We start from the raw sequence: 142,317 nt of genomic DNA, 5'->3' as shown, positions 1-142,317 counted from the left end.
AAAATTCTCAGGTTCAGTAAGCAAGGAAAGAACAGTTCAGGGACAAGACCAGGCCAAACAGATCATCACGAGGCAACAACCTAGGAAGTTTGTGGGGAAGAACTGAAAGGAAGTTGGAGAGAAGCTTGGTTAATATCTGTGCAGTACTTTGAAGCTCGGAAGTGTGAAGTAGGAAGTGTATCGAGGAGTGGCAGAGGAGCCGTGGGCACCTGGCACCTGGGAGATAGGAGTCTCCTTTAAGCATGGGCAGCCTCTGCCCACAGTCACAAAGCTGAATGTAGGGGGAGAAGCCTGAGGCAACTACTTGGGGTGAGGATGTGGAAGGCAAGTGTGAGGATCCAGAAATGAGGGTAGGCTCAAATGGACAGGAAGCTGCCAGAAAAATGCTCAGGTTGAGAACAAGAAGGGCTCGCCACCGTGCTCCCGCTTCATTCACATTCCTCTTTAAAATCAGGGCAGAGTGTGACAGTGACACGCGGGTTTGGGTTTCTCTGCAAGTTCAAATGGAGGACATCCACGTAGCACACGTACCCAGAGGACTCAGGCCCCGACACTGCCATCATCAACAGCAGCCTCTGTACCTGTGCCTCCACCTCCCTTGCATCCTCCCCCACCCCAGGCGCTTCCTTTCCCGCTGGCGGTACCACCACCACCACTACCTCCTCAGTTTCCACCTGGTCAGCCTCCATCTGCTGGGTATACCCCCGCCCCGCTCCAGAATATCCCCCAGCTCCTGCAAACATGTCATCAGCCAACAGCACGGCCAGCGACTCATTCAAATACCCTCCCAGCGACACCAGCACTTTCTTTATAGAATCACAGGGTCATTTAGGTTTAGTTGGAAAAGACCTTTAAGATCATTGAGTCCAGCAGTTAACCTAAACCTACAAAGTCTGCCATTACAGCAGGTCCCTAAGCGCCACCTCTACATTTCTTTTAATACACCCAGGGATGGTGACCCAACCGCTTCCTTGGGCAGCCTGTTCCAACGCTTGACAAACCTTTTGGTGAAGGAATTTTCCCGAATATCCCATCTCAAGCTCCTGTGGCGCAACTTGAGGCCATTTCCTTTCCTCCTATCAATTGTTACCTGGGAAAAAAAGAGACCGACCCCCACCTCACTACAGCTGCCTCTCAGGTAGTTGCAGGGAGCAGTGAGGTCTCCCCTCAGCCTCCTTTTCCCCAGGTTAACCAACCCCAGTTCCCTCAGCTGCTCCTCGCAGGACTTGTGCTCCAGAGCCTTCAGCAGCTTTGTTGCTCTTCTCTGGACACACTGCAGCACCTCAGTGTCTTTCTTGTAGTGAGGGGCCCAAAACCGAACCCAGTGTTGGAGGTGCAGCCTCACCAGGGCTGAGTACAGAGGGACAATCCCTTCCCTGGTCCTGCTGGCCACCGTATTTCAGGCAGAAGCCAGGATGCCGTTGGCCTCCCTTGTCTAGGGAGGAGTTTTACGGGAACAATGGAGGCTTCAAAAGGAGTAAGTGTTTGGCTCCAGGAAGTTGCACGGGTTTGCGCTTTGGTATTTCGTTAGCACCTTGGACTGCAGTTACACTAAAGTGCATCTGGCAGAAGCAAAAATGGCATCGTGTTTTATCCAACAGACCTTTTCATTGCAGATGCTAAATGTGCAAAACTCAAGCAAGACAAATGGAGCTGTAGAACTTTCCCTGAATCCTGGGGGAATTCTAAACTCGTTTTGCTTGACTAGGATGTTCGTGTTTGGCATTACATGCAGTAAACATTTTCTCATCTTGGCCGTGTTTTGTATTTTGGTGTCTGTTTGGAATAAATATCCAACTATAATTGTAATAATGGTCAAACTGATTTTAACAGGGAAGAGAAAAAGCCCAGACCCGAAGTGTTCACAAACACTTCTTCTATGGAATTGGTGGCACGTGAGGAGTTTCAGGAGGAGCGCAGGCATTCATTTCCCAGGGAATTGCGTTGCATGTCCCTAACGGAGAAGCAGATTGTCTAGAAGAATCAGGAGGAGTTCCAGTCCACCTCTCTATCCTGAGGTGGGTTGGATGGTTCAAGGGACGAGCAGTGATGGGAGCTCCACATGTAGGTCACTAGCTCAAAGATGGCAGGGATTACAGGTGACTGATAGTTATAACTGGGCAGCAGTTGAGAAGGAACGGGTGTCTCTTTTGCCAAAGCTTCTCTGTAGTGACATCCTTCGCCTCCTGACAGCCCTGAGGAGGCTAGAAACTGGACAGGTGTGGATTCCTGTGCCTCCGTGCTCTGACTGTAACTGTTACCTCAAAGCACTTTGGAGGAGATACGTGAGAGGAATTGCCTTTGTTGCCTCTGTCGTCTAATCTCGCACAGACGGATTGCAACCTGGACTGCAAACTGGCGCCTTTTGCTCAGATTCTGCTGACATCCTTAAATTTTTCTTACAAATTAAAAGATCAGACTTGTGTAAGGAAATCTTAAGTTGGAGGAGGAATGAACATACGTGGAATAACTTGTGAAGAAAAATCTAAAGATAGCTGCTGTCTTCTGTCCTTAAAAAGCCCTTGGGCAGGAATCTGAAGAGCTCTCTGTAGTAATGCTGTCAGTATCTTTCCCAGAGTAGTGGCATTCCGTCAGCTTACTGGAGACTGAGTTTAGAAGCTTTTAGCTAGGATTTTTCTTGAAATGCAGTCACCGGCCTTGGTTGGAGCTAGAGGTATGTGCAGAATTTGGCTACCACTGGCTAGAAGTGGGGCATTTTGCATGCTGTACAAATTGCCAAATACGTAGTGAAGTTAAATAGACTAAGCTGGCATTTTCAAATGGAGCTTTACTGCCTCCAGGCTAAACCCTGCTTTCCTGACAGTTGATACTGCGCTGTAGCCATTAAGACTCACTTGTTTTGCATCTTACGGCAACAAGAGTGATTTGCGCTGCAGGTGGATGCTGGGTAGTGAGACATCTGCATGTCCATGTACCAGCAGAGACCAGTAGACACCCCTGAAATCCATCCATAGCTAGGGCAGTCCATGCGATAGAAGTGAGTGGGAACAGACTTACCCTTCCTGCGTGTTTTTACACTACCACAGCAGCAGCCGTTCTGGCTCGTAAGCAGAAACCTTTACACGCCGCCATGCTCTTCGGTTTGCAGCAGCAGTATATCAGCAGCTGAAAGAAGCTTTGACATAAGCGTATGGAGAGGAAAAAACCCCAAACCCAAACAAATTTGGGAGAAAAAAAAATGGTGTGAGTGACTGTTTTGAATTAACTTCATTCATTTCCTTTGTGTTGCGTTTTGTTTTTTAAGGTCCAGGTCTCCCTATGCCAGTTCTTCTCGCTCTAGAAGTTCGCATACCTACTGCAAGTCAAGATCAGGTCCTTCCCACCCTCGCTGCTGCTCTCAATCATCTAGTCATGCCCCCTCTCATTCCTACCCACGATCAGCACCATATCCAAGAAGAGGCAGAGAGAAGAGTCGGGGCTGTCATTCTAGGTCAAGGTCACGTGGTTATCCCCGCTCAAGGTCAAGGTCACATGGCTCTCCCCGCTCGTGCTAGTGGACTCACCCTTTCTCTCATCTTCCCTTAACTGAACATTTTTGGAAAAAATACTGCAGATACAGAATTTAAATAAAAGCTATTTTATGAAGCATTACAAAACATGACAGTGTGCACCGCGCCCGTTGCGACTGGACTGTGCCCTTTTTTCCTCTTGGCACTGGTTCTACCAGAGGAAGCCCCGTCAGACAGAGTGAATAAAAGCCAGTTACAAAAGGAACCATCATTAATACCATGGAGGAGTACAACAAGGACAACACTGCGACACCCCGAGATGTCCCCTCCCTGCGCTGTCCCTGCGGTGCAGGCAGCCAAGTGCCACTCGGCAGAGCCCCAGCATCTCCCCCAGGCTGCCTTGGGACAGGAGGGGACAGCAGGTGGGGACAGCCTGGGTGTGACAAGAGGGGACAGCTGGTAGTAACAGGCCTGGGGGGTGACGGGAGAGACAGCTGGTGGGGACAGCCTGGTGGGTGACAGGAGGGGACAACTGTTGGGGACAGCCTGGGGGTGACGGGAAGGGTCAGCGGCTGGGGACAGCTTGGGGGTGACAGGAGGGGACAGCAGGCAGTAGCAGCATGGGAGTTGACAGGAGGGGACAGCAGGCCATGACAGGCTGGGGGGTGACAGGAGGGGACAGCAGGCCGTGACAGCCTGGGGGGTGACAGGAGGGGACAGCAGGCCGTGACAGCCTGGGGGTGACAGGAGGGGACAACAGGCAGTGACAGCCTGGGGGGTGACAGGAGGGGACAGCAGGCCGTGACAGCCTGGGGGGTGACAGGAGGGGACAGCAGGCCGTGACAGCCTGGGGGTTACAGGAGGGGACAGCAAGCCGTGACAGCCTGGGGGGTGACAGGGCACGGGGCAGTGATGTGCCCAGGGCTGTTGGGAGAGCCCCCACAGGCGCAAGGGCTGACAGGTGACGCAGGATGGTGAAGGCCCCAGGGGGTGACAGCAGGGACACCGCAGCCCTGGGGGGTGACAGGGCACGGGGCGGTGACAGGCTGGGGGACAGCAGGGACACCGGCGGCCCAGGCGGGGCTGATGAAGGCCCCTCCCCCAGGGGCGCTGAGTGGCCCCCTGAGCCCCTCTGTCACAATGCGGAGCCGCCTGGGTTGCCATAGCGAGCAGCTTGGCCTGGCAGCGCTGGTGCGAGGAGGGAGCGGAGGCCGAGCCAGGGCCTGTCCCCATCGTCCTCCCACCGGGGCTGCGAGGAGGAGCCGGCGGGCTCAGCCCGCGCTGCTGGCCCCAGCCCCTCGGTGGGCCCTGACCTGCTGTGGGGGCCGCGAGGCCAGCTGCTGCGTGAGGTGCCATCGCGGAGCGGGCACCGCCTGGCCCCGGCCATGTCGTGTGTCCACTACAAGTTCTCCTCCAGGCTGAACTCCGATGTGGTCACCTTTCACGGCCCCCACATCTCCCTGCGCGACCTCAGGCGCCAGATCATGGGCCGCGAGAGGCTGAAGGCGACCCACTGCGACCTGCAGGTCACCAACGCCCAGACCATGGAAGGTGCGTGGGGGCGGCGGGCGCGGGGACCGGGGACCGGCCGGCTGGCGATGGCGCAGGCGGCCAGTGAGGCGGTTGGGCCACGGCCGGCAGCGGTGACTTGTGCTGGGGCCTCAGAGCTGCTCTTCCGTGGTTGTGCGCTGGCAGCTGCCGTCAGGGCTGTGTGCGCAGCCAGGCACAGCAGCGTACGGGGTCCGTGTGCGACACCGCGCGTGGAAGAGGTTTGGTTTCTGGGAACCCTTCTAGCTAAAACGATAAGGGAATGTGGGACAATGCCTTGTCATCACAGACCTGCCAGATTTCTTTGAAAGCCGGCAGAGAAGGCTGAACATGATAGAAAAGGAGTGGGTGGCTAATTTAAAGGGGAAAAAAAAGTGGGTTTGGTGACTGAAATTTGTCTTCAGCTACTTTTACTCCACCGCATTGGAAAAGCGGTGCTTGGCTGCTGCAGAAACTGCTCAGTAGCAACGTTTTGGATCAAGAGTGTATCTGTGAGTGAGAATCTATGCAGACCCTGGAAAGCCATCTTGTAGACGAGTGTTCTGTCTAAAGTATACTTGGCATTTCTTGCTAATACAGCTTCTTTGCTGCACCATGCTACACATTCATTCAGATGCTATTGAGCATCATTTCTTCATTTCTTTCAAACGGTGCATTTTTGTCGTGGTACTGCGTGTTCAACGGTGTCAGGGCAGTACTGAAGTTTTATGGCAGATCAGTTATGGTGAATATACCTAGAAATGTTCTTAGAGAAACCCTAAGTTCTTTTGAATCTGAGAAATGGTGCTTGATTCTCAGAGACGGTAATGGTTTTGTATTACTTAGTGTGCTGTTTCAGTTTGGTAATCTACCGTCTGGCAAAGCTTGCATGTGATTAAAGACTTTGGAATATGACTTGTCAGAAATACAAAGACTTGGAAACCATCTCCATTCCTTAAACATTCAAATTTTATCGGTTGGGGTTTTTTTTCTTTTTTCCTGTGGTTCTGTGACATTCCCACAACAGTCTTGTCTTTACAATGTGTACTCATAGGATTTTTTCCTCTTCCTCTTTGATGTATTAAAACTTAAACAGAATAACATGCCTGCTGCGGTAACTGTAACTTTGGCTCCAGCCTTTCAAGTGGTTGGACCTAAACACGCTGTTTACCTACAGATAGGTAAAGTAGGTTCAGGAGAGTATCTGTGAGCAGACTTAACAGCACGGTGTTAGGGGTCTTGGGGGTGTTACGGGATCGCGTGTCATATACAGCAGTAGAGGCAGACATGCAGGTAGAGGCAGACATACAGGTTGTGACACAGATGCTTACTGGAACTTTTGTAAGGGTGTTTTCCCCGTGAAAATGCAAAAATCCCCCAGCGGTTGTCAGAGCAAAGCTAAGGAATACATTTCGGTGTCATTTATGTGTATGCCAGATTTTGGGGTTTTATACATAACCGTGACTTTCCGTTTTTATTGGACAGCATCTACGTGCTTAAAGTCACCTTCAGAAGATGAAGGAAAGAACTAGGCCTGGATGCTCTGCCTAAAGGGGGTTCTTGGAGATCCTCCCTGTGGAGATATGGTAGTGGGTTTTATAACTTTGTGCAGGAGTCCTGACTAAATGTTGGCATGATCTTGGAAAGACCCTTCAGTGAACCTTGAGTGAAGATGGCCAACTTGTTCAGAGTTTTCCGAGCCGCGTGATCACGGAAATCTCGTAGTAGAAGCAATGCTAATAGAAGCTAAAAGTAAACAGGATTTTACACATCACTGGGGGGAAAAAAAAGAGATGGTGGACTCTTTTTGAAGATGGTGGGAAGGCAAAATGGATGGTTGGGATGTGTTTTAAAAGGTGGGAGGCGGGGTGGGGGTGTCCTCTTCCGTGCTCGCTATTATAGAGACATGTTCTAGGGTTTTGTAAGCTAACAGGAGCAAAAGCAATGAAAGTTAGATCAGGAAAGAGCCTCATGTTTTAGCAGACTCTGCTTTAGTGACTTTAGAGACCATTTTGCTGTTGGCATTGAAACGATTCAAAACAAATGGAAAAGATTTTGCTGCTTGTGTTTGACTATCAGACCTGAAGATTTCTGGAAAGGTACCGTGAGTGTGTGGACATGATAAAAGCATGACGCTGTGTGTAAAATGTTGCTTTTCTATCCGTAAAGGGTTCCCTGAAGTGCTATGTCATGACATATTAATATCACTCTTACGAACTGACTGATGCTTTCTCTGTATTGATGTTGTTTTCAGAATACACAGATGACAATGCCCTGATTCCAAGGCACTCATCGGTAACTGTTAGGAGAGTCCCTGTTAGAGGAGTTAAAGCTACCGGCAAGACAGACCTTGGGTAAGTAGCCATAACGCGTTGTGTTCTTTGGGAGGGGTTTCAGTGTGTTCACCTTCTTTGTGGCTGTTGGTTTACGGAGGCATTCCGGTTGTCTCTTTCTTGTTAAAGCTGCTGTTAAATTGTGTTGTGACAGGGCAGATTTGAATGTATCTGTCCCAAAGCAGACTTAGATTTTTCAGCCCGCTGGGACGTGGCATTCAAAGTCCAACAGTGGTAGCTGTTCAGACGTTTGAATTGGGTTTGTTCTTGGGGTTGGCTTTTCTGAGAGTCAAGTTCTCCATCCTGTTTCCTCTATGCAGAGAGATTCCTTATTTTATGCTTTTGCTTGTATTGCTTTTAGAGTAAACGGAGAGACACATTGCAGTGTGAACTGGTAATTGGTTCCCATCTGCCAGCAGTCCGAGTCCCAGTGTTTGACTGCTTCCTTTGTTTGGGGGCGGGGGGGGCAGGGTATTCTTACACCCCAGAGGGGTGGGGGTGGCGGGGCTGCATGCTGTCTCCAGAGGAAAGACTGAGAGTGGCCAGCTGGCAAACCGTGCGAACAAGAAGTTTCATTCTTAAGTGATTCCTATTAGTTTCCTAAAGACAATGCCTGTGTCGGGCAAGAGAAAAAGAGCAACGTCCTAAAGCGTATTGCCTTTTGTGCCAGGACGGTGAAGGAGCAGTTGATCTTTTCCAAACCTGAAGCTCAGAAAGCAGTTGGGCACATTCCCAAATGTTGGTAGTTACCTTTCTAAGTTTGATTTCACCCTAAGCTGCTCTCTGTGCTCCAGGTATTACTGCTGTATTCCTCAGATTTATGGAGGACAGAGAATCTGATTACAATTGCAGATATTCAAATGTAAGCCTGACTACAGCATTGTTGCTGTCATCGATGTATTCGTCCAGTCCAGTTCTGTATCAGCTGCGTCAGCATGGTTTGAATGGTCATGTTTTCCAGCCTTCTTCAAGACAGACCTCTCCTCCACCATTAGTAGATATTATTGACTTGTGGTTATGCCGTGTCTTTCTAATGTTAGTTCTCAATAAATAAAGTGTACTGGCGAGTTACAGCGTGTCTCTAAGACTTATCTCTAAGACTTAACCTTGAGACATAACCATAAGTCTTAACCTAAAGACCTAACCTTAAGACTTAACCCTAAGACTCAACCCTAAGACCTAATGGGTAGAAGCTCCTGATCTGGCTCCGGTCAATCTGGGATCATCACTGGGAACCACGGAACTTGGCCAGCACAAGGTCTGTGAGGTAGCAGGTTAAATGAGGCAGAGGAGAAGCCCACCACTCTGATGAGCTGGGTTCTTGGCACCAAGGTACCTCTGTGACATTTTCACTGTGCTGCAGTGTAAAGACGGCCTGTGATTTTCAAAAACTGAAGATCAGTCTTTAAAATGCAATTCCTTGGACAATAATAACATTGTGTCAGGTAAATACATACACCCCTCACCAATGGAGTTTTGGGTTTTTTCTTTGTACCTTTGCTGCTTCTGCAGAAGCCAGTAGTGCAGGGGGCTGAGGGTACAGCTACACAGAGTGGCTTCTGTTTTGTGAGCTCTAACTAGACGTGCAATGGACAGCCATTAAGATTGGGAAAGCTCACAAAAAGCTTAAAAACAGATAAACCACAACATTTCTTTCTTTTTTATAGAACTCCTTAGACTACTCCTTTTTTTATAAAAATGAGAAATCAGGGGTTAGTCATGCTTTGTATGCTATCTAAAGGCTTTAATCAGCAGTGCCTCCCCTGTCCATGCAGAGGAGGTCATGTCCATCTTTTTTCAGATTTTCTGTAGCTGGAAGAAGTGTTTTTGCCAGCCACCACAGACAAGTTTTCCTAAAAGGCATAATCTGTCCATTTAAGTGTTCCTTCAGCCTGATAATGATTTAAAAACTGTGCCTGCTGGTCTGAACCTGGATTTCATGTTCTAGTTCCCTCCTAACCAAATAAATAGAATGTTCTTTGCTGTAGATGCCCCATTGCAACGGGGTCTTCAGGAAGGGATTCTGCATCCAGCCCATCATAAATAATCACGCAGAATTCCAGAGAATATTTTAAGACCAACACGCTCTGCACTGATATACGTCTTCACCACTGTCATCTACAGTGGTGAAGATGACAATGAGGAGTACAATGAAGAGGAAGAGAACTGTAAACAGTTTTTTTCTCTTTTTTTGCAAGGAAGAAGAATGAGGGGCTTTTCAACTCTTGCAATGCACTGCGTGAACGATTTCTTAGAAAGAGCATTACAATTCTAGGAAAGACTTGTCAACAAGTTTTTTGAAATAGTTTCCTAATCTTCAAAATATTGGAGCTGGTAGTCACCAGCTGTGGCTGACGCACCATTTTCTGACTCCTGTGAAATGCCTAACTGTCTGTTTCCATAGTGGTATCATTCCCATACCTCCTTTTCCTTAAATAGAGTTTAAAATGGGGTCCACAAATCAGATGATGCGGTCCACAATTCAGATGGCCATCAAAGAGTCTTCAAAATTTCTCAAAATTCAGGTACTTCTTTTCTGGGAAACATACTCTTTGCTACTTTAACAGAACGTGTATGTGTATGTATGTGTAGGTATTTACAAAGAGGCATTTTGTAAAACATTAGTTAAAACGTTGACTGTCTCTCACTTAGAGGTGAGAGATTCCGGGGGAAGGAATGGATTGCACATTCCCAGCGAGTGAAAGCGAGAGAACACCCTGCTCCCGCGCGTTCCCTCCGTAAATGCCTGTGCTAGTTCTCAGGCGGCCCCAAGCTGCTTTTCACATCCCCCCTGCCCTTCAGGCTGGCTGGCAGGGCTGCCGGTTAGCGCTCCCTCACCGCCTTTCAGGCTGAGCACGCCTGTCAACAAGACAAACAGGAGGGCTTTGCTAACCTTAGTATCCTCAACGGAGACGGGGAAGGAGCACTCGCGTCACCAGCTCTGCTGGCAGGCATCACAGGACAGCAGGTCTGCGCAGAGGTTTTGTGTCGAGCCCTCCCTGGGGACACGTTGATCCCAAAGGTTTCCTTTTGGGTGTCAAAGGGCGATTGTTTTGAAAAGGAGTGCTGAGGATGGTTTTGGAATCATTTAAGATCAACAAAGAGCAGCTTCTGAGTACGTGTTGGACCTGCAGTTCCACTGCACTTGGCAATAGCTGCTGTTAAGGACTCCTTTTCCTGGCCAGGAGCAGAGCTTGTGGGCAGACAAAAACCAACAGAAAATCCAGTACCAACAGAAAATTCTTAAATCCCTTGCTAAGGGATTATCAAAAGCTTGATTCCTTTTAGTGCTTCTGGGTCTGAAGCTGAATTTCAGGAAGCAAAAGCATCTGCCACAACTCTTTAAGTTGTGTGTCCTTTTAATGCTGCAAAACATAACTAATGCTACTTGCATGCATCCCAGTTAAATGTACCGTGGCTAGCTTCTTCAACCAGTCTGGAGCTTAAAGGCCAGCTTCAAAATGCTGGTGGTGTGCTTTTTTCTACACATAGCTTCAGTCCGCTTGGAAGAAAACTGGATTGGTTCAACAAGTCTTTATGTAAGGTACAAAGAGAGCCTATTTGTAGCCTAACATGAGTGTCAAATAATCAGTACCTGTTAAACAGACTGACAACCTGGCTGAAGACAATGCTACCAAAGAGGATAAGGTACAGGCTATGATGGTACAGTCTTGCTGTGAATACAACCCAGTCAAGGAAGTGTCAGGTATGTTCCTTGAAGGTTATGGGAACATTGTAGAGATGTTTGTTTTAAGAAGAGAGATGCATGCATACCTTTTCCTTTTTTTTTTTTTCTTTTTCAAAAAACTTCTAGTTACATGAAAGACCCCTGGGATCCACCTCCACCATAGTACATTTGCTTTCGTTTTGGAAAACCTGGCCACCATAAGGTTAAGTCTTAGGTTGAAGTCTCATTGTTGAGACCTAGGCATAAGTCTTGGAGCTAAGTCTTAATGTTAGAGTCTTAGGGTTAAGTCCTAAGTTTAAGTCTCAGGGTTAATTCTTAAGTTTAAGCCTTACGGATTGAGTCCTAGGGTTAAGTCTTAAGTTTAGGTCTAAGGGTTAAGCCTTAGGGTCAAGTCTTGGGGATAAGTCTCAGGGTTATGTCTTAGAGTTAAGTCTCAGTGTTAAGTCTTATGGATAAGACTTAGGGTTAATTTGTAGGGTTAAGTTTTAGTGTTAAGCCTTAGGGTTAGATCTTATTGTTAAGCCTTAAGGTTAATTCTTAGGGTTAAGTCTCAGGGTTAAGATTTAGGGTTAAGTCTTAAAGGTTAAATCTCACGGTTAAGTCTCAAGGTTAATTCTTAAGGTTAAATCTTATGGTTAAGTCTTAGGGTTAAGTATTAAGGTTAAAACTTAAGGTTAAATCTTAGGGTTAAGTCTTAGGGATAACTGTTAGGGTTAAGTCTTAGGGTTAACTATTAGGGTTAAGACACAGGGTTAAGTCCCATGGTTATATCTTAGTGTTAAGTCTTAGGGTTAAATCTTACCTTTAAGTCTCAGGGTTAAGTCTTAAGGTTAAATCTTAATTTAAGTCTTAGTGTAAAGTCTCAGGGTTGAGTCTTAAGGTTAAGTCATAAGGTTAAATCTTAAGGTTAAGTCTTTGGTTTAAGTTTTACGGTTAAGTCATAGGGTTAAGTCTTATACTTTAAATCTCACGGTTAATTCTCAAGGTTAACTTATAAGGTTAAGTCTTAGGGTTAATTCTTGTAGTTAAGTCTGGGGATAAGTCTAAGGGTTAAGTCTCAAGGTTAAGTCAGGTTTAAGTCTCAGTGTTAAGTCTTAGGTTTAAGTTTTAGGGTTAAATATTAAGGTGAAGTCTTAAATGTAAGTGTTAGTGTTAAGTCTAAGGGTTAAGTCTTAAGGTTAAGTTTTAAATTTAACTCTTAAGGTTAAGTCTTAAGGTTAAATCTTAAGGTTAAGTCTTAGGGTTAAGTCTCAGGGTTAAGTCTTAAGGTTAAATCTTTAAGGTTAACTGTTCAGGTTAATACTTACGGTTAAATCTTAAGGTAAAATCTTAAGGACAAGTTTTAGGGTTAAATCTTAGGGTTAACTCTCAGAGGTAAGACTTAACATTAAGTCTTAAGTTTGAGCCTTATGAATAAGTCTTAGGGCTAAGTCTGAACGGTGAGCCTTAGGGTTAAGTCTTAGGGTTCAGTATTAAGATTAAGTCTGAAGGTTAAGTCTTAGGGTTCACTCTTATGGTTCAGTCTTAGGGTTAAGTCTGAAGGCAAAATCTTAAAGGTTAAATCTCAGGGTTAAGTTTTGCGGTTAAGTCATAGGATTACATCTTATGGTAAAGTCTCACGGTTAAGTCTCATGGTTAACTCTTAAGGTTAAGTTTTAGGATTAAGTCTTAGGGATAAGTCTTAGGGTTAAGTCTCAGAGTTAAGTCTCAAGGATAAGTTCCAGGGTTATGTCTTAGGGTTAAGTCTCAGGGTTAAGTCTTAAGATTAAGTCCTAGGCTTAAGTCTTAAGTTTATGTCTTAAGGTTAAGTCTTGGGTTAAGTCATAGGGTTCAGACGTAGGGTTGAGTCTTAAGTTTCATCCTTTAAGGTTAACCCTTCACCTTAATTCTTAAGGTTAAATCTTAAGGTTAAGTTTTAGGGTTAAGTCTTAGGGTTAATTCTCAGGCTTAAGTCTTAAAGTTAAGTCTTAAGGTTGAGCCATAAGTATAAATCATAGGGTTAAGTCTTAAGGTTAAGTCTATAGGGTTAAGTCTTTAGTGTATATCTTATGGATTGAGACTCAGGGTTAAGTCTTTAGGTTAAGTCTTAAGTTTGAGTCTTATGGATGAGTCTTAGGGTTAAGTCAAAAGTTTAATTCTTAAGTTTAAGTGTTAGGGTTAACTCTTAGAGTTAAGTCTTGGGGATAAGTCTTAGGGTTAAGTCTTAAAGTTAAGTCTTAAGGTTGAGTCCTAGGGTTAAAACTTAATGTTAAGTCTTGGGTTCAGTATTAGGGTTAAGTTTTATGGTTAAGTCTTAGGGTTAAGTAGTCTTAAAGGTTATATCTCAGGGTTAAGTCTTAGGGTTAAGTTTTAAGGTTAGATCTTAGGGTTAAATCTTAGGATAGAGCCTTAAGGTTGAGTCTTAAGGTTAAATCTTAAAGATAAGTCTTAGGGTTAATTCTCAGGGTTAAGTCTAAACGTTATATCTTTAAGTTTGAGCCTTAAGGTTAGGTCTTAGGGTTAAATCTTAGGTTTAAGTCTTAAAGGTTGAGTCTTAGGGTTAAGTCTTAGGCATATAGTCTTAGGTCTCAGTCTTAAGGTTAAGTCTTAAATTAAAGTCTTAAGGTTACGTCCTAGGGTTAAGTCTTAGGGTTAAGTCTTAGGGTAAAGTCTTAACATTAAGTTTTAAATTTAAGTCTTAAGGTTAAGTCTCAGGGTTAAGTCTTAGGTTAATACTTAGTGGTAAGTCTTAGGGTTATGTTTTAAGGTTAAGTCTTAGGGTGAAGTCTCGGTGTTGAGTCTTAGGGTTAAGTCCTAAATTTAAGTCTTAGGGTTAAGACTTAAGGTTAAGTCTTAAGGTTGAGTCTTAGGGTTAAGTCTTAGGGTTACTATTATTACCGGGAACAGAGGTCTATTTCTCAAGTTCTTGCAACTTAGTCTTCTGCAAGATTGATCGATAGATAGATAGTCAGACGGACAGAAAAATTATGCAATAGCTGCCGTAAATGGTTCAGAGATTTGTTTCCATCAGGGTAGGGCGCAGAACTTCCTACATGGTGGTTATCTACTTCCTCATGCGGCCAAGAACTCCATCGTGTTTGCCGTCACTGCTACCAGTTGCTCTGTTCCTTGCTTCTTTGGGCAACTTTGGAGCCTTTGCTGTGGAAACAGGCTGGTGTGATGAAATTTAGCACATAGGAATACTTCATGGTTTGCTGGCTCTTCAGCAGGGGTTTCCTTCCTCCACTCCCTGCCCAGCTCCACCCCTGTTCTCTTCATTCCTCTGTCCCTCTCCTGTCCCTCTCCTGCCACCACACCGCCCCATCTCACCCCCCTCTGCTGCTCGAAATATTAAGGGAACTAGACCTGTATTGAAAAAAGTGGGGTTTCTCTTTCCTCTCCTGAGGATTTACCACCCAGAGCAGGCTCAGGTTCTGATCCTGCCAACTGCTCCCCAGCGCCTGGATGCTTGCTCTGGGAAACAAGGACAGCTGCTCTAATTCTTTTGCAGGCACAATCTTGGTTTAAATTCTAGTTGAAATGAAATAAAGAGCTGTCATCAGTCCCACCTGTGGCACAGAGAGACACCTGTGTTTCATGCACATGTCTGCACAGAAACACACACAGAGGGAAAAAAGCCCAGAACCGCTTTGTGCAAGGAAGTACGTAAACTCTCCCTATCAGCATTGCTGCTTTGAGCAATTGAATTGTTCTACAGTCAACTGACAAGCCGACACGCTGCCCATCAAATGAGAACCAGAATGTATGCCATTTGCAAGATGGGGCAGCAATAAGCTTTCGACCACTTTCCAGCAAGATCATGTCAAGAATGGTGGCGTACTCATGGATTTTCTCCTCTGCAAAGCCATGAAGAAAACATGAACCGCAGTCCCCAAAGGCAAAGGAGCAAACTGAGGGAGAGCAGCTCATCGGCGCCTTTCAGAGCTTCAGCAGTCTGGGGAAATGGGAAAAAAACCCATACAAAGATAAACAGCAGCCAAGAAGCACTTTTATAAAATGCATATTGGGGCCTGTTCCAGACCTCAGAATGACTTTCAATATTGCGTTGCATGACTATTAGACCAAGGCCTAAAGTGGCGTGATAGCTTCTGCTTGCCGGGGCATGAGAAGATCACTCAAATGAGCGACACAGTAACAAGTAAACACCAAAGGCAACAGCGGAGCTTACCATTTCCCTCCACTGGCGACCAGCTGTGCAGTAAACCAGCTTAACCAGCCTCCCTAAGGATGGCTCTAAAGTCACTGAAAAGGAAAAAAAGAAGGTAAGTTCCTAGCCTGGAATGCAAAGGCACCATCTTGGCTCCCAGGCAGGTGGCACTGATGGCCCAGCAGGGTCATGTCCCCACGTTCCAGGAAAGATAAAAAAAGTGCAGTGTTGCCTTCACAGGCACACGGTGACCTGGGTCAGGAACGGCACGGCGGCCGACCCCTGGCCGCGCGGTCCATTAGCTCACAGACACCAATGTGGTGGATGGCAAATGGCGTTTATTGCTGAATGACGTGACACTATATAGCCTAGGTTTACACTGTCACTTCCGTTTGCTTACATCATAAACTAAAGCTGTTGGCTACAGGGAGGGGGGCCCTGTGTTTCCGTACAGCGCGAGATCTTCCGGTCGCCAGGCCCTACCTAGCAACAGTGCAGGACGTGTTTGTGGGGTGGGTTTGATGCATCCTTTCCGTTTGGTGAAAGCCTGAGGAAGGATGTACCCCACGGTGGGACCGGTGGCACTTTAGACCTGAGGTTAAAAAAGTGCTGCACATCAGTGACACTGCCCAAGCTGCTTTCACCACCAAACAATAAAAGATTTGCTTTCTCCAGTATGGTGGGAATGATGCCATAAAGTCGGTCATGGAGAGAAACCCTCTAAGCCTTGCTTGCAAGTTTCAGAAGGCAGGCATTCTTTATGGCAGTGCTGGGAGCACGGGGGAATGTTTCCTCTGAGCGTGCTCACCCAGTTACTCGAGGGCACGCACTATGGACAGCAGAGCACTTGCACACTCATAGCGCATTACACATGCATTTTCAGTCAGGCACGGGGTGGGTTACAAGTTTCTTGCTTTAATACAAATGAGCACACACCCTCAGACAGCACTGCTGAGGTTTTTTACTAGCTCCCCATGCTCCCCAAGCGGGGCCTTGCCCTCTCTCGGGGGGCTATCTGAGTCAGAGGTCGCGATCTCCCCCCACAACAATTACCTCTGCCCGACTTCCAACCAACATTCTGCGGATCGCAGCACTCTATCGGCTTGTCTCCTCCTGTGGCCACAACGTCCTCACCCAGAGGCTCTTTCTGCATCACTGAAGAGAACGGAGATCTTTTCCCCATCCATTCTTTGTTCGCCCTCATTCCCAAGGCTGACTCCCTGGATGCAAAGTCCCTTAATTTGTCACTTCTAACAGCTTTAGAGAGTCAGCTTGGCCTAACCTTTGTGCGCAGGTGTGTTTAACGTAGAGCTAAACACCAAATCAGTGTGGTAACTGGGGAGCTCAGACATCTTGTCCCTTTGCCGAGCCAGCAGCCTTCCCTTAACAGAATCCCTGGACAGAAACGTATATACAGTGGAATCTATACGGTGGCATCAAACGTCCGCCCAGACACCACATCCGTCCCTAAAATCCTTCCCCCCAAACAACCCTGAAAGACTTCCCTTGACCCCCTCCTCCACCCTGGCTGTTCCTGAAATCATCCCCCACCTCCACCTCCCCGCCCTGTCCCTAAAACCTTTTCCCCCAGACCCTGGTCCAGCCCTCCCCCACCCTCGGCCCGTCCCTAAAATCCTTCCCCCAGCCCCCCGGTTCTTCCCTAAAGGCCTCCATTAACCCCCCGTCCGTCCCTAAAACCCTTCCCCCAGGCCCCCCAATCTGTTCTCTAAATAACGCACACACCCTCAACCCCCCCCACGCCCCCACCCCCGGTTTATCAATACACACACACCCACCTCCCCCCACCCCCCCACCCCCCCCCACACCCACTCCCACAAACACACATCCTTGCCCCACCCCCACACACCCCGCTCCATCCCTAAACACCTTCATCCATTCCCACCCGTCCGTCCCTAAACCCCTTCCCCCCGCCCCCCTCCCCTGCCCCCGTCCCTCTGTCCCTGGCACGGCCCAACTGCCCAGCACCACCAGACCACTCTGCCCCAAACACCGTAAGGCAATGGTTCCCACCTGCCAATAGCAAGTCGAGGAACATTTTTTTTTCTTAAATAGAGAGAGTTTTACTTCATACGATGCCGACTACGCCAAATTATGTTTTGCTGACTGACTGGATACACAGCAAAGCTGAACTCTACATCAAATATAATCAAATCTATCAAATCTATCAAATGATGGAATATATCAAACGCAGTTTCTTATATTACAATAAAAGAAAATAGCATGCAATATGATAAAAGGAACCAGTAGCAGTTACTGTGAGCAATATGATAAAAGAGCAACAGAAGCGAAGCATCCAATTGTTATTCCAAAGTGTTAACATGCCTAAGGAAAGGAGACATCACCAATTCCCACCCCAATTCCCTTCGGCTGGGAGCCCCCTTGCAGCTGGTGCCAGGAGTCTCTCGGGAACTGGGAAATTCCCCTGGAGAAGGTGCCAGGAAGGAATTCTCTTGCTGCTTCCCACCGTGCATGGTAGCCATGTGAGGCACAGCGCAAGGGTACTGCTCCCTGCTTTCTGTGGTGAGAAAATTGACACAGCACTTTAGAACTCATACAGAAGCAAAAAACATGGCTTGGGAAAGTGCAGGGCTGCTCCCCTGGAGAGGGTGCCAGGCAGGAATTCTCTTGCTGCTTCTCACTCTGCCCTGGCAGCCATGTGAGGCACAGCACAAATGTGCTGCTCCCTGCTTTCTGTGCTGAGAAAACTGACCTCTTTTCAGTGGCAATAATGCACAGCCCAAAAAACTCACCTTGACAAAGTGCAGCAGTGCTCCCTGGAGAAGGTGCCAGGCAGGAATTCTCTTGCTGCTTCTCACCGTGCCCGGGCAGCCATGTGAGGCACAAAAGAAAATTTCTGCTCCCTGATTTCTGTGGTCAGAAAACAGAACCATCACTTTTGAAATGGTGCAGAACCAAAAAAAAGTCACCTTGTCCAAGTGCAGCACTGCTCCCCTGGAGAAGGTGCCAGGCAGGAATTCTCTTGCTGCTTCTCGCCCTGCCCTGGCAGCCATGTGAGGCACAGCACAAATGTTCTGCTCCCTAATTTCTGTGGTGAGAAAATTAACCCCTCACCTTTTCAATCATATAGAGCCAAAAACCCCTCACCTTGACAAGTGCAGCACGGCTCCCCTGGAGAAGTGACAGGAAGGAATTCTCTTGCTGCTTCTCACCCTGCCCTGGCAGCCATGTGAGGCACAGCACAAAAGTGCTGCTCCCTGCTTTCTAAAGTTAGCAAAATTGACCGTTCACAGTTGTACTCATGTTGAGACAAGACTTTCTTACTCAAAAGCAAAACCCAAGAAGCCACGTAGCCTTGGGAACCCCCTTGTCCTTCCGTGTGGCTGGTGACTTCCCATGGCTCTTCCACAAGGCAGGACAGATAACCACGAATTTGGAAGCCCACGTTAGTTCAAGTACACTGAGTCCTCTGACAGTCACTACTTATGGGCCAGCGGTCCTCTCACCCCTCCACAGATCTGCCTGTTAGTCCTCTAGCAGTCATTCCCCATGGAGGGACCACAAGTCCTCCACACCTACCCACCAGCTCACCAGAAATGAGTCAGTCCACGCCAGAAGTGACACTGCCTGACCTGCAGGAGATCTATTAGACCAGTATCGATGGTTTCAAGACAGAAAAGCCCACCACCATCCACCAGCACAGCAGAAAAACAACCAGAAGAAACATCATACACAAACCAAAGGCACCCATCCAAACCCCACAAAGGCAAAATAGCTGAAAAAGGCACTCTCTGCAAAAAAAACCCACCACACAGATCACAAGATAAGATAAAAATGCCATAACCCCAGGAACACAGGGCCAACAAACACAGATTCTGTCCATAACAGTAACACACTTTGACACTAACTCGCTTGACCTCTGACATACTTGACCTTGTTGCCCCCAAACCACAGCACATCGTAGCCCTAAGGCAACACAAAACGGAGCACAAAGCCCCTGAAGATCTCCGCCAGGGCAAAAGCAAAGCACAGAGCCACACAGGAGGGTGGGGTTGGAAGGGACCCGTGGAGGTCCTCTGGGCCAAGCCCTCTGCTCCAGCACGCTCGCCTCGAGCAGGTTGCTGAGAACTGTGTGCCCTTGGCCTTTGAAGATCCCCAAGGACAGAGACTGCACAACCTCCTTGGGCAACCTCTGCCAGCATTTGATCGCCCCGAGGGGGAAAATTTGCCATTTCTATCTCTCCTTTCACTGTACCGCATTCCAGAACAGCCATGAGATGACAAGCTCAGGCTTGAAAGCCAGTGCTGTGGCTGGCCTGAAATTCTGTCCCCCTTTTTTTCATCCACTAGTAGCTAAAGGAGGACAAAGAAGGATTTCTTTCAAAGGAGAACTTCTCTTTTCCTCTGTCCTTCTTCTCTACCAGTGATCTGGATTCTGAGTGCTGTGCCACTGTCCTAATGGCTGGGATAGGGATACTTCTTGTAGGACAGGGAGGAGGTGACAGTGGAGATGATCAGGCTGGGGAAGCTGAAGGAAAACGCAAGCAACTGGAGTTGCCTGGAGCAAGAATGGCCAGCTTCCGAGCTAGGTCACCTCGTGTCCTCAGCTCCCATGCAGGAGCTGAACCACACACATGGACTGCAAAGCAGTGTGACCCATAGAAAAAAGTTTGCTTGGCTCGGGATCGCCCAGGGGCATTTAACTGCAATTCCGCCCTTGTCAGCAGGAAGGAAACATGCCCTGCAAGCACACACTGAGGCACGACACCTTGCCCGGGGCTAAAGGGTACCTCAGGAGACCTACATGGGACCCCCCAGCACCTGGATTGCTGGCTGGAGGATGGGTAGGTCAAAGGACCCTGATGGGAGCCCTGCAGGCTCTCATACATTGGACCAACGGGCACCTTCCCTTGTCATACAGAGCATCCTCTCGGATGCTCTGGACAGTTTCTGGTAGATCTCTGGAGAAGAGCTTCTCCCCAGGCCTCTCCCATGGGCTTGCTCACCCCCGGAGCCCTTCCCAAGCACAGCCCCAGCAGGTGGATGCAGCCGGCGTTGCAGGGAAGAACAAGCAGCACGCACCACAGTCAGCACTGCGGGAAAGCTGGGACCCCAGACACCCACCCAGGCTCTCCAATCCCAGCCTGGCCCACAAGAGTGCCTTTATCTCCCTTTCCCAGAAGTGCTGAATTCCCCTTCCAGCATTAGCCACTGGACCCACGCTGCTTCTTGCTGCAGTGTACAACAGCCACAAGAGAATTTTCTAGATGTCTCTGATTTCCTGCATTTTTCCTGAACAGGGCGGGTGTGTAACTCTCTGAATCACTTCTATTTGAAGCAAGGCATTGCTTAGGGTCAACAGTGAAACGAGACACGGGCCATCAAAAGCTGACTACTTTTCCCCTTCTTTGCCATGGTCACGGCCTACCCCACAGACTCGCCCCTGGCCGTGTCGGCCACCGGCTGGGTGAAGGTCATGGCTAACCGGGCAGGGGCTCCTGTGTGGCGCTCATCCAGCCCTGATTGCCAAGGGTGAAGCCTTAGCACCCAGGTGGGATAAAGCCTTCCCAAGCAAGGGTGGTGCTCCAGGGGCACCACAATTCCTGCCGAAGCTCACCACACATTTCATTTCCCTGTGGCGCCTGGCAGGACACGAGCGGCTCTTGACTGCTGCTAGTCCCCCCGTCTTTTGGTAAAAATGGAAGTTTTTCCTCCTGCTGGGCCTGCTCCAGTTCCAGCGCCTTGGGGCCTGAGGCCTGGCACGGCCTGTGTGCCAGAGGCCTTCCGACCGCTAGGCCGGCCTCCACCAAGAGGAGTCTGCCTCAGGCCACAACGGTCACCTCTAGGAAAAACGGCTTCTTTTATCGAGCAGGGCCCTGCCCAAACCCCAGGGCAAAGCGCTGGCCGCAGGCGCAGGGAGGTGGCCCTTGCCCCCTGCCCTGTCCTGCGCGGGGCTCCCCGGGGCGAGGCAGGCCCGGCCATACTGGAGAGGGCCCCAGCCCCGCCCCGCAGGCCCCGCCCACTTTCCGTTGGGCTCAGACCGTTGGTCACGGGGAGCCCACGGCCACCACAGGCAGCAGGGCAGAGCCGTGCTGGCACGCAGCGGCGCTGGCAGGAGGCAGCCTCTGGCCCAGCAGCGCTGCCACAGCACCAGCACCCCGCTTCCCAGCCTCGCCGTCGCCGGCTGGGCCCCCTCCTCGCTGCACGGCCAGGGCCCTCCTCTCCCGGGCAGGATGGGCCAGGCCAGCTGCTGCTGCGGCTCCAGGTGGGCTCCCCCCGGGCTCGGGGACACGCGGGCACAGCTGGGCCACGCAGCACTGGCGTTGCTCATGCCCGCCGCTCTCTGCTCTGCAGGGAGGCTCTCAGCGACGCCGAGCCGGTGCTGAGCGCGGACGTGCGGCTGACCCGGGGCCGCAAGAGGAGCGAGAGGCGCCTTCTGCTCCTCCACGAGGAACTGGTGGTCGCCAAGTTGCGGTAAGACCCTCAGAGCCCAGATCCTTGCCCCCAGCCCCGGCCCAGGGACACCCTGGCACCAGCCCCAGGCCCCGGCCCCTCGGTGCTGGAGGCACCAATGTCCGTCCCAAGGGCAGGTGGGGGACAGGGCTCTGCGCGTGGGGACCCAGCCCAAGGAGCCCCCCTCCAGCTCAGTGCCCGCCTCTGCTCTCTGCAGACATGGCACCAGCCTGCGCCCACAGCTCCGCCTGGCGCTGGACCAGCTGTGGGTGCTCAGCAGCGGGAAGGAGGCTGCGGGGCAGGATGGACAGGAGGAGGAGGAAGGCACCGATGAGGACAGCACCTCTGTCATCCTCGCCTGGCCCACCGGCTCCTGCATCGCCACTTTTGGGTGAGTCGTGGTCGGGCAGCAGAGGTTCCCAGCCGTGCCCACGCCATTCCATGAACACAGGCCTCTGCCTTGCGTGCAGAGCTGGGCAGGGAGCAGGCAGCCCGGTGGCAGGGAGGGAGGGATGGGGGATGTTTCCCCATCCTGCATCCCCTGGTCACCTTTTGGTCCCCAGAAGGGAAGGGCAAATGCAGCCGCTCAGGCAGGACAGAGCGACCCAGGGCTTGGACAGCGCCTCTGTCCTGCCCCACAGCACAGGGCTGTGCAGGCACCCACCTTTGCCCAGGGCTGGGGGCAGCAGGGCCTGACGCTCTCTCTCCTCTCTATCTGCAGATCCCAGGCACTGAAGGAGCTGTGGGTGGCCACGCTGCTGGGGTAAGCCGGGGGGATGCTCCAGGAGAAGCTGGATGGACGGGGGAACACAGCCCCCAGCTGGGGAAGGTGCCCCCGTGGCTGGAGCAGCTCTCGGGCACAGCTGCCTGACAAGAGACAAGAGACGGCTTGGGGCTCACCCAGCTCTCTCCCTCTCCCTTCCCGGTGCACAGGACACCAGAAGGACGCACGGGAGCCCGCGTCACCCATCTGACATCCATCAAGCTCCTGGAGAAGGAGCTGAGCCGCCGCCACGCCGTGAGTATCTCTCTGCTCTGGGCCCTGTCCCCAAGCACTGCTCCTGCAGCCGAGCAGCAGAGCCATGGCTGCTCACCTTCTTCCCCTCCTTCTCTCCTGCCCAGTGGAGGACACTGCGCACCAGGAGCCTGGAGAGGCTGATGGAGGCACAGGCAGAGGTGAGAATGGCTGCCTTGCACCTGCCTCTGGCTGCGCCGGGATGCGCAGGGACTGGGGTGAGCTTGTGCGGGAGGGACAGAGGGTCTGATGGTGCCACTCAGGGAGCAGAGAGTTTTGGGAAGCCAGCAGCACGCCAGCACGTTCTGACTGGTGACACTGGGAGGAACCCTGCCACATGGGGAAGAGAGCCCGGGAGGGCAGAGGGTCCCAGCTCTGCCACGCTCAGGCTGCTGGTGGCCCTTTCTGCTGCGGGGCTGCTCTCCAAGCACAGCCCGATTCTTGGTTCTTGCAGGCTCATCCCAAGCAAGGGCCTGCGACGGCCCCATCTGCAAACGCAGGGGGACTTTGCCCCGCACCAGGTGAGTTTGGGAAAGCAAGGCAACCTCCTGCAATGCTGTGCTCACTTGTCCCGAGTGTCGCCATGCAGGTTGGGCAGCCCACGGAAGGATGTCACCTGGACGGACAAGGACAACTGCTGGGCAGTGCCTGCTGGATATGCTTCTGCGGGGACACGGAGCCTCTGCTGCTGCCCGCAGCTTGCAGGAGGGCAGGGCGAAGGCTGGCACAGGCTGACCCCGTGGCACGATGGCTCTCAAGAGCCTCTAAGTCAACACCTCCGAGCCACAGCCGCGGTTCCAGCTGCTGCCTCCCTGCCCATCCTGCCGCACCACACAGCACCGTGCTGCCGGCAGGGCAGCGCAGGGCAGGGCAGGCGCTGGGACCGCTGGCCTGGGGTCTCCATTGGTGGTGTCTTACTCTGTTTTCCTCTGCAGCAGGAGGGAGCAGCAGCGGGAGCAGCACCAGCAGGAGGAGGATGGGGCTGCCCTGGCCCTTTGCCCTGCGGCGCACCCCGGCCGCTGCCCAGGCGCCAGGGCAGGCGGGCTCCAGCTGCAGCAGGGCGCTCTTTGGGCAGCCCCTGGCAGCCCTCTGTGGGGAGGACAACATGCTGCCCCGGCCCATCCAGGTAAGCCAGCCTGGACAGACGGGGTCCCCAGCCATCCCTCTGGCTGCTCTGGAGAGGGCCTGCGTGTCCCCAGCAGCTGCGGGGACAGGGCACTGGGCTCTGCACCCCCAGAACCTGCTTCTGGTCCCAGACCCTTTGTGGCGCTTAGGCAACCACGTCTGGGGCAGAGCTCTGGTCCTTGCCACCGCTTGGTTCTTCAGCCAAGCAAGTGGCCTCCTGCCTCTCCTGCAGGAGCTGCTGGCTGTCCTGCGCCAGCAAGGACCAGCAACGGAGGGGATATTCCGAAGAGCTGCCGGTGGGACAGAACTTCGGCAGCTGCGCGAGGCCCTGGACCGCGGCAAGGACATCGACGTAGGAAGCCAGCCTGCGCTGCTGCTGGCCGTCATCTTGAAGGTGAGCACTTCTGACCTGCAGCTGGAGGAGCTCCTGGCTGGCCTGCAGCGTTCAAAGGCTCACCTGCAGCCCTTGGCATTGCAGGACTTCCTGCGAAGCATCCCCACCAAGCTCCTCGTCGTCGACCTCTACGAGGACTGGATGGCAGCCATGGAGAGGGCCAGCAAGCAGGCCAAGGTGGAGGAGCTGAAAGCGTAAGTGTGGGCAGCAGCCTGCCTGGTGAGCAGGGACCGGGAGAGTTCTGGGACCTGCCTGCAAAGGCACGGGCTCCTCAGAAAGCTGTCTTTTCGGGCAGCTGCAAAGCTGTGCAACATGGCCGCTGGCTCCCACCCGCCTGGGGCCAGCTGCGGGGACGGCTGTGGGCACCCTCTGCTTCATCAGCCTTGTCTTCCTCTTCCCTCAGGGTGGCCAACAAGTTGCCTGCGGCCAACCTCCTCCTCCTGAAGCGGCTGATGGCCCTGCTGCAGCACATCGGCCACAACGCAGCCACCAGCAGAATGAGCTGCAGCAACCTGGCCATCTGCGTCGGGCCCAACCTGCTGAGCCCACCCAACGAGGACCTGCTCCCGCTGCAGGCCATGCTGGCGGTGACCGAGAAGGTACGCCCTACCCAGCAGCCAGTGCTGCCTTCCCGGCCCATCGGAGCTTGGCTGTTGCGAGGTCCCTGGCTGCCTCCTCCCTTGGGCCAGTGCTGGTGGGCTGGGTGCCTGGAAGAGCAACCCCCAGCCGCAGCCGCCTGCGCAGGCGAAGGGTCAGCAGTGGGAAAGGCTGCTTGACACGTCTGCAGGCACCTGGCTTGAGACCAAGGCTTTGATGTCTGCAGGTGAACGTGCTGGTGGAGTTCCTCATTGAAAACTGCGGGGACATCTTTGGGGAGGAGGTGGCCGGCCTCTCCCCTCCATCAGCCGAGGAGGTGCCAGCACCCATGGACAGGGGCACAGGTAGGAGGCGGGACTGAGGCTTGTCACAGACACTGGGGCTTGGGATGCCAGAAACCTCAACGCTGACGAGACAAGTGGTGTAGGGCTCGGCTGGGCTTTGCTTAGGTGTTCTTGACTTCCAAGAAGTCGCGCTGCTGCACGTGCTTTTGCTTTCCAGAGCTGCGGTGCGAAGAGCAAAGTGGCCCTGCAGGCACAGCAGAGACCCAGCGTCCGGCAAAAGCCTTTCTGGATGCAGCCGCCTCTGTGCTGGACATCGACAGCGGAGCTGGGGGAGACACAGGGGCAGGGCCCAAAGCGGCAGAGGTACGGCAGCTCCACAGACGCTGGGGCAACATGTCTCAGGTGGGACAGTAATTTCCCAGGAGGCCAAGCAGCCGCTGGGCCTCCTCCTGGCAGCCGCTCTCTTGTGCCTTTGGGGTTCCTCCTCTCCCCCCAGAGTGGTGCGTGCTAAGGAAAACTGGAAAGGCTGTTTCTGGAATGCACTTCATTAAGTGTGATCTGCTTCATCAAATAAAACATACCTACAAAATACCCACAAAAGGACAGAAAGGAGTAGCTGCCACCTTGAGAGGGCTTTTGCTCAAATCCTACTCCGTCGCAGCTTCATCAAGTCTAGGCTGCGTTGCCTGGACTGTGCAAAATGTGCACGATGCAAACCAGCATCTCCTCTGTAGAGCTCATACAGCAATTTGGCAGTCAGGCCCTCACTACCCCAGGCTGTCACTTGCCACCCGTTACCTCCCAAGTTTCTGGTTTAGGCACCTCCAGATTTGCCTCCAGGCACCCCCGAGGGCACGGCAGAGTCCCTGGCACGCCTGCCACAACTGACCAGCCTGCCCCAGGAAACCAGGTAGGAAGAGCTCCCCTTGCCTGACCTGAGAGCTCGCTGCAGGGGCTTGGGGCTTTCCCCATCTCATCACGCTGTGGGATGGAAAGGTTTGCAGGCTCCCACCAGGAGAAGGAAAAGTCAAGGAAAAGGAAGAGAAAAGAAGCCTGGGCAGAGGAGAGGGACAGCCAAGCACAAATAAAAAGGAGAAGAGAGGAAGCGATTTTGGGGACCCAAACCTGAGAAAATGCAGGAAGCTGCAGCACGTCAGGAAGGCCAGGTGCGTACCACGCGCTGCTGCCCATCTTTCCCAGCCCTGAACACGGCCCTAAGTCAGCCCAGCTGGCTGGCAAGGGCCGGCGAGGGCTGGTGCTGAGCAGGGTTTGGGATGAGTCCCACGGCAGCTCCCCGGGGGCTCCCCGTCGAGCCCTGCTGCGCGGCACAGGGGCACTGTCAGCATCCCTGCGCACGCACAGCTCCCTAGGGACATCACCCCTGGGGAGAAGGCACCGGAGCTGGCCTCGAGTGGAGGCCAGCAAGAGCTGTCCCTTCTGGGCCATGAGGAATTCCTCGGAAACAGCGTCCCCCAAAGAGGGGGGAACCAAATCCTGCCTCTTCCTGCCTCTGGGGGCTTATCAGAGCTTTCTGACTCTGTCGTTGCAGGTGCCGACTGATTTTCACCGGCTGAACAGCTGTGACTCCTGGGCCCCTGCAGCTGCTGTTGACAATAAAAGAATCTTTTCCCTCTCCTGACTGTGTCTGCCATAGGGTCTTGTGGAGTGGGGAGCGCTTGTGCTGGGGTGGACCCTCGGGGAGGAGATTGGGATGGTCCCTTGCCCCAGCACCCTTTCCAGCGGGCATCGGGGCTGAGCTGAGGGGCTTTAGGAGGAAAAGCAAAGCACAGAGCCACACAGGAGGGGGGGTTGGAAGGGACCCGTGGAGGTCCTCTGGGCCAAGCCCTCTGCTCCAGCACGCTCGCCTCGAGCAGGTCGCAGAGAACTGTGTGCCCTTGGCCTTTGAAGATCTCCAAGGACAGAGACTCCACAACCTCCTTGGGCAACCTCTGCCAGCATTTGACCGCCCTGGGGGGAAAAAATTGCCATTTCAGTCTCTCCTTTCACTGTACCACATTCCAGAACAGCCACGACATGACAAGCTCCCTACAGCTCTGGCAAAACCAAACTGGGTGGAAATCAGAAACTGGTACTGCTGTATAAGCAGCACAGCCTTTAAACCCAAACCAAGGGTTTAATTCTAAAGGTCAGCTGTTGGAGCACCATGAGGCTCTGGTGGGACAGCTCTGGAAAGAGTTAAGCCTACGCATCTTCAAAAGTTCTGCTCACCTTGGAAGAGGCCACATATGCAGGGCTAGCGCTGCCCGTACCCTGGAAGGTTAATTTAACCCTAATTTCTAAATAGCACTGCAGATACCATTTGAAGGGCACAGCACTGTCTGCCTCTGTCTCACTAGGAGCAAACACTGACCCGCTGGCTAATTATTCAGCTGCTTTGGGGGGGCGGGGGTGGTGGTGGTGGTGGTAATTTGCAGTAGATTTAAAAACCACCCTCTTGCCAATTCAAGTCTGCTCCGACTTCAGTGAGAGCAGCTGGGGAGAACTGCAGTCAATGCTGACATGCTCTTCAAAGCCTTCACTGCCCCCAGCCTGCACGGTTTGCTCAGAGAGCAACAGAATTGCCCGTCAGCCAGAACAAGGAACAGAATCACTAAAGCAGCATCCCCTCATCGGCACTGTTTTTAAGTTTATCTCCTCCGTGTTTTGCTGTCTCTCCATATGGCTGTTTTGTTATTAAAGGCAGTGTCGCCAAAGGCTTGAGGTAATAAACAATTAAATTAGTAAATGAAAAAAATTGTGTGCTAGAGGGGAGAAGCCAGTATGGGAATGGGAACTGCGTGTTCTGCCCTTGCTTACACCACACCTGACCAAGAGCCTTTATACATTGCCTGAAAAATCAGTTATCTGCAGTGAATCCCAGTGACAAGACAAATAGTTACAGCTTTTTTTCTTTTTTTAAAAAACAAACAAAACTTGGTCTCTTCTGCAAGGTCAGCTCCAGTTGAATGTGACAGCAGCGCATCCCTGGGAACGCCAAAGGGGATCTGCACTGAGCCACCAGGCACCCTCCTGAAGACGACGCAGCTGGCTGTACGACCGCTGCTGGAAACCAGGCAGCAGCGAGCTTCACCTGGAGCACAGGGCTCTGGATCAGGGAGGTCAGGGACCAGGCTGAAGGAGACAGGACCCCGCATTACGACTGTCATGAGAAGAGGAAATCCCAAGGAAGGTCTTCTGCCTCCTCCCTCGTTACAAGGCGCTGGGAAACCATTTGCGCCCTGTGGCAGCACATAACAGACCCAGCACGGGGGTTATGCAGGCAGAAAAACCTGCCACTGATTAAGAAAACTTACACCCTAGGCCTGTCTCTTCTTTCCTGATCACAGAGACGTGACATGCAGCTGCCTTCTGTGGTGCCAAGAGATGTCAGCCTTAGCAGCCACATAAAACATCTCCGAGAAGACAGCATGACAAAGAACAAGTAGGAAATGACCTAAGAATGATGCTTTTTCCTTTCTGCAGGGAGAGCAAACACTTCCATCAGTCCATAACAAGCCTTTGGCACTTGTCAATACGGCAAAAATCAGGCACTTAGGGAGGCAGGAAAAGAAGATGACAATGGAGCAAGGAGGAGAAACAGCCACTTTTGTCAGCAGGTTACATCAGCCCCCAGCTAAGCTGCAACAGCTCCTTCATGTTGACTCATTCCTCCAGTCTTTTTTTACCCAAGACAGACACAAATCCTCCCCTTGCTGGATCCAGAGGATTCCCTAACACGCTGGGCTGCCTGGCAGCTGGGAAAGCAATCTGACAGGGAAAAGCACACCCGACAGACACAGGATTTGACAGTGTGAGCACAGGACGACACACTGGTCCCAAGGGTCGCAGATCTGCAGACACCCTGGCAAGCAGGGATAAGCCAACCGAGGACGCAGGTATGCAGTCCCTACACCCCTCTTCCAACCCAAAAAGCCCCGTCTCAACACACAGATTTGGCGGGTTTTTACTTATTTTCTTCTGGTGGCAGAGATACTCCCTCCCTGCTGCTCCCTGCAACTGAGAATAGAACAGACACAACTCACCCAGCAGAGAGGAGAGGGGTACAGGGAAGCTGGTGCCTGAGGGGGACTGCAAGGAATTCCTGAAGTCACTATCCCAAAGTGAAGTTCACCACAAATCATGCTGGCTTGCTCAGGTAATGATCTTGTCTCCCACAAAGCCAGCAGCAAGCTTGCCTTAACAGGAAGAGCAATTATCACTCGAGGGTTAAGAGTACCACCGGGGTGGCAGCACGGCCACCTGCATTACAGCATTTTCCTTTTCTGTTTCAAACAAGACACCAGCCTTTCGTTTGCCCTGTTGCCGCCCCTTAAATTAACCTCATTCAGTTTGTCAAGCTGTCCGTCAGTCTGCATAACATTCCCGATGCAACGCTCCTGTGAAAATTTCAGTCGATAACTCGCCCTTTCAATTGGAGACCATGATCTCTGAGCCTCACAGCCACCGTTTGCAGATTGGCCAACAAATGGGAGACAGGGAAATGACGGCTCACCACCCTGCAGCAACCTCCAAGCAGGAACCAGAGCAGCGGCTTTGGCGCTTTAGAGGACACAAGGCTTGGGTTCAGGGACACGGGGGAATGAAGGATGCCCGTGTCACCCATCAGCTGGGCTAAGGCACAGCCCAGCCTGCTCCGCTCTCAGGTGGACACGTGCGCGTCACCCTGACACCCGACTGCATCTCAGGCTTTATCTCCACAATTATTCAGTCCCCTCTGCTTCCCGTCAAGGAGCTGCCAGGCAGCGTAAGGCAGCCAAGGGCAAAACTTCAACTGGGGCAGCAAAAGAGCGGCAGAGCAGGCAGCTGCTGAGGGCCAGGGCGCAGCTCGGGCACATCTCGCCCACGCCCGCGCTGCTCCCATCAGGCAGCCTCAGCAGCACCGTGCCCGGAGTCTGTCTGAAGAGCCTTTGGTGAAGCGGCTGATGGAGCAGGTTCCCAGGACCTGCCTCCTGGCACGTCTCCATGAGAGCAGCAGCTGCCCTGAAAAGCAGAGATGCTCACCATGGGGGAACTCAGCCCCGTGGAGTCAGCAGGGGGGATCATCACACACACAGAGTCACAGAGCGGCTGGGGCTGGCGAGACCTCTGGAGACCATCTGGTCCAAGCCACTGCTCAAGCAGAGCCCGTCTTTATTGCAGGGAAAGAAACCGTCCCTGAGCCGCCTCGTGTTACTGCTCTAGTGACTGATCAGCCCCAGGACTGGCAGAGATGGCGGTGAAGCACGACAGGCTTTATTGCCCAGTCCCATGGGTTAGGGCCCTGAGGCAACGGAGGGGCAGATGTACCCTGCAAGCCCCCCGGCTACACCGCGAGCTGCCCGGGGAGGAGGGAGGCATTGCACCGGGACAGCAGGACCCGAACAGCTCTGCGGGTCACTGCCTGCGACAGGCATGCAAACCCATCATTTCAACACCAGTACCAGCCATCCCTGGTGGCTTGCTCTCGCCACAGATGGAAAGCGGGTTTTCATGGTGGATTCAAAGAAAGCTGCCCTGGGAATCCCTCCCCCACTTGGAGGTTACTGTTGTCCCCCAAACAGCTGGAAAAGCAGCAAGGAGGAAATTCGCCCCCCTCCCCCTTGGCCCAGGAGGCTGAGCCTGGCCTCTCGCACGCTGCCTGATGCTTTACCCGCAGACCCAACCAAGCCCACAGAGCCAGGCCTGGGTGAACCAGCTCCACAAATCCAGCCCACCTAGCGTGGAGCAGAACAAACCTCCTCCCAACCCTGTTTTTAAGCCCCTCACAGATCCCACCTCCAGTGAGCAGCACAGCCCACCCAGCGTCCGCACAGGAGCCCTCCCTGGCTGCACCAGCCCTGCCCCCCCCTGCCAGGGCAGCGACCCAACCGCCTCCTGCCACGCAGCTTGTCAGCTGCAGCCTCCATCAGTTCAACGGCCTTTCCCTGCGGCTGGCCCCCGGAGATGCCCTGCAACGCGACGGAGCCCACACGCTCTGTAGCTACACAACCCTTACCGTTATCTTTTTGTGCAACACCACAGCTGGTTGGGCGCCCAGCAGGTGTGAAACTCACCTCACCACAGGCAGGCTGAGGACAAACTTCACACCCCAGACTCTGTCACAAACAGCAGTCTGACACAAAGCAAACGCAGACCTAATGGGGAAAGCGTCGGGAAATCCATGCCCTTCCAGGAGCAAAGGGCCACAGGGGCCTCTTGATCTCAGAGCTCCAAAGACACGACTCTCCGTTAAATACCACCCAGAAAACAGAGGGAAAACTTGTAAAGATGATCCAGACTCATTTCTGCACAAACATCTATGCAAGCTGTCTATTTTACTGAGGGGTGCCCCAGCTAAAACTGCCCCCAGAGCCAGGCTCCTCTCGCTGCGTTGGGACGGAATATCTTGCTTTCTCTCCGAGACAGCAATATGGGAACGTTGCATGTAAAAATCAGGCCACAGGCTGCTACAGACCAGTCAATTTTCATTGGGAAATAGCCCCACAGATACTTACCATCTCTACACAGAAGGAAGCAGGGATGACAGCCTGATTGGAGAGGTGGAGAGTTTTGGACGCATCTTGTAGAACTTCAATACTGCTGGAATTTATCTCACTCAGATGCACGTAGACAACCCGTTCTTCTCCAATGCTCACTAAACAGATATTCTGCTCCAGGAAGCAGGTAGGAAAGAAAAAAGAAAAGCAGGGGAAGTTAAAAAATATGAGACAGCTCTAAGTGTCCTCCTCGACTGGGCGATAAGTACGGCTGTTGGAAGTTTTCAGTGTTGCAAGGCTGACACAGAAGGCCTGGGGCAAGTGCAGGCTCGGGAGTGACCCCATCTGAAAGCCACAAGCTCCCGTTCTCAGGGGACAGAGAAACCCTGGGTCCCACGCTCTCCTTTCCAGACCTCCTCCACAGTTAGCTCTCCTTTCTCTGCCTTGTGCCTGCTCCCGCTCCTTCTGCCGCTCAGCCTTGCCCCAAACCTCCCTGACCGCTGCTGCTGCACAGCGACACTTGGACAGTTACTTCTCTGACATTCCCAAAAATGCACCTCTGAAAACCAGCACAAGCCAGAAGCGAAGCAGGCTCTTCAGAGCAGAGATCGTGCAAGTTATGGCCTCTGATGTGTGCTTATGTGTATTCCTGGTATGGCATGAATAACAGGCATTAATTATTCATTACATCATTCAAGTGGTGTTTTTTCTCTTGACAGTCAGAACCAAAAGCTTTCTCCTTGCAGAACTGGCACAGACTACTGGAGGAGGAACACAGATCCCTTTGCTAAACCACCTTCCCACATCATTAAAAACAACGAGAATTTGTCCACTCTTGCGGTGGATTTCACTGGTTCCAAACACCTCAACACTTCAACAGGATCTGAATGCATAGAACTCCCAACACTGACCAGACGCCGTATGATTCACTGGAGGGCACAGAGTACGATTTAACCGAAAAAGAAACCAGCTTCCACGATGTAAAACCTTTAATGATGTCTGGCTCAAGGAAGTGGTATTGACCGCTGTCAGAATCACCAGCCCAACTCAGCCAGAAGCAGCAGCATCCAGAAATGCTCATCCCTTGGCAGGGCACTGCTGCGTGCAACTAAGAGCCAAAAACCTCACCTACCAAGGCTGGGGCCTCCAAAATAAGGAACTGAAGCCATGCACGATGATGCATGTCTGGGCGATGCTGCCCAAAGCTCCCAGGAAGGAGGAGCTGCAGGGAAGAGCTGCGCCTCGCCAGCCAGCTCAGCTTCCCGGTGACAGTGGGACAGCAGCAGCAAAGGCAGGGCAGAGCCCTTTGGGGATGAGCGGAACAACATCTGGAGGATGCCCAGGAGAGCTGCCTTCTGTCAGCCTGTGTACTAACACCACGCATCCTCACCACCAAGGAGAGGGCTTCAGAAACGCTACCCCTTCATCTACAGGGTTCTAAAAGGGACAAGGAAAATGCCATGCAACAGCGTTACAGGCAACATGGCACAGGGAAAGGCAGCAACAAGCGATGGCAGCTCTGCCACCAGTAACGCCAGCGCTGGGATTTACCAGCTCCTTCATGCAGATGACACACGCCAGACTGGAGCTGGCACGCGTTCACCTGCAAACAAAATACCCGACAACGGAGCTGTGGAGGGACTCTGCACAGCCTGGATGAAAGATCTGTACCACGTTCTGCCTGAAACGGTGGTAAAGACCAGGCATCGACACTGGGCACCCCAGCCTAAGGCAAGAACGAGCTTTGAAGTTCTACTGGAACACACTGCAGCGATTCCCAAGGTCAGACTTGCAGCCGTACGGGTAGGATCTGCCACCAGCGCAGGACACGTAACAAGACAGCCAGCTCTTCTGCCAGCCCAGAAAGCTTTGGGTGCGTCAGCTACCAGGGAACTACTGGAACTGCACTGCAACCAGAAGACAGACCTATAGAAAATGCAACGCATCTAGTCCTTTCTTTAGGCACAGCTACGCTTCTCCAGCTGAAATGCTCGCCCTTTGGGCAAAACATTGACACGTTCACGTCCAAACAGAAAAGATTAAGGTAAGGTCAACTTTCAATTTATAAATTGTTAGCCCAAGCGTAAAAGCTTTTCAAGGTACCTGTAGTTCAAAATCCAGCTGACATTTAAACAACTGGTTATTCCAGTGGGGAGAAACCCTCCTCTTTCGGGGAAGCATGCCTTCTGTTTGCAAGCAACTGTTTTGTCAAACTTGAGACTTCCCTGCAAAGCCTGCATTGCCTGGCCTTGCTGTTGACTGGTTTACATGCACATCCCCAGCAGCCAGGGTTGAGATGACCAGTGGCATCCAAGGGATTTGGCATCATCGTTTCAATTTGGTTTATAAAAAGTTTATATCCCTGCAATTGTTTTCAAAATGTCAGCCTTCCTTTCTGTTACAGAAAGCTTCACGTTCTCGGGAATCCTCTGATATCCCCTTCCGTGCTCAGAGAGAGGACAAGACATTTTAAAACAGCTGCTTCAAAAGTTAGTATCCTTTTAAATTAAAGTTTAATTAACTAAATTTGTTCTCGATTTCAGCCAGTGGAAGCCAGGACACCAGATACAACGTTCTCTTGCCTACACTTTGTTGTTGCTGCTGTATATGCCTGAACGCAAATGTCCTGTAGGAGCCTTTAGTCCAGGAATGCTTTGCCTCACCCCTTTTCAAGCTTGGTAGGGAAAAAAAAAGAAAAGAAAAAAAAGCTTGTGCTCCAGATGCAAGCAGTGTGGAGTCTCATGCGTCTTTGGCTGGGGCTTTTGGCAAAGAGATATGATGGATATTTCTCAGGCGGGATGGACCTGACTTTCAGGAAAGCTTAAATCCAGCTTTACAGAAATCATCATTTCAGCACGGTCTCTTACACCGCTCTTGCTTTAGTGGTATTCAGCGATGTCCCCGTGCGCTCCCGAACAAGAGTTCTAATGAAGCAGCGGTTGCTGCTCATCTCGTAACGCAGGAGAGCGAGAGACCCAGGAATTGCTCTGGGTTTCAGACTGGGCTTGTTATCCCGCCTCACACGTCCGTAATTAAACACCATCTCAGACACTTAGATTTCCACCTAAGAGGACACCACCCTTCTCTAGGCATTAGCTGCTACTTATGCCATGAATCCCTTCTTTCCGTGTCCGCACCAGCCACGTATTGTCACGTTCTCCTTTTCCCTGGCAGAACCCCTGTACACTTTATGCCCCACCAAGATGAGTCACACAAAGGCACGCGTCTCGCCTAGCACTCACCAGCGGGTATCTTTCATTCCCAAACACTGAGACACTAGCCACAGTGTCCTGCCTTCCTATCGCCTGGGCTTCCAGCGTCAACGGGATCTCTACCGAGCTGTGAGGCTGGATAATCCCACACGGCACAGGGCTGGAGTACCACACAGCAGCATCCTCCTTGTGCTCCTATAAGGGACAGAATCAAAGACAACTTCAGAGTGACCTCTGAGGAAACTCCAAGCTTCTTAACATCCACCACAACGGCAATTCACCCACATTTTTAAAAATCCCTAGGAGAAAGCAGAAAGGCACAACACAAGGAGCAAGATTTGTATGGGCCTAATTAGCATCCTCACAGGGTCCAAAAGCTGCTGCACTCGCAAACGCCCACTCCGGTGCTGGCGGCCTCCTTGCAGCAGCTTTTCACAACCCTCCAAGTTCTCCTGCATGAAAGCACCCCAAAGACTAGAACAAAACTGCTTTCTGAAGAGTTCAAACCGCTCCTGAAGTTCATATTCAGGTAGCTTCCCGTTCTCTCCAAAACTTTAGGTTTGAATATAAAACAGCAAGGTCTTATCCAAACCCCGTTTTTTTCCTAACAAACCCCTCGATAACGACGTTTGAGGGCAGGAGGCGAACACGACGCCAAGCCTGAGGAAGGACTCCATAGCAGCCTGGAAGATCGCTGTCGTTCACAAGGGTCAGCATCCACTCGCAAGGGAACTTCAGAAAGCACCGTCCAAATGTCAGAACAGGGCTGAGCACGGGCAGTGGAGGAACGACACATCCGGGTGAAGAGATGACCAAAGGGAATTAGAGACACTGAGAGAATGTAGAAGTTGTTTACTCCCCAAACAGCATGAAACAGACACAACGCATTTGTCTCTGCCAGATAGACATTTCCTACCTCTACGGCAATCGATCACCTCTAACTTCTTCTTACTCAACAGCCTCTTGTAAAGGAGGGGCAGCCCCAGACTCCCGTGGCAGAGGCTGCCCAGTGCCCTGCCCCAGTGCTCTCTCATCAAGCTTTGCCCCTCCCTTGCCCCAGGAGGCCGGCAAGGACCCTCCCACAGTCCCAGCAAGGCACGAGCTCTGCGGGAGCCTTCCCACTGAGGACCAGCGCTCCCCAAAGCTCAAGGAAAACAAGACTCCCGCATCTCAGTAAAAGCAACTCCCTCCTCTCCCGTACCGCTCTCGCCCTGCCTGAAACCTCAGCCGCTTGCCCCCGCGATGGAGGGCACCAGCACCGCCTGCCTCTCGCAGTGGGTGACCAGCCTCTCCCAGCTCCTGCAGCTGCCTGGGTCCTCCACACACCAGCCCACACACTGACTCTTCCCATTCCCACTCGTTTTACAAAATTGCAGCCCAGGCACCCAGTGGGTGACTCTGCCGGGGAGAGGGAACAGCACCAGCGAACTGCGTCCCTCTCGTCATTAAACTGGCACCCGCTGCGGTGCAACGGCATTGAACGTGGCTGCAGCTTTTGGCTTAAGTCTGGGAACGTTCATGCTCAAGAGAACCAGAGAAACCTGAGCTCACCTGCCACACCAAGGACTAGTTTCCCCTCACCACTCCTGCCGTAAGCCCCTTTCCCATTTGCACACGCCTTCATTAACTGAGCCAGACCCCAGCTTTCAGCAGGCTGCTTGCCGCCTTCCAAACAAATGCTGCATTTTGGGCCAACCCAGCACAAGCCCACCGCTTGCAGGGAGAAGCAGGGGCAGTCCTTTGGAGATTCATTACTCCTCAAGTCCCAGACAACAGGCCAATAGTGAATATAATCACTGCTCCCTTAAAAATAAAATAAACCAAAAAAAAAAAAGACAGAGGCATGGCCCTGAGCACTGAGCACAGGTGCCTCTCAACATGGGCTGCTTTCAAAGCACGGCTGTGCTCACAGCGAGCTGGGCAGAACTAGCTCGTTAAGCAACATTTCTCATTTGGAGCTGAAGCCAGGACACCCCACGCCAGGCAGCGTGCTGGGCATGGGTACGCGGGGAAAGGTGGCCAGCTGCAAGGAAAGCGCCGGTACCTGGCTGTGAGAGGCACGCCAACACCTCCTGGCCAACACCATCCACGCCCACCACCAGCGCCAGCTCGTATCGCCTCACCGTGCTGGAACACAGGGTGACCTGGTAGAGGAGAAGAGCGTCAAATACTTAATCACTGCCAGAAGCCGTCAGCCACGCATGGTGTCCTCTGGCTCTCACCCACGGTCAGGAAAGGGAGCGATATTTTGCCTTAGTTCTCCTGCTGGTCCACGTGTAGACCACTGTCTTTCCGAGTAACAAAACTCTTCTGGCGATATCCGATTTATTAAGTACGCCTTGCATACCAGGGCATATGTAAGCTAAATTAAAGCACAATTCATGTTCTACTTGCCACTGGGACCAATTTTTACTCTCGACTACAACAGCATAAATCCAGAGGAAATCTGTTGACTTTCACAGAATGAGGCCAGCTTTACAGTGGGAAGCCGAGGGCAAAACGTGGCCCAGCAGCAGCTGTGCAGCTCATGGCTGCTGGAGCTTTTCCAGTCCTCGTTGCAGTGGATGCAACCATTCTGCTCCACACGAGAGGAAAGATAAGACCGGGAAGAATAGCAAACTGCTTTATGCAATGACATCTTTCTTTTAACAGTCACCTTCTGTCCCCATCCTTCCTCGGCCCACTTTAAATCAAATTGCTCTAAGCAGCTCAGACACACACGCATGGCTTCTGTGCTTGACCGTAGGGTACATGATCCTTGGCTTACAACTTTGGAAACAAAACGGTGCTCCGCCCCAGAGTACCCCAGCTCACAAAAACCTAACACGAACACCGATCTCTTACTTGCGTTATGCCCAAAGCCAGCAGCACTACAGCCCTCCTGCGCACCAGTGAAGCTTCAGCTCCACCTGCTGAAGCACGTATGGCCGGGCTCGTGCCATACCTGGATACCCAGGGCTCCTTGGGAGCGGATGGTCCCCTTGCAGGGCATTATGGTGAATTCAGTTGGCTTGATGTGATGTTGGGCTCCCTTTCTCCAGGACGGGCAAGTGTTGTCTGATATCTGAGCAAAACTGGTGACGCTGCGCTGTCCTGAGCCTTCGCCAGGGATGCGAAGGTTGAAAGTCATGGGAACCAAGGAGGTGTTAGTGAGGCGACACGGCAGGGTGCGAGGAAAGCCTGGGAAGGTGAGACAAATATCAGTTAAGTCCCCGGCTATCCCGTGATTCCTGGTGTGACTCTCCTGTTAGGATAGACCGGTGCTTGTTGTTTATCTCTTTTCAGTGTGAATGAGAGGTAATGGAGAAGCTCAGGGAGGAGTGAGTTGTGACTGAAGTTGCTTTTTCCATGGATGGCACAGCTTGCTTCCTTGGCAATGGGCAGTGCCGTTGGTGCTGAAGAGCTGTCTCTACCTGTGAGGAGCTCTCTCACCTGCCCCCAAACCAGCCCCAACTCTTTCTCACTGATCAGTGTGCACCCAGACAGAGCATTTATTCTGAAAATTCAGTCTGTAAAATCCCCCATTAACTCCACGAACATTCCCCCAGTTTTCAATATATGAAAGTAGGGCATTGTCATGTAAGGAAAAGAAAGGATGAGACCGGGCACTACAACATGATGCGTTGCACTCTAATGCAGTTTCTCTAGGCAGGACCCTTAAGGCATCTCCTGTTTCTGGGCAACCAGACTGAGCACATGACAACTCGGCCCACCTCACTGCAGGCAAACCTGATGCTTCCTTAGAAATGAGCAGGAACTGTGTCTCACCTTACCTAACAAACGGGGACATCACATCCACACTGCCTTTGATTACTGCCCACAAAGCCTGACATCACTTCAGCTCTGACACTTGCTTTCCACAACGGAAAACCAGTGGTACAACCACACTGGGTGAGGGGGTGGCTGTTCTGCAGAGGCAGGACACCAGCCCGCAGCTTGGTCTGGAGCGGACACCAGCTCTGCCAGAAGACACCTCCCATGCCCTGCTTACCAAGTGCTATTTGAATAAAGACAGGGAGGAAAACCACCCGCAGACACAGCAGATAGTTCCTCTGTGCCCAGCAGCAGTGACCATTGCCCACCGCCAGCAATTACTCCGGCAGGGAGGCGGGGGTGGGGCACAGAAAGGACATGCACCGACTGACCCACTGCACAGCCCCAAATGGGACCGAAGTCACCAGATGCAGACAACAGCCAGCAGCACAGTGACAAGAAGCAAAAATACAATAGCTGCCTTCAGCTGAAAAGGCCTTGTTAATGAAATCAGATTAAAGTAGGATGAACCTCCTATTACACAACCGCATTTCTGCCGGTGCGTTTCTTGTGGGTCTATTTATTCAAAAGGAAGCAGAGAAGTGGCCAAGTGGTGATGCAGGGAGAGGGGGAAGTGGCTCAGGGAAAGTACTGAGATTTCCTAGAAAGTCCACGAACCGCATGAAACCACAGGGGCATCCTGGGCACAGAATGATCATGGCCCTTCAATCAAACCCCAATTGATTTCACATGTAAACTTTAGACCATCTCAGTACAAAGCCTTTTCTCTGAGACTCGAGATGGAGAATCAGAATCTGCATTTCAGTGGAGATGCTCTGGGTGCTCAGCCACCGGCTCCGTCAGTGGAGCAGTGCTTCGGCTGGGGAAGGAGAAGGAGCCCACATCTCTGGAGACATCACTGCCCAAACCAATGCCGAGCTACTGCCTGGGCTTATTACCGGGCAGGTGATAACGAGGAGCCCTCACAGCACAAATTAACAGCTCACACTAAAGGTCAAGTGGGTAAGTGGTGTCCTCGCCTTGCAACAGGAACGTTCACCCTGAGCAGCCACAGGCTAGCGTGTGGCTCCAGCTCCCTTCTCCTGCAGCCCCATCCCCTGGGCCCTTCTGGGACAAGGGCTTTCACCATCATTCTGCCGCCAAGGATTGGGAGGTTGGGGCTGAGCAGGCTCTGAGGGCACCAGGAAAATACTGACTTTCTATTCCTTTGGTCCTGTTTGATCTCACGGCAGCAAAATACCACCTGAGCAAGCGGCAGCCCTGGTTCTAACACCCTGAAGGCTGCTGTGGAGGAACACAAGTGACAGACGCTCCCAAAGCGCTTCATTTCAGTAAGGCACAGACCTCCCCACCAGCGGTCCAAGCCCAGGGCACACTCACCAAAGGAGACGTCGCCGAATGGAGGGAAGGTACATGGAAAGGGAAAGTCGGTCCGATGACACAGCCCCTGTAAGGACAAAGGCAGAGGAGGAACTGGCTTGGTTAAAAAGAACTGCAAAGCGTTCGGCTTTCGTTACCACCGGGACGGATAGAAGCTGGTCTCAGCAGCACGGTGGGTTTCAAATCAACCCGTCACCCCTGCGCTCGGCACAGCATCCCTGTGCACAGGAGGCAGCCAAAGCAACGTGGTCAGCAGGTGGCAGCTGCTGAGGTGGCTCAGGGCACCAGGGCAGGCAGGGTACACCCCCAGGTTGCTGCTGGCCCAGTGAAGGACCCTGAACAAGTGATGGCTCTGTGCCTCAGTTTCCCCATCTGTCATGTGACGGGCAGAGCTGTCCATGCAGAAGCAGGTTCATTGTAACTAGCCCTCTCAGCCACAGGTTCCCTGCTTTGGTATCTCTTTGCTGGAACTGGCCTTTCCATGGCCTATATGGACATCTTCCTCAGACCTTATTCCACACTACCATTATGCGTGCAGGATTTTGAGGCACGAATCCACAGGAGCCCCAGACATCTACTGAGAAACGCAGCACAAGTTCTACACAGTGGATGGTGGAATCTTGGAGGAAAGTATCAGCTTGTTACCAGTGCACCGGCTGACACATCCAAGAGCAAGACTGTTTGCACCACCGAACATGAGTGTCCTGAAGCCACCACACCAGCCCGCCCATCCCTAAATTCAGAGAGGTTCCAAACTCCAAAACTCACCAACATCCACTGAAATCAGCACTTGAAGCTGCACAACATTCATTAATTTCATGGTTGATGCCAATCAATGCCAGCTCTGCCTCTTGGTGAAAAAAACAAATACAGATCAAGGAGCACAGTGACCCGTGCCTCCTAGTTTTATTCACAGGACTGCCACCGGGTCTCTCGTACACATGAACAGACCCCAGCCTCCCGCAGGAGGGACCTGCCCTCACCCGTCGTGTCCCAGTTCCAGCATCCCTTTCTAAAGAGCAAAAGAACAAGCGTTCAGGACCTCGTCAGGTCTGTTTCCAAGCAAAGAGTGATCACCTATGGTTTGGGCATCTTCTGACTGCACAATCAAAAAGCACTCAAAATCTGACTTTCAGGAGTTTCAATCCCATGCTAATTCTCGATTCCTGGAGCTGAATCCGTTCCTGAGAACAAGTTAGGTAGCAAATCCCTTCTGGCAATGAGGTTCCCTCTCCAAGGACCTCACGTAATCAGACTTAACCTGCCAAGCCCCAGCATCCTACTCTGGATGGAGCAAAGGGAGCAGACATGCTTTCCGTAATAGCACTTGCCAAAAGACAATAGAAAACTGCCTCCAAACCAGCCACAACTGGGTCTCACACTGGGAAACTGCCAAGGGTGAGCCTTGCAGCGAGGGGGGAAATAACTGCCGCTTCTGCTGAGCACACAGGAGCTGTGCCCAAGGAAGTCAGACCTGAAGGACTGCCCAGAGGGCTCGGCCAAGCAGCCAGCCCAGAGCCCTGTGCGCTACAGCCGGTAACAGCGCAGCTTGCAAGAGAACAGGGGAAGAGGGCAGTCTTTATGGCAACAGCCACATCTTCCAATAGTGCTTCTGAAGGGAGATCGGGGTCCTCGCAGAGCAGGAAGGAGCACAAGGTAGGAGAGGAACCACCTGCACTCCCACCGCTGTTCCTTCCTCTGCAGCCCCATGTCCCACCAGCCAGCTCATCTCCACTCAAAAGAACTGGGAGTTTTTCCCTCCCTGGAGAACTAAATCCAGTGCACAACCCCCCCTGAAGAGGGAGGCTCGGCTTGCCCCGGTGGGTGGGCATCTCAAAAGCATTTGAAACAAACAGCTTGAGTTGTGGGGCTGGAGAATGAGAGATAAGGGCTGGACAGGGGTCCTTGGAACAGAGGCAAGACAGAAAGCAAGGAGGCAGATGCCATCTCGAGGAGAGGAGTCTGCAGTGGGAATTACTGTGGAGGCACCCCCCAGGCTCCTGTAACCCTCCTCACCTGACGGTCAAGGTCACGGGCTCAGGGGACCCATCCGCACTGAACCGGAATCCTTCTGTGAACTGCCCCAGGGCGGTGGAACTGAAGGAGATCTGGATGACTTGGAGGACATCTGGTAAAACGATGCCCTCCTGGGGGAGAAAGGAGAAGCAGGAGCCCAGAGCGGTCGCCGGAAGGACCAACTTGGAGGGGGCATCAATGACTCCTTTGTTAAACAGGATCACCTGCAGCAGCAAGAAAGCAAAATGGAAATACATGAGGAATCTTCTTTCCTTACAGAAGGCTGATTTGTTTTCTAATTAAACTTCTACAAAAGGCAGAAGAAGCTGTGTGCTGCTGCTTGGCTGAAGCCAAAGAAAACACAACAGGACAGTTTCTGCCTTTGGGTTTTTGCATGCAAAAAACCCCAGTGATAACTTCACATAAACAGAGTCACTCTGGGTTTATTCCACTGACACAGAGCAGTCCGCTTGGACTTGCAGGGCTGAGGATGTGCTCAGCATCACCAAGGCGATGCAGACCTGCCCCAAAGAGCAGCAAAGGGCGGTCGCAGCATTACAGCGAATCGTCACCTAACTGCTCCCGCTCCAGATGAGCCCAGTCCTGCCAAGGGCAAAACACATTCAGCTCCCGTTACAGCCAGCAAGTTTACTGGATGTAGAAAATACCTCGGGACAGCCCCATAACCAGCTTCAGCAGCACTCCCCGACTCTGCTAGGGTACGTCAGTGAGGCGCATTTTGTTCTTTTCTTTGATCTGAGAGTCTCTTTGTCTTTGCTCAACCAGACATGTCAAGAAAGGATGAGAGTGAGGGGCATAGCAGCTCCACCTGCTCTAAAGAATCTCTTTCATAAATATTCACAGCCATCATCTACTAATTTACCATTATTTACTGCTCCAACAAGCTACACAATCCTGCAGCATTTGCTGAGATTCAGCAAGAAATGCCCACACCTGCCTGTGAGTATCAGCACACTGGTGGTCACCAAACCTACCCAAAGCAAAGCTCTACAGTTTCCGAAGGCTGCAGGTGAAATCCGGCCATTTCTGTGGACTTATCTACCTGCTTGGCAGTTATTTTCCCTAAGTTTTGTCCTCGCAAAACCTGTCAGAAAAACTGAGACAGAAGCAGAGGTACAGCCCTTATTTTTTTAATTTTGCAGCTGCTGTTGAAAACATTCCTGTATTCAAATTCTGCACTGGTAACTTGGAAACTACTCATATGTTTTACACCTTAATTACAAATTGCACTTAGGGATCCTACACTGAAGTTTACCTCCAGTCTGGCTACTTAATACAGCACTTGGAGTATCATCTACTTATTCACATTTTCTCCAGTAATGAAACCAACACATTGATATATATAGAATCAATAAAGAATCAGCATTAAAAAATGCATACATACAGTGCACAATATTTTGGCAAGAAAACACCTTAACGTGTCCTTCCCTGCAACAGTCAAGCTTTTGAAAGTGTCTGGCACGATGTACTGCCTCATTTTCTACCGCCTCCAGTTGCTGTATCTTGGGGGTTTTTTTGGTTGGTTTTTTTTTGAGAAAACTTGCCACCATCGGCGGGGGGAGGCAAATACCCAGAAAGCTCCTTTGCTTCATTTCCAGAACTGCCCTGCTCTGTTCATAGAGCCAGAGGGGCACCAGGTCTGAAGGGTGGCAGGAGGCTGCTCAGCAGGGACAGCGCTCCCGGTGCCTGCGCGGGCAGCTCTGCGCGGGGAGGCTGCCCGGCTTCCCTCCGGCGCCAGGATCCAGCAAGTTGCGCTTCACTGAAAGGTGTTTGCAACGGACTCGAGTCGGAACACAACACCTTTGTTCCAGCTGCTTTTTAACTGCCAGGGTACCAGGGCGCAGTGCATCTAGGGCTGAAACAAAAGCCTCTGGATCCTGACCTTTTTGACCCGGTGTTGCTATCATGTGTCAAGGGCTGGATTTTCTGCATGAAGCCTCCCAGCTGGTCTCAAAGGGAGGTTGCCAAAACGCAGGGATCGGGGCTTTGTGGACAACATACACACCTTTCAGACCCCATCAAAACTATCCAGATTCTGCAAAAACTCCCACATTTAACTTACATCAAATAATGCGTGCACATAACTGCCTGTGTTGCCAGAAATCCAGCAGGTGCACAAAGCTCACTGCTGCCCCAGGGGCCATCAGGATCCACCCCAACCCCAGCAAGCCCCACTGCTCACCTCGTAGCTGGGGGCTGACGCAACAAAAACCTTCCCGATGTCCAGCTGGTCAAAGCTGAAGCGCAGCTGGGGCCCTATGCCGCTCCCTTTGATGCGCAGGGGCAGCCTGGTCTCACGGCCTGGGGAGAGGTTGCCATGTCAGTACAGAATTCCTTCGGTTCGCCTGGACTTTCCAGGCAGCCTCAGAGCCAGTCCCTGACTCCGGGCTGGGTGGCACCAGCACTAGATGCTCCGCGAGAAGATACGGGACCCTTCTCTTCCCTCAGCAGATCAACTTTGCGGCTGGTTTCTAACTTCTGACGGAGCCCTTGGGCTGGTTTGTAACTTAGCAATCAGTTTGCACCCTCAGAAAGTGATGCTGCATATAAAACATGATTTCTGAATTCCTTCCCATGCACTTAAACGAGCTTTGAAATCCATTCAGAGAAGGCACAAAGCTCACAAAACAGAGCCGGAGAGAAAAATCTGCTGTCTGTATCGCTGCAATCGGAGACGACCGCACAGGAGCTGAGAAGTATGAGCCCAAGCAAGGCAGAGCAGCCTGCTGACAGCGATACCCCAGCAGCCTGCTGACAGCGACACGCGCACCCGAGCGCTGCCTCAAGCAGGCAGAGCATCTCAGCCACCACCTGCGCCTAACGTAGGGCTCCGTACCGGGGTGCTCCAGGGCTCACCGCCTGCAGCAGCGCCTTGTTAAGACGGGGCTTTACGGTCTCCAGAGAGCAGCACTCACCTGTTCCCACCATCAAACCAAGAGCTCAGCTTTGTAAAGACGCCCCACCTGAAGCATACTGAGCAGTTACGGAAAACCAGCCTCCTCGCTACTGAAACCAGATAAGCTCTAAGTGTACTGCTAACACACATACCCCTTGCTGCAAAGGCAACTGAGACCACAAGGCTTACAGCTGAACTCCAGGATGCTGAGTTTCTTCCTTAAGTCTGCTAAGATGGCATAGTGCAGGATCTTTCAGTCTGAAGCCTTTCTTGAACCACTGGAGCAGCCTAAAGTGCCTGAATTCTAGCTCAGGTTTTGGCTTAGGTCCCCCTGCTGTTATAGATTTGCTAAGAAGTTAAGATTGATTGACTTTATTTGATTGATTATTTGATTTTATAAAATCAATCATGTAATAGAAATATAAGAGGATAAGAAAATATATTTTAATGAAACTTATAGTTATAGTAAAAAGCGGCTATAGAAGATCCTCTGTACAGCCCCGTACCAAGGCCGGAGGAATTGGTCAGAATCACCTAGTAGGAATGTTTAGAACTTAGATAACAGACTTAAGATTTGAGATGATTGTTTATATGTAACCTAGGAGGATGTACTAACATGTCAAAATGAGAATTTATGTGAACTGGGGAGAGTCGAGTGAAGCAACCCATAGTTGCCGTCCAAGAAACAGTTACCTCAAGTGGCAGGTAATTCCGGCAGGGGGAGATCGAGACCACCGACTCACATACCACCTACCCAAATCGTACCCCAGACCCATTTCCGGACCTGTCTAACCTTTACTGCGCAGAATCGGGTATGGGAGGAGAGTATGTTAATGATTTATGGGAAATCTTACGATTATGCATGGATATTTAATGAATATGTATGAATCAGTTCTATACAAGGTGTATGATTTTGAACCATGGTGTGCGTCGATCGTGAGGGGACTCACTCACGCACCCGGCCGTCCATAAAGAAAAGTCTGCTTTGGTGTTGATAAGTTCTTCATTCCGAGATTTCGGTAACAGTTTTGGCGACCCAGATGGGACCTCGCTGAAGGAGACCGGAGGAGCCGGGGACCTGATCGGTTCCAGCCGGCACCGAGGATTTCTCGGGGATACCCATCGATCCCCGATCCGTAAGGCTCTTCGCGACGTTCCCTGGATTTTGGTAAGACACTTCTTCTTGTAATTGTAGTAAGTGGGTAGGAGTCCCACTATAATAAGTGTATGGTAAGGAGTGGGTTGGAGACCCACCAGTGGGTTTGAGTCCCACTGAGTAAGTCTGCCTGTCAGACGCGGTGAAAGCTGCGCAGGCTTGGACTATAAGGATCCTTGTGGAAGAGGAAGCCTAGGCGCCTGCCCGTAAGACATAAGCGAAAGCTATTGCAGGGTTGGACAAAAGTGGAAACAAGAGAACCTACATGCTATAGTGTTCTCTAAGGTAGTGCCTCTAACAAGAAGTTAGGAGGGGTTTTTCTTCTGATACAGAATTGTTTATTGTGTCTGTGTATCGAGAAGAAAATTAAGAAGTGTATAATATTGTGTTTTATGTCTTTGTTTGAAGTAACAATTGTGGAAAAGTGTGAGTGTGGCTGTAAGGGTGAGACGTGCAATTAAGCACGAAAGCGAGTGTGGAGCGTGGATCCGCGGATCGGGGAGACAGAGTTGAATAATTGTGTATTGTACTGTGAGTGATTATACCATGGCATCTAAGTTAACTCGGTTGTTTAAAAGTAAAAGCATGCGTAATCTTGCTGTAAATGATAAAATCCCGAAAAATTCTCCATTGGGATGTTTATTGGCACATTGGGGAGATTTATATGAGGATTTGCCAAAAAGCCAGATGATTGAGTATTGTAATAATTGGTGGCCTCTGTATACATTGGAAAATCAGGAAAAGTGGCCCATAAATGGAACACTGAATTATAATACTGTTCTGCAGTTAATGTTATACTGTAAAAGAGAAGGGAAATGGAGTGAAATGCCATACGTGGATTTGTTCTTTTACCTGAGACAGAGAAAAGACTGGCAGGATGAATGCAAGTTAACTGATGGAGATAATTTTGTGATGGCTGTAACTGCTGATAACAAGAAAGTAAAAAGGTGTTGCTCAACTTGTGAGATCGGGAAAGGTTGTTTAAAGAAAAAGATTGTCACTGAGAGTGATGATGGACCAGAATTAGATATATCCCCTCTTAGGAGAGAAAGGAATCAGGGTCGAGAATCTAGGGCACGAGAACAGGCGATTGAACCGGATAGCAGTGGAACAGGAGATGTGGAAGAGAGATTATCGGAGATTGTAATTCATACTCCTGTTTCACGGAGAACTCGGCAACAGACACAGACTATAGCTCCCCTGCGACAGGGAGTTGGTAGTGATGGACCGGTCTATGTGAAAGTACCTTTTACAGCTATGGATTTGATGACTTGGAAGCAGGCAGCAGGAAATTATAGAGAAGATCCTGAAAAAGTGGGCAAGGTGGCAGATACTATAACTAGAACACAGAATCCAGACTGGAATGATTTACAGGTGATCCTGGATAATGTGTTAGATGATACAGAGAAGCAAACGGTATTAAAAGCTGGTAAAGCTCAGGCAGAGTTGGATGTGATGAGTGGAATTACAGGTGGAACAATAGAACAGAATTTTCCATCTGGGGATCCGCAGTGGGATCCAAATAATGTAACACATAGAGAAAGACTGAGACGGTATCAGAAATGGGTTTTATATGGGATTAGACATGCCATGCCTAAATCTCTGAATTGGTCTAAATTATATGAAGTAAGACAAGATAAAAATGAATCTCCCTCAGCATTTTGGGAACGATTAAAGGAAGCTGCCAGAAAACATACTGATTTGAGAGTGGAAACAGAGGCAGCACAAATGCAACTGGCTTTGATTTTTATGGGGCAATCGGCACCAGATATAAGGAAAAAACTCCAGAAACTGGAGGGAGAGAATTCAAGGAGTTTGAATACAATGCTGGAAGTCGCATGGAGGGTATATAACAACAGAGAAAGAGAAGAAAGAAAATCAAGGAGAACAGATTTATTGGCAGTAATGACAGGAACGGTAGACAGAGGAAGGGGCAGAGGAAGAGGACGAGGATTTAATGGGAGGGGAGGTTGTATGCACTGTGGCCATCGGAAATTTAATACCCCCTTAGGAGTAAATCAGTGTGCTTTGTGTAGAGAGGAAGGACATTGGAAAAAGGATTGCCCTAGAAACAAGAGTGTTTCTCACGACCTTGCCAAGATAATGATTTTAGACGACTGAAGGGGACCGGAGGGAACCCAGCTGAACCTCTGGTTAAGATTTAGCTGGGAGATAAAGAAGTTAAATTTTTAGTAGATACAGGAGCGACATTTTCGGTATTAAATACATGTAAAGGAAAAATAGGAACAAAACCAGCCAATATAATAGGAGCAACAGGGAAAGAAGAGAACCAGGCCATTCCTACAACACCTAGATTTGAAATTTGGAAATAAGATAATCACACATGAATTCTTGTATGTACCAGAATGTCCGATACCCTTGTTAGGAAGAGATTTGTTGTCTAAATTAAATGCACAAATTGTTTTTGATGAAGGAGAACTTTTCTTGAAAATACCCGAGTCAAAAACGGGAGAAATCTTGATGATACAAGAAAGAGTAAAGGAACAAGAAATTCCACAGGAGGTGGATTTGGCAGTGATCCCTACTGTATGGGAAACAGATATTCCTGGTAAATCGAAGCTAGCAGAGCCTGTTAAAATAGATTTGAAGGAAGGCGCAGGAACAGTGAGAATTAAACAATATCCAATCAAATCGGAAGTGAGACAGGAATTGAAGAAATTGAGTGATAAATTTTTGGAGTATAACATTTTGGAAGAATGTGAATCTGAGTATAAGACTCCTATCTTACCAGTCAGAAAACCCTCGGGTGAATATAGGCTGGTACAAGATTTGAGAGCAGTAAATCAACTAGTTAAGGATATTTATCCTGTAGTAGCAAACCCTTATACACTGTTAACAGCATTAAGGGACACTTATCAACGGTTTACAGTGCTTGATTTAAAAGATGCTTTCTTTTGTATACCTTTGGAAAAAGAAAGCAGAAAACTGTTTGCTTTTGAATGGGAAAATCCTCAAACCGGGCGAAAGATGCAGTTGACATGGACTAGATTACCCCAAGGATTTAAAAACAGTCCAACTATCTTTGGAAATCAATTAGCAAAGGAATTTGAAATGTGGAAACAGGATAAATCAAGAGCTGGGCATTTACTTTTACAATATGTGGATGACATATTGATTGCTACAGAAGAAAGACTTACCTGTATACAGGTGACTATCGACCTCCTGAATTTCCTGGGACTAAATGGATACGAAGTGTCCAGGAAGAAAGCCCAGACAGCCTGCCAGACTGTGATATATCTGGGCTTTGAGATTTCAAAAGGACAACGACAATTAGGAAAAGATCGCAAAGAAGCTATTTGTGGTATACCTGAGCCAAGAAATATTCATGAACTCAGAGCATTTTTGGGAATGACTGGGTGGTGTCGCCTTTGGATCATGAACTATGGGCTAATAGCTAAACCGCTGTACGAGGCCCAAAAGAACCCTCCCTTTGCATGGGGCCCACAACAACAAAAGGCTTTTGTAGAGTTGAAACGTGGCTCAATGTCTGCACCTGCCTTGGGACTGCCGGATCCAACCAAAGATTTCCAGTTGTTTGTTCATGAAAGGCAACACCTTGCACCAGGCGTGTTAACCCAGAGGATAGGAAGCTGGAAACGACCAGTCGGATATTTCTCTAAACAACTGGACACAGTGAGTAGAGGGTGGCCAAACTGCCTTCGAGCAGTGGTAGCAACAGTGATGCTCATACAAGAAGCTCGGAAATTGACTTTGGGAAGAACAATAACAGTCTATGTCCCACACATGGTGATAACTGTCCTAGAACAGAAGGGGGGACACTGGCTGTCTCCCAGCCAAATGATGAAGTACCAGGTAGTACTGACTGAACAGGATGATGTGATTCTAAAGACAACTAACCTGGTAAATCCTGCAGTGTTTTTAAGTTCCATACAGGAAGAAGGACAACTGGAGCATGATTGCTTGGCTGCCATCTAGTATGTTTATTCCAGTCGTGAAGATCTGAAGGATGTACCACTGGAGCGACCAGACTGGGAACTGTATAGTGATGGACGCAGCTTCATGGAACAAGGAGTCCGATACGCCGGATATGCGGTAACAACAGAGACTACAGTTATAGAAGCAGGAGCATTGGCGAGTACCACATCAGCCCAAAAGGCGGAACTCATTGCTTTAATTCGAGCCTTAGAGGTAAGCAAAGACAGGAAAGTAAATATCTGGACTGATTCAAAATATGCCTTTGGGGTAGTGCATGTCCATGGAGCTTTGTGGAAAGAGAGGGGGTTATTGTCCTCTCAAGGATCAAACATTAAGCATCAAAGAGAAATTTTATGATTATTGCAAGCAGTTCAAAAGCCAGATCAAGTAGCAATCATGCACTGTAAGGCACACCAGATTTGGAATACAAAAATAATAGCTGGGAATAATTTAGCTGATAGAACAGCAAAAAAGGTAGCAAAGAAACAAGCATTGCAAATGGCAATAATTCCTTCTAAAACAGTAACCCTTCCTAGGGAAAACCCGAGATATTCAGAGGAAGATGACAAACTGAGTCCGTTATTAAATGCTAAGAAAAACTTAGCGGGATGGTGGGTAACTCCTAATGGACAGGTAGTAATTCCACCTCTTGTGATGAGAGAGATAATTCAAACGAGACATCAGGAATGTCACTGGGGAGCAGAAGCCTTAGTAACATCTTTACGAAAACAAGTAATATCAGTTAAGATGTTGGGAATAGCTAAAATGGTAACTGCAAAGTGTGAGGTATGTTTGAAAAATAATCCAATGATTAAGAAAAAGGTTCAAATGGGTAGACTGAAATCTGGTGTAGAACCTGGAGATTATTGGCAAGTAGAATTTTCAGAGCTGCCTAGACAAAATGGGTACCAGTACATCCTGGTAGGGGTTGATACTTTTACAGGATGGCCTGAAGCCCTTCCCTGTCGCACTACACAAGCAAAAGAAGTGGTGAAGTGGTTATTACAAGAAATAATTCCGAGATTTGGAGTTCCTATTGGAATTTCTTCTGACAGAGGTCCACACTTTGTTGCTGAAGTAGTCCAAAGTGTTAGCAAAGTATTGGGTATTAATTGTGACCTACATTTATCTTGGAGACCCCAATCTAGTGGGAAAGTGGAAAGGATGAATCAAACTTTGAAACGACAAATAAGTAAAATTTGTCAAGAAACCAGTCTAAAGTGGCCTCAGGCGCTTCCATTGGCATTATTACGAATCAGGGTACAGCCAAAGAGTGGAACCTCACTCAGTCCTTATGAATTATTATATGGAAAACCATATGAGTCTCCAGAACCAAATCCAAACGTACATGTAAAAGGAAAGCAGGATGTATATAACTATTTGCTTTCTCTAGGAAAAACTCCGGCTGCAATTCGGAGTGCAGTAATTTGGAATAGACCTTTATCCCTGGAAAATTCAGTGCATGATTTCCAACCAGGAGATTATGTCTATGTGAAGACCTGGACCTCTGAACCTTTACAGGAACGTTGGAAAGCACCTTTCCAAGTACTGTTAACCACTTTTACGGCTATCAAGATAGCAGAATCGGATGCTTGGATCCATTATACTCGAGTGAAGAAAGCACCTATTCCATGGAAGATTATCAACTGTGACCCAAAGACTTTAAATTTGACTTTGAAAAATGTCTAATTTTTCATATCAGGTTATGATCGTTCTTTGGATTCCATTTGGGTTGGTAGTGTTGGCAGGATCATGGGCTGACTTGGTGGACAGGAATGAAAGACAAACAGAGACAGAACAAGTGATTGAAATTCCCAAACAAACGGCTGAGGAAAATTTGATGGTAGGATTGATTAAAGGATTTGCCAATTTACAAAATGTCACGCAGATCACCGCTTGTTTACCAATACCGAGGGCAGTAGGTGAATCTATTCCATGGGGAATCTTAACCATGAATCTGACCAAATTAGAATATGAAAATGAGACAATGGATTGTAAACAAGAACCTAGGGAAACTTGGGAATTGCAAAAGGTTAAAGTTGGGGAAGAATCACCAGTATATTCAACCATTTGGGAATGTAAAGGATGATTTGTAGCTAAACCGGGATTATATGGAGATTTAGGGAACAAGGGATGGTGTTACTAGCCTAAAATGGCTACAACAAACACCAGTGTATGGATAACCGAGACAAAATGTGAGAAAAAGAATCGAACCCTACAGGAAAAGGAAATAGTTTGGGATTCGGTTTGGCCTATGACCTTATATTCCCATTTTCAGTATATGGCAAAAACTCCTTGGTGTTTTACCTGGGATGGAAAAGTGTTTTCAGTATTACCCTGGGTCAATGATAGATCAACTTCATTGGGAGAAAAGGAGAATAAAATAGTGCCATGGTGGAAATGTGAAAAAGTGTATGATTGTAGCAATGCAGACTTAATAATTCAAAGAATCCCTCCTTTGGCTGCCGCTTTAAAATATGGTTGTTTTTGTCGAGGTCTTAAGAATACTCTCAATCTATCTAGCGCCTATATACCCAGAAGAGGAATTATGTTTAGTTGTAGAAAATCTACTATTCAAAGTCCAGGACATTTAATTTGGGCATTGAGTGATGGAACCTGGACAACTCATCTACCATTAGATGGTAAAGTGAAACAAATAACTTTAGGCGTGCCAACATTGTGTCCGATTTGGAAGAAATCACCATTTAGAGGATCTCTAGAAAATTTAGAACTGAAACGAACAAAGAGATCTGAGACAAATGATGATACTTGGAATGAACCATCTACAGGAGTGAAAATTGGCTGGGCAATTGAATCACTTTTAAATCCTATAGCATCATATAGAAACAGAGCATGGCTTTATAAGTTAACTGGTCAAGTGGAAAAATTAGCAAACGTTACCAAAAAGGGGTTTAAGGAATTGAATATACAATTACAGGCGACCTCTAGAATGACTTTACAAAATAGAATGGCACTAGATATGCTCCTACTTAAAGAACATGGAGTATGTGGATATCTCAAAGATAAACTGGACCACTGTTGCATCCCCATTTCAAATGTCACACAAGATGTGGAACATGATTTGGATTTATTAGATAAAATTGAAAAAGAAACAGAATCAATTCAAGAAGATATGTCAGAAGACTGGTTAGGGAAAATTTTTAACAAATTAGGAAGGAACTTGAGCTCTTGGATACAATCCCTAATCAAAACTTTGTTTCTGTTACTGATTGTCCTTTTGATGATCATGTTGGTATATGCATGTTTGAAGAAGCAGTTTACCAACAGAATTGCAATCAATCGTATGATCATGAGAGAAGTACCAACCAGTCCACCAAGGTATAGCCCACCACCAAAATATGTTGAAACAAATGATATGTAAATAATGTGAAAGTATTGAAATAATGATTTTCAACACTTTCAAAGGGGGGAAATGTTATAGATTTGCTAATAAGTTAAGATTGATTGACTTTATTTGATTGATTATTTGATTTTATAAAATCAATCATGTAATAGAAATATAAGAGGATGGGGAAATGTTATAGATTTGCTAATAAGTTAAGATTGACTTTATTTGATTGATTATTTGATTTTATAAAATCAATCATGTAATAGAAATACAAGAGGATAAGAAAATATATTTTAATGAAACTTATAGTTATAGTAAAAAGCGGCTATAGAAAACCCTCTGTACAGCCCCGTACCAAGGCCGGAGGAATTGGTCAGAATCACCTAGTAGGAATGTTTAGAACTTAGATAACAGACTTAAGATTTGAGATGATTGTTTGTATGTAACCTAGGAGGATGTACTAAAATGTCAAAATGAGAATTTATGTGAACTGGGGAGAGTCGAGTGAAGCAACCCACAGTTGCCGGCCAAGAAACAGTTACCTCAAGTGGCAGGTAATTCCGGCAGGGGGAGATCGAGACCACCGACTCACATACCACCTACCCAAATCGTACCCCAGACCCATTTCCGGACCTGTCTAACCTTTACTGCGCAGAATCGGGTATGGGAGGAGAGTATGTTAATGATTTATGGGAAATCTTACGATTATGCATGGATATTTAATGAATATGTATGAATCAGTTCTATACAAGGTGTATGATTTTGAACCATGGTGTGCGTCGATCGTGAGGGGACTCGCTCACGCACCCGGCCGTCCATAAAGAAAAGTCTGCTTATCTACATCACATTGGTGTTGATAAGTTCTTCATTCCGAGATTTCGGTAACACTGCCATCCCATTCTACTCTTGTACGGAAAGCGAGTAGCACAAGGAGCAGAAGGTAGCCCCAGAAGTTGTACACAACCGTCACTGTGGCTTTTGTGCAAAACTATTCCTCTATCCTTTGAGCTCCTTTTGTGTGACACCCACCATTAACTAAAGCTTAGGGACTGAAAGTTGATTTCTTTTTTTATAAAAGTCTGCTGCTTAGTCATTCCAGAATGTCCAAACCAACTTCTTATTGCAAAGAGCAGCCCACGTGTGACTAGATCACAACTCGGAAAAAACCCTCCTGGAACAGCCTTTTCAGTGATCCCTGACTTTGGGCTTGCAACCGTGGCACGGGGATGTTTGATCACATCCAAAGCCAGAAAGGAAGAGCTAGGGAGCTTTTGCTGAATTCAGCGGTTTTTCAGTGGATCCAGCCGCAGCCCAGCTGACAGCAGAGATGAGTTACACTTCACAGCTCAGGCACGCATCAGAGGGCTGTGTACTTCTATTGCACAGACACCCGAAAAGAGGCAGTACTGGGTGCTCGCTGTTCAGAAGATTTTTCCATCTTGCATCACATGTGGCCTAATTTTCATTAAAAACTTGATGTTCTAAACCATCAAAGCTCTTAGGAAATGACAAAGATTTCCAAGGGACAAGTTTTGCCCATAATCATGGGTGAGGCATGCCCCACGGCCACTATCATCAAAAAAAATCAGTGGCCATTCTTTCCCTTCTGCAGCAGGCCCTCAGCCTCTCCTGGAAGGTCTGCGGAAGCTATCCTTTCTTCTGCCCCACCATTGATGCTGGAACTTTAGGAAACCCTGGGAGTTTTACGCTCTCTCCTTCCAGGTGAACCTCAGAGAGTGCTCTCCTGAAAGGAGGAGGAGCAGAGTAAAATACAGACCATTCAGGACAGCCGAGAGAAAAAGAAAGAAAAAAGAGAGTATGTCCCGCTCCTCGCTAGCAGCTGGGGCTTCCAGGAGCACCCAGCCGCTGGCCAAGGCCTGGGTACCCCGGGCTGGGACCGTGTGATGCTCCCACCACAGCATGTCCCAGAGCACATGGACCAGGGCATGGAGGGGCCGCAGCCTCCTTGTCCTCAGTCCCAAAGCCACACCTGGTTCTGTGGAGTGAGAATTCGGATCTCAGTCGGGTTAACACCTTGGCACATCATGGAGGGATTACAACTCGGCATTCAAAGAAACAGGGGTGTGGGTGGCCCAACAGCACAGAACTGTTTCCCAAGTCCCTAACTTCTGCTGCTTTCTGGCACTCATTTTTTTGCCCACGGAACGTCCCCAGGTTTTGAGGTTGGTTTTGAACGTGATTCTCAACCAACCACATCAACACAGAGATCCAGTTTTACACGATGTAGGACACGGCAAGTGAAGGAGGGATCAGCACTTAGGATTTTGCTTCTCCCTGCAAAAGCGGCTTAGAAATGGGTTTTGGAAGAAATCAGATGTAACCCAGTACATTTCCATATCCAGAAAAAAACAACAAAAAAAGAATTTTAGGTGATTGAGCCCCCCCACCACGTGCTTCCTTCCAGCACTCAAGAGCCATGGCTTTATTTGCATGAATAACTAAGAAAGTTCATTTTGAGCTTAAACAAAACAAATTTCAAACCACTTCTTAACCGCTGGCTTTGCAAGTTGCACAGTGCTGATGAGTTCTGTAAATCACCTGATCCAGAAGCGTTCGGCTAAGCAATTTATGGAGGCAACTGCAAAAACACACATGGAGGCCAGCCACTTCCCCGTGGGGCTCGAGATCCAACTGCAATTTCACAGTGCTGCACTAGGGCAAAGCTACTAAATATTCCCTGCAAGGGGCACACGCTGTCTGCAAATCGTCCTCCAAAGGGATCTGTGACTGGCATGCAAATGCACGAGGAAGGCTGTCACACCGCTCAGAGTCGTCAAGAAGCAAAATTAATGACTCCCTAGTTAAAGATCACGGGTTTCTTCTTTAAACTCTTTTTGCACCCTGGGACGGTCTCCACCCTGACGATACAGCGGCTCAGCTCCGTTTTGTGAGGGATGGGGGGTAGGTGACCTCCTTGAGGTCCTCTCCCAAGGGGCCCATGGAAGAGTTCAGATCTCCTGAGGGACCACGAGGGTTTTTCCAGAGCAGGCTCCTCTTTCTAAACACCGATCGCTTGCCCAGCTCTGTTTCCTGTAACTCCCAGGTTGCATGTAAGTAATTTTCCTATTTCTCTGCCACAACAACAACAAAAGCTCTCCAGGCACAACCCCTGGAGATCCCTGCAGCAAAGTGATGGACAGCCCCACCACCACAGCAAAAATCCCAGGGCCAGGAGCACAGCGCTGAGCCAGGATTCCCTTGGGAGCAACTTTTTAAATCAACCCTTTCCTTCCACAGCTCTAACAACTGCAGCTGGTGGCCAGGAAGGCGGTTTGTTAACACGAGCCCTGGTTAATTACTGTAGGTGGCATTTGCCAAGTAAACCCTGCGCAATTACCGTATCAATAAAAAGCTGTTTCATGGCCTTTGTATCTGTCAGCTTGGAGAAGTAAGGAATGGCTCGAAGCAGCTGGGTTAGTGATCTCAGCACCCTCCAGAACGGGAGCCTGGCTGCTGGGGACCACGGGCCTCGCACCTCCTTCCTCTTAGATGGGGAAAACCAGAGCGTTCCCTGGATGGAAATCTGACAGGGACCTCCCACTCCTGAAAAACACCTCAAGCAGCACCACACGGACGGAGAGGAAGGACAAGGTAACCTGAACCACGGAGCTTGCTGCAAGCATTCCCTGCCCCGTGCCAGCACAGCAAGGCCATCACCTCTGTAAGGGCAAAGGCGGCATAACTCGGTGGGTCAGTGATAACCGCTCCCAGAAAAAGACCTGACAGCACTTCTGTCAGCCGGGAGGAGCATAAAGCTTGTCTAGCAGGCTGCTCGCACTCTGACTTCTGGGGAGGGTGCTCACCCTGCTGAGGACAGCGAGCCCTGTAACACGCGACCCAGATGAAGCATAGACTTGAGCCACGAGGTGACGATTCCCACGCAGGGACAGCAGCACACGTGTGGCACGTTCACAGACACCCTGCGCTCAGCAGGGCTCAGCCACTACGGTCTGGCAGCGCCTGGAGAGCGGGAGGTGACCCAGGGGCAGGGAGCACGTTTCACTCAGCTCCTACCGCCTCAGGAGCCCGATGGTGCATCCACGTAATAAAGGCTCATCCTGGAGGTCTATAGGGGCTTAGTGCTTGTCCACCAAAGCTCTTCTGCTGTGTACCTCTCTGCCTTTACAAACACCTTGCAGCACAACGAATGCATGGTATGAAAGCTCGCTGCTTTGGCTGCTCTGGGATCAGCGGTCGGAGCCAGGCGCGCTAAGCCCTGGCTCTGCACAGACCAGCTGGGAGCCACAGGGACAGCAGGAAGGTGCTGGCACTGCCCTGCTGACCACCGGCTCTTCCTAGGAATTCCGTGGGAACCAACTGGGCTGGAAGAGTATTTGTGCCTCGCCTTTGCTGTGGGTAGCAGGAGGAGGAGAAAGGAGCTGTACCTGAGATGTCGCAGCAGACTGTTGATACACTCTGGCTTCTCGGGGTTTGAAGATCACGTAAATTTCAACTGAAGAATTTGGCCAGACATCTCCCTCCTAAGACAGGAGACAACAAACCATTTACCTTCAAACGTTACGTTTCTTGTTTTCACCCACAGCCCTGTAAGCCTTTATTTAGAGCATCAATGATGAGCAAGGAGCAAACAACACTTACAAAATGTGTAAGACTTTGGAAGCAGCTGTGAAAAAAATTAAGTCCCTTACCTTAACTAGCACCCGGTAAAGGCTTGCCTTTTTTTTTTTTTTTTTTTAATTAGGGCTATAATAAAGGAACTAAACTGGCTGGCTTCGGCATATCAAGGATCTCTTCAGAAGTGCCAGCTGACCTAAAGAAAAGATACGGTTTCCCTCCAAACCTTCCCTTATATCCCCGTGTCACTACAGCCATGTGAACACGTCTTCTCAGATCAGAAGAGATTCAGCAAGTCAAATGGATTTTTCCATTCTCAGTTACAAAGATAGAAAGAAAGAAAACCATGCCTGCCTTCATCATTGCAGAAGAGATCTGTAAACCAGCTCACAAACAAAGGCAAGGTCCCGTCAGGGCTGGCTACCCCGGCCAGGGCTCACTGTCCAAGCCTCCCTCTGCTTGCAGGCAACAACTGGCAGAAGAGGAATATCAGGGCTTTGCAATCTGCTCCAGCTGCCTGCAGGTCTCCACAGGGGGTATGAGACATTGCCCATGACACAAAGCCCTAGTTGTCCTGGCCTCCTCCCGTTCCTGCATCACCGCTGCTGTCGGAAGCGGAACCGGAGCTGGGTCAGTGCCCACGTGGCATTTCTCTGACACGAGAATGTGATCCTGGCTCAAAATAACCCAAACCGAACACCAAAATGGTGAACTTCCGCTGCACAAAAAAAATCCAGCTTCAGCAAGAACCTGGGAGAACCCTGCAAGCGTAAATCTTCAAACAGCGAGGGAGTGGCGATGGGTCCCTGCAGGTGTTATTCCCAGCGGCCGAGGCCCCAGCGGGATGATTTGCCCAACACCACCGAGACCACGGTGATTGCTGCAGTGTTGCTGGCATCTCTCTGTACGCTGTATAACTCACCAGATGTCCTGCCATGCTCCAGGAAGCCAGTCAGTGGTGCAGTAAGATCCTGGTAAGGGACATATCTCCCTACACCCAGGGTGCTGCTGGATCCCAAGGCACAGTCAGATGAGACTGCTCTAAGGCATCAGAGGAGACAAGCCTACGGACGAGCAACACAACCCATCCATTCATATGCACCCGCACAGCTCTCTGCAACAATCCTAACGCAGCATTATTGATGGAGCCTTGCACTCATATCCTCACTCCCAAGAAAACCTGCAGCAGCAGTTAACAGACTCAAACCTCTTGAGCTTCTGACATGAAATCACCATTCTCCAGGATTCAACGTATTTGGACAGAAACTTCAGGCAGTACGTCCACAATCAGCTTCCCTGTATTGTCAGTGAAGCTGCACGCCAGACTGTTTGACTCAAAGGGAGAGGGCAAGAAGAAATCATCAGTTACACATTATTCTACTATTCTGTGGCTAAAAAAAAATTGTGAAGGACATGACTGTTTTGGGAAACCTTTGTCATTTCTCCCTTCATTACTGCTGTATGTCAGACCATAAAACTGGAAAATATTGTGACCTATTTCTCCTGGGAAATGAAAATAGGCTGTTGGAAAGGTTCCTCACATTCCTGCTACCCCACGGGGAAGAAAGAATTGCTGGTTAAAAGGATACACTTCACTACTCACCCTTGCGGGCTACTGCTACATAGGCGTACCAGCCCTAGGACACGGCAGGAGCCAGCGGTCTGCCGCGGCTAGCATATTCTCCGTAAGATGGCAGTTGAGTCAGATCATGGAAAACTACCGTGGATGCTTGCCAGGACAGAAATGCAACTATGCAGTGCTGTGAACACGATATTGCAACACTTCTGGCTTAATGTCAGCCTCAGGCAGGCTGCAGCTGGCAGGTGGCATAAAATACAGACGGTGGATGTATGATGATCCAGCACAAAAACTCCTGCTGTTGTGCCCTGGCTTTGCTACAGCATATGCCAACGTGATACCCGAGGGGACGGCACACCATGACTCACCGCTACAGAAGTGACCTCAGTAAGGAGACCAACCATAAATAGATGCAGATCCTATTTCCCCTCCCTCAGCCCCTAAATAATGCGAATCTCCTCAACCTCCACCAGCCTGAAAAGGAAAAAGCTGGTCTTGGAAAGCGGGGCACCACCAACTGTCGGCCTGCTTTGTTTGGTGGAGGGAGAAGGTGATCCATGGAAAGGAAATCACTGCTCAAAGCACACCAAAACCCCCAAAGGCAGAGCTGGCAACACAAGTACTGAAGTGACTCCCCAAAGTGCATCCTGTTAGTTCAGGGCACTCAGGGAAAAGGCAGCGCCAAAGCCAGTATCTGCCCCTTCCCATCAATAACCGAACCCACAGCGAGCGGAGGGATGGACCATAGCTCCCACTGGAGATGGCGCCTTCTGCCAAAAACCAAAGTGCTCTGCAGTCCCCTCTCATTTGGATGGGGACCAGCTGGGCACCTCAGCTGAGGTGGACGTTTGCAGGAACAAATATCGCTGTTATCTCCTGGCCCAACCTCTGCACCAACAGCAGTAGCACTTGCGTAACCTGCACATCTTGAAGACCACCTCCATCGGCTCAGAGCTGACACGTGGCACTGAGGAGTCGCTACCAGGCAATGACAAGACAGTGATGACTTGTCAAGGTAAGAGCAATGATTACAAATCCTTTTCCTCCCTTTCCTCTGGTTTCCATTTCCAAGGAGTCAGCTCCCACGTGTCTGTACTGTGACTTACAGCTAAGCTGTGGTGGGGAAGGTGCAGCAAAAAGCAAGGACTTTGTCCTTTGAGAGCCACCTGGGCTTCTACCACAGATGCTTCTGCTGACATACCATGTGTCTTTGCAAAAATAAATCAACTTTGAGATGCACTCAGGAAGTCAGAGTTACAGAACAGCTTGTTTCCCACAGGCTTGGACGGCTGCTCAAAACGTTCATGGTCACAGGCTGACTGCAAAACCGCTCCTCCTCTTTTCTCTTATTATTTTCATCAGCAAGTTAAGCTTATACAGGCCGAAATAGCCTGCTGCAGCTTCCACTGAGAGCAACCCCTGGCAGCTAACGGCCCGCTTACACAGCAAAGCTGCTGCACAAACCCTGCAAAGCCACCCTGCCCAGAGAGCCTTTCCAAGGCTATCGTCCCTCCAGCGGCCTCCTAACCTCCAGCCACTTGTTCCAAGGGTTTGATTCTTTCTATAGGGTGCTCCCAGGCACCACAGGTGATAGGTGAGAAGAGCAGCCGCCGCTTTTGGCCAGAAGGTCCGAGGCAGCAAGGTCCCAGCTCTGGTGGGGCCCCTCCAGCAGATTTACACGGCGCTGCAAGAAGGGTCTCTGTCCACGCTACAAGTTACGGGACTCTCACCGGGGAGAAGGTTGTGGAAGTCAGCAGCAGTGGATTTTTAGATCTTACATTTGATAGGAAAAAAGACTAACATTTGATGTGAAGACACCCGTACGCCAGGGGGGAAGACAGACATCAGCAAAACTATGAATGTGAAACCCATTGTTCCATAAATCATGGAATTAATGGAAATCTAAAGACTGATAATGCTGAACCAGCCAGGAGGGGAACGACTCCTGTAGTATCCCACTTACACCCAGTCCTAAGCCAACTGTAACATCAACACAGCCATTCAGGAAAGGTTTCCACTCGAGACTTGAGGCCAGGCTACACTCTGGGTCCGTACAGCGCTACACGGAGCACCAGGACTCAGCGGGCAGCCAGGCTGCTGGACCTCACCCTAATGCACTTCAGGAGCCCAAGAGCAGGTTAAGCTCGTTATGGAGACCTAGCCCAGTTGTAATGAAGCAGGAGCCCTGGGACATGCTCCAAAACCAGCTGGCACAGCTCAGGCGATCGGCTCCCGCTCTCTGCAATACCCCCGCTGCTCTGACACAGGCTCTTGGTCCCATCATGCTGCTCTCAGCTGCAGTGGTGTGAAACTGCAGCTGTGCTCACATGGGGGGCTCTCAGCCTCATTCGGGCTATAGGAGTAACCAAGAAGAGAACAAGATCCCCTTCCTTAAAAAAAAAAAATAATGGTTTCACCTACTATAAAAGAAAGAAGAGGCTCGGATTATTCTAGCGTTTGCAACAGGATGAGAAGGGATTTTGCATTGCTCAGGCAGCAGGCATTCTTCATCTCAGACCATGCAAATAGTCAGTCAGGGCTCTGTTTCGTTGAAGGACATGAGGTTTTGATTGCGCAAACACAAAAGCAAAAAGTTTTCTCCAAGTCTGCAATGAAACTCAAAAAGTTCGTTTAAAGCTGCCAGCCTTGCGTGCAGGCTCACAGACGATGCTGGGAGGGAGAGTCACACATGGTATAAATCCAGATTATATGAAGGGATTGGTCTTTCCGTGATTAAACGGGCTGAACTTGGCCTCCTTTCCATAGAGGACCTTTTCATTCTTCAATAGGTGAACTAATGCCCATGGTTAATCCCCATACGCTACGTGTAAGGCCTGCCCTTATATATAATAATCAGTACCCCTGAACACTGTAAGGACACTTATGAAGTGCCCTTAATTTATAGCCCTTCCAGCAGAGCTCAGCTTTAGGCAGGCTCTCGCCGCCTGCCAGGAGCTCACTGTTTAGAAACGCTTTTTGCAACAACCTCTCCCAGCCTCACTAGAAACCTCATGTCTTCCCTCTCGGCACATCAAGACGCTGACGCGGGTATCTGCCAAGTGACCTCATTCAGGGAGGAGGAGGAGGAGGAAGAGAGGTTCTCAGCTATCGCTTACCACCGGCTCAATGGCAAAAATATCACTGGAGAAAAGCATAGAGTCTTCTCGCACCTTTGCCCTCTGGTTCTGGAAGGCACGGGAGAGAAGGGAAAGGCGTTCTTGGAGCGTGGGGTCCATTGCACACTGCTTGAGAAAAGAATCCCTCTCATTCTCCTCCTGCTTCTGCAGCCTGCGACAGCGCCTGCAGCCATGGGGAGACACAAACCAAGCAGATCATTTAATAAACAACATATTTGCAGAGACTGTCGCGTAAGCGCAGGAGCAGCCACGCACTGGGGGAGGAACAGCAGGAGCAGCTCAGCAAGGGGCTGACCCCAAGCCACGGGGTCCCAGGCAGATCAGGTTATCACTTGTTCGCTGGCACGGCAGGTAGTTTTACGCCACACTCACGAGCTAAGAGGAGGTTTTTGAAAGCTAGCAGCCCTCAGGAGAGCCTCCTGGCTCAAAGCTACTGCCACGACTAATGGACAACCCACCAACACCCTCAGATGGCTTTTCCTCCCGTAGAGGTGCTGGGGGAGATGGATGAAGATGAAGGAGCACACACTGCAGTGCTTCGCTGGCAAGGGGAGAGCAGCTGGGATTCAGCTGCAGGTTACCAGCATCACTCTTTTTTACCTTCCCTTTTGGACTGGCAGGGATAAGCAAACTAGATCTGCTCCACTGCCTACACTGCCATCCAGCAGAGGATCCCAGAGCATTTGAAAAGCCAACTCACGGACTTTCAGGCATTGCATCACTTCAGTGAAATTAATGGGTTTATATGCATGAAGACAGAGGCCCCGAGAGGTGAAGGGACTTTGCCTAGCATCACCCAATAACGAAGGCAGGACCAGCATCTCTGAATGCAAACCCTTACATCCAGCCTTGAACCACTTCAACATTTTTCTCTTTTTGGCCTTCTCCTCAGAGCTTTGACACAGGTCACCTCTCCCTCACTCGGTAGTTGTAGCAGCAATCATTCTAGTGTTTAAAGCTCGCAACCGAGAGGTGAGAAGGGAGCACTGCTGCAGAGCACTTGCTTCCCAGCTGGCACGTGGATGTGCCCCCTTCACGCTCCAGTCCCCTGGCCACCAAGGACCAGCAGGTGACTACTCGAGGGGGATGAGGGGAAGGCTCCATACACAGCACATCAGGGCAACGTGGTATAAACAGGACCGCAATCACCACCCAGCTAAATTCCAATACATTTAGAAAGGAAACACAGCCATGGACATTACTAGCAGCACGCAGACAGAGCCTCGGGCAAATGCTGTCACCAGTGCCAAAAATACTTTCTTTGGCTTGCTCCCTGTGGAGTGTCATGAGAAATGTTTTTCCACGGCTGACCTACAGCGCTGTGCATGAGGGGGGCTTCCAGGCACCGAGATGAGCAACCCTCAACTAAGCCTTCATCAACAGACAATAATTCCATTGTTGAATCCCAGAAAGTCCTGCAGGAGGGAGACAGAGCAAACCCCTGGGTAGACCTTGTGATGATCCAGGTCTTTTGGGGTGACAGCCAAGCGCAGGGTGCTGAACTGCCTCCTCCCATTGGAAAGGTCCTCTCTGCTCTGACATCTCAAAAGCTTCTGCTACAGCAGCACAGAGGCCTCGGAGCGATGACCACCCCTAAGACTGCAAGTAAGGAAGAACAAAGCACTCTGCTCAGAGTACAGAACACGAGCTGGCATAAGATCAAGTGCCATTGGAAAAAAATGGGTTGAAGTTAACTGTGGGGAAACCTGGTTGCTTCTGAGGGGAGAGAGGATCACTCAGGGTCCCATCTGAGATAGGCAGGTGGGAAGAGATGCTAAAAGAATGGCGCAGGGACGTACTAAGAGAAGGTCATGAGACTTTTTCTGTTAACACACTGATCTTGCACAGAAGTCACACACTGCGCAATTAAAAACAGAGAAGAGTGGAAAACTAGTTTTGGCCTTCAAGGCATTTCTGACCTAATTACACTGAACTTTATTTGCTCAGAAGCCCTCAAAAAGTTCTCCAGCTGAAGGCAGTTTCCTGACCAGCTCTGGGTTCAGACTAACTCCTATACACCTACAGCCATTCAACTCTGAGAAGGCACACAAGGACTCCCTAAATCACCCCAGCTTCTAAGTGTCTTTTCCAGTGCATCCCCTTGGGCTAGAAGTGTTTCCCTGCTGCCCCAAACGGAATTTCAAAGCTTCAGAGACACCCTGTGGAGAGCCTGCCCCACCTCTCAGCACCACGAAGACACAGGTGCTGACGCCCCAAGGCACTTCCAAGTCCTGTGCTGCCCTGCCTTCCCCGCAGAACCCTCCACCTCCGAACTCTCCGAGCCCCGGAGAAGGGGCAGGGATACCTCGCTGTGCTGGAAGCCGGGACAGCGCAAGGCAATTCAGCATCCTACAGCCGGATGGCCTCAACGTTCGGGGCCAGCAAAGCACCCTGCCCTGCGCACTACTGGACAAGAAGGCTGAAGAAGGTTGCCATCTTATCAAAGCTGGAGGGGAAGAAACTGCAGTGAATATCACAGCAGGTACGCTGCCTGCAGCTGTTAGGTGCTACCGCTCAACGCAGTCCCAGGTAAGGAGCGCCGACACCTTCCTCAGCCTCACAGACCCTCTGCGAGCCCAGGGACCTGGCCTCACTGACTTAGGGCTCCCACAGATGGGAATTTGCTCTCCGAGGAAATGCAACCTTTCCTCCCCAAAACATGAGCTGGAACATGGATGGAACCGGAATGGGAAGCACTGAGCTCCATTACCCTGAAGCCCAGGGGGGGACACCCTGGTGTCGTGGATGGTTTACTTGTCCTACGCCATTCAAAAAAGCACCAACATCCCTCTGAGGCCGTACGTTAGTTTTACCCTTGGGCAGCGTGTCTTACTTAAATGAATCTTCCCAATGAACCTCAGCTTCTCCTGATCCTCCTCTTCTTGACTAACAAAAGCCTTCCACTGGAGTGGGCTATGACTTTACTCCGATTGTGGATGACCACGGATCTGTGGTTTGACAGCGTGATGTAGGTCTTCCCAGCTGTCAAGGAGTTCCTGTCTAGCCTGATGTTGACATCTTCAACTACTGCAAAATGAACTCCACGAAAACTATCATGATCTCGCTGTCTAAACCCATGGCCAGGTGGGTCTTGAAATAATGGGTATAGTTCTGATCTTAAAAACCAGGCTGAAGCCTTTGAAATTTCTGCCCTTCTCCGAAGTACAGAGCAGCTTCTATACGAAGACTGAACAGGATTCCTCAACCTAGAAACCACACAGGAGATAGGTAGGTTTGTAGAAGTATGAATGGCCTGGGAAAAAGTGAACAAGGAAAAAATTGTCACAATTTGTTGTAAAACAGGAACCCGAGGGCCTGAAATGGTATTAGTTAAAATGAGAGAAAAGTAGTTCTAGTACTTTTCCTAGGAATATTCCTTCCTTTGGAACGTACTGCCATAGGTGCCTACAGGCGCTCATCGCTATAAATCCACAAAGCAACTGGACAAAGGCTTGGAAGGTAAAACCATCAGAAGCGATTAAACAAAGACGTGAATAAAGCCTCCAGCACAGAAAAATGCTGCCTCCAAGGCCCACGAGGGAGAAAGCATATGCACTGCCTGCTTCTACACGCTTTGCTAAGCATCCCCTACCGCTGCTCTCCTGGAGAGCACTTACACTCCCGGCTGCAGGCACCGAGGACGCTTCTGAAGGCTGGAGGGCTTTGCCGGAGCACCTTCTACCACAGAGAGAAGGATCTGGCATCGTGCTGACTGTGTAAACCCACAAACCTCCCGGTACAGACGAGAGCGTGCAGACGCCAGCGAGTCAGGAGGGAGCAGCAGGTCTTTCTGCCAGGCAGATAAACTGACACAGCAGAGCTGTCAGGGTTGGCCCAGGGCAGCTGCAGGCTTCATGGCCTGGGTGCCAAATTAGATGTGACATTTATTTAAGACTCTTGATGGTTTAATATATAAGTCTGGAGGAAAAGAAAAAAACAACAACAAAACAATCTCTGTACTGTACCAGCAATGTAGCCCTAGGTATTTCACCTGATGGGGTAATGTCCGTGGGTCTGTGCTTTGGGATGCTTTGCTGCCATGAAAGCACATTTACTGAATCCAGACGTACCTGCCCTATCGTTACTTACACAACACGATGATCTTATTACAGGCTGTCAGCTCTCTCATTCTTACATGCTTTTGACGTATTTCCCAGAGACAGCAGGACACAGCTCACTCTGCAACCTGAACAAAGCAACACCTGAACTTGAAATTAAAAGAGAGGCTTCTTACACAGCAGTAGAGCAGGTGCTTTGGGCTGTGCACTCCTGAGCGATGCTCTCTGAGACAGCGGGAACACCACCGTGTTTTATTCCAGCATCCATCTGCATGGCTATGGCCACCGGTATCTCAGCACATCATGGTAACTTTTAACTATCTGAAAGTAAGAAACCCAGCACTGGGTCATCCTCTGGGGGGCCTGTTGTGCAGGAGGAGAGGGAATTTACAGAAGAGCTAAAATATCTTTCCGAATATTAAGCAAACCCTTGAACAAGATTTCAAAACAAATTTCAGGTTTTATGAAGAATGCGTTCCCAGCATTCAACAGCCAGTACCTTCCTCCATCGATTACTGCTCTAAATATTAGGAAGCTGGTAGCCAGATGGATTAGACTGAAGAGAAACAAAACAGCACTCTGCTGCCTTTCATCCTCACCGTAATATTCTCCCTCTATCCCTGTAACTCCCTCCTCGCTGAATTTGGATTTTAAACCTTTTTAGGAGTGCATGACAGTCAGGTTCAGAATATTTGGGTAACAGGGAAAGCAAGTTTAAGTTAATTTGCCCAGTTTGTCAGAAAACTATGCCTGGCTCTCACCTCTTCTAAAAGAGACAGGTCCTGCTGCTTTTTCACTGAAAATACAAGCAAGCAACGAAAGCCGAGCTCTTCACTCAGAAGTGTCATTGTACCTCCACATCGACCCTTTGAGCAGTTCTTTTGCTCCTGCTACTATCACGATACCCAGCTGCCTCACCATCACCAGCATATTCTGGTTTTTCAAACAGCATGCAAAGGTCTGCTGGTACCACTTCACCACCGGAGAAGGGAGTCACTTCACCAGGCTAACGATCTCTGGAAAGCGAGAGGAGTCCCCTGCGGCTGGATCCAGCCCTCCCCACCATATGCTTTTGGCTGCACCTCCCACAGAGCTACCTCGGTCAGAGTCAGGAGCGCTGCTCTGAGCTGTTTTGCTGTCAGGAAGCTAATGGCATCACCTACAAAGTGTGCTGGGTCTCTGACAAAGGCCACCTGTCAGTCCCCACGCTCCTATTTCCAGCACTAGAGCAAAACACAGGGCAGTGACAGTCATTTTTAAGTGCTTCTCTGAGGCAGTGCTCATGAGCTACCTTCAGACATCATTAAAACCATCGTGCTAGTTACTCCAGCCCTAGGAGCAGCTTGTTTATAAACCTCACCATTAAATAACTGCTGCCAGCACAGGGGTTTCTACAGGACCATTGCCCAGGCTACAACAAAGCTCAGGGCACCCTAATCATCACTGCTGCCACAGCTGATGCTGTCAACAGCTAAAGCCCCCAGCAAAGCCCCCTCTGAGCCCATGCAGCCCATCGCAAGGAAAGGATCTGCTACCCCAGAGCACTGCAAGCCACCGTGAGACAACAGATGGGCAGGAAAAGGCAGATGGAGAGCAATGACCAGCCACAGCGTCTACGGGACAGGTCGCAGGCTCTTCAGACGGCTCTCCTGCACTTAGGAGTCACCTTGCTTTCCACCAGGCTCCTTGTTGTGCATCCTCCTGTAATGGAGCACCCAAAGGATTCCCCATTACCTCCTCCGCACCGTGCTTAGGAAGGGCTGTTGGCTTTCTTACGGGATGGAATACTCCAGCGCAGGAATATCTGGGAGCCAGCACAGAGCCTTTGTGCTGCCCAGTGTGAAGGAGCCTCGCAGAATGGACTGAAAGGACAATGAAACTGTTGGATAACACAAGACAGCGCTGCCGCATATCCAGGATGCCGTGGGCTATATATAATCATTATTGGTACTACAGCCATGATACGCTGGGGTTGCTGATCACTGAAACATTGCTTTTGGCCCACGGGGAAAGACAGGGCAGGAACCTTCCTTCTGATTGCCTGGCAAAGACATGCTTAATACGCCACTTCATAAATCAATCACCCTTCAAGCTACTCTTCTGCTTCTCAGCAAACGCTGATTGATCCACCAGGAAAGGAGACTAATGAATGGTCAGTTCTGCCCCGAAACGCATCCAGGGTTCATGGCACCTAAGAACATACTAGTGATTTCCACTGATGATAGAAGAGACAAGCTGCAGTCCAGGATGCCCTGCAAAGAGATGAAAACTACATTCTCCCAGAAATCCTTCACAGGCTAAGAACGGGATAGGCGGCGTCACATGGAAGTCTGCTTCTGGGGATGAACAAAAGAGCCAAAAGGAGACTTTTAACTCCAAATAACCCTCCGAGCACCCACCCCCAAGCCGTGCTCATGCAGTCAACGCCACGGGTTGCTTTAGCAGCATTGTTGTCAGAAGGGGTGTTACATAGTTTGGGAGATATAAAGCCATGACTAACAAAAAAAAAAAACGATCAAGCAAATGAAGCACAAACTTAATTCCTCTTCTTCTACCCTCAAAGCGACAGACCATCGGCTTTGAAACAGAAGGCCCTAGAGAGGGGCGAAGGCCATACTCTGTTTGCAAGAAATTTAACAACCTTATCTAAAACAGTATATATAAAGAAAAATCATTGTTACAGGCAGTTGTGGAAAAGGGGAACAAAGACAGGAAACAGTTGTTAACTGTTAGCTGATCTGACATAAAGGAACACTTTGGAGAGCAATTATACTCACCCATCAATCTAATTGATTTGAACCATAAAAGCCTATATAACCAATTATTTGTATAACGTATTAGTTACCAATCCTCAGTCCGTTGCAGCACTGCTACGATTAAGATGCAAAGTCAACATATAATTGCATCAACTCCTATTTACACCTTTTTTTGCCTACAGTATATGCCACCCTGCACTCGCTTTGAAGCAGACGTACAAGAACATAAAAGTCCAACAGAAACTAGCCAATCCTGCTGGGAATTCTCACAAGTGAAGGAAGAAAAGCACAACATGCACCCACGACCTGAGGCAAGCAGAAAGGAAAATCCCTTTGCAAAGTTCTTAAATGCCTGGCAGTCCAAGGAAAAGCTGGAGCAGCCTCTTGTAATAACCACGGCGTCAGAGCCTGGCTTACACCTTAGGATAACACAGGAAACAAGATCTTTAAAAATCACCAAACAAAACAAGTTTGTCTGCATCTGCTAGCACTAAACACAAACGGAAATAATTACATCAGTTCACGCACTACAGTAAAGCTTTGGAGCCAAGAGAGGCTGCTGCTTAGGGAAGCAGAAGGTTTCCCCACCTCCCAGCACTGGTAAGAAGCCACTACCAGCCTGCCTGGTGTTGAAGGATCGGAGAATTGCGCGGCGATGAAGAGCTACAGACCTGACCAGCAGTGGCACACAGCGGTGGCCACCAGAAGCTATGGGGCTGTTGCCGTGAATTTAGCTCGATAGGAACCGAACACACTGCGACATCAGAGCCGCTGTGAACGCTCACACCAGACCAAGGTTAAAACCAGAAATGGTTTTGGCATTCCCACCCTGGTACCCTGCACGACACAGGCACAGCTCAGGTCAAGATGCAGCGAGGCAGAGGGTTTGCTCAGGCAAGTCCTGAGCCTCCTCCGCTCCGGCTGGAGTCGGCACAAACCGCGAGGGCTCAGCAACCTGAGTGATCTCAGGAACGTGAAGCGCAACACAGCAAGGGCTGAACCTCAGCTAAACCCTGCTGCCTATCCACATCCATCCGTGGGTTTGCAGAGAGAAAAGACAAAGAAAAAGGCTTGATCTAGAGGCTAAGTCAATAGGATTTTCATTTTGTTTTCAAACAAGTTCCTGGAAGCTACTGATGGTAGTGCCAGCCTGGCAAGATGACAAGACCTTCGGTAGAAAGGGGGTTCTTAAAGGAAAGAGAAGAGAGGCATGCAGAGGTGGTTGTCTTCTCCAAAGTCTGCACAAAACCACAGACTAATATCACAGCAAGGTAATGTTTTACTCTTGCGAGTAGCTGAGATGCCCAGAGGTGATGGCACATCCGTGCTGCCGTTACTCGTTCAGCCTCAAACATCAACAAACACGTAGGGCTGGGATTTAATGAGCTTCCTGCGTGTGTACAGTGGCCACTAACACACCGCCAAGCCCTTGCAGAGGTGGCCTCATTTACCAACGTAAGCTGATTCAGCTAAGCCCAGCATCAATTTCAGCTGAAGAAAGGGATTCAGCACCCCAACACACCGACATTCCCGGCTGGGAACCCCATGCTGATCTGTGCAGGAGCTGAGCAGTCAGCAACGCCCCTGACAATTCCCCTCGGCCCATTTGCAACGCGATGCAGCCCCTACCACAGTTTCCCACCGCGGCCGAGATGCACAGGCTGTGCTTGCCCTGCTGCCAGCCGAGCACACCCGGTTCTGTAGTTACCGTCATCTTCACCAAACCCAAATGGCTCTAACACACCACACCAAACTCTCTGTCGTGCCACAGGTGACTGAAGAGCTCCACATCAGCTCCCTAATTAATCGTGTTTCATATGCCTTGATTTTTCCTGTGATCTCATGCCTCATTTTCCCCCATTTGTGATGAAACCTCGGTGCTTTCTCAAGCTGGCGGTTATCACTCACAGCTCCAGAGGCTGCTGCAGCACAGAGAAGCTGCCTGTGGTTAGGCCGAGAAGGGCAGAGGCACCTCAGGGCAGTGGCTCAGGCCATCCTGCGTAGGGCAGAAGACCCAGATCCTCTTCTGACATCCCCTGCCACCCTGAGCATTGCTGCCGCACTAAATACAGTGATCCCCAGCCAGTTCTTCCAGATCTACCCAAGAAATTCTTTTGTTATTATTTTTTATGCTTACGTTGCCCTAAGGAGATCTTGTCTATCGTGCAAGTGTTGGTGCTGGCTTAGAGGAAGGGGAAGATCTGAGGCCAGCTCATCACGCTTACTGACCAACCCAAACCACACATCCCAGTAGCTCTCCGGTGCTCAGTACCAAACCCCCCTGCAGCAGCCCCCTGAGTGCGGGCAGCCTAAGCAGCAGCTGCTGGCCAGCCTTCGGGACTGGGGGGCTGGTGGGAGCCTGCCAGGGAGGAGACGGCTCCGGCAGGGCTTGCTTCTCCACGCTGCAGGCTGGAATCACCACCCCTGACGCGTTTGACAAACACACAGATGTGGTGCTTCGGGACACAGTTTAGTGGTGGGCTTGGCAATCCGGGGTTAAGTTGGACTTGGTCATCTTCAAGGTCTTTTCCAACCTCCATCATTCTATGATTCTACGAGGCTGCTGGCATTTGCCCCACGCCTAGCAAGCAGCAATGGGGAGGAAACGGTGCTGGGGACCCCCTGCTTCCAGGGCCAGGCAGCAAAGCTCAGCGGCGGGGGAACAAGGCAGCCAGACCCCTCCCTGACCCAGGGCAAGGCAAGCTCTGCTCCACATCCAGCTCCCAGCGTGCTGCACTGAAGAAGCCTATTTAGCTGCTCCCTCCTGCCATATAGGAATAACCTGAATCTGGCACAGAGCAAGTTTTGCTGCCCAGGGCTCAGGAGGGGAGACATGACTTCACCCACTTCCTACGGGGACAGGAACTGAGCCAGCGCAGGAAAACTCACTCTGATTAACAACCACGGAGCCAGAATCAGACCCTGCTCGCACTTTCTACCTGCCCTTGAAGTAAGCAATTGAGGAGCCGAGGCTGAACTCTCCCATCTGTGCCCTGGGTGTGCAGAACCACAAAGGATGCTCTGAGCCTGGGTCTGCCATCCACAGCAAACAAGCCAAGATTTGCTTTAGCACAGCTCCTGCTCAGCAGCTGTCAGCCCTCCTGCAAGCTGTGTGGGAAGTTGAGGGAAAACAGGGTATTCATCTGCCAAACACCTAGACGGTTCCTCAGCAGGCTTTTAGCACAAGGCTGGAGGCTTCCAGCAGGACTAAAACCACCGAGAACTACTCCTGAGCCACACACGTTACCTCTCTTCTGGGGAAACCGCTTTTTGGGGCTCTGAACCAAGGGGAGACAGAAGAGTAATGGAATAGGCAGTTCTGCTTGAGGGCTGCCTCCTCTTGGGTGTGCTGTCTCCTAAAATACTCCTATGGGTATGGGTTCTGATCTCCCCCCTCAAAGAGGGTGAGATCCTGCCCCAGGCTTTTGCTTCTGCATTAGACTCACAGAGCTACTGAAAGAGAGCCATCCGCATCACTACTTTTATTACTGACAGCAATAAAAGCATCTCAATACATAGCGTCCGTCGGCCACGCACAAGCTCAGTGGTGCTTTGCTAATTACTGAAGTTTTCTGTGCTGACAAAGAGATGCCAAGGGATGCAGCAACCGATGGGGAAAAACTGCACAGAGGAATTTCAATACCGCACCACAGATCCCCTGGGCTAGAAGCGTGTTGTAGTGCCTTGCCACAAGGGCCAGTGGGCACTGGAGGCACCCACATACAGGCACAGGATCTGGTCCTACACCTTGAAGACCACCCATCATACTATACTAGTACTCGTTGGAGACAGGAGCCTAATGTGAGTCAGCATTTAGGGAGCTCTGAGTAGAGAAGCAATTCTCCTTCCACAACTCCAAGCATCTCGCCAGCACCTCCTGTCTCTGGCAGCCTTCTTCACCTGCATGGAGCACCTGCCGTAGACGTTATTGTTTTGGATGGCATTGGACTGGTGGATTTGCTTTGCACCTCTGGCACACCTCTGGGAACCCGTCATGCATCTCCTCAGCCACGTGTCCCTGAGCAAAGCTCACCTTCCCACACCAAGCTGGTGCTACGCTGCCAGGTTGCAATAAATGTTGTTACTGCAGCAAACTGGGTTTGGTGTACAATCAGCAGCACTCAGGGCAAGCAGCTTGGGCATCATCTCACTTGAGCAGGACTTGACAGCTGAAAGAATATCGAAACTTTATGAATACTGGATTGGTTGAGACTAGGACTTACCTCCATAAACTTATTTTCCCACATCCACACGGTCCACACAGGGTGGGCTGAACGTCATCTGGGAAAGGCCAAGTGACCGACAGGACTTTCAGTGGTATTGAAACCTTTTCCAAAGCTGTACGAGTGCTTCGCACGCAGGTTTCAGAAACCCTTTCAAGTACCATAATCTGATGTTAAGGTGCTGGACAGGGATATGCTGGAGCCCAGAACATCCCAAGTCACCCTCATTTCAGTACGAGCTGGGATTTTTCACACCCAGACACATGTACACAGGCGAAAAGGAGGAGTTTAGGCATGTAAAGCACTGAAGGACAAGTTTTCATTGTAAATCATTACGCTCATAGCAGCAAACATTTTCTCCACACTCATCCATAAATTTGGAGCAACAGAACCGCCACCACACACACAGTCTATCCAGGGGACAGTACCTGTGCTCCTAACCAGCCCAAAAGACACACAATTTAAATCAACCAAATCATACGCTAAGGGAAAAATTGTGACTTGTTCACATGGAAGAGCTCCATGCTTGCTTAAGCAATGCTAGGGACAGATCTGACCCAGCTTCAGCAGAAATTTAAGCAACGTTCACCTGATCCTGCGTAAGTCACCCTAAGAAGGGTGTGATCCATTGAGAACGACTGCTGCCTGCGAGCAAGTCAGTACTGATACACAGCCAAGCGAGGGAAACGCCTCCCAACACCTTAAACTGCTGTTTTGCTCTTAGCACTTCTGTTTCTTAATAAACACTCCGTTGGTGGCTCTGAAAGAGCAACCCGGCTGCTTTCTGTACGCGCGTCACAGGGAGCCTGCCGTGGTGCCGGACACATTAGCCAGGGCTCGCCACGCGAGGTCAGGGAACGCTGTCTGGTGCTCTGCACTACTCCTGCAATAAACTCTGCACCACACCTCAAAAGACTGATTGATTACACGTTTCTGCTTCACTTTAGCAATTCATCTCAGCAGCCTTTCACTTACCTGTACGCTTCAAAGCTAGAGAGATAATCCCTTCATTATCCCCTTGCTCTCCTTCGCAATTCGTAGTTTATTTCAAAATAACTGCAACATTGTACTGGCAGGCAGGAATGAAATCCTGGGTTCATCTCCCAGGGAGCTGCACGTGTTCCTGGGAAAACACCCATCTCGGAGCCAGCAGAGAGTTTATCCCCGTGGCCTACCCACACAAATGACTTTTGCAAAGATTGACTATGGGGGAACCAGCTGTTTCAGTAAGAACAAGACTCTCAGGTTTTTCAAAGCAAGCCACGAAGATCCTGGCCCTAATTATTCGCTCACTCTGTTCCGTCACAAAGTATAAACCCTACGGCCCTAATCTCCACTGTCACTGCTCATCTGCCCCAGAGAAATTCTAGCCCTCTGAATTTTATCCTATAGATTCTGTATAGGCATACAAATAAGGCACGTTTTTGTGCTTCCCTAGCTGATATTTCAGTCACCCGTCCTAGAAACTGTTACCCAAAACAATAAGCTCCTCTGAGTGAGCATCAACCATTCTCCGTGAATATGTCAATAACTGGAAAACATTAGACAAAGCTGAAATAAGTCGTGAGGCTACATAAGTGTTTGGAAGATACAGGAGCATTTGTAACTTCCACAAACCCAAGACAACTAAAATGCTCTTTGCCGGGCTAAAGCAGCACACAGTATCCCCTCGGTTAGGACACCACACTTCCAAGGACCAACGCTGAGGAACAGGGACAAACCAAACCTCCCTCTCAGGCGAGAGGAAACACACGCCAAGTGCCTTCACGCAACTGAGGAAGCGCCTCGTTCGGCACCACAACATACCCCTGCTGAGCCAAGGCCGACAGAAGCATTCTAACATGGCGCCTTTTCCTAAAGATATTCCCCGCTTACTCTTCAGTGAAGCGTAAAGCTGATGGTGTTTCTGTGGCCTGACCTCAGCTTCTCCTAGCCTAATATAAATGTTACACCTATCTCGGGAGGCAGCGAGCTCTTCCTGCCAAATCCCAAGAGCCCTCAAGTCCTGGCTGCATTAGTCCTGATGTCGTGAGCTGTGGGAGAAGGCAAAAAGAAAGAACAAGGCTCTGCGGCAAAACAACGTAGAAGCAGTGCAGGGGACAGATGTGTAAGAGACAGCGGCATTGGAGCGAGTCTGACAGAGGCACGCATTCCCACGTCGCGCTTCAAACATAGCACCGCCAAGGAATGAAGCTTCACACGTGCATATGCACACCGTAACGGAGAATCAAGGTTCCTCCCGCCTCCGACTCAGCAACTCCCAGCAAAACCCGATTCCAAAAAACCTCATTCCTGCTTGAGGGGATGCACTTTAAAAGCCCCCTAAACACCAACTATTTGTCACTTTTCTTTGAGGCAAAGCCGGGACAGGGGAGATACACCTGGAGAGGCAATTAAGGTGACCGGGACAACAGGGAATGATGGCAGATGGCAGTCATGGGGGGTGCTGGGTGGAGAGCACCCAGCCGACACCAGCATCCCCCAGGGAGAGACCGGCACACAGCCACACAGAACGAGGGCACACGCAGCCTTTGCCCCTTACCTGCTCACTTAAGCACCGAAACATACAGAGGTTTTGAAAGAAAAGGTTTTAGAAGTAGTCTGCAAAGCAAGCTTAACATTTTTCTGCTTTGAAAGGTCTCTGTTTTGAAGGACGCAGAGACTGGGCACCATGCAGTGCCCAGACCTTACCTGTGTCATAGTGAACTGTCAGGGGCCTGGAATAATCACCAGTCTTCTCTGGGTGGAAGTCCACCGTTACTTGCATGGCATCGCCAATCCCAAGAGTCCCAGCAGAGGGATCAACAGAGAAAGGGCTGCAACACGGAGAGGCACATCAGGATTATTGTGGGACCTTTGGGGACTACGTTCCTTCTGCCGTCCAGCTCACTCCAGCTCACCTGTATTAGCAAGGGGCCAAGAAACCACAGTCAGCAGCAGAAAAAGAGAACATACAGGGCCAGGAACTGAGCCACCGACCCAACTCCTGAAGAGCTCCAGCCCTCAGAAGATCCTAAGCGATAAAATGACCTCGTCTCCCCCATACCCTGCATCCAGTTTTCTGCAGCAAGGCTCAAGAGTCTGACTGCTAGCGATACGATCGGAGGAGGGTTTTTGAAGGGCACGGAGATGGCAAGAGTTATTTGCATGCACAACTTGACACTGAGTTCCTCAGGAATCCGTCTTTTCCTGCCACCTATAAACCTCAAGAGATGCAAATGTCAAGGCAATACCTGCCCCAGTGAGATTACAGCCTGGAAATCAGACAGGGAGAACAGAAGTTTATTCTTGAATGACCGGAGAATAATTAGACTTTAATGGCAGAATTAATCTATCTTTCTTTTTTTTTTTTTTTTTTACCTTGAAAGCATCCTGGTTTTGCCTCAGAAAGGGCACATTTTATCAGCATTTCAATGAAAGCTGTTCTAAGCAAAGAAAAATCTGTACGAGTGCAAAGGCAGGTTAGAGTGATACAGAAACAAGAAAACAAGACACAAAAGGAGTATCCCATTTACAGCCTGAACAATTAAATCTCTAGCTAAATGAAGCACCGCTAGCAGGAGCATATCAAGGCACCTTCAACAGGAGGTTTTCTGCGTATTCACAAGCAATGCAGTCTGGGGCTCTGGGTTGTAATCCAGGCTTGGTAACTGTTTGCTTGGCCTACTAGAGAAATTCTGTGCAATGTGTGGGAAATAGTATGAAAATGTGCCGGTGTACTTTAGATTTAACAAGAGCAATTATGATTTGTCGCCAGGTAAACAGCTCTCAGCTGACAGACACATAATTCAGTCCTTTAATGCTCAGGGAAAAGTCAGATGCAACGTGTTTCTGCATAACAGCAGCTGGGCTTTGTGGCTCTTGTACAGCCTCACTTAGAAAGCAAAAGTTATTGGATTTAGTGCTTTGCTGGTGGTCAATTTGTCACCTTAAAAATATTTTCTGCAGAGTTTTACAGTGATTGGGGAGTGCAGCCCACAGAAATAATGAGAAAAAATGGAGCCATGCGCAAGCTTCGCTTCGCTCATGGAAGCAGTGACAGCTGATGAAACTGCTGGAGTTCCTGCTCATTAAGGAGACACTGATGCAATTGGGGGCCTGACCTGCTCCCATCACGACTAGCAAGAACATCGCCAGTGACTAATGGGGAAGCATTGGGCCCGCAATGTTCACGTGCTGGACCTGAGGCTTTTGAGAGGGAGGAGGAAAGCCAAGGCGCCGCCAGCCTCAGAACCGGGCTGCTCTACATGGCCCTGCACCTGTGCTGGGGGTTGTGCCTGGTTATACTGGGCAGGGCTCTGCTGGTGCTTGGCGGGGATCACTGCCTGCTGTGGGAAAGGCACAGAAAAATTCCCCCCCACCTCTTTTAGTTTGTTGTTTTTACCAGAAACATTGCCAGAACAGAAAAGCTGCCGGTTAAGGGCCACACTTCAGCACTACCTCCCATCCCATGCCCTTCCTACTCCATCCCCATGTCTGCATACCCCTGCCCTCAGATAGCTGGGATGGGAATGACACTCCTGAGGATGACTTCAGGGGATGCCTGAGAAAGTAGATACCTTCACATCTTCAAATTACCAGAGAAGAGGATCCCACCGAGGTCAGGACTCATTCTCAGGACTGAGAAACAGAGCACAAGTCAGACACCGCACCTCCTGCCTCCCACCCCACGCTGTACCCACAGGACAACTTGGTTCCTGATGTAGCAGGAGCTTGGTATCCCTCACGTAGACCTGCTTCTCCAAGACCCAGAGGGATGTAAGGTCCGTGCTTCACCTGAACTCTGAACTTCAGTCCACATCACTAAGCTGTTCCCTGCAGCCTACAGATAAGAGATGCTAAGGAAACGTCCCTGACACACTAATAGCCACATGAAAACCACTGCCAACAGATGAAGCTGGCAGGCTAAACTTTGGCCTTTTAGCCATTAATTGTGAGCTGTTCTTTACGGTAATTCTTGTCCTGTTAGATCTACCCTTGTAATGAATAACTACTGCTCCTGACAAAACAGGAAAGATAAGGTTTGGAGGTTTATTAATAGCTCTTCTTCTGACATGCTTTTCAACTACGTCCATTTGTACGTTTGCTTTGATGTACAACATCTAAACTTTCACAGGTCCAGATCTCCCAACGGTGCCTTGCAATCCCCAGCTTGTATAAACTCATCTAGCCGCACCAATCTGAGGGAGACCTTCCCAGCAGAACCTGCTGAGATCTTGCCCGTAATTGCCCTTCAGAAAGGGAACAACACCAGATTAGTAAGCAATTTCATTGTGATCTGTCTTGGCGTTTACATCTTGCTTGCTTTCACCAGGCATCAGCTCCCCAAGCTGGGCAAAAGTTAAATCCCATGAGGATACCACGGGCAAAATACTCCTGACAATTTAGCAACCAACTGACAAGTGAACAACGCTGACAGTTCTGTGGCTCAGGCTTTCCCGACTACCGCGCTGCCTTTCCTCCTGGAACCATACGTTTAGTCAGTGCAGCGTGCAACGAGGCTGCAACATACTTCGTCCCGTGGTATGTTTCTCTTCTACAACCAAAACCCCTTTACTCCTCTGGTGCCTTAATTTGCATTATAAAATCATCTGAGTTTGAGAATTGATTTCATTAAAAGCTGCCTCCAACCCCAAGACCGACAGTAAAATTACTGGTGATTGAATTGCCCCCTCTGTCAACTAAGACCTATTGCAGGAAAAAAACCCCAAAGATCACTTAATCTTGGCATACGTAATTTTTTGGTAATGGTATAAAAGCCAAAGTCGAGCACTGTAACCACTCCAGTAAACACAGTCTGTTAGGTCAAAGCATCCAAGACTCCATCTCCATACTGAAAAAATCCTGCACAGAGCCAGCATCTCACAAGCTCTCTCTTTCCCTCTTTCCCTGCACGTAGGCTCTGTTGTCACATCCCTGTACATCCCATGGTAACTCTCCAGCCCCACACCTCCATGTAGTATAATGGGTACTGCAGGGAGGGATGCAAGGCGGCTCCTGGCACTGTGCCATGTAGGATCATTTCCTGAGCTTCCAGAGCTTGATGGGACATTCCTAAATGGACCTTCTCAGACAGATCCTCTCTAACCCATAGCACAGCACAGCACAGTGTAACGTCAGGAAAAGGCAGTGCTGCACTGAGATCTGCTTCCAGGCACCATTTTCAACTGAAATGTACTGGAATGACATTTATCTCCGTGAATGCCGTGGAGAAGAAACTCACTAACCAGCCTTAACAATGAGAACGGCAGGAAAAGACTTTTTATATTTATACTATTGTTATTTTTTTTTATTACTACACTATGCAGTGAACAGCTGGGTATGGACATGCAGGGGGAGGACAGGCACAGAGCCAAGCTGCATAATGGGGAGTGCTTTGGTGTCAGGGTTCCCACACACACACACACACACACCCTTTACGAAAGAGGAGTCAAAACGTGTCCATGTTTTCTGGTAGATACCACGGCAAGGGAGAGTTCTGAACAAGCAACAGCAGAAGGATGCTGAATTGGCCCCGTGGATTCATTTGAGAGCTCTGCCGTGGAGTAAAATACACCACACAAGTCCTTAGATAAAGTTGTAAGAGGCAAGGAATGTCCTTATGAAGTGACCCGCTGCAAGAGCAGAGCTCGCAGTACTGACCGAGAGGAAAGGTTAGCATTGGAGATGGGCTGAAAAATGCACTGAAGGTGAAAGCTGGTAGGTTACACTTGATGCCAAGGGAATTTTGAGAAAGGAGGCAGAGAGAAGTGATACGAGCAGCGCATTGGACTAGGAAACTGTGGCGCCTGCGGCTGCCTTGCAAAGGGGCAAGAGCCTGAATTCGCCCAGGCCAGAAGACAGAAGTTGCAGCAACTAAGAAGTCTCAGTTGTGCAGAGAGAGAATGAAGGACACAGAGGCCAGCTGATGGTCCACAAACTTTGATCTCTCTTTCCCTTCTACTCCACTAAGCCTCCTCCCCCTCTCACGTGCACGCATGCTTACACATAGCGGCACACAAAACTATTATGTGATATTGATGTTGGCTTTAACACAACACTACATCCATACTCAGCAAAAGTTAAGCACACACTAAAGCTGCTTCAGTTCTCCACTAAATAGGAAGAGACTAAAACAGTCCTGAATGTAAGTCTGTAAGGCTGGCACTCCTACCACCTATGCCATAACTCTTAAATACTGCGTCTCGTATCTACACATTAAGCTCTCCAGGACAGGAAACATCACGCATTAATGTCCAAAGCACAGGTTTAAGTGTTTGTGATGCTGAACAATCATTACGGGAGTCATTCAAAAGAATGCAATGACATTAAACTAAAAACTTCCCCTGTCGTTAATAATGATGCAGCCTTGGTCACAGCCTCTAACGCAGGGAAATTAATCCCCTGACATGAGGAGGAAAACGGTCTCTCCCGCGAAAGCCTCTGTAAGTAGAGTTGTTCAAAGACAATTAACAGCTAATGACCTACTCGCCTGTGGAGCAGTGTATTGGTGAGACTCTCCAGCCAACTTGTCATGCCAGCTGGGAGGCCAGTTCTTTTCTGCTGGGGCTGCTGGAGCCACTGAGCTCACCCGGGACCTCGGGGCAGGCACCTGAGCAACTTCTCACAGCACAAGCAGCAGGGAACCCACTGTCACCCAGCGCAGTCCCCAGCACTGGCTGGAGAAACCACTCCTGGCACACCATGGCCTCATCGCACAGGGAGAACGTGGTTGTTCTGCTCCCAGGCTGCAAGGGGACGTGGTGACCTGGTCAAGAGTGGGGAGCACTCGGATTTTGAGTGGAGGATACAAGCTTGGGGGAGTACAGTCGAGATACTGGAGGGCTGGGCTGCTATTCAGGGGACACAGCAGAACCGCATGCAGCCGAGGGATGGAAAATGCAAAAACCTGTATTTGGGATGGAAGAATCCCTGGCAGTGCAGGCTGGTGGGCACGAAAGCCTTTCTACAGAAGAGGAGCTTAGGGGCTGGAGCACAGCACATACAGGGAGATGCTGGGATCTCAAGGCTTTGCACAGCCTTGAGAAGGAAAGACGAAGGCTGGTATCACTTGGTCTTACTTTTCGTGTTGAGTGCACACCTGATCAAACTTAGACACTGGTCTTGCTTTGAGCACTGTGTTTGCTCACATGATCTCCAGAGGTCTCTTCCAAAGTTATTCTAGGATTTTATCTTCTCCAGCAGCCCAATTCCATTTCACGTGTTCCCCAAATTTCTCATATTATTTCTTATACATCTGTGCATATATATAGGCAGATGGTAGACAGACAGGCATTAGAGGAACTCAACCTTTAAGAAAGTTCCCAATGAGGAATTCATTATGACATTTCGCTGAACACTTAAAGCAAAAAAAAATAAAAGAGCAGAAAGACAGGAACCTCAGAGTATTTAAAAAAGAAATCTGAATGAAAGTGGGGGCGACCTAATTAGAATAAAACGCTGCTTATATTCAAAGATCATCAGTTTGAAATTTCAGACTGGCTTTCAAAAGTTCATAACGAAATGGAAGAGATGACTGATGCCTTTGGCTGACATGGGAAATCTTACCAGCTTTTGATCTCTGCGCACACGCAATCCAGTTATTCAGAATTGTACTTTCTTGTGTAGTTTGAAATAAAGCTTTCGTAACGCTTCCCATCCCTTTGTTGCAAGTCAGGACTGAAACATTCAATTGGTGAAGTTCAGCATAAAATCCAGATCAAGCAGGATTCAACGTACGCCGTATCACGCGATAGAACAGTTGGCAAGGACATTGCCAAGAGATGCTACACACGACTGGGTACTTGTTTTGGTGGTGACAAGTAGATCTGGAAATCCCAGAGGGAAGCTGTACAGGGATTTACAAGTTCCTGCCTATGTATTTCCACAGTGAAAAGAAGCAGCCTGCTTGAACAGCATCCTGGAAGCCTGCTTCAACAGCCTTGCCAGGCTTTGGTAGAAGCCTCTTGGACCTTCGCATTTCCCAGGAGAAAGAGCAAAGAGCCTTCTCTTGACCCCTGTTTTCCTGGGGAAGAAACCGAAGCAACTCAGGTGCACTAAGGCAGACGGCACGTCTTTGCTGCATTCTGGACCTCAGCTCCTACACCAAAACCTCTGGGACCAAGCAACACGGAGCTAACTACCAGCCAGCTGAAGTGGTTTCCTTGCAGGTGCAGTTTCCAAAACGCATTACCCTCTCCAGTTCAGCAAACTGGAAAACCAGTGACTGTCTTCTCAGACCAAGAGGAACAGTACAGGCTGTCCACGACACAGCACACATCAGGCGCTTGACCAGGAGACTGCCGAAATGCCACGTGCTTGTGGCCTCCCAGGGAATGGGTATATTGGGTCAATAGGGCCACATAACCACTTCAGAAGGTACTGAAGATCAAGGGGGTTGCTGGTAGCTACTACAGCATGCTAGAGCACTTTCCAGGAGATCTGAGAGAGACAAAGCTCTAGAAAAGGCTCCCAACCCACGCGCCAGGCATTTGCTGCACCTTTTGCCTGTGCGCCCATCGGCATTCTGCTTTGGGGCTAAAGTGCAGGTTTGAAGCCGCTGCCAGTTCATCTCCACTTAAGAGCTCATTCTAATGAAGAATAGTGGATCCCAGGGACCAGATCAAACCTACTGGAAAACCAGGTTCTGGACCCCACAGGGTTTTTGTCAGGGTCTCAATACCAGTTGCTTTGATCTATCATCTCTGATTGCACTTGCTACTATAGACAAACTGCTGGTAAAGCTGATGATAAATTCTTAAATGTCTCTTCCACCAGCTCAGAGCTTGCCCATTTCTTAACACTGCCTTTGGTCTTCAGGAACTGAGCTCCTAGAGCTGTCGTCTGCCACGCAGGATCTTACACAGCCCGAGGGCAGTCCAGCTGCCTTCCTACATTTGCTCGTTCAATCTAACAGAATCAGTCTTGCACGACTGTGCACTGAAGACACCGTTGCACTATAAAACTCCACTCTGCAGCTTGCAGAGTTTTAGCAGAGGCTGCGCCATGCTTCAAACACTATAATCAACAGCAAACCCCACGTGCCCTGCCCATTTCCAGCCACGGCAGCAGTACAGCAGCTCACACGCTCTGGCTCCTTTTTGTCGCTGTTTACCAACTGTATTATCACACAACAGTGTTTTGCACAAAAAGAGATGAGCTCCCTACCTCTGAGGGCTGATGCAGTAGCGGGCCGCCCCGTTACCGATGTTGCGAACCAGCAGTGTTTTCTGGGTGCTGTACTTGACTGGACAGGCTGAGAAGTTCACCTGGTCGGGGAAGGCCAGGATAGCTCGGGCACCTATAGCTCGGAGAGGCACAACAAACTTCTCCCCTTTCTGTGACGCAGATGAGCTCGTGGAAATAATCCTGCGGGGAAAGAAACAATCTCAGCACAATGCTTTTAGTACTTTCCCCACGGCAGAAGGAAAACTGCTGTTTTCTATGGCTGTAGCAGTATCATTCAGTAACGCAACAGTACTTTTTACCTTCATGAGCTTTCATTCCAGTAGCATGACTTGCACAGGGTCGTTAACTTGCAAAGGAGAAACAACCCCATTGATTCACCTGCTTTTGCAGCAAGCTGGCAGCACCACAATTATCTGATGCTTTGATTCCGAGACACCAGAACAGTCTCTTCATGCAAGGGATCACAGCACTAACGCAACCTGCTTCGATCGCCACTGCAGACTATTGGAAGCACCACTGAGAACCCAGCTGTGCCACAGCACTAACTCCAGTGCCAGCAACGCGGCGACCTCGTTGAAGCTTGGCAGGGGATGCTCAGGTACACTTTCAAAAGGACTTCACCACATGCATAGTCAATGGTCAGTCTTCGGTGAAATACTTCACAAGCTGGACACGGTAATTGCGGCAGCGTCAGGGCAGTGCAGGGTACGGCTGTATTTCCTGCCCCTTCTCACAGCGTTATAGGGCCAAGGCTGGGGACACGCACCCTTCAAAAGCCACCTGATCCATCTCCCCACACCAGAGCTGGCTCAGCTCCAGACCCAAACTGTTTTTGCGAGAGGTTTCACAAGTACCTAAAAGCGCTAACAGTTGCACCCCTGCCCTCAGCAGCCTATGCCACCTCTGCGCTAGAATTAAAGGGTGTTAGTTCTTCCTGTGTCTGAACTCCGTTTCCCTTTACATCTCACCCAGCCTCAGGGGGCACAGGAGACAGCTCTGGCTGATGCCGTAATCACACCCCTCTGTAAGGTCTGTTCTAGAGGAGTAAGTGACGGCGTGCCTGGTTAGCACACCCACCCCAGGCAGGCGGCATCGGGAGCTGCACACGGGGGACACTCAGACACCCCACCAGAGCAAAGCCGGCTGTGCAGTCCCAGCCACTGCCTTCTGCAGAACAGAGCCAGGCAATCCCCCCCGCGCCCCGGCTGTCTGGCGTTTAGCAGCAGGAAGGCAAATCAAATTACCAAAACCATGTTACTGTAGAGATGAGCAGAGCAGTCTCCAGATGTATGGCGTGGCATCGCTGCGCTGGAACTATCACCTTGCCCCCACTGAAATCAGTGGTAAATCTGCTGCCATAGGGCCAGGAGCCATTACCCCCAGCAGCGCTCTTATGGATGAGCTGATAAAAACTCTGCTTCTCGTCACTCACTGGCTGCCCTGATTTTTTCCTCAGTGCTTTTAATTAATTTGATATTTTTATCACTGTTGAAGCAGCAAGCGCTTTAGGATTTTAATGATTTAGGAATTGCATACAGCAGCAAACTCCCTTCAGCAGAACCGATCCAGCCTCCGCCACAGCTGGGATTTCCTGCTCCTGTCCCCATCCCCTCCTGGAAGGGCCCTAAGGCAGCCAGCCCAGGCACAGACACGCACCTATTGCTCTAACGCAAGCGCTGACAGCCAGCGCCTCACCCACCACCCAGCACCTCGCCTACCACCTGCTCAGCTGGGGTTTAAGCTTGTCAATACAGATGCTGCCCCATCCAAGACAAAAAGAATAATCTCCTTTTCTAGACATCTCAAATATTCACCCTAGAAACTGCAGAAGGGCTTTTGCTTTTCCTATTTGGAAGGTAAAATACTAGGAAGGGAACTGCAGCAAGCAACCTGCATGATTTAATACCGCATTTCAGGAAAGCGTTTCATCTTCAGCAAGTCGTTCTGAGTTAGCAATTTTGTACTCAATCTTGCAGCCTAAGCCCTCTAAAATAAAAGCTATGGGCAGCCCATATGAATTTAAAGCACCTATTATCTGGCTACTTCACGTCCTGCACTGTTTCGATCCTCAGAAACTCATTAGCAAATGAAGAATGTTATTTGCTTTTGTTGTTGTTGTTCTTTTGGCCACACTACTGTAACAAAGGCATTGCAAAGCCAATTGAAAGCTACCTGCCTTATTAAGTCTTGGCATGCCATATTTACTTAGCTCCCTCTTCCAGGTGCCAGGTAGGCAGAGGAGGATGCAAGTTCAGATCAGCAGGAGGATAAAGAAAAAAGGAACTTCAACAACTGGAGCTACTTGGAGCAAGTAAAAGGAAGTAATTGTCAAGGTGTTGTCATTGCTAAGGAGCAAATGGATCAACAGCAATGCAATTAAGAGCCCAAGAAATAAATCCCCCCCAAAAGCAAGCACAGGCAGCCTTCCCAGCTCCGTTGCTGGTGAGGGGCGCTGGGACCACCTGCACAGCAATGCACAAGGGATTTCTCCAGGGACCTGAGGGCAAGGCTAAAGCAACAAGGATTTGGTTTCACAGAGACAACCACGACCTTGAGAGAGAAAGATGCCTCTCGCCATTCATGCAGATGCACATTATGCTCCAAGCCCCCTCTCCAGGGACACCGTGGGACATGGCATCCCGTGCAAGGCTTGACTCAGCACTTCAGAGCGGGCTGACCCTTCAGCCACGCTCTACCACCCCACCAACGTGGGACCTTGCACCAGGCTGAATGCAGCGCCAGCCCAAACAGGGGGAAACCCAAGGCAGGAGGGGTGCTAGGCAGAAGCTGGCTGTTTGTGCCACTGTGAACCCATGGTCCCTTAAGCTTTTGAAAGCTGAATTGCCCTCCCTTGGGGGCAACAGGTTGCAAAGTCTCTACTTCAGCACTGCCTCGTGTTACCAGGGCACTAACCCTGCTACGCACTTGCTTGCAGCCTAGGGGCACAGTTGAGACCAGTTCAAAATGTTGTTCTGCTTCGCAACTGCAAACCCTTAGCAGACTGTTTAAGACCAGGTTTCTAAATAAACGTGCCTGGATGACAGAGGGGTTGCATCCCATCTATGCTTTAAAGTTTGCTGTGTTTAGACACAGCTTCAGGCTATAGGTTTTCATGAAAACACGACTTCATCCTGCATACAACTCCCCTCTCAGTTTCACGGAAGATACAGACAGTTGTACGATGGCTCCCCTTCTCGTGCTCCCCTGTGACAAGCAGTAAATTACAAGCTCTGGCCTTCCAGGTATCACCACTGGCGTCTGAACTGGCACCCACTGAGACTGAAGCAGCTGCTCGTCTTGGGTGTTGTTTCAGGCTCTTTGTAAACTCAGGCTAACAGTAATTACTGTCGCAGCAATATCAAGCCTAACTGCCCAGAACCCCAAACTCAGATGTCAGTTTCCCTGCATAACCTATCCCAAATGCTTCACTGAATTCCTTGCAGCAGCCAACCTGCAAAGAAAAGATCCTTGTAGCATGAGGTAACACAGCAAGCCAAGCAGGGAAAGCTCCCGCTGAAACCCTGATATAAAAAAAGGCTGGAAAATAAGGGCCGTGACAACAGAGGAGAGACCAGAGGATGAAGATCCGTTCGCAGCAGAGGGGGTGCCCCTGCGCCTGCCCCCCTCAGCCGCCGGTTCGCAGGAGTCTTTGAAATGAGTCACTTGGCTTCAGGTTCCTGTGGCGCCGCGCCATTTGCCTTGGTCTTCTGCCCCTTTCCTCCTCACAAGAGTCATCTTAAAAGTATTCTTGGAATAGCTTCTGTGCACAACAAAACATCTAGCAGGGCTGGGCTGAATTTTAAAGGACTTCATTTCAGTCATGCAATAACTCACCGTCCTGTCATATTTCAGAGTAATCAATGTGCATTAATTCAGTCTCCACTGAGCATCAGCAATGAATTTCACAAACCTCACAGACTGAACTTGCACTGCCTGAAAACAGTGCACTGCTACAGTGAAAAGAGCAAGAGGACAACACAGAATAAGCTCTGCTATGTTTTTATGTGCTTCTTGCTTCCTTCTTCCTTTACAATAAACTACTAATAAGCCTGAAGGACGCACAAATGGAAGTATTTCTGTCTGTTGTTTATCTGCCGGTCAGTGCCACAATGGTTTCCAGTTCAGCAGAGGCCGTCAGACCATAACGCAAGAACACATGGGAACAGGGGCTGGCACGAGAACACCCACGCTGTACAATGGAGCCATAAAACAGAAACGTGCAAATCAGAAGCAGCAAGAGTAACAAACTGGAAATGTTGCCCAGCAGAAAAATTAGCAGTTCATTTATAACGCAAGTGCCAATAAACCAAGAGGCGCGTCAGCTATTCCTTTTCTGACAGTCTGACCACGTGGCACATTCCCAAATGACTGCGAGACAGTAGGAAACTGCTCATTTTCCAAGAAAGGGCTACGTGGCATTTCAGCCACTAACAACTCACATGGCCCTATTACTTAGGGCTGAGGCACAATTTTACTCCTTTCAATCAGGAGTGACTTCACTGAAGTCAGACTTACTCCAGGGAAGAACAGATTCAAAGCAAGAGAATGACACAAACCGGCTCCTCATCAGGAAGACCCAGACCCCACTTCACTGGGTTACCCACAGTCCCTGTGGATCATGCAGTATCAGAGATGTAGGAGTTATTCAAAGGCAGCACTCCTGAGCCTTCCACAACTAACACACAGATACTCTGCAGGCAAGCAACTGCAAGCCCAACACAGGTGGCTTTACAGAACCATCTCCCAAAGCCTGCCTCTTGGCTAAGGGCTTTTCAAGGTGCTCTGCACATCCTGACCATGCTACTGATGCATTTCTAGCTGAGCGACAGCACTCCGGCACTTTCCTGACTCACACTCCATCAAGTACGAGACAAAAAGTTCGATTTATACAACATTCTGGTTCTGCTGTAGAGTCCCCATGTGCTCCTCACCAAGCAGCCCACATCCCTCTCCCAATGCCCTGCAAGGAGCACAAAACCCAGGTCGGCAGAAACCGCCAGGGTGTCGCTCGAGCTGTGCAGAGGACCTCGCTGGCACAGCTCCCTAATGCCACACACTCACCAGTTCAAGGGCAAGACAAGGGACAAAGTACTGGACATGAGTGTTCCTGGGAGTTACCTCACCCTACTTCTATTTGGGGTGATGTTCATGTGTTGCTCTGCTGCTTCTCTGTAGTTGAAGAGCAGCTCTTTGCCCTTCATGGGAACCGATTTACTTCCATCCCAAAAATGAATGCTCATGAATACTAGTCAATCACATTTTAAAGGAAGCAGTGTCCCCTGCAAAGCCTACCTCGGTGGGATTAAGCTCTTATGTCACTTGGGCAGTATGGAGAACTGCCCTAAGCCAACATCATTTTAACCTTCCATACGAATGACGTAAAACAATTTCTCAGTCCCTCCGCAAAGCAAGAGATCATTTCACAAGCATGGGGAGCCAGGCACCACAGGGCATTTCCTCTCTAGTTTGCTACAGCCATGCTGTTTGAGGATAGGACAGGGTGTTCAACTAAGTCTAAGCAGCAAACGGAAGATGAGAGAACAGCTGTGCCCAAAGAGAGCCTGCACCTCTGGCCTGGCGCAGAAACACCAGCTGGCTCAGAGCGACCCCCTCACCTTGCATCACCCACAAAGTCACGCAAAGAACTGTGCCAAGAGGCAGCAGAGTGCTGGTGTAAAGAGTCAGCCTGTCTGTCTGTGTTCCCCTGCAGGGCTTCCTCCCTTCCATGCCAGGTACTAAACCCTTTTGCGTTAACAAGCCTCCAGGTAACACCGCCGCCCCTTCACATCACGGCACAGTGCCAGACTTGCCAGGGCCACAGCACCGATGTTCCAACCTCCGAGCAAAAGCATGGCACACGGGGCAGGGAATAGGTGCCAGCTGACACAGCAACCACAGCCCCATGCACGCAGGCACAGCCACACCAGCGTGACTGCCCAAAGGCTCCAGGCTAACACTCTGCCTGCAGATGCTACCTGCCCCTTCACTCCTGTGTGCGCTCCAGATGCCTCAGTCCTCTGCAGCACACCAGCCTCCTGCTGGTTAAAGACATCTGGAGCTCAGCGTGTCTGGGCCAGGCTGGCTCCCTGCCACGAGCACAGCGCATCTTCTCCCCTAGAATCACAGCTGGAGCACAGGTGGGCAAGTATCCTCAGGGGCAGCACAGCGGCAAGGCTGGAACACAGAGGGTATGAAAAAGCATCACCTTCGCTCCAGCCCAGGGTGAGGCAGGGAACTGGTTGCCAGACGGGAAAGGGGAAAGCTCTCTGGATCTAGCCATTCCCCTAGCGTTTTCCATCATAATTAAGCCCCTAACATCGAGTAGAGAGGTGCGATGGCTAAACACCTTATCAGCACCCCTCCCTGCCATTTCCCTACTGTCCCACGTGCGCCTTCCCCTGAAAACGCCCAGGAAAGCACAGGGAGGGAACGCACAGCTCGTCAGTCCCTGCTGCGGTGGCATCGCATGGTGCTGCCAGCCAGGATGTGACCAGCTGCAGGCTGCCTGACCACAGCCTAGAGCAAACCTCGCAGCACGGCATGGGCTATGACCGGTGTGCAAGAAAAGTGCCGGCTTCAGACAGAACGTTCCGCCGTCTCACTACTGCGGCCAACACGATATGCATTCAAGAAGCAACTCCAGTTTTCAAAGGTGGTGGTCCTCACTCTGATCAGGCTCAGCTTTGGGTCCTCCAAACAACAGGTTTGTATTTATGCAAACAGGCTTTTGTATTTATAATTATCAGAGCAAACCTGTAATTATGCAGCAATAGTCAGATACTAGAAACCAACACCATGAGAGGCCACCCCACCACACAGTGCACTCTTATCCCTGAAGCCAACAGACATGGCATTAAACGTTCCAGCACCAAAGGATAATCACAGTCTGAAGCATAGAAGAGCCTCCAGCCTATGACAGCATCATCTTCACCACAGGAAAAGTTTCCCCCAGCTGCAGATCCAGTGCAATGCCACCGAAACCAGGACAGTGCCTCAAAACCCACAGCAGATGCCCTGTTCTGAACCCAGCCCCGCAGGTTCACCTCCCACTGAAGGCACACACCTCTCGGGACCTCCAGTCTCACCTTGTTCTCATCAGGGGAGAAAACGATGCGGAAAGTCGCAAGCATGCCAGGCAGTACCTTGCGGCACACAGCATGGTGGCTGATCAGCTTGAAATAAGGTGAGCTCTCCAAGATGACCTTCACCAGCCCAGGAACCTGCAGAAAAGAGAGGAAAGTATGATCTTGCAGCTTGTGGAAACAGGGGGAGAAGAGGCCTGGTGATACCACCTTCACAAAGCACTTTTAGCTCTGGAGGTACATACACGTAACACATAAGAGTGAACATTAATCCCTTCTGCCTGGGCAAAACAGCTCGAGGCCAGAGGCAGCAGGGCGATGAAGGAAGGGCCAAGCAGGGAAGACACCAGCAGCACGGCGGTATAATATCTGAATCAAGTCACCCGTGTATTCAATAAGCCCAGAGAATCTGCTGGCTTCTGCCCGTACACATCCAGGCAGACATGCCCCTAGAAGGGGCATGTATTATCTGAACGCCAAACAGTACGTGTTAATCCTGGCGGAAGGAAGAAATTCACTTTAACGTGCTGGGTTTGAGCGGGGCAGTCAAGCTGCGGTGCTACAGTCATGTAGGCAGACCAGCAAGAGGGGACCACAGATACTGTGGCCTTACTGGGAATAAAAGCAGCAAATGAAGAGCAAAAGGAGGAAACACAGGAAGACAAAGAGACAACCCCAGAAACAGAGAGATGGCTGGGGAAAACCAAAGGGAGCTGGAAAGAAGCAAGGGAGAAGCACAATATGCTACAAGGAAAGGCTGATGCAGAGGATGAGAGCCAGCAACCTGGCCAAGTGATGGAAAGCCAGGCGACCCCCCAGGCTGTGCCTATCAACTAGGGGCCTCAAAGGCATTTTCTGCCCCGAGATACATGACTGGCACTGCCTGGCGGTGGTTTCATTATTAAAAGCCAACCTCTGCTCTCCGGAGGCTCCTGCTGCCTGTGACTGTAGCCAGGCAGCTGCCAGCGCAGGCAAGCCAGATCCCTGGGGACCCCTGCCCACCCCCAGCAGTCCCTGCAGGCACCCTGCTGCACGGTTCTGCCCTCTGGGGCACCACCAGCACACAGACAGCACACAGGCATTTCCCTAGCACATAGAGAGCAACCCCTGAGCGCCAAATCTCAAAGTCTGAAGCAGGTGATTTGGACTGGTGGGCAGCTTCACGGATCAACAACAACCCCACATGAGGCTTGGAAAAAATGGAGGCTCACTCTGCGCCACCCACCCAAGCCTGGTAACCCGTGGCCAAGGCAGTCCTGAACTCTCCAAACGCCCTTGGAACCCAGCAATGTCCTGGGGCGGCGAGTTCCAGGAGCCAACTTCACAGTGCAGACAGGCATTTTGGTCACCATGTCCCTTAGAAGGGGAGCACGTGTGGCTCAGACCTTCAGCAAAAGCCACCCAGAACATCTGAGGGTGCTGAGGAACAGCCTGAAAATAGAAAAGCAATTTTACAACACAGGTAAGAGCAGGAAGTATATAGTACAGCACTTCTGTAGTTGCATGATTACAGAGCCTCTATGCGGAATACATTTTGCTGTCAGCTGGATTTTTATGGGGCAGACAACTTCAGGCTACCATGCAGTGTAACTCAGTATGATTCAGGGGAATGTGGGAAACTGGCACGAAAAACTTGAGACGGAGCACAACGTTGCTTTTCTCCAGGACATCGCCAAAAGCCAACCAATTTAGAATGTAACACCCTCGCAGGATTATCCTCTCTGTCTTTCTGTATTTAAAACATACCAAAGATTTTCCTGGAGCTTATCTTACTTTTACACCCATGCTCTCCAGTGGTTGAGCTCTAACTAGCTTCAAAACTACACTGTTTTGGGAAAAAAACCACAGTTCACACATTGCCTCCCCCTTCACAGGGCACGTAAATCCCAAGGTGCAGCTTTACACAGTACAAGTTTATTATCATTTACTGGGAATGGCAGAAATGTTAATGCAGATGATCTTTTCCACTTGAGGAAGCATGAATAGAGCAAATTAACTGTTTGCCTGTTGGCTGGTACTTGGCAAAGATAAACATTTTGAAGTGCTGCATGGATAATGGAGCAGGTGAAGCCAAAGACTCAGTGGGAATGAAGCAGAGAGTAGGAAGAGAGAAAGTGAGGACTGAGGCACATTTTAATCAGGGACGAGGATACCTACAGCAAAGACTGCCCAAAATTCAGCGCAGATCACACCAGTGGCATCCCCCGGGTGCAGGCACACATGCTGCATCTTATCAATGTTCCCAAGTTAAATGCCAGACCAGGAATGGTGCAGTACTCTCCCGGAATAACTGAGGGAGCACACCCGCATCCTTCCTTGCCAAAGGGTCTTCCATTTTCACCCACATCCCTGTCACAACCTGTTATCTCAGGAGATACTTGGACTTGCTGTTCTTCCACCTGCAGTATGCCTCGACAGCTTTTTTTTGTTGTCCACCTGTTTGCCCTCCCCAACAGGGAAATTTGGAAAGGAGGCGAATTCACCGTCTCTTGTGCACACTTCCATCTTCCCATCCCACCCTGCCCTCACGCATACCCCTTCCTCTTCATTACAGAAGAGTATCCTTAATTACACCCCTCTTTCTGACCTGTCTCTACTGCCCGTGCACTTACTGCTACGTATCAAGAGAAACCCCTGCGTGTATGAAAGTGCGCAGGGAGAGAACACCGAGCTCAGCTCCTTTCCTCCCTCCTGCCTTTTCCCACCAGCTTGCCCTTGGCACATGCCTCATTCCAGCAAACGTTTCCCCAGCTGAAGTTCAAAAGGTCCCAATTTCCCTCCTGACAGTGGAACAAAACTGCTGACATTTTTCAACTTTTCCATTCTCAACTTTCTTGGGAAGTCTCAAAATGATCGTTTTTTTCAAGTAAAGGTGGAGACCTTTGAGGGCACTTTACTCCAAACAGGCCGTGGCTCTCCAAAGGGGAAGCAGAGCATCACGTTGTCTCAGGAAAACCTGAGCAGAACCCAATTAAGCTTAGCAGGAGCCTGAAGGGGCACCTAAAGGCCTCCCGCTGCTGCTGCTAAATCAGCCTGCTTCCACTGCTGTTTCAAAACACCTTTCCTGAAGCGCTGTTACCACTAATTATAACTTACTCCAGCATAAAGTGGAGAAGACCCCACCCCGAGCTCTGACAGCCCGTTCAGCTCTCTGTGCAGCTCACCCAGAGGCAGAGGTGCCCTGTGGAAACTGAGATTAACCACGGAGCCACCAGGACGCGGTGCACACTCGAGGGAAAGCACGAGGGCAGGGAAGAACTGTACAGCCCCCAACATTCCCACCCGTGCAGGGCTTCCACGGGGAAAGGTGCTGACCAGAAAAGCTCCTTTCAGCTAGGTACCACCAACACACAGCCAAAACCAGGGGGAGAAACCTCAGCATGGCAAGATTTCCACCGTCTTGCAAAATAAAGGCGGTGAGACGTTTTATTCTGGATGCGCTGTGCTGCAGCAGGCGACTGGCTGTGCTGTGCACCGCACGGATGACACTGCTCTCCAGTTCCAGCACAGGGTTAAACTTCCACATCCCAGCACTTACCTTGTCCACGTTCCTCAGAATCAGTGGCACTTCATAGACCTCATCGGGGACGTAGCTCTGAAATACCACCTCTGATGGGAAAGGCCGGAACAAGCTCTGTTCCAGGGCAACTGCCGAGAACTGGAGATGCAAAAGAGAGCAGAGAGTTTCAGCCGCGGGGAGAAAGACTCATCGGTGAGAGAATACAACACTGGCCTCCAGCGAAGGACAGTCCCTTGGTGAGCACGCCTGCCCAGCTCACGCTAGGGGAACAGAAGCTCACCCACCTGTGTTCTGAGCAGATCAAAAGTTTCTGGGCCACACTAGAGCAGGCTCAAGCGAGCAGCTCTTTTGGCAGGTGTTTCTCCAGGTCGCCTTCTCCAACAGGCAAGGCAGCACTTACCTCCGGCAGAGCCCTGGGCTAACACGGTCACACAGCTCCAGAGCACTCACTGCAAGAGCTGTAAGCACTCGTGGAGCAAGGGAAAGCCAAGAATTTACAGGAGACCCCATGGGAAACAACTTGGGGATCATCTTTACTTTGAGACACAGAGACCGAGCCCAACACATCCTCAAATCTCTTTTTTGACACACAGCCCAGAAACCAGGAAGAAGAGAAGACAGGCCAGAAAGGAACACCGCCGTTAAGAAAGCGACAGATGAGGTGGTAAGTTCCAGGTACTTTCCCAGCATCACTGGGCAATCTGAGTAAAGCTGGACTTGGCATCTCCTTTTCCCACGAGCTTTAAATGGATGCTTCATTATATTCTATTATTGCCATTTTCTTTAATACCACTACAGAAGCAGGTCTGAAAACATACAGAAACAGCAAATGCTTACAGCGCCGAGGCGTTACTTTGAGAAAACTCCTCCCTGCTCTGCCTCCCCCCTTCCAGCTGAACTCTTCACACTCACAAGACACAGGCACGTCTCCTGCTTCTCCACAGGAGTCAGGGTCGTGCTGAAGCCAGCGGCCACAGCACACGGCCAGTTCTGTGTGCGCTCGTCCGAGGCGTTCCCAACCTCACGCGCTGTCTAGGGCAATCCTTAACCAATTTGCTACAGGTCTCTCGCTGGCAGTTTTCCACTCAACAGCCTACCTCAGTCATCTACCCCTTTGGAACGTGTGTTATACTAAGCAGATCTGTAAGAAAAGCAGCTTTAAACACACGTGTAAATAAACATTGATCCAGATAAAGCACACCCACTCCCCTCTGCCCAGGGCCATTCCCCTGTGTACCTGGCAGCCTGAAAAATCTAACACCCTGTACGGGTCCCACTCGTTGTTCCAACCCAAAGCATTCATGCAATTGCTTTAGCTACACCTTGAGTAGTTACCGTAGGCCCTCAGCCCTCAAAGGCCAACGCTGCCACCACTGAGGGCATCCTATGACCCCAAGTGTTCGACAGAGACTACACCAAACCAAGGGCTGGCTATTTCAGCAGGAAGGTGGGAAATTGCAAGCTTGCATCCTTGTGGCCCGCCCCAGCCTTCCCCCAGTATCATGCTTTAGCCGCAGTAGCTCATCTCCAGCAAAAGCCACCAACTTCAACAGAGGTTGTTTATATGGGCTTAGCGCAGGTCAGGACTTCAACATCTCACTGGGGAAAAATGTTTTACCTTTCCCCCAGCAGAAGGAACTCCACACCGGCAGCAGTCTGAAACAACAACAGGACTTAGTCACCAAGGCATTTAGATAAGCTGGAGGCAAGCCTGTCACAAGCACGCGCTCTCTTCAAACGTCACATCAAACAGCAAGGAAAAGGGCAAGAAAAGGCTACCTTACGATGGGAGGCTTCGCTCATGTCTAGAATCTGGATAATCTGGGGTCGACGCATCTCCCGAGTGCTGGCCAGCCTCTGCTTGGTGGTAAGAGACATCTCCTTCAGGAGGGCAGAGGGAGTCAGCTGAAATGCAAAACACCAGCAAGAGCTACAGAACTGCCTTTATTCAGAAAGGCTTTTCTTCTTCAAGAGCCACCGATGAATAATTTGTGATCATAGCCGCTAGGATAGTCCTGGAAGTCCCATAACTACCTGTTGAAATATTTACCATTAGTAAATTAATGATAGAGAGTGCAATACACATGCTCCAAACAAGTAGCTTTGTCCCGTTAGCTTCTCCTTCGTGATTTGATGTGACGTGTTGGGGGTTTTGCTCTTCGGGCATTTGTTTCCTTTCCAGTTTGGCCGGAGTGAGCCAGTGACCTTTGAAAAAGGTTGGGAGGAGTTACCAGAAATCCCTTAACTCCACCCTTGCACAACGCTCACAACCACCACACATGTGGAGATGTCACTGCTGGGTGAGTCAGGAAAGCAGAAAATCAGTGTTGTGCCAAGACTGAGGTGGAGAGGAATGGCTCCAAGTTTTAGTTATCTCTTTTGAATTAGCACTTGTTTTCTCTGTTTGGGCCTCCGAGACCCCTCCACAGAAGTATGCAAAGGTATCTCCTCGACAGAGCTTCAGCACCAGGTCATCTTCAGCCAAGTGAGCTCTGGTCAGCAAAGGGCTGTCTGAGGATGGGGAGGAGGAATTGCCCTGACTCCGCTGCTGTCTGCAGCGCTGGATCTGTGCTCCACACGGGATACGGGACAGAACAACTGTTTTGGAACCTGTTCCATCTGGGACCAGCCATACCTCTCGAAACCTTCAAGCAGAGTTTGAGCAGCCCACCACGTGCCCAGCTGCCTGGAGGGCAGGTATGGTCAGAGCAGCGCTGGCAAGCATCCCGAGGTGACAAAACGTTACTGCCCACACAAAGGGGGCGGAGAGAAGCACACGCTCACGCTTCAGCTATTCCGGTGCAATGCCCGGCACGTTCATTTAAATGGCTCCAGTGGCACATCCAGACACAACTCTGGACCTCCCCTGAAGCAGCACACAGTCCATCCCCTACCGCACCATGGTCACCACCTCCGACAGAAGCATGGCAGCAGAGAGACGGGGAGGTGGTGTCCAGCTTCACAGTGCTGCCAGACAACAGGAGGGGCAGGTAGAGGAAGGACGCGGGGGCAGTTTCCAGCCTTACACAGCTCCTACCTGGCCGCAGCAGGTACTTACAGTTGCAGGCTTCTCTGTCCCTCTGGCTAGCTTCGGCTTACGAGGCACTACCACTTGGCTCGGGAATCTACCAGCCATCCTGGAGGACCCCGTGAACCAGCGGGGCTTTCCAGTGGCCATGCCTCAGTTGACCTGCAAGGAACAGCAACGGGACTTGGAAAACCCAGCATCCCCTTCCATGGCAGACCCAAAGGAGACAGCTGTGTCTCCGGGCTGTGGCTCCTTCATAACTGGAGAGCAGCCGGCATCCCCACCCTGTTTCATAACTAGACCATATTTCAGTGGCAGAGTTAAGACTGATAGAAGTAAAAGCCCAGAACAAACACTCCAAAACAGCCTTTTGCTGTGGGCGCAGTCCCACAAGCCACAAACACACGTCAAAGACTGCTGCCACTTCTCATCTTCTCCCCCTCTTCCATGTATTTTGGAACTATTTGCTGGAATTATTATCCAAATCTCTATTAATACCCAAACTGTCCTTTATTACTCTTTAAAAGTTTTTTGGTGGGAACAATGTCACTTCACTGCTTCATTTTGCAAAAACAGCTGACCCGATGTGACTTTGTGCCTGACCCTACTAAGTGCTCAGACTATTATGAACAACCTTACACCCAGGGATCGCTGCTGCCCCAAGCATCAAAATCAGACTGCTCTCCTACTTTGCAAACCAAACGCCCATCCTTTGTGCAAGGAGCTTGGTGATGTTTTTAACTAAGGGACCATAGAGTTCAACACTCTGATTAACAACTATGGTTTCTCAAAGCTAATTTGGTTAGGTTACAAAACTTATCCAGCAAATATGACTCCTTCCAGGCATGAAATTACCATGCCCAAGAGCCTTTCTCCATGGAGAATGAGGGCCTTATTTTTTTCACTTACTAACACCCAAACTCTAGGCTCCCTACAGGCATGAAAAGCTGTAGCAGCAGAAATAAAAGCATGAAACCATTAAAGTCGCATGAGCAATTAGCTCAAATAGAAATACAACAGATGTGACAGCTTGGCCACTTCAGGCTATCCTAATGGCAGTTCCTCTCAAGCATCCTTATCCTGCAGGCAGCGTGGCTTAACAGGTCCATGGGCCATCCTTCTTCTATCACCAGCCTGCTGACAACCTCCCCATCTGTCTCTCAAAAAGTGGGTGTGCAAGAAAGGGAAAGAAAACACCCCCAGAAAGTGGGTCTCAAGCACCGACAAAAGTCAAAGGTGAGTATGTACAGCATTTACTAAGCACTACTTTGGACGAGAAATCGTTTCCCCTCCCTTTCTGGCTAACTGGACCAAGGAACAGATGGATGTCCCCACCTCTTTTTTTTTCTGGGACTTGAAAGACCAGTGGCCTCAAACCCAGCTCTACCCTAAAATTATTTTACATCCGGACAATAAGTAAAAAATCACAGATCCTACCCCCTCCTGCTTCCTCCTGTTCCACATCGTTTTTCTTCATGTGGACTTGCTGTACACAGCTAGACACCATTCTATGCAAAGACCACCATTCCCTTCCCCTCAAGTTTGACCCACATCCTGCAAACGAGGCAATACTTTCAGCTCATTACTCCCGAAACAGCTACAGCATTGCGCATGTTCACGGTACCAGGCCCTTCATAGTTTCAGGGAACAACAGCGTTGCCATTTCCTTTTGTCCTTGCCGGGAACATGAGAGAACAGCACGGTCCTACGGACACAAGGGCATGCTGCAGCTGGAGCTCGGATTGAAAGCCAGAAATAACTATTCGTTAAGAGAGAAATCTAATGGGGATGATACAACACTAATCTGGGTATCAGTGCTTTATTACTGGGTCTTGAGAGTAACTGGATTATTTCTTTCAATTTTCTAACTATAATTTCACTTCACTTGAAACTAATCCTGCTCATCATGCCCACACCAGTTATTTCCAGAGGGCTTCCAGTCTGCATGCCCCCATACCAGTCCAGCAGCTTCCCCTACCCTCTAGCCCCAGAGTTAGGCACTTCCACAGCCCCACTTCCCTGGAGCCTGCAGGGACCAGCCTCCTGCATTAGGAGGAAAGCAGCAGAACTAAGAAAGCAGCCACATTCTCCTGCGGGGGCAGGACAAAACAGCAACCGCAACACAGCCCACCTCCAGCCACCACCCCTGGCTGCTGCACGGGGAGCTCCATCTTCCCACCTCAGAGAGCCCTTCACCCCCCCCAGAAATTAAGGACAGACTGCAACTGCCCCTCTGCTCCAGGCTCAGGGCACAGACGCCTCGGGCACCTCGACTGTGGGTTCAGAGCATGAACGCCCCAACCCTGGGCAGGGGAACCAGCTGCGCCAGGACACAACAGCTACCATCACCTCAGAAAAGCAATGAGGAAATACACCCGGGGCTGGGGTACAATTCCTGACGTGTCTCAGGAAACCCACATGTGCCAGAGCAGGGTGCCAAGCTCCAGCCTCCTCCCCCACGCTCCCTTTACTCCAGTACCTACTACTATGTACTGCTCTGCTTTTGTGCTGTGCCTCACATGGCTGCCAGGGCAGGGTGAGAAGCAGCAAGAGAATTCCTGCCTGGCACCTTCTCCAGGGGAGCAGCGCTGCACTTTGCCAAGGTGAGGTTTTTTGGCTCTGCATGATTTCAAATGTGAGGGGTCTGTTTTCTCACCACAGAAAGCAGGGAGCAGAAATATTGTGCTGTACCTCACATGGCTGCCAGAGCACGGTGAGAAACAGCAAAACAATTCCTTCCTAGCATCTTCTCCAGGGGAGCAGTGCTGCGCTTTCCCAAGGTGATTTTTTTGTTCTGTGAATGATTCCAAGTATGAGAGGTCAAATTTCTCAGAACAGAATGCATGGAGCAGAACTTTTGTGCTGTTCCTCTCATGGCTGCCAGGGCACGGTGGGAAACAGCAAGAGAATTCCTACCTGGGATCTTCTCACCATGTCCTTGCAGCCACGTCAGGCACAGCAGAAAAGTTCGGCACCCTTCTCTCTGTGGTGAGAAACTGGACGCCTTTACATTGGCAATCATGCAGGGCCCCAAAGAGTCACCTTGGCAAAGTGCTGCACTGTCCCCCTGGAGAAGGTGCCAGGCAGGAATTCTCTTGCTGCTTCTCACCCTGCCCTGGCAGCCATGTGAGGCACAGCACTAAAGTTCTGCTCCCTGCTTTGCGTGGTGATAAAATTGACCCCAAAATTTTGCACTCATGCAGAACCAGAGCTGACCTTGACATAAGTGCAGCACTGTTCCCCCCTGGAGAAGGTGCCAGGGAGGAATTCTCTTGCTGCTTCTCACCCTGCCCTGGCAGCCATGTGAGGCACAGCACAAAAGTGCTGCTCCCTGCTTCCTGTGGTGAGCAAAACTGACCCTTCAAAGCTGCAACCGTTAAGAGCCCAAAAAAGGCACCTTGGGAAAGTGCAGCACTCCTCCCATAAAGAAGGTACCAGGACAAAATTTTCTTGCTGTTCTCACCCTGCCCTGGCAGCCATGCGAGGCACAGCACAAAAGTTCTGCTCCCTGCTTTCTGTGGTGAGAAAATGGAACCAAAGTTTGTGCACTCCTGTAGAGCCAAAAGAAAAAAATATATCTTGGGAAAGTGCAGCACTGCCCCCCTGGAGAAGGTGCCAGGAAGGAATTCTCTTGCTGCTTCTCACCCTGCCCTGGCAGCCATGTGAGGCACAGCACAAAAGTTCTGCTCCCTGCTTCCTGTGGTGAGAAAACTGACCTCTTTTCAGTGGCAATCATGCACAGAAAAAAAATAATCACCTTAAAGCGCAGCGCTGCTTACCTGGAGAAGATGCCAGGCAGGAATTCTCTTGCTGCTTCTCACCCTGCCCTGGCAGCCATGTGAGGCACAGCACAAAAGTTCTGATCTCTGCTTTCTGTGGTGATAAAATTGATCCTTCAGAATTGCAATGGTTAAAAGCCCAAAAAATCACCTTGGGAAAGTACAGCACTCCTCCCATAAAGAAGGTACCAGGAAAAAATTCTCTTGCTGTTCTCTACCCTGCACTTGCAGCCATGTGAGGAACAGCACAAAAGTTCTTCTCCCTGCTTTCTGTGATGAGAAAATGGACCCAAAGTTTTTGCACTCCTGCAGAGCCAAAAGAAAAAATATATCTTGGGAAAGTGCAGCAGTGCTCCCCTGGAGAAGGTGCCAGGCAGGAATTCTCTTGCTGCTTCTCACCCTGCCCTGGCAGCCATGTGAGGCACAGCACAAAAGTTCTGCTCCCCGCTTTCAGTGGTAAGAAATTTGACCCAAGCATTTTGCACTCATGCAGAACCAGAGCTCACCTCAGCAAAGTGCAGCACGGCTCCCTGGAGAAGGTGCCAGGCAGGAATTCTCTTGCTGCTTCTCACCCTGCCCGGGCAGCCATGTGAGGCACAGCAGAAAAGTGCTGCTCCCTGCTTTCTGTGGTGAGAACATTGACCCTTCAGAGTTGCAGTCGTTAAGAGCCAATAAAAATCATCTTGGGAAAGTGCAGCCCTGCCCCCCTGGAGAACATGCCAGAAAGGAATTCTCTTGCTGCTTCTCACCCTGCCCGGGCAGCCATGTGAGTCAGCACTAATGTTCTGCTCCCTGCTTTCTGTGGTGAGAAAATTGACCAAAACCTTCTGCACTCATGCAGAACCAGGGCTCACCTTGTGAAAGTGCAGCGCTGCTCCCCTGGAGAAGGTGCCAGGAAGGAATTCTCTTGCTGCTTCTCACCCTGCCCTGGCAGCCATGTGAGGCACAGCACAAAAGTGCTGCTCCCTGCTTTCTAAAGTCAGCAAAATTGACTGTCCACAGTTGCACTGATGTAGAGATAAGACTTTCTTACTCAAAAGCAAAACCCAGGAAACCACGTACCCCTGGGAACCCCCTTGTCCTTCCGTGTGGCTGGTGACTTCCCATGGCTCTTCCACAAGGCAGGACAGATAACCACGAATTTGGAAGCCCACATTAGTTCAAGTACACTTAGTCCTCTGACAGTCACTACTTATGGGCCAGCGGTCCTCTCACCCCTCCACAGATCTGCCTGTTAGTCCTCTAGCAGTCATTCCCCATGGAGGGACCACAAGTCCTCCACACCTACCCACCAGCTCACCAGAAATGAGTCAGACCACGCCAGAAGTGACACTGCCTGACCTGCAGGAGATCTATTAGACCAGTAACGATGGTTTCAAGACAGAAAAAACACCACCATCCACCAGCACAGCAGAAAAACCACCAGAAGAAACTTCGTACACAAACCAAAGGCACCCATCCGTACTGTACAAAGGAAAAAAAAGCTGAAAAAGGCACTCTCCACAAAAAAAAAACACCACATAGATCACAAGATAAGATAAAAATGCCATAACCCCAGGAACGCAGGGCCAACAAACACAGATTCTGTCCATAACAATAACACACTTTGACACTAACTCGCTTGACCTCTGGCATACCATAACCTTGTTGCCGCCAAACCCCAGCACACTGTAGCCCTAAGGCAACACAAAATGGAACACAAAGTCCCTGGAGATCTCCGCCAGGGCTTTCAGGTGCTCCCTGACCTCAAGTATCACAACCTTCAAGAGAGAACAAGATGGAGGCACCAGGACAACACCGCCATGCGTCTTCACACCCTGGAAAAGGGCCTGAGATAAACGCTCCTGGGCAGAGAGGCTGAGGCACTCGGAGGCTTTGAGCCAGCCCTCCACCACCACAGGGCTTCAGCTCATCATTTCTGTGTCAGAGCCACCAGGCAGGTGGCCCCATCCTCCCTGAGAGACCGCTCAGGGCACCTGTACCCAGCTCCAGGGGGCTGGACACACAGCCTCGGATCCATGGGGGGAGGGGCGCTTTAATCCTGGGAGCAGGATTTCTGACAGTGCCCCTGAGGAGGAAAGCCTCCTCAGGCCTGGAAGCCTGAGAGACATCCCTGCGCTGCTCCACATGTCACCAAAAGCAGGGGCTGAGGAAGGCTGCTTTGGGGCCCGTCGAGGGAACCAGCTCCCCTGGGCTGCTCTGCGGCCACCGGCTGCCGTTGCTGTCGCGCGGGTCTCAGTGCTGCTCTGCAGTCGGCCGTCACCTCCCCGCGGGACACTCCCCAGCGCAGCACACGTCTGCACTGGCTCTCCCTGGGCACAAAGATCACAAGCGAGGGATGGGCTTGGCTTTGCCCCCAGTCCCAGGCTGCCCCCAGAGAGACCTGCCACCCCCGCCCCAGCTGTGCGATGTGGGCACCACGTACAGCTGCAGCTGTGGGTCAGGGCAGCTGTGGGCAGGGGGCAGGCCCCGTGGCGGTGCCCCCGGCGCTGGCAGCAGGCAGAGCTGGGGAGAGCGAGGGGCAGCCCAGGGCAGCCGGCAGCCGGCGGCGGGGCCCGGCAGGGTGCAGCACCCTCAGCAATGCCCGGCTCCTTGCGCCTCGGCCCCAGGGCTGCAGCGCAGGGCTGGCCCCAGCCGGGGCTGGGCTGGGAACAGCCAGGCAGGGCCCCTGGCACCCCGGCACGCACCTGCTCCCTGCGTGGGGCGGCCTGGTCCTTTGCAATCGACCCCGTGGCACCCAGAGAAGAGCCCTGCCCTGGGCCTGAGCCATCGCTGCAGGGATGAGGCCTTCCTCGGCGTCCGTCCCTCAAATCCCTCCCTCCGGCCCCCACGGTCCGTCCCTAAAACACTTCCCCTCGCCCCCGGTCCCTGCTGGCCCTGAAGGCTGGCCACAGCACTTGGTTTCAAGCCTGAGCTGGTCATGTCATGGCTGTTCTGGAATGTGGTACAGTGAAAGGAGAGACTGAAATGGCAAATTTTTCCCCCCAGGGCGGTCAAATGCTGGCAGAGGTTGCCCAAGGAGGTTGTGCAGTCTCTGTCCTTGGGGATCTTCAAAGGCCAAGGGCACACAGTTCTCAGCAACCTGCTCGAGGCGAGCGTGCTGGAGCAGAGGGCTTGGCCCAGAGACCTCCACGGGTCCCTTCCAACCCCCCCTCCTGTGTGGCTCTGTGCTTTGCTTTTCCTCCTAAAGCCCCTCAGCTCAGCCCCAATGCCCGCTGGAAAGGGTGCTGGGGCAAGGGACCATCCCAATCTCCTCCCCGAGGGTCCACCCCAGCACAAGCGCTCCCCACTCCACAAGACCCTATGGCAGACACAGTCAGGAGAGGGAAAAGATTCTTTTATTGTCAACAGCAGCTGCAGGGGCCCAGGAGTCACAGCGGTTCAGCCGGTGAAAATCAGTCGGCACCTGCAACGACAGAGTCAGAAAGCTCTGATAAGCCCCCAGAGGCAGGAAGAGGCAGGATTTGGTTCCCCCCTCTTTGGGGGACGCTGTTTCCGAGGAATTCCTCATGGCCCAGAAGGGACAGCTCTTGCTGGCCTCCACTCGAGGCCGGCTCCGGTGCCTTCTCCCCAGGGGTGATGTCCCTAGGGAGCTGTGCGTGCGCAGGGATGCTGACAGTGCCCCTGTGCCGCGCAGCAGGGCTCGACGGGGAGCCCCCGGGGAGCTGCCGTGGGGCTCATCCCAAACCCTGCTCAGCACCAGCCCTCGCCGGCCCTTGCCAGCCAGCTGGGAAGAGTTAGGGCCGTGTTCAGGGCTGGGAAAGATGGGCAGCAGCGCGTGGTACGCACCTGGCCTTCCTGACATGCTGCACCTTCCTGCATTTTCTCAGGTTTGGGTCCACAAAATCGCTTCCTCTCTTCTCCTTTTTATTTGTGCTTGGCTGTCCCTCTCCTCTGCCCAGGCTTCTTTTCTCTTCCTTTTCCTTGACTTTTCCTTCTCCTGGTGGGAGCCTGCAAACCTTTCCATCCCACAGCGTGATGAGATGGGGAAAGCCCCAAGCCCCTGCAGCGAGCTCTCAGGTCAGGCAAGGGGAGCTCTTCCTACCTGGTTTCCTGGGGCAGGCTGGTCAGTTGTGGCAGGCGTGCCAGGGACTCTGCCGTGCCCTCGGGGGTGCCTGGAGGCAAATCTGGAGGTGCCTAAACCAGAAACTTGGGAGGTAACGGGTGGCAAGTGACAGCCTGGGGTAGTGAGGGCCTGACTGCCAAATTGCTGTATGAGCTCTACAGAGGAGATGCTGGTTTGCATCGTGCACATTTTGCACAGTCCAGCCAACGCAGCCTAGACTTGATGAAGCTGCGACGGAGTAGGATTTGAGCAAAAGCCCTCTCAAGGTGGCAGCTACTCCTTTCTGTCCTATTGTGGGTATTTTGTAGGTATGTTTTGTTTGATGAAGCAGATCATACTTCATGAAGTGCGTTCCAGAAACAGCCTTTCCAGTTTTCCTTAGCACGCACCACTCTGGGGGGAGAGGAGGAACCCCAAAGGCACAAGAGAGCGGCTGCCAGGAGGAGGCCCAGCGGCTGCTTGGCCTCCTGGGAAATTACTGTCCCACCTGAGACATGTTGCCCCAGCGTCTGTGGAGCTGCCGTACCTCTGCCGCTTTGGGCCCTGCCCCTGTGTCTCCCCCAGCTCCGCTGTCGATGTCCAGCAGAGAGGCGGCTGCATCCAGAAAGGCTTTTGCCGGATGCTGGGTCTCTGCTGTGCCTGCAGGGCCACTTTGCTCTTCGCACCGCAGCTCTGGAAAGCAAAAGCACGTGCAGCAGCGCGACTTCTTGGAAGTCAAGAACACCTAAGCAAAGCCCAGCCGAGCCCTACACCACTTGTCTCGTCAGCGTTGAGGTTTCTGGCATCCCAAGCCCCAGTGTCTGTGACAAGCCTCAGTCCCGCCTCCTACCTGTGCCCCTGTCCATGGGTGCTGGCACCTCCTCGGCTGATGGAGGGGAGAGGCCGGCCACCTCCTCCCCAAAGATGTCCCCGCAGTTTTCAATGAGGAACTCCACCAGCACGTTCACCTGCAGACATCAAAGCCTTGGTCTCAAGCCAGGTGCCTGCAGACGTGTCAAGCAGCCTTTCCCACTGCTGACCCTTCGCCTGCGCAGGCGGCTGCGGCTGGGGGTTGCTCTTCCAGGCACCCAGCCCACCAGCACTGGCCCAAGGGAGGAGGCAGCCAGGGACCTCGCAACAGCCAAGCTCCGATGGGCCGGGAAGGCAGCGCTGGCTGCTGGGTAGGGCGTACCTTCTCGGTCACCGCCAGCATGGCCTGCAGCGGGAGCAGGTCCTCGTTGGGTGGGCTCAGCAGGTTGGGCCCGACGCAGATGGCCAGGTTGCTGCAGCTCATTCTGCTGGTGGCTGCGTTGTGGCCGATGTGCTGCAGCAGGGCCATCAGCCGCTTCAGGAGGAGGAGGTTGGCCGCAGGCAACTTGTCAGCCACCCTGAGGGAAGAGGAAGACAAGGCTGATGAAGCAGAGGGTGCCCACAGCCGTCCCCGCAGCTGGCCCCAGGCGGGTGGGAGCCAGCGGCCGTGTTGCACAGCTTTGCAGCTGCCCGAAAAGACAGCTTTCTGAGGAGCCCGTGCCTTTGCAGGCAGGTCCCAGAACTCTCCCGGTCCCTGCTCACCAGGCAGGCTGCTGCCCACACTTACGCTTTCAGCTCCTCCACCTTGGCCTGCTTGCTGGCCCTCTCCATGGCTGCCATCCAGTCCTCGTAGAGGTCGACGACGAGGAGCTTGGTGGGGATGCTTCGCAGGAAGTCCTGCAATGCCAAGGGCTGCAGGTGAGCCTTTGAACGCTGCAGGCCAGCCAGGAGCTCCTCCAGCTGCACGTCAGAAGTGCTCACCTTCAAGATGACGGCCAGCAGCAGCGCAGGCTGGCTTCCTACGTCGATGTCCTTGCCGCGGTCCAGGGCCTCGCGCAGCTGCCGAAGTTCTGTCCCACCGGCAGCTCTGCGGAATATCCCCTCCGTTGCTGGTCCTTGCTGGCGCAGGACAGCCAGCAGCTCCTGCAGGAGAGGCAGGAGGCCACTTGCTTGGCTGAAGAACCAAGCGGTGGCAAGGACCAGAGCTCTGCCCCAGACGTGGTTGCCTAAGCGCCACAAAGGGTCTGGGACCAGAAGCAGGTTCTGGGGGTGCAGAGCCCAGTGCCCTGTCCCCGCAGCTGCTGGGGACATGCAGGCCCTCTCCAGAGCAGCCGGAGGGAGGGCTGGGGACCCCGTCTGTCCAGGCTGGCTTACCTGGATGGGCCGGGGCAGCGTGTTGTCCTCCCCACAGAGGGCTGCCAGGGGCTGCCCAAAGAGCGCCCTGCTGCAGCTGGAGCCCGCCTGCCCTGGCGCCTGGGCAGCGGCCGGGGTGCGCCGCAGGGCGAAGGGCCAGGGCAGCCCCATCCTCCTCCTGCTGGTGCTGCTCCCGCTGCTGCTCCCTCCTGCTGCAGAGGAAAACAGAGTAAGACACCACCAATGGAGACCCCAGGCCAGCGGTCCCAGCGCCTGCCCTGCCCTGCGCTGCCCTGCCGGCAGCACGGTGCTGTGTGGTGCGGCAGGATGGGCAGGGAGGCAGCAGCTGGAACCGCGGCTGTGGCTCGGAGGTGTTGACTTAGAGGCTCTTGAGAGCCATCGTGCCACGGGGTCAGCCTGTGCCAGCCTTCGCCCTGCCCTCCTGCAAGCTGCGGGCAGCAGCAGAGGCTCCGTGTCCCCGCAGAAGCATATCCAGCAGGCACTGCCCAGCAGTTGTCCTTGTCCGTCCAGGTGACATCCTTCCGTGGGCTGCCCAACCTGCATGGCGACACTCGGGGACAAGTGAGCACAGCACTGCAGGAGGTTGCCTTGCTTTCCCAAACTCACCTGGTGCGGGGCAAAGTCCCCCTGCGTTTGCAGATGGGGCCGTCGCAGGCCCTTGCTTGGGATGAGCCTGCAAGAACCAAGAATCGGGCTGTGCTTGGAGAGCAGCCCCGCAGCAGAAAGGGCCACCAGCAGCCTGAGCGCGGCAGAGCTGGGACCCTCTGCCCTCCCGGGCTCTCTTCCCCATGTGGCAGGGTTCCTCCCAGTGTCACCAGTCAGAACGTGCTGGCGTGCTGCTGGCTTCCCAAAACTCTCTGCTCCCTGAGTGGCACCATCAGACCCTCTGTCCCTCCCGCACAAGCTCACCCCAGTCCCTGCGCATCCCGGCGCAGCCAGAGGCAGGTGCAAGGCAGCCATTCTCACCTCTGCCTGTGCCTCCATCAGCCTCTCCAGGCTCCTGGCGCGCAGTGTCCTCCACTGGGCAGGAGAGAAGGAGGGGAAGAAGGTGAGCAGCCATGGCTCTGCTGCTCGGCTGTAGGAGCAGTGCTTGGGGACAGGGCCCAGAGCAGAGAGACACTCACGGCGTGGCGGCGGCTCAGCTCCCTCTCCAGGAGCTTGATGGATGTCAGATGGGTGACGCGGGCTCCCGTGCATCCTTCTCGTGTCCTGTGCACCGGGAAGGGAGAGGGAGAGAGCTGGGTGAGCCCCAAGCCGTCTCTTGTCTCTTGTCAGGCAGCTGTGCCCGAGAGCTGCTCGCAGCCACGGGGGCACCTTCCCCAGCTGGGGGCTGTGTTCCCCCGTCCATCCAGCTTCTCCTGGAGCATCCCCCCGGCTTACCCCAGCAGCGTGGCCACCCACAGCTCCTTCAGTGCCTGGGATCTGCAGATAGAGAGGAGAGAGAGCGTCAGGCCCTGCTGCCCCCAGCCCTGGGCAAAGGTGGGTGCCTGCACAGCCCTGTGCTGTGGGGCAGGACAGAGGCGCTGTCCAAGCCCTGGGTCGCTCTGTCCTGCCTGAGCGGCTGCATTTGCCCTTCCCTTCTGGGGACCAAAAGGTGACCAGGGGATGCAGGATGGGGAAACATCCCACATCCCTCCCTCCCTTCCACCGGGCTGCCTGCTCCCTGCCCAGCTCTGCACGCAAGGCAGAGGCCTGTGTTCATGGGATGGCGTGGGCACGGCTGGGAACCTCTGCTGCCCGACCACGACTCACCCAAAAGTGGCGATGCAGGAGCCGGTGGGCCAGGCGAGGATGACAGAGGTGCTGTCCTCATCGGTGCCTTCCTCCTCCTCCTGTCCCTCCTGCCCCGCAGCCTCCTTCCCGCTGCTGAGCACCCACAGCTGGTCCAGCGCCAGGCGGAGCTGTGGGCGCAGGCTGGTGCCATGTCTGCAGAGAGCAGAGGCGGGCACTGAGCTGGAGGGGGGCTCCTTGGGCTGGGTCCCCACGCGCAGAGCCCTGTCCCCCACCTGCCCTTGGGACGGACATTGGTGCCTCCAGCACCGAGGGGCCGGGGCCTGGGGCTGGTGCCAGGGTGTCCCTGGGCCGGGGCTGGGGGCAAGGATCTGGGCTCTGAGGGTCTTACCGCAACTTGGCGACCACCAGTTCCTCGTGGAGGAGGAGCAGGCGCCTCTCGCTCCTCTTGCGGCCCCGGGTCAGCCGCACGTCCGCGCTCAGCACCGGCTCGGCGTCGCTGAGAGCCTCCCTGCAGAGCAGAGAGCGGCGGGCATGAGCAACGCCAGTGCTGCGTGGCCCAGCTGTGCCCGCGTGTCCCCGAGCCCGGGGGGAGCCCACCTGGAGCCGCAGCAGCAGCTGGCCTGGCCCATCCTGCCCGGGAGAGGAGGGCCCTGGCCGTGCAGCGAGGAGGGGGCCCAGCCGGCGACGGCGAGGCTGGGAAGCGGGGTGCTGGTGCTGTGGCAGCGCTGCTGGGCCAGAGGCTGCCTCCTGCCAGCGCCGCTGCGTGCCAGCACGGCTCTGCCCTGCTGCCTGTGGTGGCCGTGGGCTCCCCGTGACCAACGGTCTGAGCCCAACGGAAAGTGGGCGGGGCCTGCGGGGCGGGGCTGGGGCCCTCTCCAGTATGGCCGGGCCTGCCTCGCCCCGGGGAGCCCCGCGCAGGACAGGGCAGGGGGCAAGGGCCACCTCCCTGCGCCTGCGGCCAGCGCTTTGCCCTGGGGTTTGGGCAGGGCCCTGCTCGATAAAAGAAGCCGTTTTTCCTAGAGGTGACCGTTGTGGCCTGAGGCAGACTCCTCTTGGTGGAGGCCGGCCTAGCGGTCGGAAGGCCTCTGGCACACAGGCCGTGCCAGGCCTCAGGCCCCAAGGCGCTGGAACTGGAGCAGGCCCAGCAGGAGGAAAAACTTCCATTTTTACCAAAAGACGGGGGGACTAGCAGCAGTCAAGAGCCGCTCGTGTCCTGCCAGGCGCCACAGGGAAATGAAATGTGTGGTGAGCTTCGGCAGGAATTGTGGTGCCCCTGGAGCACCACCCTTGCTTGGGAAGGCTTTATTCCACCTGGGTGCTAAGGCTTCACCCTTGGCAATCAGGGCTGGATGAGCGCCACACAGGAGCCCCTGCCCGGTTAGCCATGACCTTCACCCAGCCGGTGGCCGACACGGCCAGGGGCGAGTCTGTGGGGTAGGCCGTGACCATGGCAAAGAAGGGGAAAGGTAGTCACCTTTTGATGGCCCGTGTCTCGTTTCACTGTTGACCCTAAGCAATGCCTTGCTTCAAATAGAAGTGATTCAGAGAGTTACACACCCGCCCTGTTCAGGAAAAATGCAGGAAATCAGAGACATCTAGCAAATTCTCTTGTGGCTGTTGTACACTGCAGCAAGAAGCAGCGTGGGTCCAGTGGCTAATGCTGGAAGGGGAATTCAGCACTTCTGGGAAAGGGAGATAAAGGCACTCTTGTGGGCCAGGCTGGGATTGGAGAGCCTGGGTGGGTGTCTGGGGTCCCAGCTTTCCCGCAGTGCTGACTGTGGTGCCTGCTGCTTGTTCTTCCCTGCAACGCCGGTTGCATCCACCTGCTGGGGCTGTGCTTGGGAAGGGCTCCGGGGGTGAGCAAGCCCATGGGAGAGGCCTGGGGAGAAGCTCTTCTCCAGAGATCTACCAGAAACTGTCCAGAGCATCCGAGAGGATGATCTGTATGACAAGGGAAGGTGCCCGTTGGTCCAATGCATGAGAGCCTGCAGGGCTCCCATCAGGGTCCTTTGACCTACGCATCCTCCAGCCAGCAATCCAGGTGCTGGGGGGTCCCATGTAGGTCTCCTGAGGTACCCTTTAGCCCCGGGCAAGGTGTCGTGCCTCAGTGTGTGCTTGCAGGGCATGTTTCCTTCCTGCTGACAAGGGCGGAATTGCAGTTAAATGCCCCTGGGCGATTCCGAGCCAAGCAAACTTTTTTCTATGGGTCACACTGCTTTGCAGTCCATGTGTGTGGTTCAGCTCCTGCATGGGAGCTGAGGACACGAGGTGACCTAGCTCGGAAGCTGGCCACTCTTGCTCCAGGCAACTCCAGTTGCTTGCGTTTTCCTTCAACTTCCCCAGCCTGATCATCTCCACTGTCACCTCCTCCCTGTCCTACAAGAAGTATCCCTATCCCAGCCATTAGGACAGTGGCACAGCACTCAGAATCCAGATCACTGGTAGAGAAGAAGGACAGAGGAAAAGAGAAGTTCTCCTTTGAAAGAAATCCTTCTTTGTCCTCCTTTAGCTACTAGTGGATGAAAAAAAGGGGGACAGAATTTCAGGCCAGCCACAGCACTGGCTTTCAAGCCTGAGCTTGTCATCTCATGGCTGTTCTGGAATGCAGTACAGTGAAAGGAGAGATAGAAATGGCAAATTTTCCCCCTCGGGGCGATCAAATGCTGGCAGAGGTTGCCCAAGGAGGTTGTGCAGTCTCTGTCCTTGGGGATCTTCAAAGGCCAAGGGCACACAGTTCTCAGCAACCTGCTCGAGGCGAGCGTGCTGGAGCAGAGGGCTTGGCCCAGAGGACCTCCACGGGTCCCTTCCAACCCCCCCTCCTGTGTGGCTCTGTGCTTTGCTTTTGCCCTGGCGGAGATCTTCAGGGACTTTGTGCTCCGTTTTGTGTTGCCTTAGGGCTACGATGTGCTGTGGTTTGGGGGCAACAAGGTCAAGTATGTCAGAGGTCAAGCGAGTTAGTGTCAAAGTGTGTTACTGTTATGGACAGAATCTGTGTTTGTTGGCCCTGTGTTCCTGGGGTTATGGCATTTTTATCTTATCTTGTGATCTGTGTGGTGGGTTTTTTTTGCGGAGAGTGCCTTTTTTCAGCTATTTTGCCTTTGTGGGGTTTGGATGGGTGCCTTTGGTTTGTGTACGAAGTTTCTTCTGGTTGTTTTTCTGCTGTGCTGGTGGATGGTGGTGGGCTTTTCTGTCTTGAAACCATCGTTACTGGTCTAATAGATCTCCTGCAGGTCAGGCAGTGTCACTTCTGGCGTGGTCTGACTCATTTCTGGTGAGCTGGTGGGTAGGTGTGGAGGACTTGTGGTCCCTCCATGGGGAATGACTGCTAGAGGACTAACAGGCAGATCTGTGGAGGGGTGAGAGGACCGCTGGCCCCTAAGTAGTGACTGTCAGAGGACTAAGTGTACTTGAACTAACGTGGGCTTCCAAATTCGTGGTTATCTGTCCTGCCTTGCGGAAGAGCCATGGGAAGTCACCAGCCACACGGAAGGACAAGGGGGTTCCCAAGGCTACATGGCTTCTTGGGTTTTGCTTTTGAGTAAGAAAGTCTTATCTCTACATCAGTGCAACTGTGGACAGTCAATTTTTCTGACTTTAGAAAGCAGGGAGTAGCACTTTTGTGCTGTGCCTCACATGGCTGCCAGGGCAGGGTGAGAAACAGCAAGAGAATTCCTTCCTGTCACTTCTCCAGGGGAGCCGTGCTGCACTTGTCAAGGTGAGGGTTTTTTGGCTCTATATGATTGAAAAGGTGAGGGGTTAATTTTCTCACCACAGAAATTAGGGAGCAGAACATTTGTGCTGTGCCTCACATGGCTGCCAGGGCAGGGCAAGAAGCAGCAAGAGAATTCCTTCCTGGCACCTTCTCCAGGGCAGCCGTGCTGCACTTACCCATAGTGAGGGTTTTTTTGGCTCTTCATGATTGCAAATGTGAGAGGTCCATTTTCTCACCACAGAACGCAGGGAGCAAAACTTTTGTGTTTTGCCTCACATGGCTGCCCGGGCACGGTGAGAAACAGCAAGAGAATTCCTTCATGGCCCCTTCTCCAGGGGAGCCGTGCTGCACTTTGACAGGGTGAGCTCTGGTTCTGCATGAGTGCACAAGGTTTTGGTCAATTTTCTCACCACAGGAAGCAGGGAGCAGAACTCTTGTGCTGTGCCTCACATGGCTGCCAGGGCAGGGTGAGAAGCAGCAAGAGAATTCCTGCCTGGAACCCTCTCCAGGGGAGCAGCGCTGCACTTGGACAAGGTGACTTTTTTTTGGTTCTGCACCATTTCAAAAGTGATGGTTCTGTTTTCTGACCACAGAAAGCAGGGAGCAGAAATTTTCTTTTATGCCTCACATGGCTGCCTGGGCACGGTGAGAAGCAGCAAGAGAATTCCTGCCTGGCCCCTTCTCCAGGGGAGCCGTGCTGCACTTTGACAGGGTGAGCTCTGGTTCTGCATGAGTGCACAAGGTTTTGGTCAATTTTCTCACCACAGGAAGCAGGGAGCAGAACTCTTGTGCTGTGCCTCACATGGCTGCCAGGGCAGGGTGAGAAGCAGCAAGAGAATTCCTGCCTGGAACCCTCTCCAGGGGAGCAGCGCTGCACTTGGACAAGGTGACTTTTTTTTGGTTCTGCACCATTTCAAAAGTGATGGTTCTGTTTTCTGACCACAGAAAGCAGGGAGCAGAAATTTTCTTTTGTGCCTCACATGGCTGCCCGGGCACGGTGAGAAGCAGCAAGAGAATTCCTGCCTGGCCCCTTCTCCAGGGAGCACTGCTGCACTTTGTCAAGGTGAGTTTTTTGGGCTGTGCATTATTGCCACTGAAAAGAGGTCAGTTTTCTCAGCACAGAAAGCAGGGAGCAGCACATTTCTGCTGTGCCTCACATGGTTGTGCGGGCACGGTGAGAAACAGCAACAGAATTCCTTCATGACACCTTCTCCAGGGGAGCAGTGCTGCACTTTGACAGGGTGAGCTCTGGTTCTGCATGAGTGCACAAGGTTTTGGTCAATTTTCTCACCACAGAAAGCAGGGAGCAGAACTCTTGTGCTGTGCCTCACATGGCTGCCAGGGCAGGGTGAGAAGCAGCAAGAGAATTCCTGCCTGGAACCCTCTCCAGGGGAGCAGCGCTGCACTTTCCCAAGCCATGTTTTTTGCTTCTGTATGAGTTCTAAAGTGCTGTGTCAATTTTCTCACCACAGAAAGCAGGGAGCAGAACCCTTGCGCTGTGCCTCACATGGCTACCATGCACGGTGGGAAGCAACAAGAGAATTCCTTCCTGGCACCTTCTCCAGGGGAATTTCCCAGTTCCCGAGAGACTCCTGGCACCAGCTGCAAGGGGGCTCCCAGCCGAAGGGAATTGGGGTGGGAATTGGTGATGTCTCCTTTCCTTAGGCATGTTAACACTTTGGAATAACAATTGGATGCTTCGCTTCTGTTGCTCTTTTATCATATTGCTCACAGTAACTGCTACTGGTTCCTTTTATCATATTGCATGCTATTTTCTTTTATTGTAATATAAGAAACTGCGTTTGATATATTCCATCATTTGATAGATTTGATAGATTTGATTATATTTGATGTAGAGTTCAGCTTTGCTGTGTATCCAGTCAGTCAGCAAAACATAATTTGGCGTAGTCGGCATCGTGTGAAGTAAAACTCTCTCTATTTAAGAAGAAAAAATGTTCCTCGACTTGCTATTGGCAGGTGGGAACCATTGCCTTACGGTGTTTGGGCCAGAGTGGTCTGGTGGTGCTGGGCAGTTGGGCCGTGCCAGGGACAGAGGGACGGGGGCAGGGGAGGGGGCGGGGGGAAGGGGTTTAGGGACGGACGGGTGGGAATGGATGAAGGTGTTTAGGGATGGAGCGGGGTGTGTGGGGGTGGGGCAAGGATGTGTGTTTGTGGGAGTGGGTGTGGGGGGGGTGGGGGTTGGGGGGAGGTGGGTGTGTGTGTATTGATACACCGGGGGTGGGGGCGTGGGGGGGGTTGAGGGTGTGTGTGTTATTTAGAGAACAGATTGGGGGGCCTGGGGGAAGGGTTTTAGGGACGGACGGGGGGTTAATGGAGGCCTTTAGGGAAGGACCGGGGGGTTGGGGGAAGGATTTTAGGGACGGGCCGAGGGTGGGGGAGGGCTGGACCAGGGTCTGGGGGAAAAGGTTTTAGGGACAGGGCGGGGAGGTGGAGGTGGGGGATGATTTCAGGAACAGCCAGGGTGGAGGAGGGGGTCAAGGGAAGTCTTTCAGGGTTGTTTGGGGGGAAGGATTTTAGGGACGGATGTGGTGTCTGGGCGGACGTTTGATGCCACCGTATAGATTCCACTGTATATACGTTTATGTCCAGGGATTCTGTTAAGGGAAGGCTGCTGGCTCGGCAAAGGGACAAGATGTCTGAGCTCCCCAGTTACCACACTGATTTGGTGTTTAGCTCTACGTTAAACACACCTGCGCACAAAGGTTAGGCCAAGCTGACTCTCTAAAGCTGTTAGAAGTGACAAATTAAGGGACCTCTCATGCAGGGAGTCAGCCTTGGGAAGGATGGGGAATAAAGAATGGATGGGGAAAAGAACTCCGTTCTCTTCAGTGATGCAGAAGGAGCCTCTGGGTGAGGACGTTGTGGCCACAGGAGGAGACAAGCCGATAGAGTGCTGCGATCCGCAGAATGTTGGTTGGAAGTCGGGCAGAGGTAATTGTTGTGGGGGGAGATCGCGACCTCTGACTCAGATACCCCCCCGAGAGAGGGCAAGGCCCCGCTTGGGGAGCACGGGGAGCTAGTAAAAAACCTCAGCAGTGCTGTCTGAGGGTGTGTGCTCATTTGTATTAAAGCAAGAAACTTGTAACCCATCCCGTGCCTGACTGAAAATGCATGTGTAATGCGCTATGAGTGTGCAAGTGCTCTGCTGTCCGTAGTGCGTGCCCTCGAGTAACTGGGTGAGCACGCTCAGAGGAAACATTCCCCCGTGCTCCCAGCACTGCCATAAAGAATGCCTGCCTTCTGAAACTTGCAAGCAAGGCTTAGAGGGTTTCTCTCCATGACCGACTTTATGGCATCATTCCCACCATACTGGAGAAAGCAAATCTTTTATTGTTTGGTGGTGAAAGCAGCTTGGGCAGTGTCACTGATGTGCAGCACTTTTTTAACCTCAGGTCTAAAGTGCCACCGGTCCCACCGTGGGGTACATCCTTCCTCAGGCTTTCACCAAACGGAAAGGATGCATCAAACCCACCCCACAAACACGTCCTGCACTTTTTTTATCTTTCCTGGAACGTGGGGACATGACCCTGCTGGGCCATCAGTGCCACCTGCCTGGGAGCCAAGATGGTGCCTTTGCATTCCAGGCTAGGAACTTACCTTCTTTTTTTCCTTTTCAGTGACTTTAGAGCCATCCTTAGGGAGGCTGGTTAAGCTGGTTTACTGCACAGCTGGTCGCCAGTGGAGGGAAATGGTAAGCTCCGCTGTTGCCTTTGGTGTTTACTTGTTACTGTGTCGCTCATTTGAGTGATCTTCTCATGCCCCGGCAAGCAGAAGCTATCACTCCACTTTAGGCCTTGGTCTAATAGTCATGCAAAGCAATATTGAAAGTCATTCTGAGGTCTGGAACAGGCCCCAATATGCATTTTATAAAAGTGCTTCTTGGCTGCTGTTTCTCTTTGTATGGGTTTTTTTTCCCATTTCCCCAGACTGCTGAAGCTCTGAAAGGCACCGATGAGCTGCTCTCCCTCAGTTTGCTCCTTTGCCTTTGGGGACTGCGGTTCATGTTTTCTTCATGGCCTTGCAGAGGAGAATATCCATGAGTACACCACCTTGTTTTTTTCACCTAAGCTAATTTCAGAAACTGCCTCCTTTAACTTAAACATGAAACTCTTCTTCACCTCTTTGTGCACTTGTAGAAAAGCAGGGTGGGGTGGGGGGTGGGGGTGTCTTCAGGAAGTGCCTGCAAAAGAGCCTTTGGGAGATCCTGTCCCTTGACTCACATGTGGGGTAGTGAAGAGTCTGAGAAAGTCATGGGTGTTTTGGTGTTCACCTAAGCAGGTTTTCGTTTTGGATTTTTTCTTTTTTCTTTTTTATCTTATGTAGCTTATGTCACCAGGTAGTGACAGCCTGGGGATGACAGGAGGGGACAGCAGGCAGTGGCAGTGTGGAGTGTGACCAGAGGGGACAGTAGGCAGGGACAGGCCTGGGGGTTACCGGAGGGGACAGCAGGCAGTGACAGCCTGGGTGGTGACAGGAGGGGACAGCAGGCCATGACAGCCTGGGAGGTGACAGGAGGGGACAGCAGGCCGTGAAAACCTGGGGATGACAGGAGGGGACAGCAGATTGGGACAGCATGGGGGTTACAGGAGGGGACAGCAAGCCGTGACAGCCTGCGTGGTGACAGGAGGGGACAGCAGGCTGTGACAGCCTGGGGGTTACAGGAGGGGACAGCAAGCCGTGACAGCCTGGGGGGTGACAGGGCACGGGGCAGTGATGTGCCCAGGGCTGTTGGGAGAGCCCCCACAGGCGCAAGGGCTGACAGGTGACGCAGGATGGTGAAGGCCCCAGGGGGTGACAGCAGGGACACCGGAGCCCTGGGGGGTGACAGGGCACGGGGCGGTGACAGGCTGGGGGACAGCAGGGACACCGGCGGCCCAGGCGGGGCTGATGAAGGCCCCTCCCCCAGGGGCGCTGAGTGGCCCCCTGAGCCCCTCTGTCACAATGCGGAGCCGCCTGGGTTGCCATAGCGAGCAGCTTGGCCTGGCAGCGCTGGTGCGAGGAGGGAGCGGAGGCCGAGCCAGGGCCTGTCCCCATCGTCCTCCCACCGGGGCTGCGAGGAGGAGCCGGCGGGCTCAGCCCGCGCTGCTGGCCCCAGCCCCTCGGTGGGCCCTGACCTGCTGTGGGGGCCGCGAGGCCAGCTGCTGCGTGAGGTGCCATCGCGGAGCGGGCACCGCCTGGCCCCGGCCATGTCGTGTGTCCACTACAAGTTCTCCTCCAGGCTGAACTCCGATGTGGTCACCTTTCACGGCCCCCACATCTCCCTGCGCGACCTCAGGCGCCAGATCATGGGCCGCGAGAGGCTGAAGGCGACCCACTGCGACCTGCAGGTCACCAACGCCCAGACCATGGAAGGTGCGTGGGGGCGGCGGGCGCGGGGACCGGGGACCGGCCGGCTGGCGATGGCGCAGGCGGCCAGTGAGGCGGTTGGGCCACGGCCGGCAGCGGTGACTTGTGCTGGGGCCTCAGAGCTGCTCTTCCGTGGTTGTGCGCTGGCAGCTGCCGTCAGGGCTGTGTGCGCAGCCAGGCACAGCAGCGTACGGGGCCCGTGTGCGACACCGCGCGTGGAAGAGGTTTGGTTTCTGGGAACCCTACTAGGTAAAACGATAAGGGAATGTGGGACAATGCCTTGTCATCACAGACCTGCCAGATTTCTTTGAAAGCCGGCAGAGAAGGCTGAACGTGATAGAAAAGGAGTGGGTGGCTAATTTAAAGGGGAAAAAAAAGTGGGTTTGGTGACTGAAATTTGTCTTCAGCTACTTTTACTCCACCGCGTTGGAAAAGCGGTGCTTGGCTGCTGCAGAAACTGCTCAGTAGCAACGTTTTGGATCAAGAGTGTATCTGTGAGTGAGAATCTATGCAGACCCTGGAAAGCCATCTTGTAGACGAGTGTTCTGTCTAAAGTATACTTGGCATTTCTTGCTAATACAGCTTCTTTGCTGCACCATGCTACACATTCATTCAGATGCTATTGAGCATCATTTCTTCATTTCTTTCAAACGGTGCATTTTTGTCGTGGTACTGCGTGTTAAACGGTGTCAGGGCAGTACTGAAGTTTTATGGCAGATCAGTTATGGTGAATATACCTAGAAATGTTCTTAGAGAAACCCTAAGTTCTTTTGAATCTGAGAAATGGTGCTTGATTCTCAGAGACGGTAATGGTTTTGTATTACTTAGTGTGCTGTTTCAGTTTGGTAATCTACCGTCTGGCAAAGCTTGCATGTGATTAAAGACTTTGGAATATGACTTGTCAGAAATACAAAGACTTGGAAACCGTCTCCATTCCTTAAACATTCAAATTTTATCGGTTGGGGTTTTTTTTCTTTTTTCCTGTGGTTCTGTGACATTCCCACAACAGTCTTGTCGTTACAATGTGTACTCATAGGATTTTTTCCTCTCCCTGTTTGATGTATTAAAACTTAAACAGAATAACATGCCTGCTGCGGTAACTGTAACTTTGGCCCCAGCCTTTCAAGTGGTTGGACCTAAACACGCTGTTTACCTACAGATAGGTAAAGCAGGTTCAGGAGAGTATCTGTGAGCAGACTTAACAGCACGGTGTTAGGGGTCTTGGGGGTGTTACGGGATCGCGTGTCATATACAGCAGTAGAGACAGACATGCAGGTAGAGGCAGACGTACAGGTTGTGACACAGATGCTTACTGGAACTTTTGTAAGGGTGTTTTCCCCGTGAAAATGCAAAAATCCCCCAGCGGTTGTCAGAGCAAAGCTAAGGAATACATTTCGGTGTCATTTATGTGTATGCCAGATTTTGGGGTTTTATACATAACCGTGACTTTCCGTTTTTATTGAACAGCATCTACGTGCTTAAAGTCACCTTCAGAAGATGAAGGAAAGAACTAGGCCTGGATGTCCTGCCTAAAGGGGGTTCTTGGAGATCCTCCCTGTGGAGATATGGTAGTGGGTTTTATAACTTTGTGCAGGAGTCCTGACTAAATGGTGACGTGATCTTGGAAAGACCCTTCAGTGAACCTTGAGTGAAGATGGCCAACTTGTTCAGAGTTTTCCGAGCCGCGTGATCACGGAAATCTCGTAATAGAAGCAATGCTAATAGAAGCTAAAAGTAAACGGGATTTTACACATCACTGGGGGGAAAAAAAAGAGATGGTGGACTCTTTTTGAAGATGGTGGGAAGGCAAAATGGATGGTTGGGATGTGTTTTAAAAGGTGGGAGGCGGGGTGGGGGTGTCCTCTTCCGTGCTCGCTATTATAGAGACATGTTCTAGGGTTTTGTAAGCTAACAGGAGCAAAAGCAATGAAAGTTAGATCAGGAAAGAGCCTCATGTTTTAGCAGACTCTGCTTTAGTGACTTTAGAGACCATTTTGCTGTTGGCATTGAAACGATTCAAAACAAATGGAAAAGATTTTGCTGCTTGTGTTTGACTATCAGACCTGAAGATTTCTGGAAAGGTACCGTGAGTGTGTGGACATGATAAAAGCATGACGCTGTGTGTAAAATGTTGCTTTTCTATCCATAAAGGGTTCCCTGAAGTGCTATGTCATGACATATTAATATCACTCTTACGAACTGACTGATGCTTTCTCTGTATTGATGTTGTTTTCAGAATACACAGATGACAATGCCCTGATTCCAAGGCACTCATCGGTAACTGTTAGGAGAGTCCCTGTTAGAGGAGTTAAAGCTACCGGCAAGACAGACCTTGGGTAAGTAGCCCTAACGCGTTGTGTTCTGTGGGAGGGGTTTCAGTGTGTTCACCTTCTTTGTGCCTGTTGGGTTACGGAGGCATTCCGGTTGTCTCTTTCTTGTTAAAGCTGCTGTTAAATTGTGTTGTGACAGGGCAGATTTGAATGTATCTGTCCCAAAGCAGACTTAGATTTTTCAGCCCGCTGGGACGTGGCATTCAAAGTCCAACAGTGGTAGCTGTTCAGACGTTTGAATTGGGTTTGTTCTTGGGGTTGGTTTTTCTGAGAGTCAAGTTCTCCATCCTGTTTCCTCTATGCAGAGAGATTCCTTATTTCATGCTTTTGCGTGTATTGCTTTTAGAGTAAACGGAGAGACACATTGCAGTGTGAACTGGTAATTGGTTCCCATCTGCCAGCAGTCCGAGTCCCAGTGTTTGACTGCTTCCTTTGTTTGGGGGCGGGGGGGCAGGGTATTCTTACACCCCAGAGGGGTGGGGGTGGCGGGGCTGCATGCTGTCTCCAGAGGAAAGACTGAGAGTGGCCAGCTGGCAAACCGTGCAAACAAGAAGTTTCATTCTTAAGTGATTCCTATTAGTTTCCTAAAGACAATGCCTGTGTCGGGCAAGAGAAAAAGAGCAACGTCCTAAAGTGTATTGCCTTTTGTGCCAGGACGGTGAAGGAGCAGTTGATCTTTTCCAAACCTGAAGCTCAGAAAGCAGTTGGGCACATTCCCAAATGTTGGTAGTTACCTTTCTAAGTTTGATTTCACCCTAAGCTGCTCTCTGTGCTCCAGGTATTACTGCTGTATTCCTCAGATTTATGGAGGACAGAGAATCTGATTACAATTGCAGATATTCAAATGTAAGCCTGACTACAGCATTGTTGCTGTCATCGATGTATTCGTCCAGTCCAGTTCTGTATCAGCTGCGTCAGCATGGTTTGAATGGTCATGTTTTCCAGCCTTCTTCAAGACAGACCTCTCCTCCACCATTAGTAGATATTATTGATTTGTGGTTATGCCGTGTCTTTCTAATGTTAGTTCTCAATAAATAAAGTGTACTGGCGAGTTACAGCGTGTCTCTAAGACTTATCTCTAAGACTTAACCTTGAGACATAACCATAAGTCTTAACCTAAAGACCTAACCTTAAGACTTAACCCTAAGACTCAACCCTAAGACCTAATGGGTAGAAGCTCCTGATCTGGCTCCGGTCAATCTGGGATCATCACTGGGAACCACGGAACTTGGCCAGCACAAGGTCTGTGAGGTAGCAGGTTAAATGAGGCAGAGGAGAAGCCCACCACTCTGATGAGCTGGGTTCTTGGCACCAAGGTACCTCTGTGACATTTTCACTGTGCTGCAGTGTAAAGACGGCCTGTGATTTTCAAAAACTGAAGATCAGTCTTTAAAATGCAATTCCTTGGACAATAATAACATTGTGTCAGGTAAATACATACACCCCTCACCAACGGAGTTTTGGTTTTTTTCTTTGTACCTTTGCTGCTTCTGCAGAAGCCAGTAGTGCAGAGGGCTGAGGGTACAGCTACACAGAGTGGCTTCTGTTCTGTGAGCTCTAACTAGACGTGCAATGGACAGCCATTAAGATTGGGAAAGCTCACAAAAAGCTTAAAAACAGATAAACCACAACATTTCTTTCTTTTTTATAGAACTCCTTAGACTACTCCTTTTTTTATAAAAATGAGAAATCAGGGGTTAGTCATGCTTTGTATGCTATCTAAAGGCTTTAATCAGCAGTGCCTCCCCTGTCCATGCAGAGGAGGTCATGTCCATCTTTTTTCAGATTTTCTGTAGCTGGAAGAAGTGTTTTTGCCAGCCACCACAGACAAGTTTTCCTAAAAGGCATAATCTGTCCATTTAAGTGTTCCTTCAGCCTGATAATGATTTAAAAACTGTGCCTGCTGGTCTGAACCTGGATTTCATGTTCTAGTTCCCTCCTAACCAAATAAATAGAATGTTCTTTGCTGTAGATGCCCCATTGCAACGGGGTCTTCAGGAAGGGATTCTGCATCCAGCCCATCATAAATAATCACGCAGAATTCCAGAGAATATTTTAAGACCAACACGCTCTGCACTGATATACGTCTTCACCACTGTCATCTACAGTGGTGAAGATGACAATGAGGAGTACAATGAAGAGGAAGAGAACTGTAAACAGTTTTTTTCTCTTTTTTTGCAAGGAAGAAGAATGAGGGGCTTTTCAACTCTTGCAATGCACTGCGTGAACGATTTCTTAGAAAGAGCATTACAATTCTAGGAAAGACTTGTCAACAAGTTTTTTGAAATAGTTTCCTAATCTTCAAAATATTGGAGCTGGTAGTCACCAGCTGTGGCTGACGCACCATTTTCTGACTCCTGTGAAGTGCCTAACTGTCTGTTTCCATAGTGGTATCATTCCCATACCTCCTTTTCCTTAAATAGAGTTTAAAATGGGGTCCACAAATCAGATGATGCGGTCCACAATTCAGATGGCCATCAAAGAGTCTTCAAAATTTCTCAAAATTCAGGTACTTCTTTTCTGGGAAACATACTCTTTGCGACTTTAACAGAACGTGTATGTGTAGGTATTTACAAAGAGGCATTTTGTAAAACATTAGTTAAAACGTTGACTGTCTCTCACTTAGAGGTGAGAGATTCCGGGGGAAGGAATGGATTGCACATTCCCAGCGAGTGAAAGCGAGAGAACACCCTGCTCCCGCACGTTCCCTCCGTAAATGCCTGTGCTAGTTCTCAGGCAGCCCCAAGCTGCTTTTCACATCCCCCCTGCCCTTCAGGCTGGCTGGCAGGGCTGCCGGTTAGCGCTCCCTCACCGCCTTTCAGGCTGAGCACGCCTGTCAACAAGACAAACAGGAGGGCTTTGCTAACCTTAGTATCCTCAGCGGAGACGGGGAAGGAGCACTCGCGTCACCAGCTCTGCTGGCAGGCATCACAGGACAGCAGGTCTGCGCAGAGGTTTTGTGTCGAGCCCTCCCTGGGGACACGCTGATCCCAAAGGTTTCCTTTTGGGTGTCAAAGGGCGATTGTTTTGAAAAGGAGTGCTGAGGATGGTTTTGGAATCATTTAAGATCAACAAAGAGCAGCTTCTGAGTACGTGTTGGACCTGCAGTTCCACTGCACTTGGCAATAGCTGCTGTTAAGGACTCCTTTTCCTGGCCAGGAGCAGAGCTTGTGGGCAGACAAAAGCCAACAGAAAATCCAGTACCAACAGAAAATTCTTAAATCCCTTGCTAAGGGATTATCAAAAGCTTGATTCCTTTTAGTGCTTCCGGGTCTGAAGCTGAATTTCAGCAAGCAAAAGCATCTGCCACAACTCTTAAGTTGTGTGTCCTTTTAATGCTGCAAAACATAACTAATGCTACTTGCATGCATCCCAGTTAAATGTACCGTGGCTAGCTTCTTCAACCAGTCTGGAGCTTAAAGGCCAGCTTCAAAATGCTGGTGGTGTGCTTTTTTCTACACATAGCTTCAGTCCGCTTGGAAGAAAACCGGATTGGTTCAACAAGTCTTTATGTAAGGTACAAAGAGAGCCTATTTGTAGCCTAACATGAGTGTCAAATAATCAGTACCTGTTAAACAGACTGACAACCTGGCTGAAGACAATGCTACCAAAGAGGATAAGGTACAGGCTATGATGGTACAGTCTTGCTGTGAATACAACCCAGTCAAGGAAGTGTCAGGTATGTTCCTTGAAGGTTATGGGAACATTGTAGAGATGTTTGTTTTAAGAAGAGAGATGCATGCATACCTTTTCCTTTTTTTTTTTTTCTTTTTCAAAAAACTTCTAGTTACATGAAAGACCCCTGGGATCCACCTCCACCATAGTACATTTGCTTTCGTTTTGGAAAACCTGGCCACCATAAGGTTAAGTCTTAGGTTGAAGTCTCATTGTTGAGACCTAGGCATAAGTCTTGGAGCTAAGTCTTAATGTTAGAGTCTTAGGGTTAAGTCCTAAGTTTAAGTCTCAGGGTTAATTCTTAAGTTTAAGCCTTACGGATTGAGTCCTAGGGTTAAGTCTTAAGTTTAAGTCTTAAGTTTAGGTCTAGGGGTTAAGCCTTAGGGTCGAGTCTTGGGGATAAGTCTCAGGGTTATGTCTTAGAGTTAAGTCTCAGTGTTAAGTCTTATGGATAAGACTTAGGGTTAATTTGTAGGGTTAAGTTTTAGTGTTAAGCCTTAGGGTTAGATCTTATTGTTAAGCCTTAAGGTTAATTCTTAGGGTTAAGTCTCAGGGTTAAGATTTAGGGTTAAGTCTTAAAGGTTAAATCTCACGGTTAAGTCTCAAGGTTAATTCTTAAGGTTAAATCTTATGGTTAAGTCTTAGGGTTAAGTATTAAGGTTAAAACTTAAGGTTAAATCTTAGGGTTAAGTTTAGGGTTAAGTCTTAGGGATAACTGTTAGGGTTAAGTCTTAGGGCTAAGTCTTAGGGTTAACTATTAGGGTTAAGACACAGGGTTAAGTCCCATGGTTATATCTTAGTGTTAAGTCTTAGGGTTAAATCTTACCTTTAAGTCTCAGGGTTAAGTCTTAAGGTTAAATCTTAATTTAAGTCTTAGTGTAAAGTCTCAGGGTTGAGTCTTAAGGTTAAGTCATAAGGTTAAATCTTAAGGTTAAGTCTTTGGTTTAAGTTTTACGGTTAAGTCATAGGGTTAAGTCTTATACTTTAAATCTCACGGTTAATTCTCAAGGTTAACTTATAAGGTTAAGTGTTAGGGTTAATTCTTGTAGTTAAGTCTGGGGATAAGTCTAAGGGTTAAGTCTCAAGGTTAAGTCAGGTTTAAGTCTCAGTGTTAAGTCTTAGGTTTAAGTTTTAGGGTTAAATATTAAGGTGAAGTCTTAAAGGTAAGTGTTAGTGTTAAGTCTAAGGGTTAAGTCTTAAGGTTAAGTTTTAAATTTAACTCTTAAGGTTAAGTCTTAAGGTTAAATCTTAAGGTTAAGTCTTAGGGTTAAGTCTCAGGGTTAAGTCTTAAGGTTAAATCTTTAAGGTTAACTATTCAGGTTAATACTTACGGTTAAATCTTAAGGTAAAATCTTAAGGACAAGTTTTAGGGTTAAATCTTAGGGTTAACTCTCAGAGTTAAGACTTAACATTAAGTCTTAAGTTTGAGCCTTATGAATAAGTCTTAGGGCTAAGTCTGAACGGTGAGCCTTAGGGTTAAGTCTTAGGGTTCAGTATTAAGATTAAGTCTGAAGGTTAAGTCTTAGGGTTCACTCTTATGGTTCAGTCTTAGGGTTAAGTCTGAAGGCAAAATCCTAAAGGTTAAATCTCAGGGTTAAGTTTTGCGGTTAAGTCATAGGATTACATCTTATGGTAAAGTCTCACGGTTAACTCTTAAGGTTAAGTTTTAGGATTAAGTCTTAGGGATAAGTCTTAGGGTTAAGTCTCAGAGTTAAGTCTCAAGGATAAGTTCCAGGGTTATGTCTTAGGGTTAAATCTCAGGGTTAAGTCTTAAGATTAAGTCCTAGGCTTAAGTCTTAAGTTTATGTCTTAAGGTTAAGTCTTGGGTTAAGTCATAGGGTTCAGACGTAGGGTTGAGTCTTAAGTTTCATCCTTTAAGGTTAACCCTTCACCTTAATTCTTAAGGTTAAATCTTAAGGTTAAGTTTTAGGGTTAAGTCTTAGGGTTAGTTCTCAGGCTTAAGTCTTAAAGTTAAGTCTTAAGGTTGAGCCATAAGTATAAATCATAGGGTTAAGTCTTAAGGTTAAGTCTATAGGGTTAAGTCTATAGTGTATATCTTATGGATTGAGACTCAGGGTTAAGTCTTTAGGTTAAGTCTTAAGGTTAAGTCTTATGGATGAGTCTTAGGGTTAAGTCAAAAGTTTAATTCTTAAGTTTAAGTGTTAGGGTTAACTCTTAGAGTTAAGTCTTGGGGATAAGTCTTAGGGTTAAGTCTTAAAGTTAAGTCTTAAGGTTGAGTCCTAGGGTTAAAACTTAATGTTAAGTCTTGGGTTCAGTATTAGGGTTAAGTTTTATGGTTAAGTCTTAGGGTTAAGTAGTCTTAAAGGTTATATCTCAGGGTTAAGTCTTAGGGTTAAGTTTTAAGGTTAGATCTTAGGGTTAAATCTTAGGATAGAGCCTTAAGGTTGAGTCTTAAGGTTAAATCTTAAAGATAAGTCTTAGGGTTAATTCTCAGGGTTAAGTCTAAACGTTATATCTTTAAGTTTGAGCCTTAAGGTTAGGTCTTAGGGTTAAATCTTAGGTTTAAGTCTTAAAGGTTGAGTCTTAGGGTTAAGTCTTAGGCATATAGTCTTAGGTCTCAGTCTTAAGGTTAAGTCTTAAATTAAAGTCTTAAGGTTACGTCCTAGGGTTAAGTCTTAGGGTTAAGTCTTAGGGTAAAGTCTTAACATTAAGTTTTAAATTTAAGTCTTAAGGTTAAGTCTCAGGGTTAAGTCTTAGGTTAATACTTAGTGGTAAGTCTTAGGGTTATGTTTTAAGGTTAAGTCTTAGGGTGAAGTCTCGGTGTTGAGTCTTAGGGTTAAGTCCTAAATTTAAGTCTTAGGGTTAAGACTTAAGGTTAAGTCTTAAGGTTGAGTCTTAGGGTTAAGTCTTAGGGTTACTATTATTACCGGGAACAGAGGTCTATTTCTCAAGTTCTTGCAACTTAGTCTTCTGCAAGATTGATCGATAGATAGATAGTCAGACGGACAGAAAAATTATGCAATAGCTGCCGTAAATGGTTCAGAGATTTGTTTCCATCAGGGTAGGGCGCAGAACTTCCTACATGGTGGTTATCTACTTCCTCATGCGGCCAAGAACTCCATCGTGTTTGCCGTCACTGCTACCAGTTGCTCTGTTCCTTGCTTCTTTGGGCAACTTTGGAGCCTTTGCTGTGGAAACAGGCTGGTGTGATGAAATTTAGCACATAGGAATACTTCATGGTTTGCTGGCTCTTCAGCAGGGGTTTCCTTCCTCCACTCCCTGCCCAGCTCCACCCCTGTTCTCTTCATTCCTCTGTCCCTCTCCTGTCCCTCTCCTGCCACCACACCGCCCCATCTCACCCCCCTCTGCTGCTCGAAATATTAAGGGAACTAGACCTGTATTGAAAAAAGTGGGGTTTCTCTTTCCTCTCCTGAGGATTTACCACCCAGAGCAGGCTCAGGTTCTGATCCTGCCAACTGCTCCCCAGCGCCTGGATGCTTGCTCTGGGAAACAAGGACAGCTGCTCTAATTCTTTTGCAGGCACAATCTTTGTTTAAATTCTAGTGGAAATGAAATAAAGAGCTGTCATCAGTCCCACCTGTGGCACAGAGAGACACCTGTGTTTCATGCACATGTCTGCACAGAAACACACACAGAGGGAAAAAAGCCCAGAACCGCTTTGTGCAAGGAAGTACGTAAACTCTCCCTATCAGCATTGCTGCTTTGAGCAATTGAATTGTTCTACAGTCAACTGACAAGCCGACACGCTGCCCATCAAATGAGAACCAGAATGTATGCCATTTGCAAGATGGGGCAGCAATAAGCTTTCGACCACTTTCCAGCAAGATCATGTCAAGCAAGGTGGTGTATTCATGGATTTTCTCCTCTGCAAAGCCATGAAGAAAACATGAACCGCAGTCCCCAAAGGCAAAGGAGCAAACTGAGGGAGAGCAGCTCATCGGTGCCTTTCAGAGCTTCAACAGTCTGGAGAAATGGGAAAAAACCCCATACAAAGAGAAACAGCAGCCAAGAAGCACTTTTATAAAATGCATATTGGGGCCTGTTCCAGACCTCAGAATGACTTTCAATATTGCTTTGCATGACTATTAGACCAAGGCCTAAAGTGGAGTGATAGCTTCTGCTTGCCGGGGCATGAGAAGATCACTCAAATGAGCGACACAGTAACAAGTAAACACCAAAGGCAACAGCGGAGCTTACCATTTCCCTCCACTGGCAACCAGCTGTGCAGTAAACCAGCTTAACCAGCCTCCCTAAGGATGGCTCTAAAGTCGCTGAAAAGGAAAAAAAGAAGGTAAGTTCCTAGCCTGGAATGCAAAGGCACCATCTTGGCTCCCAGGCAGGTGGCACTGATGGCCCAGCAGGGTCATGTCCCCACGTTCCAGGAAAGATAAAAAAAGTGCAGGACGTGTTTGTGGGGTGGGTTTGATGCATCCTTTCCGTTTGGTGAAAGCCTGAGGAAGGATGTACCCCACGGTGGGACCGGTGGCACTTTAGACCTGAGGTTAAAAAAGTGCTGCACATCAGTGACACTGCCCAAGCTGCTTTCACCACCAAACAATAAAAGATTTGCTTTCTGCAGTATGGTGGGAATGATGCCATAAAGTCGGTCATGGAGAGAAACCCTCTAAGCCTTGCTTGCAAGTTTCAGAAGGCAGGCATTCTTTATGGCAGTGCTGGGAGCACGGGGGAATGTTTCCTCTGAGCGTGCTCACCCAGTTACTCGAGGGCACGCACTACGGACAGCAGAGCACTTGCACACTCATAGCGCATTACACATGCATTTTCAGTCAGGCACGGGATGGGTTACAAGTTTCTTGCTTTAATACAAATGAGCACACACCCTCAGACAGCACTGCTGAGGTTTTTTACTAGCTCCCCATGCTCCCCAAGCGGGGCCTTGCCCTCTCTCGGGGGGGTATCTGAGTCAGAGGTCGCGATCTCCCCCCACAACAATTACCTCTGCCCGACTTCCAACCAACATTCTGCGGATCGCAGCACTCTATCGGCTTGTCTCCTCCTGTGGCCACAACGTCCTCACCCAGAGGCTCCTTCTGCATCACTGAAGAGAACGGAGATCTTTTCCCCATCCATTCTTTGTTCCCCATCCTTCCCAAGGCTGACTCCCTGGATGAGAGGTCCCTTAATTTGTCACTTCTAACAGCTTTAGAGAGTCAGCTTGGCCTAACCTTTGTGCGCAGGTGTGTTTAACGTAGAGCTAAACACACCAAATCAGTGTGGTAACTGGGGAGCTCAGACATCTTGTCCCTTTGCCGAGCCAGCAGCCTTCCCTTAACAGAATCCCTGGACATAAACGTATATACAGTGGAATCTATACGGTGGCATCAAACGTCCGCCCAGACACCACATCCGTCCCTAAAATCCTTCCCCCCAAACAACCCTGAAAGACTTCCCTTGACCCCCTCCTCCACCCTGGCTGTTCCTGAAATCATCCCCCACCTCCACCTCCCCGCCCTGTCCCTAAAACCTTTTCCCCCAGACCCTGGTCCAGCCCTCCCCCACCCTCGGCCCGTCCCTAAAATCCTTCCCCCAACCCCCCGGTCCTTCCCTAAAGGCCTCCATTAACCCCCCGTCCGTCCCTAAAACCCTTCCCCCAGGCCCCCCAATCTGTTCTCTAAATAACACACACACCCTCAACCCCCCCCACGCCCCCCACCCCCGGTTTATCAATACACACACACCCACCTCCCCCCAACCCCCACCCCCCCCACACCCACTCCCACAAACACACATCCTTGCCCCACCCCCACACACCCCGCTCCATCCCTAAACACCTTCATCCATTCCCACCCGTCCGTCCCTAAACCCCTTCCCCCCGCCCCCTCCCCTGCCCCCGTCCCTCTGTCCCTGGCACGGCCCAACTGCCCAGCACCACCAGACCACTCTGCCCCAAACACCGTAAGGCAATGGTTCCCACCTGCCAATAGCAAGTCGAGGAACATTTTTTCTTCTTAAATAGAGAGAGTTTTACTTCACACGATGCCGACTACGCCAAATTATGTTTTGCTGACTGACTGGATACACAGCAAAGCTGAACTCTACATCAAATATAATCAAATCTATCAAATCTATCAAATGATGGAATATATCAAACGCAGTTTCTTATATTACAATAAAAGAAAATAGCATGCAATATGATAAAAGGAACCAGTAGCAGTTACTGTGAGCAATATGATAAAAGAGCAACAGAAGCGAAGCATCCAATTGTTATTCCAAAGTGTTAACATGCCTAAGGAAAGGAGACATCACCAATTCCCACCCCAATTCCCTTCGGCTGGGAGCCCCCTTGCAGCTGGTGCCAGGAGTCTCTCGGGAACTGGGAAATTCCCCTGGAGAAGGTGCCAGGAAGGAATTCTCTTGCTGCTTCCCACCGTGCATGGCATCCATGCGAGGCACAGCGCAAGGGTTCTGCTCCCTGCTTTCTGTGGTGAGAAAATTGACACAGCACTTTAGAACTCATACAGAAGCAAAAAACATGGCTTGGGAAAGTGCAGCGCGGCTCCCCTGGAGAGGGTTCCAGGCAGGAATTCTCTTGCTGCTTCTCACCCTGCCCTGGCAGCCATGTGAGGCACAGCACAAGAGTTCTGCTCCCTGCTTTCTGTGGTGAGAAAATTGACCAAAACCTTGTGCACTCATGCAGAACCAGAGCTCACCCTGTCAAAGTGCAGCACTGTTCCCCTGGAGAAGGTGCCATGAATGAATTCTCTTGCTGTTTCTCACCCTGCCCGGGCAGCCATGTGAGTCACAGCAGAAAAGTGCTGCTCCCTGCTTTCTGTGGTGAGAACATTGACCCTTCAGAGTTGCAGTTGTTAAGAGCCAATAAAAATCATCTTGGGAAAGTGCAGCCCTGCCCCCCTGGAGAACATGCCAGAAAGGAATTCTCTTGCTGCTTCTCACCCTGCCCGGGCAGCCATGTGAGTCAGCACTAAAGTTCTGCTCCTGCTTTCTGTGGTGAGAAAACTGACCTCTCACATTTGCAATCATGCAGAGCCGAAAAAACCCTCACTATTGGTAAGTGCAGCACAGTTCCCCTGGAGAAGATGCCAGAAAGGAATTCTCTTGCTGCTTCTCACCCTGCCCTGGCAGCCATGTGAGGCACAGCACAAATGTTCTGCTCCCTAATTTCTGTGGTGAGAAAATTAACCCCTCACATTTTCAATCATACAGAGCCAAAAAAAGCCTCACCTTGACAAGTGCAGCACGGCTCCCCTGGAGAAGGTGCCAGGAAGGAATTCTCTTGCTGCTTCTCACCCTGCCCTGGCAGCCATGTGAGGCACAGCACAAAAGTGCTACTCCCTGCTTTCTAAAGTCAGCAAAATTGACCGTTCACAGTTGTACTCATGTTGAGACAAGACTTTCTTACTCAAAAGCAAAACCCAAGAAGCCACGTACCCGTGGGAACCCCCTTGTCCTTCCGTGTGGCTGGTGACTTCCCATGGCTCTTCCACAAGGCAGGACAGATAACCACGAATTTGGAAGCCCACGTTAGTTCAAGTACACTTAGTCCTCTGACAGTCACTACTTATGGGCCAGCGGTCCTCTCACCCCTCCACAGATCTGCCTGTTAGTCCTCTAGCAGTCATTCCCCATGGAGGGACCACAAGTCCTCCACACCTACCCACCAGCTCACCAGAAATGAGTCAGACCACGCCAGAAGTGACACTGCCTGACCTGCAGGAGATCTATTAGACCAGTAACGATGGTTTCAAGACAGAAAAGCCCACCACCATCCACCAGCACAGCAGAAAAACAACCAGAAGAAACTTCGTACACAAACCAAAGGCACCCATCCAAACCCCACAAAGGCAAAATAGCTGAAAAAAGGCACTCTCCGCAAAAAAAACCCACCACACAGATCACAAGATAAGATAAAAATGCCATAACCCCAGGAACACAGGGCCAACAAACACAGATTCTGTCCATAACAGTAACACACTTTGACACTAACTCGCTTGACCTCTGACATACTTGACCTTGTTGCCCCCAAACCACAGCACATCGTAGCCCTAAGGCAACACAAAACGGAGCACAAAGTCCCTGAAGATCTCCGCCAGGGCAAAAGCAAAGCACAGAGCCACACAGGAGGGGGGGTTGGAAGGGACCCGTGGAGGTCCTCTGGGCCAAGCCCTCTGCTCCAGCACGCTCGCCTCGAGCAGGTTGCTGAGAACTGTGTGCCCTTGGCCTTTGAAGATCCCCAAGGACAGAGACTGCACAACCTCCTTGGGCAACCTCTGCCAGCATTTGATCGCCCCGAGGGGGAAAATTTGCCATTTCTATCTCTCCTTTCACTGTACTGCATTCCAGAACAGCCATGAGATGACAAGCTCAGGCTTGAAAGCCAGTGCTGTGGCTGGCCTGAAATTCTGTCCCCCTTTTTTTCATCCACTAGTAGCTAAAGGAGGACAAAGAAGGATTTCTTTCAAAGGAGAACTTCTCTTTTCCTCTGTCCTTCTTCTCTACCAGTGATCTGGATTCTGAGTGCTGTGCCACTGTCCTAATGGCTGGGATAGGGATACTTCTTGTAGGACAGGGAGGAGGTGACAGTGGAGATGATCAGGCTGGGGAAGTTGAAGGAAAACGCAAGCAACTGGAGTTGCCTGGAGCAAGAGTGGCCAGCTTCCGAGCTAGGTCACCTCGTGTCCTCAGCTCCCATGCAGGAGCTGAACCACACACATGGACTGCAAAGCAGTGTGACCCATAGAAAAAAGTTTGCTTGGCTCGGAATCGCCCAGGGGCATTTAACTGCAATTCCGCCCTTGTCAGCAGGAAGGAAACATGCCCTGCAAGCACACACTGAGGCACGACACCTTGCCCGGGGCTAAAGGGTACCTCAGGAGACCTACATGGGACCCCCCCAGCACCTGGATTGCTGGCTGGAGGATGCGTAGGTCAAAGGACCCTGATGGGAGCCCTGCAGGCTCTCATACATTGGACCAACGGGCACCTTCCCTTGTCATACAGAGCATCCTCTCGGATGCTCTGGACAGTTTCTGGTAGATCTCTGGAGAAGAGCTTCTCCCCAGGCCTCTCCCATGGGCTTGCTCACCCCCGGAGCCCTTCCCAAGCACAGCCCCAGCAGGTGGATGCAGCCAGCGTTGCAGGGAAGAACAAGCAGCAGGCACCACAGTCAGCACTGCGGGAAAGCTGGGACCCCAGACACCCACCCAGGCTCTCCAATCCCAGCCTGGCCCACAAGAGTGCCTTTATCTCCCTTTCCCAGAAGTGCTGAATTCCCCTTCCAGCATTAGCCACTGGACCCACGCTGCTTCTTGCTGCAGTGTACAACAGCCACAAGAGAATTTGCTAGATGTCTCTGATTTCCTGCATTTTTCCTGAACAGGGCGGGTGTGTAACTCTCTGAATCGCTTCTATTTGAAGCAAGGCATTGCTTAGGGTCAACAGTGAAACGAGACACGGGCCATCAAAAGCTGACTGCTTTTCCCCTTCTTTGCCATGGTCACGGCCTACCCCACAGACTCGCCCCTGGCCGTGTCGGCCACCGGCTGGGTGAAGGTCATGCCTAACCGGGCAGGGGCTCCTGTGTGGCGCTCATCCAGCCCTGATTGCCAAGGGTGAAGCCTTAGCACCCAGGTGGAATAAAGCCTTCCCAAGCAAGGGTGGTGCTCCAGGGGCACCACAATTCCTGCCGAAGCTCACCACACATTTCATTTCCCTGTGGCGCCTGGCAGGACACGAGCGGCTCTTGACTGCTGCTAGTCCCCCCGTCTTTTGGTAAAAATGGAAGTTTTTCCTCCTGCTGGGCCTGCTCCAGTTCCAGCGCCTTGGGGCCTGAGGCCTGGCACGGCCTGTGTGCCAGAGGCCTTCCGACCGCTAGGCCGGCCTCCACCAAGAGGAGTCTGCCTCAGGCCACAACGGTCACCTCTAGGAAAAACGGCTTCTTTTATCGAGCAGGGCCCTGTCCAAACCCCAGGGCAAAGCGCTGGCCGCAGGCGCAGGGAGGTGGCCCTTGCCCCCTGCCCTGTCCTGCGCGGGGCTCCCCGGGGCGAGGCAGGCCCGGCCATACTGGAGAGGGCCCCAGCCCCGCCCCGCAGGCCCCGCCCACTTTCCGTTGGGCTCAGACCGTTGGTCACGGGGAGCCCACGGCCACCACAGGCAGCAGGGCAGAGCCGTGCTGGCACGCAGCGGCGCTGGCAGGAGGCAGCCTCTGGCCCAGCAGCGCTGCCACAGCACCAGCACCCCCGCTTCCCAGCCTCGCCGTCGCCGGCTGGGCCCCCTCCTCGCTGCACGGCCAGGGCCCTCCTCTCCCGGGCAGGATGGGCCAGGCCAGCTGCTGCTGCGGCTCCAGGTGGGCTCCCCCCGGGCTCGGGGACACGCGGGCACAGCTGGGCCACGCAGCACTGACGTTGCTCATGCCCGCCGCTCTCTGCTCTGCAGGGAGGCTCTCAGCGACGCCGAGCCGGTGCTGAGCGCGGACGTGCGGCTGACCCGGGGCCGCAAGAGGAGCGAGAGGCGCCTTCTGCTCCTCCACGAGGAACTGGTGGTCGCCAAGTTGCGGTAAGACCCTCAGAGCCCAGATCCTTGCCCCCAGCCCCGGCCCAGGGACACCCTGGCACCAGCCCCAGGCCCCGGCCCCTCGGTGCTGGAGGCACCAATGTCCGTCCCAAGGGCAGGTGGGGGACAGGGCTCTGCGCGTGGGGACCCAGCCCAAGGAGCCCCCCTCCAGCTCAGTGCCCGCCTCTGCTCTCTGCAGACATGGCACCAGCCTGCGCCCACAGCTCCGCCTGGCGCTGGACCAGCTGTGGGTGCTCAGCAGCGGGAAGGAGGCTGCGGGGCAGGAGGGACAGGAGGAGGAGGAAGGCACCGATGAGGACAGCACCTCTGTCATCCTCGCCTGGCCCACCGGCTCCTGCATCGCCACTTTTGGGTGAGTCGTGGTCGGGCAGCAGAGGTTCCCAGCCGTGCCCACGCCATCCCATGAACACAGGCCTCTGCCTTGCGTGCAGAGCTGGGCAGGGAGCAGGCAGCCCGGTGGAAGGGAGGGAGGGATGTGGGATGTTTCCCCATCCTGCATCCCCTGGTCACCTTTTGGTCCCCAGAAGGGAAGGGCAAATGCAGCCGCTCAGGCAGGACAGAGCGACCCAGGGCTTGGACAGCGCCTCTGTCCTGCCCCACAGCACAGGGCTGTGCAGGCACCCACCTTTGCCCAGGGCTGGGGGCAGCAGGGCCTGACGCTCTCTCTCCTCTCTATCTGCAGATCCCAGGCACTGAAGGAGCTGTGGGTGGCCACGCTGCTGGGGTAAGCCGGGGGGATGCTCCAGGAGAAGCTGGATGGATGGGGGAACACAGCCCCCAGCTGGGGAAGGTGCCCCCGTGGCTGCGAGCAGCTCTCGGGCACAGCTGCCTGACAAGAGACAAGAGACGGCTTGGGGCTCACCCAGCTCTCTCCCTCTCCCTTCCCGGTGCACAGGACACCAGAAGGACGCACGGGAGCCCGCGTCACCCATCTGACATCCATCAAGCTCCTGGAGAGGGAGCTGAGCCGCCGCCACGCCGTGAGTGTCTCTCTGCTCTGGGCCCTGTCCCCAAGCACTGCTCCTGCAGCCGAGCAGCAGAGCCATGGCTGCTCACCTTCTTCCCCTCCTTCTCTCCTGCCCAGTGGAGGACACTGCGCGCCAGGAGCCTGGAGAGGCTGATGGAGGCACAGGCAGAGGTGAGAATGGCTGCCTTGCACCTGCCTCTGGCTGCGCCGGGATGCGCAGGGACTGGGGTGAGCTTGTGCGGGAGGGACAGAGGGTCTGATGGTGCCACTCAGGGAGCAGAGAGTTTTGGGAAGCCAGCAGCACGCCAGCACGTTCTGACTGGTGACACTGGGAGGAACCCTGCCACATGGGGAAGAGAGCCCGGGAGGGCAGAGGGTCCCAGCTCTGCCGCGCTCAGGCTGCTGGTGGCCCTTTCTGCTGCGGGGCTGCTCTCCAAGCACAGCCCGATTCTTGGCTCTTGCAGGCTCATCCCAAGCAAGGGCCTGCGACGGCCCCATCTGCAAACGCAGGGGGACTTTGCCCCGCACCAGGTGAGTTTGGGAAAGCAAGGCAACCTCCTGCAATGCTGTGCTCACTTGTCCCGAGTGTCGCCATGCAGGTTGGGCAGCCCACGGAAGGATGTCACCTGGACGGACAAGGACAACTGCTGGGCAGTGCCTGCTGGATATGCTTCTGCGGGGACACGGAGCCTCTGCTGCTGCCCGCAGCTTGCAGGAGGGCAGGGCGAAGGCTGGCACAGGCTGACCCCGTGGCACGATGGCTCTCAAGAGCCTCTAAGTCAACACCTCCGAGCCACAGCCGCGGTTCCAGCTGCTGCCTCCCTGCCCATCCTGCCGCACCACACAGCACCGTGCTGCCGGCAGGGCAGCGCAGGGCAGGGCAGGCGCTGGGACCGCTGGCCTGGGGTCTCCATTGGTGGTGTCTTACTCTGTTTTCCTCTGCAGCAGGAGGGAGCAGCAGCGGGAGCAGCACCAGCAGGAGGAGGATGGGGCTGCCCTGGCCCTTCGCCCTGCGGCGCACCCCGGCCGCTGCCCAGGCGCCAGGGCAGGCGGGCTCCAGCTGCAGCAGGGCGCTCTTTGGGCAGCCCCTGGCAGCCCTCTGTGGGGAGGACAACACGCTGCCCCGGCCCATCCAGGTAAGCCAGCCTGGACAGACGGGGTCCCCAGCCCTCCCTCCGGCTGCTCTGGAGAGGGCCTGCGTGTCCCCAGCAGCTGCGGGGACAGGGCACTGGGCTCTGCACCCCCAGAACCTGCTTCTGGTCCCAGACCCTTTGTGGCGCTTAGGCAACCACGTCTGGGGCAGAGCTCTGGTCCTTGCCACCGCTTGGTTCTTCAGCCAAGCAAGTGGCCTCCTGCCTCTCCTGCAGGAGCTGCTGGCTGTCCTGCGCCAGCAAGGACCAGCAACGGAGGGGATATTCCGCAGAGCTGCCGGTGGGACAGAACTTCGGCAGCTGCGCGAGGCCCTGGACCGCGGCAAGGACATCGACGTAGGAAGCCAGCCTGCGCTGCTGCTGGCCGTCATCTTGAAGGTGAGCACTTCTGACCTGCAGCTGGAGGAGCTCCTGGCTGGCCTGCAGCGTTCAAAGGCTCACCTGCAGCCCTTGGCATTGCAGGACTTCCTGCGAAGCATCCCCACCAAGCTCCTCGTCGTCGACCTCTACGAGGACTGGATGGCAGCCATGGAGAGGGCCAGCAAGCAGGCCAAGGTGGAGGAGCTGAAAGCGTAAGTGTGGGCAGCAGCCTGCCTGGTGAGCAGGGACCGGGAGAGTTCTGGGACCTGCCTGCAAAGGCACGGGCTCCTCAGAAAGCTGTCTTTTCGGGCAGCTGCAAAGCTGTGCAACACGGCCGCTGGCTCCCACCCGCCTGGGGCCAGCTGCGGGGACGGCTGTGGGCACCCTCTGCTTCATCAGCCTTGTCTTCCTCTTCCCTCAGGGTGGCTGACAAGTTGCCTGCGGCCAACCTCCTCCTCCTGAAGCGGCTGATGGCCCTGCTGCAGCACATCGGCCACAACGCAGCCACCAGCAGAATGAGCTGCAGCAACCTGGCCATCTGCGTCGGGCCCAACCTGCTGAGCCCACCCAACGAGGACCTGCTCCCGCTGCAGGCCATGCTGGCGGTGACCGAGAAGGTACGCCCTACCCAGCAGCCAGCGCTGCCTTCCCGGCCCATCGGAGCTTGGCTGTTGCGAGGTCCCTGGCTGCCTCCTCCCTTGGGCCAGTGCTGGTGGGCTGGGTGCCTGGAAGAGCAACCCCCAGCCGCAGCCGCCTGCGCAGGCGAAGGGTCAGCAGTGGGAAAGGCTGCTTGACACGTCTGCAGGCACCTGGCTTGAGACCAAGGCTTTGATGTCTGCAGGTGAACGTGCTGGTGGAGTTCCTCATTGAAAACTGCGGGGACATCTTTGGGGAGGAGGTGGCCGGCCTCTCCCCTCCATCAGCCGAGGAGGTGCCAGCACCCATGGACAGGGGCACAGGTAGGAGGCGGGACTGAGGCTTGTCACAGACACTGGGGCTTGGGATGCCAGAAACCTCAACGCTGACGAGACAAGTGGTGTAGGGCTCGGCTGGGCTTTGCTTAGGTGTTCTTGACTTCCAAGAAGTCGCGCTGCTGCACGTGCTTTTGCTTTCCAGAGCTGCGGTGCGAAGAGCAAAGTGGCCCTGCAGGCACAGCAGAGACCCAGCATCCGGCAAAAGTCTTTCTGCATGCAGCCGCCTCTCTGCTGGGCATCGACAGCGGAGCTGGGGGAGACACAGGGGCAGGGCCCAAAGCGGCAGAGGTACGGCAGCTCCACAGACGCTGGGGCAACATGTCTCAGGTGGGACAGTAATTTCCCGGGAGGCCAAGCAGCCGCTGGGCCTCCTCCTGGCAGCCGCTCTCTTGTGCCTTTGGGGTTCCTCCTCTCCCCCCAGAGTGGTGCGTGCTAAGGAAAACTGGAAAGGCTGTTTCTGGAATGCACTTCATGAAGTATGATCTGCTTCATCAAACAAAACATACCTACAAAATACCCACAATAGGACAGAAAGGAGTAGCTGCCACCTTGAGAGGGCTTTTGCTCAAATCCTACTCCGTCGCAGCTTCATCAAGTCTAGGCTGCGTTGGCTGGACTGTGCAAAATGTGCACGATGCAAACCAGCATCTCCTCTGTAGAGCTCATACAGCAATTTGGCAGTCAGGCCCTCACTACCCCAGGCTGTCACTTGCCACCCGTTACCTCCCGAGTTTCTGGTTTAGGCCCCTCCAGATTTGCCTCCAGGCACCCCCGAGGGCACGGCAGAGTCCCTCGCACGCCTGCCACAACTGACCAGCCTGCCCCAGGAAACCAGGTAGGAAGAGCTCCCCTTGCCTGACCTGAGAGCTCGCTGCAGGGGCTTGGGGCTTTCCCCATCTCATCACGCTGTGGGATGGAAAGGTTTGCAGGCTCCCACCAGGAGAAGGAAAAGTCAAGGAAAAGGAAGAGAAAAGAAGCCTGGGCAGAGGAGAGGGACAGCCAAGCACAAATAAAAAGGAGAAGAGAGGAAATGACTTTGTGGACCCAAACCTGAGAAAATGCAGGAAGCTGCAGCACGTCAGGAAGGCCAGGTGCGTACCACGCGCTGCTGCCCATCTTTCCCAGCCCTGAACACGGCCCTAAGTCAGCCCAGCTGGCTGGCAAGGGCCGGCGAGGGCTGGTGCTGAGCAGGGTTTGGGATGAGCCCCACGGCAGCTCCCCGGGGGCTCCCCGTCGAGCCCTGCTGCGCGGCACAGGGGCACTGTCAGCATCCCTGCGCACGCACAGCTCCCTAGGGACATCACCCCTGGGGAGAAGGCACCGGAGCCAGCCTCGAGTGGAGGCCAGCAAGAGCTGTCCCTTCTGGGCCATGAGGAATTCCTCGGAAACAGCGTCCCCCAAAGAGGGGGGAACCAAATCCTGCCTCTTCCTGCCTCTGGGGGCTTATCAGAGCTTTCTGACTCTGTCGTTGCAGGTGCCGACTGATTTTCACCGGCTGAACCGCTGTGACTCCTGGGCCCCTGCAGCTGCTGTTGACAATAAAAGAATCTTTTCCCTCTCCTGACTGTGTCTGCCATAGGGTCTTGTGGAGTGGGGAGCGCTTGTGCTGGGGTGGACCCTCGGGGAGGAGATTGGGATGGTCCCTTGCCCCAGCACCCTTTCCAGCGGGCATCGGGGCTGAGCTGAGGGCTTTAGGAGGAAAAGCAAAGCACAGAGCCACACAGGAGGGGGGGTTGGAAGGGACCCGTGGAGGTCTCTGGGCCAAGCCCTCTGCTCCAGCACGCTCGCCTCGAGCAGGTTGCTGAGAACTGTGTGCCCTTGGCCTTTGAAGATCCCCAAGGACAGAGACTGCACAACCTCCTTGGGCAACCTCTGCCAGCATTTGACCGCCCTGGGGGGAAAAATTTGCCATTTCAGTCTCTCCTTTCACTGTACCACATTCCAGAACAGCCATGACATGACCAGCTCAGGCTTGAAACCAAGTGCTATGGCCAGCCTTCAGGGCCAGCAGGGACCGGGGGCGAGGGGAAGTGTTTTAGGGACGGACCGTGGGGGCCGGAGGGAGGGATTTGAGGGACGGACGCCGAGGAAGGCCTCATCCCTGCAGCGATGGCTCAGGCCCAGGGCAGGGCTCTTCTCTGGGTGCCACGGGGTCGATTGCAAAGGACCAGGCCGCCCCACGCAGGGAGCAGGTGCGTGCCGGGGTGCCAGGGGCCCTGCCTGGCTGTTCCCAGCCCAGCCCCGGCTGGGGCCAGCCCTGCGCTGCAGCCCTGGGGCCGAGGCGCAAGGAGCCGGGCATTGCTGAGGGTGCTGCACCCTGCCGGGCCCCGCCGCCGGCTGCCGGCTGCCCTGGGCTGCCCCTCGCTCTCCCCAGCTCTGCCTGCTGCCAGCGCCGGGGGCACCGCCACGGGGCCTGCCCCCTGCCCACAGCTGCCCTGACCCACAGCTGCAGCTGTACGTGGTGCCCACATCGCACAGCTGGGGCGGGGGTGGCAGGTCTCTCTGGGGGCAGCCTGGGACTGGGGGCAAAGCCAAGCCCATCCCTCGCTTGTGATCTTTGTCCCCAGGGAGAGCCAGTGCAGACGTGTGCTGCGCTGGGGAGTGTCCCGCGGGGAGGTGACGGCCGACTGCAGAGCAGCACTGAGACCCGCGCGACAGCAACGGCAGCCGGTGGCCGCAGAGCAGCCCAGGGGAGCTGGTTCCCTCGACGGGCCCCAAAGCAGCCTTCCTCAGCCCCTGCTTTTGGTGACATGTGGAGCAGCGCGGGGATGTCTCTCAGGCTTCCAGGCCTGAGGAGGCTTTCCTCCTCAGGGGCACTGTCAGAAATCCTGCTCCCAGGATTAAAGCACCCCTCCCCCCATGGATCCGAGGCTGTGTGTCCAGCCCCCTGGAGCTGGGTACAGGTGCCCTGAGCAGTCTCTCAGGGAGGATGGGGCCACCTGCCTGGTGGCTCTGACACAGAAATGATGAGCTGAAGCCCTGTGGTGGTGGAGGGCTGGCTCAAAGCCTCCGAGTGCCTCAGCCTCTCTGCCCAGGAGCGTTTATCTCAGGCCCTTTTCCAGGGTGTGAAGACGCATGGCGGTGTTGTCCTGGTGCCTCCATCTTGTTCTCTCTTGAAGGTTGTGATACTTGAGGTCAGGGAGCACCTGAAAGCCCTGGCGGAGATCTCCAGGGACTTTGTGTTCCATTTTGTGTTGCCTTAGGGCTACAGTGTGCTGGGGTTTGGCGGCAACAAGGTTATGGTATGCCAGAGGTCAAGCGAGTTAGTGTCAAAGTGTGTTATTGTTATGGACAGAATCTGTGTTTGTTGGCCCTGCGTTCCTGGGGTTATGGCATTTTTATCTTATCTTGTGATCTGTGTGGTGGTTTTTTTTTGTGGAGAGTGCCTTTTTCAGCTTTTTTTTCCTTTGTACAGTACGGATGGGTGCCTTTGGTTTGTGTACGAAGTTTCTTCTGGTTGTTTTTCTGCTGTGCTGGTGGATGGTGGTGTTTTTTCTGTCTTGAAACCATCGTTACTGGTCTAATAGATCTCCTGCAGGTCAGGCAGTGTCACTTCTGGCGTGGTCTGACTCATTTCTGGTGAGTTGGTAGGTAGGTGTGGAGGACTTGTGGTCCCTCCATGGGGAATGACTGCTAGAGGACTAACAGGCAGATCTGTGGAGGGGTGAGAGGACCGCTGGCCCATAAGTAGTGACTGTCAGAGGACTAAGTGTACTTGAACTAACGTGGGCTTCCAAATTCGTGGTTATCTGTCCTGCCTTGTGGAAGAGCCATGGGAAGTCACCAGCCACACGGAAGGACAAGGGGGTTCCCAGGGGTACGTGGTTTCCTGGGTTTTGCTTTTGAGTAAGAAAGTCTTATCTCTACATCAGTGCAACTGTGGACAGTCAATTTTGCTGACTTTAGAAAGCAGGGAGCAGCACTTTTGTGCTGTGCCTCACATGGCTGCCAGGGCAGGGTGAGAAGCAGCAAGAGAATTCCTTCCTGGCACCTTCTCCAGGGGAGCCGTGCTGCACTTTCACAAGGTGAGCCCTGGTTCTGCATGAGTGCAGAAGGTTTTGGTCAATTTTCTCACCACAGAAAGCAGGGAGCAGAACTTTAGTGCTGACTC

The 142,317-nt window shown here is 51.4% G+C and overlaps 2 protein-coding genes and 1 pseudogene across 2 annotated transcripts; 1 reads left to right on the top strand and 2 right to left on the bottom strand.

Moving 5' to 3' along the window:
- Positions 1–30,335: 30,335 nt before the first annotated feature.
- Positions 30,336–97,545, bottom strand: LOC129785683 (hydrocephalus-inducing protein homolog; annotated as a pseudogene).
- Positions 97,546–106,471: 8,926 nt separating this feature from the next.
- On the bottom strand, positions 106,472–107,463 carry LOC129785631 (T-cell activation Rho GTPase-activating protein-like; the record flags this gene model as incomplete). Its single annotated transcript, XM_055818573.1, has 4 exons — positions 106,472–106,607; positions 106,817–106,926; positions 107,011–107,172; positions 107,404–107,463. Coding segments are annotated over 4 exons (468 nt in total), but the record flags the coding sequence as incomplete, so codon positions are not given.
- A 10,540-nt stretch (positions 107,464–118,003) lies between these two features.
- LOC129785682 (E3 ubiquitin-protein ligase RBBP6-like) lies at positions 118,004–120,670 on the top strand. The gene is made up of 3 exons (XM_055818984.1): positions 118,004–118,222; positions 120,453–120,552; positions 120,661–120,670. The coding sequence occupies exons 1-3, from the start codon at positions 118,057–118,059 to the stop codon at positions 120,668–120,670; spliced, it is 276 nt and encodes a 91-aa protein (XP_055674959.1). The 5' UTR covers positions 118,004–118,056.
- Positions 120,671–142,317: the final 21,647 nt, after the last annotated feature.

The sequence above is a fragment of the Falco peregrinus genome, chromosome 14 (assembly GCF_023634155.1).
Source record: "Falco peregrinus isolate bFalPer1 chromosome 14, bFalPer1.pri, whole genome shotgun sequence".
Taxonomy (NCBI): domain Eukaryota; kingdom Metazoa; phylum Chordata; class Aves; order Falconiformes; family Falconidae; genus Falco; species Falco peregrinus.
This window is presented reverse-complemented; position numbering and strand designations above follow the sequence as displayed.

What these genes read in the sequence shown, in the direction of transcription:
- LOC129785682 (XM_055818984.1), top strand. Translation starts at nt 118,057, where the DNA reads ATGTCGTGTGTCCACTACAAGTTCTCCTCCAGGCTGAACTCCGATGTG. An exon ending in CAACGCCCAGACCATGGAAG is followed by an intron (nt 118,223 to 120,452) that starts GTGCGTGGGGGC and finishes TGTTGTTTTCAG; the next exon opens with AATACACAGATGACAATGCC.